At 45.8% G+C, this 144,179-nt stretch overlaps 5 protein-coding genes and 1 pseudogene across 5 annotated transcripts; 3 read left to right on the plus strand and 3 right to left on the minus strand.

Moving 5' to 3' along the window:
* The first annotated feature begins 3,456 nt into the window (after positions 1-3,456).
* Positions 3,457-3,618, plus strand: LOC137912172 (cardiac phospholamban). The gene has a single exon (XM_068756523.1). The coding sequence runs from the start codon at positions 3,457-3,459 to the stop codon at positions 3,616-3,618; it is 162 nt and encodes a 53-aa protein (XP_068612624.1).
* A 5,283-nt stretch (positions 3,619-8,901) lies between these two features.
* On the minus strand, positions 8,902-34,055 carry fam184aa (family with sequence similarity 184 member Aa). Its single transcript, XM_068756220.1, has 23 exons — positions 33,885-34,055; positions 30,824-30,901; positions 29,427-29,561; positions 29,212-29,310; positions 27,081-27,287; positions 26,696-26,869; positions 26,383-26,544; positions 26,098-26,233; positions 25,737-25,918; positions 25,485-25,670; positions 24,571-24,693; positions 24,331-24,492; positions 22,679-22,800; positions 22,432-22,582; positions 21,487-21,601; positions 21,175-21,272; positions 20,435-20,588; positions 20,214-20,341; positions 19,949-20,133; positions 18,326-18,472; positions 18,071-18,188; positions 17,163-17,272; positions 8,902-9,010 (listed from the first exon to the last, which is right to left on the minus strand). The coding sequence occupies exons 1-23, from the start codon at positions 34,053-34,055 to the stop codon at positions 8,902-8,904; spliced, it is 3,252 nt and encodes a 1,083-aa protein (XP_068612321.1).
* A 2,858-nt stretch (positions 34,056-36,913) lies between these two features.
* Positions 36,914-62,646, plus strand: kcnh3 (potassium voltage-gated channel, subfamily H (eag-related), member 3). The gene is made up of 15 exons (XM_068756221.1): positions 36,914-36,989; positions 44,244-44,477; positions 44,580-44,711; positions 45,084-45,229; positions 46,199-46,457; positions 47,742-47,899; positions 48,057-48,264; positions 49,633-50,010; positions 50,115-50,314; positions 50,731-50,980; positions 52,945-53,159; positions 61,227-61,495; positions 61,665-61,774; positions 61,863-61,915; positions 62,017-62,646. Exons 1-15 carry the CDS (start codon positions 36,914-36,916, stop codon positions 62,644-62,646), a joined length of 3,318 nt encoding a protein of 1,105 aa, XP_068612322.1.
* Positions 62,647-64,137: 1,491 nt separating this feature from the next.
* Positions 64,138-68,183, minus strand: LOC137912170 (ETS translocation variant 5-like). Its single transcript, XM_068756521.1, has 12 exons — positions 68,124-68,183; positions 67,932-68,024; positions 67,632-67,692; positions 67,433-67,483; positions 67,066-67,174; positions 66,731-66,970; positions 66,374-66,645; positions 66,259-66,312; positions 66,118-66,186; positions 65,873-66,024; positions 65,573-65,674; positions 64,138-65,459 (listed from the first exon to the last, which is right to left on the minus strand). The coding sequence occupies exons 1-12, from the start codon at positions 68,169-68,171 to the stop codon at positions 65,181-65,183; spliced, it is 1,530 nt and encodes a 509-aa protein (XP_068612622.1). The 5' UTR covers positions 68,172-68,183; the 3' UTR covers positions 64,138-65,180.
* Positions 68,184-75,454: 7,271 nt separating this feature from the next.
* On the plus strand, positions 75,455-76,077 carry LOC137911877 (gamma-crystallin S-1-like; annotated as a pseudogene).
* A 47,069-nt stretch (positions 76,078-123,146) lies between these two features.
* LOC137912050 (DNA-binding protein SATB2-like) lies at positions 123,147-137,721 on the minus strand. The gene is made up of 11 exons (XM_068756396.1): positions 137,544-137,721; positions 136,537-136,722; positions 131,581-131,707; positions 131,090-131,213; positions 130,704-130,806; positions 129,296-129,343; positions 128,299-128,792; positions 128,017-128,217; positions 127,682-127,834; positions 126,121-126,312; positions 123,147-123,761 (listed from the first exon to the last, which is right to left on the minus strand). The coding sequence occupies exons 1-11, from the start codon at positions 137,719-137,721 to the stop codon at positions 123,147-123,149; spliced, it is 2,421 nt and encodes an 806-aa protein (XP_068612497.1).
* Between the last annotated feature and the right edge of the window lie 6,458 nt (positions 137,722-144,179).

Here is a 144,179-nt window from a genome sequence, read left to right on the forward strand (position 1 = left end):
GTATTGCATCTTCAGAACACCACGTGATCATCAGCAAACTTCTGAAGTCCACAAAGTGCAACAACACGATGCTTGTGCTCAGTCAGACAGCCACTCGGATCCGGGTGGGGGTGGTATTCCAAGCATTCCAAGGACCAGATTAACCCTGGAGTGCATAAGGTCAAATTATAGGTTTATTTCTCTCTGAATTACAGGATAATCAGTGGGGAGGGGGGGCATAAGAGCTAGGTTGAAGTTGGTGTTGAATGATCCAGGGCCCCCCACAGTACGTCAGGGATTGTGGATGTTTATTGTAAAGTGATCCATAATCCAGGATCTCTTCTGGATTGTCACCAAAATTCTCTGTTAATAATAATAATCTGTTCAATTCAATTCAATTCAGTTTTATTGATATAGCGCCAGATCACAACATAAAGTCATCTCAAGGCACTTTACAGGATTAGCAGGGAAAGACCTGCAGGGAAACACAGAACCCAACTTGACCCACAAGAGCAACGGAGGCAAGGAAAAACTTCCCTTTAACGGGCAGAAACCTTGGACAGAACCTAGGCTCATGGTGGACGGCCATCTGTCTGGCCGGCTGGGTTGAGAGAGAGAGAGAGAGAGAGAGAGAGAATGGCAGGTCGGAGACGAGTCAAGGAGATGGATAGGGAAGCGATAGCGAGACAGAGCAGGAGCAGACAAAAACTAAATGCTAATGCTAGCGACGTGGACTTCAGTGTTGAGGGACACAGGTCCAGGTTCTGCAGCACCACGGACAGAAGGACCTGAAAGAGAGAGAGGGACAAACAGAGGGAGAGAGAGAACAAGACTACGGGGAATAGAGACATATTGCACACATATATTTATAACATAAATAATCAGATAAAGGGGGAGGAGCTCAGTGTGTCATGATGTTCAGCCACCAATGCTGCCTAATGACAGCAGATTGATTATATTGATTACTGCATCGATTAGGTATAAGCTTTGTTAAAAAGGAAAGTCTTTAATCTACTCTTGAACATAGAGATGGTGTCTGTCTCACGAACCAATCAGGGAGCTGATTCCACAATAAAGGAGCTTGATAACTGAAAGCTCCGCCCCCCTGTCTGCTCTTGGAAATGTTCAGAACCACGAGCAGGCCAGCATTTTGGGACCGCAGGGTTCTAGTGGGGCAATACGGGATAATCATCTCTGTAAGGTAAGGAGGGGCCTGGCCAGTGAGGGCTTTAAAAGTGAGTAGAAGGATTTTATATTCGATCCGTTCCCTAACAGGAAGCCAATGCAGAGACGCCAGAGCAGGGGAAATGTGTTCTCTCAGTCTGGTTCCCGTCAGAACACGAGCTGCTGCATTCTGGATTAGCTGGAGATGTTTAATAGACCTTTTTGGGGCAGCCGGACGGTAATGAATTGCAGTAATCCAGTCTGGAAGTCACAAAAGCATGGACTATTTTTTCTGCATCTTTTCGGGTTAGTAGGTGCCTGACCTTTGAAATATTCCGAAGGTGAAAGAACGCAGTCCTTGAAATATGCTTTATCTGGGACTGAAAGGACAGGTCCTGATCAAAGATTACCCCCAGATTCTTGGACGTGGTGCTGGTGGACACTGAGACGCCATCTAGTTCAACTACAACACTAGAACAAACATTTCTGAGATGCTTTGGCGCAAGAACCAGAACCTCAGTTTTATTTAGATTTAATAACAGGAAGTTCTCGGTCATCCAGGAGTTAATGTCCTTAAGGCACGTCTGAAGTCTAACCAACTTATCGACCTTGTCTGGCTGAACTGACAGGTACAATTGAGTATCGTCCGCATAGCAGTGGAAATTTATGCTGTGTTTCTTAATAATGTTACCTCAGGGAAGCATATACAGCGTGAACAGAATAGGTCCAAGCACTGAACCCTGTGGAACTCCATATTTAACTTCAGTGTACATAGAAGATTCATCATGAACACGTACAAACTGAAATCTATCAGATAAATATGATCTAAACCAGTTCAATGCAGATCCTCTAACACCAACAGATTGTTCAGCCTCTGTAACAGAATCTGATGATCTATTGTGTCAAAGGCTGCACTGAGATCTAATAAAATAAGCACGGAGACAAGTCCATTATCAGACGCTATTAAAAGGTCCTGGTTACATTCCCAACATTTTCCTGCAGAGTGTTCCAGAGGAGAATCGAGTGTCGGATAGACTGATGAGTTTGAAGCTGGAGACTGAGGGTGTCATGTTGAATGTTGTTAGTGGATTCGCTCCACAGGTAGGAGGTGAGTTAGAGGAGAAGGAGAAGTTCTTACGCTCCACAGGTAGGAGATGAGTTAGAGGAGGAGGAGAAGTTCTTACGCTCCACAGGTAGGAGGTGAGTTAGAGGAGAAGGAGAAGTTCTTACGCTCCACAGGTAGGAGGTGAGTTAGAGGAGGAGGAGAAGTTCTTACGCTCCACAGGTAGGAGGTGAGTTAGAGGAGGAGGAGAAGTTCTTACGCTCCACAGGTAGGAGGTGAGTTAGAGGAGAAGGAGAAGTTCTTAGGCTCCACAGGTAGGAGGTGAGTTAGAGGAGAAGGAGAAGTTCTTACGCTCCACAGGTAGGAGGTGAGTTAGAGGAGAAGGAGAAGTTCTTACGCTCCACAGGTAGGAGGTGAGTTAGAGGAGAAGGAGAAGTTCTTACGCTCCACAGGTAGGAGGTGAGTTAGAGGAGAAGGAGAAGTTCTTACGCTCCACAGGTAGGAGGTGAGTTAGAGGAGAAGGAGAAGTTCTTACGCTCCACAGGTAGGAGGTGAGTTAGAGGAGAAGGAGAAGTTCTTACGCTCCACAGGTAGGATGTGAGTTAGAGGAGGAGGAGAAGTTCTGGAGGGACTTAGATGAAGTGCTTCAGAGCATCCCGAGCAGTGAGAGAGTCGTGATTGGAGCAGACCTCAATGGGCATGTTGGTGCAGGAAATAGAGGAGATGAAGGCAACACACACCAAACACGTCACACACAGAGCTAATAAATGACATCTATGCAGCGAGGCTATGTAGGTGAGCTAATAGACTAGCAAAGTAACAAACTTTAGTGGCGAGCTAGGCTAAAACACGTTGGCCCACTTCTGAGAACCATTCTGGTTCCATGAGGCCAGTGTCATTGTGTTGCTGCAGACATGCATGCTTCAGGCTTCAGGCAGCACCTCTGGGCAGCTCTCTTATCATCCACCCTGTCAGAGCTGCAGAGGTGAACCAGCAACATCATCAGATGAAGGCCCTGCAGTGCTTCCATGACGCAGAGCAAACCAAACCTGACCTGACCGCCGTGTTCTTTCCCTTTGTCTCTCTCAGCAGCTGAAGAAGAGAAGAGCGTTCTCCTCCTCCTCCTCCTCCTCTCCAGGCTGATAACCTACAGGGGGAACCGGCCTTGACCAGCTCAGTCCAAACAGACCCAGCAGCCTAAATTACTCCACCCTCTCATAACCCCGCCCCTCACAATCCAACCGGCCTCCATGGAGCGCGTTCAGCACATGACCAGGTCGGCCATCCGCCGGGCGTCTCAGATCGAGGTGAACCCGCAGGTGAAGAGGAACATGCAAGAGCTGTTTGTCAACTTCACCCTCATCCTCATCTGCCTGCTTCTCATCTACATCATCGTCCTGCTGAGCAGCTGAGACCAGCAGAAAGAGAGAGAGAGAGAGAAGCTGCACTGATCAATAACATCCTCGTCCACCTCCACAACCGCTGTCAGAAGGTCAAACGCTCTCTGGTTGAGTCTCAGATCAGAGCTGATCAGGGATCAGATTAAACGTGACCTCCTGTATGTATTTAGAAAAGCCTGCTTCCTTTACTGTGTCAATTAAAGTTAATTTAAAGGGACTTCCTCCTCAGACAAACATCTGGAAATGAACATTTCCACGAGCATTTAAATGCTCACCCGACACCACAGACACGCACCAATGTGGGAGTGTCCACGTGACTGTATGCTGAATATCATTACATCATATTTATGATGTCACAATTCTGTGCTTCCATGAATACCAAAGAGGAATCCCGCTTTAAACAGGCCTCAGACCAGCTTTCACGCTCGTTGCACGTTGTGATCGCACATTTTCATAAACATTGAGGGAAAAGCTGCTGTTCATTTGTAAACTTGTACCACGAACAAAGAACGGGCGCGTCAGCAGAATTAAACGATGCCAACTCGAACCCACGTGGTCCGTCCTCCTTCCTTGCATCGATGTTACACACATTTTAAGAACACATGGACGAATCACGCCGGCAGGACGTTTGAGCAGCCGTAGGTTAAAGGAGACGTCCAGCACGGTTTCCAGGAGCAGGACTTTTACTGTTTGGTTTGGTTTGAGGCAAAAATGATCAAAGTAATAATGATCCTTCTATTTGAACTCCTTCAATGACATTAACGTCTAAAGACGTTCTTCTGACCCAAAACATTCACTGACTGGACTTAGATGAAAAGCAGACAAAGCAGTCAACAGAAATATCCCCCCCACACACACAATTCAATTCAGTTTTATTTATATAGCGCCAGATCACAACAGAAAGTCATCTCAAGGCACTTTACAGGATTAGCAGAACCCAACATGACCCACAAGAGCAAGCACTTTGTCAACGGAGGCAAACTTCCCTTTAACAGGCAGACACCTTGGAGAGAACCTAGGCTCTGTCTGACCGGTTGGGTTGAGAGAGAGAGAGAGAGAGAGAGAATGACAGGTCGGAGGAGAGTCAAAAACAAGGAGATGGATAGGGAAGCGATAGAGAGCAGGAGCAGTAAAAAAGATTAATAAAACTAGAAATGCTAATGCTAGCGACGTGGACATCAGCGGTGAGGACACAGGTCCAGGTTCTGCAGCACCACGGACCGAAGGAACTGAAAGAGAAAGAAGGACAAACGGAGGGAGCGAAAACACAAGACTACGGGGGAGAGAGAGGGATTACTGACATGTGACATGAATAATCAGAGTGAGAGGGAGGAGCTCAGTGTGTGTTCTGCTGCTGCTTAGCAACAGGATGATTGATGCCATAGTGCAACACACACCTGATGCCCGATTGACCGGAGCTCATCCAGGGACAGCGGCTGCCAGTTCCGACGTCCCATCAGGTCCAGCAGATTAATGTCGAGCAGCTCGATGACCTTGGAGATGTTTGACCGGTCTGGGTTCAAGGCCCTCATGAGCTCCAACATGTGGGCTGTGCTGCACCAGGAGAGCGTGAAGGAGCGACGCTCCAAAGAGAATCACGGACCGATGCATTAAAACATTTACGTTAATAATCTGTCCTCGACGGTCTCGATGTGTCTTTCATACATCTCATGTGGAACAACCCGAGATATAGCGAGTCTATTTGATGTGTCCCCCGCAGCTCTAATTCCAACACCAAGTTGTTTATCATAAATAGAGGTCTGGTAAAAGTTTGGAGCTGGGGGGGGGACACATCGAATAAACTGTGTCCCCCCCCCAGCTCCATTTGATAATTTGATAATGGTCTAACTTGGATTCCATTACATTTTGAGAGCAATCCAGATTAAAAAAAATGTAATTATTAAATTAAAAGTTAATAATAATCTGGATGTCCCCAGTGGACAGGCTAAAGCTCGGATTGATTTTAATCGTGGTAACGTGGTCACATATTTTTATAGCCATTTACCATTCGAGTAATCAATTACTAATTTTAGCACTACCTTTACTTTAATTATCCAAAAATTGATGATAACCAATCAATGCTGTAGAATAGATGATGTCATCGAGGAGGTTGAAGGAACAAGACAAGCATTTTTCTCACAATCATTATTTTACTGTTCAATAACACACAGCAGAAATGATAAACATGAACATCGGTTTTTCTTTTCTTACATTTTTACTTTTTTAACAACAAATGTGGCTTCAAGTCGTTCTGCTCATTTTAAAGTACAAACTTCAGCACTATTTATTGGACGCCTTCTTCCCGGATCAGAAACCAAGTGTCCACTGATGTCCCTCGGGTCTCGTGGGACACACCTGATAGGTAACAGGAGTCAGGCATGCATCAAAGCAACCAAAGAGTCCTGAAGAAATACATCAATGGCAAACAGGAATAATTCCACTAAAGGGACCAAACTATGTTCACTGGTTGCTGATGAGCAAAGGTCCGTTTAGGAGCTGGAGCTTTCTCCATCCGTTAAGAAGAACAAAGGAGAGACGAGAAAAGATAGGACGACCCATCGGCCGTCGCAAACTCATCATGTGGTGACACAAGTTCTCTTGACTTTACAGAAGAAACGAGACGCCGCTGAGGTGCCAAACTAGAAAGTCCAAAGAAGAGAAAGCTCCAGAAGAGCTGAACGGACATTGTGATGAGGATTTAGAGATTTTACAGAACAGCAAGACGTCACCAGACGAGTTAACAGAATCACTCCAGATTATTCTGACAACATAGAATTCACGATGACCTTAAACCAGTGGTTCTCAAATAGCACACACAGCACAGAGCAGGCGATATGAAGATCAGTTGTAAACAAACCCTCAAGAGAGCACAGAGAAATATTTAACGGGGGGGAAAAGAGAGACGGAGATGATAAAACGAATGAAGGTCAGTCGAAAGCCAAGACGAGGAAATATGACGTAGCGTACGTAGCGCTCGGCTTCACCGTGACTACGGTGGGACACGAGGGAAACCTGACTTCCTCATTTTGCTAAAAGAAAATTTATTTTTCATTTTGGTTTTGTATGTTAAAGTGTTTTATATTTTGTGCTCCTGAGTTAATGTTTCTGATCAATTTTAATTTATTATTATTTATTGATGTTATTTAATTTAATATTTAATTGTACAAATTGTAGTTTAAGGATTAAAATAATGCACTTCACATACTTTCTGTTGCAGACTAGAAAAAATGGTAATAAATGTATTCTTTGTTGTAAGTTGATCGATATTTCTTTTTATGGGGGGGGGGGGGGTCACAAAATGTTTTTTTCTTCCTCGGGGGTGGGTGGGGGTAACAGAAAATAATTGAGAAGCACTGCCTTAAACCAACATGTAAGATGATTTTTTGTTTACACCTCAGTGAATGAGCTGCAGAGCAACCTGGCTAGGAAAGCTGGATTTATGGCAGAATATCAGTGGAGCGATGATTAAAATCAGCCGGGACACAAACGAGGGGCAGTAAAACTGATTGTGAGAAAAGAAACGAGACACAAGATTATGCATCGTCTGATGCAGAATAAACAGTATAAAGTGTGAATGTTCACAGTGTGCATGAAGGAATGAACCAACTGTGGGGCCCCGCCCCTTTTGCACCTATTGGTCCATTTTCCCCGCTCGACAGACTGGATCTGAGCTTCAGCTTCAGTGAAGTTTCGGCATCATTTTTACTCCATTCGTGTCGCAAGGAGGCAGATAAGGATTGAGAAGCAGCGAAAGCTTGAGGGTGGTTCAGACCGTCCTTACTGCGCATGTCTGTGACATCACATGCCCGCGCTTCTGTTATTCCCGGAAGCTAGCTTGAAGCAGAGCGAGCGATAGACAAACATGTTGCTGGAGACATTAAAGCAAAATAACAGCGCAAACGGAGAAAACGCGCGAAATAACACCGACGTTTGAAGCAGAAAAGGGCGGAGCGATGTTTTGTTTACAACGGAAGTCGCTACGGCTTCTTCTACTATTTCCAGTATATTTTGTAAAATTGTGCATGTCAAAATAATTTATTTTGATCGAAAGTGGGATGCACGAACACGCAAGTCCTAATCAGATAAATATTTTTAGGGTCCATGAACACAGTGCATCCGATCATCATTTTCATTCGAATTTTGATCGGATCAAATACATTTTGTCCATGTAAACGCAGACAACGTCAGCTCTCGTCAGTAGAAGACAGCACCCCCCTCAGGCTGCCGTTGGCCATGCAGACTGTACAGGCAAACCTTGAAGTTATAAAACAGACAGGACACCAAAGACAGAAAACTATTCCTCGCGAGTGACAACCAGCATTATGATGGCGTTCTGTTTCACATGCTCTATGGCCAGGCCCACAGCCGGAGACATGGAGCTGAAGAGTTCCGTCGCCACGGGCAACCCCTCTGTGGCATAAAACAGGTTCTGGGGAGCTGGTGACAGAACTCTTTCTCTGCACGTCTCTGGTCCTCAAACTGACCTTAGAAAAACAGCAGCTTATTACAATATAAATACTGGAATAATAAAAATACGAGGGCGCTTGATTCGTTTCTGTTGATGCTTTCTACTGTGGGACTGAATCAAGCGCTCCTCGTGTAGCTCGGAAATGCCTGTTACTGTGTGCAAAACATGGAAGCACTGGGACAGAAGCTAAAGCTTATTGCTGGTGTTGTTGTGCTGCACCTCCACAGACTGTCGGCGGAAAACAACATTGACCTTGTTCCTCATGAAGAAGCGAGTCAACGACACATCAAGTCCGAAAATCTCTGTTGGTGACATCTCATTCTCCGTTGGAGGAATATCATCAAAGAGAAATTCAGATCTGGGAAGAAATCTTCACTTCGTATTTGACTTTTTATTGCTGTCGCGTCCTTTGGTGTAACATTTAAGAGGATGGATTAATGACATCACAGCTGACTAAACTGCGGCAGAAAATTGATCGTTTAACGTTAACATTTTCTGTTAAGAGGCGATAACTTCTCAAAATAATGACAATTTTCATTGTTCATTATTACTTTCATTATTTTAATGATTGTGTAATTATTAGGGGGAAGTTACTCATCCGTATTTTGAGAAACTTGGTCATTACTTGTTTGAGAGAATTACTTTTTTTGCGTGAATTAATCTGCTTCCTGTGAGGTCAGGTCATGTGACTTTTGACTTAATCCCGCTAAGCCCAAGTATCCGATCACAGAGATGGGAATGCTGCGGTTGACAGGCTGCCGTCTAACTTTAGCTTTCTGTCCCATTACTTAAAAAAATTAATAAATTACAAAATAGTTTTTTGCAGGTCAGAAAGAGAAGTACTGGGAGTACAGCTCCTCTTCTTTAGAAACGATTTCTTGTCCTTCCTCCTTCCTCCTCAGGTCGGACGCCGTCGTGTCGTTGGCCTCAGGAAGGCTGAAGGAGGAGAGACAGTCACGTGTTAAACCGACGACCCAGCAGACAGACAGATACAGTAAGTACAGTCAGTGTTGTACCCTGTTGTGCTCGTTACTCCCGTCTTTCCCCTCCTGTGTGTTTTTGTACTTCCTGTGTACCCTGTTGTGCTCGTTACTCCCGTCTTTCCCCTCCTGTGTGTTTTTTGTACTTCCTGTGTACCCTGTTGTGCTCGTTACTCCCGTCTTTCCCCTCCTGTGTGTTTTTGTACTTCCTGTGTACCCCGTTGTGCTGGTTACCCTGTCTTTCCTCTCCTGTGTGTTTTTTGTACTTCCTGTGTACCCTGTTGTGCTCGTTACTCCCGTCTTTCCCCTCCTGTGTGTTTTTGTACTTCCTGTGTACCCCGTTGTGCTGGTTACTCCCGTCTTTCCCCTCCTGTGTGTTTTTGTACTTCCTGTGTACCCCGTTGTGTTGGTTACCCTGTCTTTCCCCTCCTGTGTGTTTTTTGTACTTCCTGTGTACCCTGTTGTGTTGGTTACCCTGTCTTTCCCCTCCTGTGTGTTTTTTGTACTTCCTGTGTACCCCGTTGTGCTCGTTACTCCCGTCTTTCCCCTCCTGTGTGTTTTTGTACTTCCTGTGTACCCCGTTGTGCTGGTTACTCCCGTCTTTCCCCTCCTGTGTGTTTTTTGTACTTCCTGTGTACCCTGTTGTGCTCGTTACTCCCGTCTTTCCCCTCCTGTGTGTTTTTGTACTTCCTGTGTACCCCGTTGTGCTGGTTACTCCCGTCTTTCCCCTCCTGTGTGTTTTTGTACTTCCTGTGTACCCTGTTGTGCTGGTTACTCCCGTCTTTCCCCTCCTGTGTGTTTTTGTACTTCCTGTGTACCCCGTTGTGCTGGTTACTCCCGTCTTTCCCCTCCTGTGTGTTTTTGTACTTCCTGTGTACCCTGTTGTGCTGGTTACTCCCGTCTTTCCCCTCCTGTGTGTTTTTGTACTTCCTGTGTACCCCGTTGTGTTGGTTACCCTGTCTTTCCCCTCCTGTGTGTTTTTTGTACTTCCTGTGTACCCTGTTGTGTTGGTTACCCTGTCTTTCCCCTCCTGTGTGTCTTCATATCAAAGTTCCTGCCTGTTTCCTCACATTCCCAGTGATTACTTGGGAATTTTTCTGTTCCTGTTTTGCTCGATGACTTGTTTAAATATTTTCCTTTTGCATCTGTAATAAGTTAATTTAAAAATACCTTTCCCAAAGCCCAACTGAACAAATCAATGAAAGCAGGTGCATGTATCAAGCTATTAAACTCACACATGCAGTAATGACCCAAATGCAAAGAAGTATTATGTGACAATAAGATAAAATAAATAAAACAAACTTAAATCAGCAACTTGAACCAGAGGTGTCCAAACTATGGCCTGTGACCCAACTGCAAGCCATGATCCATTTTTAATTAACCCACAGAGACGTCTTGATAAGAACATGTGAGGATTGAACCAGGCAAGGCTCAGATACAGGTGGACGTTGGTCCTGCATGTGACACCACAGACCACAAGGCCAAACTCTTAAATGAAGGACCACAAGAAACAATTTGATGCTGATTGGTGATGCTGATCGGTGATGCTGATCGGTGATGCTGATCGGTGATGCTGATCGGTGATGCTAGAGGATGCAGGTCAGGATTGAGTTGGCTTTCTTAGACAAGGAGGACGCTGAGATCGTTTTGGGTCATCTTGGTGTTCAGAATTTTGAGACTCAGACTTTAGAGACGTTGTTTTCTGGGTGTGCATGGCGACTCAGAAGCAACTTTAGGTAAAGATAGAAGCTGACGACTCTTCAGAGAATCATTTCACAACATTTCTGTCAGGTCTGATCAAAGTCTCTTCCTCTTCTGCATCACTTCAGGAGGTGGCAGAGAACAGCTCCTCTTTCTCAAAGGCAGGAACATCGTGTCAGGGCTGATTGAATTATGTCACGACAGCTATGATAACAGACTGGCCGGATTCTGTCACTGAAAAGACAGGCCTGCAAACCAGAGGGACACTCGTGTCATGAAACGAAATGAAGCCTGCAAAGCGAGTTCATGCATCACCTCAAGCACACTGCTGCAAATACACACAACACACACGCACAACACGAGATGTAGATCCATCTCCTTTAAACATCTTCACATGCTCCTAAAGTCTTCTGGGCCATTTCTTTTGTTGCCACTAGTGACGAGTTTACACAAATGCAAATGGTTGATAGAGCGAAAACTGCCTCAACAAATCCCAATTCCAGCAACATTGTGCTAGCTCCAGTTGCTAGCTGCCCAACGACGATTGGCTATGGTGTTAACCAGCAGTGGTTGCTGTTTTACAATACGGACCAAAATCCATCCTCTTTTTATTAGACCGTCTGCAGTTGACCCTTAGGGCGTAGTTTGACAAACCTGTATTTGCCTGTGTGTAAAGAAGCAAAAAAGCTTCTTAAGGGCTCACATTTTTAAGTTTTACATTCCTGCAGAACTCTTAAATCAATGACTGTGTCTCGGAGCCCGCAGTCCTGTTAGGCCTGATTTTGTGGCGTCTTTGCTTCAGAAGCTGATGGATGATGCCAAGGACTGCCACATTCTGAGAGTTATGTTGAAAACAGCATCGAGTCTAGTGTAGTAGAAAATAAGAAAAGAGCTGCTGAGGCATAATGATTCAAAAAGGGATTTAATCTTCTGCTCAACTGACCCTGAACTTTTGTAGCATGATTAGATTCATTGGATGCAGCCTCATAGGTAGCATGCGTAGCAGGAGCTAGCATAGCACAGTCAGTCTCTCCATTGAGCCGGTCCCAAGCCGGATAAATGCAGATGGTTGGGGCAAGAATGGGATTCGGCGTAAAACTTTGTCAAAATTGGACATGCAATCAACTTTAAATATGAAAGTAATACCGCATCGGCCGAGGCCCCGGGTTAACAATGTTCATCAGCTAGTGGTGAAGAAGATGAAGACGACTAAGGCAGAACAGATGACAAAGTCAGAAAAGCAATGACGAGTGTAAGAGCCATACAAGGTTTTGGTGGTTTCTACCGTATAATTGAGTTTTGTGTTGTGTGCGCAGGTGTAGTTGTATGTGCGCGTGCTGGGTGTGTGCGCACCCACGCCACGGTGATTGGGGCGTGGCACAGCCGGAGTGGAGGTTTTATTTGTGTGCGCTCACCTGTGCGGTGTCAGTGTGTGTGGCCTTGGAACGGTGGTGGGGTGAGCGTGGGGAGAAACCTTTTGTTGACCGCATGATCGTAAAACGCAGGACCGCAGGATAAGCATGATACACCAGATGTGACGGAAACAACAAAAGATTGCACTGGCGCAATGAGGTATTTAATGTCAACCAATGCAACAGCCAAAGTAAGTCTGGATCTGGAGCAAAATAAATCTGTCAAGGCCTGTGCAACGTACTGCGTGCGCGTCTTCAATGTTTTAACCCCGTCGACTTTGGATTACTTTTAATTTATACGCCACAATAAAGAGGATAAAGAATAGGAAGGCAGTTGGCCTGGATGACATACCTGTGGAGGTATGAAAGTGTCTAGGAGAGGTAGCTGTAGAAGCATTGTAGGGGCAATAGAGAGACATAGAGAGGAACTGTGGTACTGCATAAGGAAGTCTGGAGTAGCAGAGGACGTATGACAGTTGTATGACAGCAGTGAAGTGTGCAGTAGGAGTAACAGGAGAGTTTAATGTAGCGGTGGGATGCAACAGGGATCAGCTCTGAGCCCTTTTTGTTTGCCATGGTGATGGATAGACTAACAGATGAGGTGGAACAGGAAGCTCCTTGGAATATGATGTTTGCAGATGACATTGTGGATGCAGGGGGAGCAGGTAGAGGAGAATCTAGAGAAGTGGAGGTCTGCTCTAGAAAAGAGAGGAATGAAGGTGAGCAGCAGTAAAACAGAGTCCATGTGTGTAAATGAGAAGGTCCCAGGGGGGACAGTGAAGTGAAGGAATAGACATAAAGAAGGTCGAGGACTTCAGGTACCTCGGGTCAACAGAGCAGAGTGATGGAGAGAATGTGGAAAGGAGGTGAAGAATCGTGTGCATCCAGGCTGGAACAGGTGGAGGAAAGTATCAGGTGTGCTCTGTGATAGGAGAGTGCCAATGAGGATGAAGGGAAAGGACTACAAGACAGTGGTGAGGACAGCCATGATGGACGGCTTAGAGACAGTGTCTAAGGAAAAGACAGGAGGCGGAGCTAGAAGTGGAGGAGATGAAAATGCTGAGGTTCTCCCTGGGAATGAACAGGTTGGATAGGATTAGATATGAGGCAATAAGAGGGATGGTGAAGGTTAGAAATTTTGGAGACAAGGTCAGAGATCCCAGACTTCAATGGTTTGGACACATCCAGAGGGACTATATCAGCAGAAGGATGCTGAGGATAGTTCATTATTATGAGGCAAATATTCTTACTGTTTTTTCCAAGACTCCACAAAGAGACTTGACTGAAACCAAACTGGAGTATTAAACTGCGTACAGTCCATCCAGTGCCATGTTCCAGTGTTTATCCTGGATAGATCCAGAAGACATTTTGCATGATAGTTCATATCGGACCCCTTTATGACTGTGATTTTTGGTGAGTGACTCGAATGCATATTTTACAAGATATAATTCTTTTTTTTAAGCCTCCATTATAAGTAAAAGGGAAAATCCAAATTGTTTTCTATTCCAATGGGTATCCAGATCTTTCTCAAAATTGAATGGGATCTAAGTCAGAATAAGACATCTTCAGATTTTTTTCAGATCCATCCAGCAAGTTTTCCGTATTCCTGTTCCTGTTTCACCCACATTGCCTCCAGACAGACTAACAAACGCTATCAAAAACATAACCATAAACAAGCGTCGTCTTATAGCTGAGACAATCAAGGGTCTTAGCTATAAGACGACGCTTGTTAGAAATCTCTGTCTCTAATATTAAATACACAGCAGGCCAAAACGCAAGTGTACCCCATTTATTGAATTATCTCGATAACATCTGCAATCCGGATCCGATCCGGATGAAATTCGCCGGTAAGATAGATTTTCAAACCTACACGACTGTATCAAATTTCATAAACATTGGCCAATAATCAACCGAGATATTGAGGACAAATTTTGAAGCTGCATTTACTGTAATTTTAACAAAAAATTCAAAGTAATCCAGGATCTCTTCTGGATCATCACCAAAATGTTATCATCTGTTCCTGGTAACATTCCCAAAGTTTCCTGAAAATTTAATCAAGATCCATCCGTAATTGTTTGGAGTTATTTTACTAACAGTCCGTCAGACAGACAAATAGACAGACAGATGACAACAAAACCATAACTTCCTTGGCGGAGCCCTTCTCCAGGTGTGGGGGAGAGCGGTGAGGGAAAACCAATAAGTGAGGTGAAAAGGGGGCAGTGAACATAAGGCATTCCTGTGATTAGTGGACGTGAAGGTGAACTGAGAGGATCATGAAGTCACATAGTTCTCACCTAAAGATTTGCAGGCCCTGATGCTCTAGCAGGGCTTCCTGAGGATGAGGAGGATGAGGAAGAGCAAGGCTTGGCATGGGATGATGAGGATGAGAAGAAGAAGGAGGAGGAGAATGCTGAGGAAGAGGAGAAAGAGGAAGAAGGCTGAACAGTGGCATGGCTTTTCTAGAAGTCTTTGGAAAGAACTGTGGGGAAGGGGAGTAAAGCGCTGAAACTGTCCACCTGGCACTACCTCCACCACCTCTTCCACCCCTCTTGCCTTCTTTTGTGACATGTGGATGGAGGCTGAATGCCTCCTGCAAATCCACAAAACACATGTGAACTGCTTGGGTGAACTCCTATGAACCCTCGAGTACCAGATGGGACGTGTATAGCTGCCCCGTGTTCCACAACCTGGATGAAAAGCGCATTGTTCCTCCTGTTCGACTATCGGTCTAATCCTACTGTACAGTACCCTGGAAAGACTTTCCCCGGGAGGCTGAGGAGTGTGATCAGCCTGTAGTTGGTGCAAACCTCTGGTCCCCCTCCTTAAACAGGGGGGGCATCACCCTGGTCTGCCAATACAGAGACACTGTCCCTGTCCTCAATGCGACAATACAGAGTTGCGTCAACACATCCAGACACTCAAGATATTCAGGGCAAATCTCATCCACCCGTTGTCATCCCCTACATCGCTGCTTTTTCTGAGAGAATTTTCAGTAAACACAAGATTCCCATACACTTCAAACCTGACAACACCCCGAGAAAGATGCTGGTCCACCCAAAAGACAAAACACCCAGACACAAGCAGAGCAGTGTAGCATACGCTGTCCAGTGCAGTGAAGAATGCAGGGACCGAAGAACCGCTCCACAAGCGTTTGGCTCAACACAGGAGAGACAACTCATCAGGGCAGACTCAGCAGTCCACATGCACCCGAAAGACACAGGACACTCCTTTTGAGGACAGTAATGTCCAGGTTTTAGCCAGGAACAACCGATGGTTTGACAGAGGAGTTAAAGAAGACATTTTTGTCAAACCGGAGAAACCATCTCAGAATAGAGGAGGGGGATCAAGAGCAATATAGAATGCACTATTGACCTCTGTCCCCAAAACCTGGGTGCAGCTCAACATACTGTAACAGCTCTTCTGAGTTTGGGGGACAACAACCCTTCACCTTATGAATGTTACTGACTCCTGATAAGTCTTAATGTCCTGGTGGTTCAGCTCCTTTGTTTGTTTTCTGCCCCAACAGGAGTATAAGTATCTGGACTCGCTCACTTAGAACTGAAGAAGCCTTTTGGATGATTGGTGCAGCTCTAATTTTTAGAAATCTGGCAGACTGTTGCCTCCAAGACCCTGCCCCGACAACCAACCCAAACCCTCACAATCCAGAGTCAGGACCAGGAGACAGAGATCTCGTCCCGTCTCTGAGCATCCCTTACATCAGTGCCTTGAGATAACTTTCTGTTGTGATCTGGTGCTATATAAATAAAATAGAATATAATAGAATAGCACTACACACAGTGTAATGAAATTAAATAGGCTCTGCACAGTGCACTACAGGTCAAGTCAAAAAAATACAAATAGACACAACCCATAAAAACTCAAGTATGATGGTAATGAAGGTGCGTAGTGACAAATTATACAGTTATTGAGGTAGTTGCATCGTTATCGCGGTAATCACAGAGTTTTAGAATAAGTCTCGATTGTGAAGTGGATGGTTTTTAATTGTTGTTGAGGGTTTGCATGGCCCAGGGGAAGAAACTGTGAGAGTTTGAGTGACCTGTAGCACCATCCAGAGGGCAACAGGTCAAAGAGACGCTGGGCCCGGAAATCCATACCGGGGCGTACCGGCCCAATTAAAGCACTGCAGAAAACCAACTCCAGATTTAACTTTAGCAAGCACTGCATTAATGTGGGTGTCAAAGGTCAATGCGCTATCAAGCCATATACCCAAATACTTGTATGTGCTGACAAGCTGCAGTACAGTGCAATGCTAGCTCTTGCTAACTGGACTCCCTGTGCTACCCATTAGGCTTCATTTAATTACATGATTTAAAAAAACAACAGGTGTTGCTTACTGGCATTATTTTAATATTTATGGCGCTCAAAGTTTACTTTTACTCAGGCCTCATGTAGTGATGACATAATGTATGGCATTTAAACCTAAATCGGCATTTTGTCATGAAGCCACTGCGCCTCTGTTGGCGACCTTAGAGACAGTCCCTATAATGATCAAGAACCTTGGTTGGTAAGTAAATAATGTTGGACAACTGTACAATTGTGGGTATAATGGATGCCTTGGTACTAGATTATACCAACTGAAGCAAGAAATCCAAGGCATGCATCCTCAGCTAATGGGGAAGACGATCAAGAGAACCCATGACACGGTGCTGTGGTCAATAAGCCAGAGGCTCAGGAGCTTTGATGGCACCCAGATGGCAATCCACCATGAGCCTTAGGTTCTGTCCAAGGTTTCTGCCTGTTAAAGGGAAGTTTTTCCTTGCCTCCATTGCCAAAGTGCTTCCTCTTGTGGGTCAAGTTGGGTTCTGTCTTTCTCTGCAGGTCTTTCCCTGCTAATCCTTGAGATAACTTTCTGTTGTGATCTGGCGCTATAGAAATAAAATTTAATTGATTCAACTGAGTGCTGTATGAGTTTCAAGAACTGGAGATGCCATGATCACCCAAATGATCCCTCATACCAACAGGGCGTTTGGGTACCTTACCTTGATGAGAGGGTTGATAACGCCAACGTTGGCGCTGGAGTTGAAGACTTTGTTGAAGCCCGTCTCTCTGTTGACCAACTCCAACTGGAAGAACTTCTTGTCATCCTATAACACAGAGTACATTTGTAGATATTCCACCCCTGCGTCAAATTGTCTCTCCTAAATACTACGAGTATAAAGTATTACTCAGTATTCAAGTCTGCAAACCAATCACAGTGACTTTGTTGAATGAACAAGCCCTCAGAAGCCTTATTTAAAAGCTAAAAAGACTGTTGGTGGAAATACATTTGATCAGAAGGATGGAGACAGAGGCAGTGCCTGAATTGGCCCCTGTCTTCCAAATGCCGGATGAAGATGTTTCAGAGTCTGGAATCTGTCTTCCATGTGGCCCTGACTGTTCCTTCAGTGCTCTGTGATGACTTTATTCATGGTTGAGAGACATGCCATGAGCCAAGAGACAGTCAATGACCGGACCGCCATATCTACTGAGAAGACCCATAAACCCGGAACACTTGAATGACTATCCCAGCAGTCAACGGGCTAGAGGCGGAGTACACCCTGGACAAGCCGCCAGTTCACCGCAGGGTCACACACACACCTATGGGCAATTTAGTGTCACCAATTCACCTAATTTGCATGTTTTTGGTGGTGGGAGGAAGCCGGAGAACCCGGAGAGACCCTGCTTTGATGGCACCCCCTGCTGACTATGTCTTAATGACAAGTTGTCCGTCGTTTCATTTTCTTTCGGAGTTCTTTTGAAATCTTTTCCTGTTTCCTGCTCACTTTCCTGTACTGCTTCCTGAGATGTCCACATGTTGGTCCTTAATGTGGATTCTTCTGCTCATACTAAACCGTGACCCAGTGGTTGATGAAAGAGCTGACCAGCCACAACAGCCCACTCACCACCAGCTTCTTGACAAGCGCCTCTCTTTCTGTAACCATCTCCCTGAGATCTGCGATGATATGCAGGTCTTCAGGTCGGCTCTCTCTGTGTCTTAACTTCTCCTCTGTCCCCTCCAACCTGGGCTCACAAAACAAAAGCAAAGAAGAAAGGTGGGCGCCGATCCAGTGACAGCAGAGCTGCATTCTGTTCATATCAGAAGAAATAGACAGAGAGGACGAAAGAGTGGAAAAGTGAAGGAGCAGCAGGACTCTTACAGTATTTGTAGAGCAGAAATCTTGTCTCTCAGGACCTCTTGGGCCTTGTTGAAGTCCGCCAGCATGATCTGTGTTTCTCTGTGATGGATGATGCTGAGCTCCCCCAGATCCCTCTCATGCCTCTTTGAGAGGTCTTGCTCATGTGCCCTGCAGCACAAATAAACAACAACCGCTGATGGGTAACGACGAAATATCATTGGAGGTCATAGACACAGTGGAGGACGCCATTACTGACAATCTTCCCAAACACACCTTGTTTACTGATAGGGATCAGTATTTAAATGCATTAAACCGTGCTTCATAGTCGTGGCTGTGCTTCACATAGCAACCAAACAGGACTCGTACTACAGCTGGCTCTGCAGTTCATGTCAAAGCTCCTGGTCTGTCGGTATTGTCCAAGCATATGGCGCATAATGCCGAATGGGATCATGGGAAGTGTAGGACACAGGCTAAAGAAAGCATCAGCGCACCTTGACTATCGTTCTTGCTTCTGAAGGCGACTCTTTGCAGATGACGCACCAGAGACATCCTTCCACCTCGAAATAACCTCTGTACTATTCTAAACAGCTGAACTAGGACTCTGTTGCCTGATTCGCTCACAGGGTTCCTCAGAAGGCAGGAAGACTCGCCCGATGACATCACCAACACGTCATGGATTCCAGTCTGCTAACGTAGGCAGTTGCTGCTGAGCCACTTCCGATCTGGCACCTCCCTAATAAAGTGTCGTACAGAGCAGTGGTCCCCGACCTTTTCCTGCCACGGACCGGTTTCTTGCCGGGCAATTTTTTCGCGGACCGAGGGGGGTAATTAAATTTAAAAAAGAGGAATATAATCTTACATATAAACTTTATGTTATTCACTTGCAATAACTGTTAAACAAGTATTACACCGATATCTACTCACCATTAGTTGTGGTCTCAATAATTGCTTCTGTCCTTCATGTTCACGTTTTTTGTTTCATAAATTCCACATTCTTGTTTTTTAATCCAGGTTCTTGGTCTCTATGTGCCGACGCAGTTTTGATCCCTTCATTGCCTCTTTAACGAAGCCAGCTGTAGATAAACCCGTGTTTCAAGTCTGTATATCTGTTTGTCTGTTAAAAGACGTTTTATTTTCTCGGAGGTCGTCGGCACCTCTCCTTCCTCTTCAGTTGGACTTTCCCATTAGCAAAGAAGCTCTCCAAAGACGTTTGTTTGTTTTTTTTAAAGTAATTTTCACTAGTTCACGGCTGTGTTTTTAGTAACGTATCACGTGACCAAGAAAATTCGCAGTCGTTTTTCAAAATAAAACACCTTTTAGACGCTAATAATCGATACAACGGAAATTGCATAAATTAGTTATTCTTTCTGTGCGGCCCGGTATCAAATGCCTCACGGACCGGTAGCGGGCCGCGGACCGGTGGTTGGGGACCACTGGTACAGAGGATTACGGGTGGAATCGTTTCCTCACAGAGGTTTTGCTTTCAGGCATAACTTAGCGCTGTAACACGATTACACAAACACTGCTAGTCAATCCATGACACTGACCGGGACAGGAGGTTGGATCAATGCCCAGAGTTAGAAAAGCATCCAAAATGTTTCCAACACATTTCAGAGAACCTTATTATAAAGTCGGTCTCGACACCTTATATGCTGGTTGGCCTCACTGCGGACCCGCAGCACCTCTTTGCCCTTGAGCTCCAGCTCTCTGGTCAGAGTGTCAATGGTCTCGTTCAGCGAGTGGATTTCATGGTCCAGATCCGTGATGCGGTTGCTACGGCAACACACCTCCGATTGAAGGTCTGACATGCGCGTGAGGAGCTCTTGTTCCTGAATGTGCACGGCACATGACACACATGTCAGTGGAGGATGACAGCGAGGTCACAAAGCAGAAGGGGATGAAGTCTCACCTGCTTGTGGCTGAGCTCCAGCGAGTTCTCCAGCTCTCTTTTGGCAGCACCGTTTTCTTTGAGGTGGATCTGCTTCAGGTGTTCTACGGCCGTGGCGTGGAGGTGGTTCAGCTCTGCACGAAGAGATGCTGCCAAACAGACGCACAGCCCCTGTTAGACTGAACATGATGGCGGATGTGATATATAAAATAGCCCTTCTTCATTTGAGTTTGATCCTTTACCCAGCTTCGCTTTCCCTTCATCCTCCAATTCAAAACGCAGCGTCTCCAGCTCCTGTTCGGACTGCCGCCTCAGGATTTCTAAGGTCCTCCTGTGGGCCTCCTTCAGGGCGTGAACCTCCTCCCTCTGCTCCTGTTTCAGACGCTCCTCCAAGGCCTGGTAAGGGGCAGGAGAGTAGGAAAGGATGGAGGGAGAGGACAACCATTGAGATGCTGCTAAATGTAACCCACACAGGAAGCACATTAAATCCACTCATTCTCTGAGTGAACTCTTCTGACGAACACTACGAGCCCCATAATGCACTGCGTCACAGAACTAGAGGAGCTGCTCACAGTTACCGTAAATACATCCGACGAAAAAGCAGGCTCGCAGCTCCCACAGACAGCGCCCCCTCATGTTGGAACAATAAAGTGAAAAGTCGGCAAAAGTTTCACGAAGAGCAAAACAAGAAGAGTCAACTGGACTTAATCGAGTTTGACCGAAGACGTTTCACCTCTCATCAAAGAGCCTTCTTCAGTTCCGAGAGACTAGATACATCTACGGGGATAAAGCTCTTCGGGGGTTTCCTTTGTTTTTCTCATGTTGGTCTTACGATTGTGAATTTTCTACATCACTTCCTGTTTTATTTAGACTTCTTGGGGTCGGCTCTGATCTGTAATTTATAAGGAACCACTACAAACTCATTGTCATGTCATGGTTATGTCTAACCATCAGCCAAAGTGGGGGCTAAACCCAGACACACCCTGATCTGGTGCTGTCGGGCCTCCTCCATGGTGCTCAGGGCACAGCAGTGAGCCTCCTGCAAACGATGCTCCCTCCTCTGATGCTCTCTCTGCATCTCTGCAGAGACACAAACAAGTCCAAGGCAGCTCATGCAGTCTCACAGGACAAAAGACACGGAGAATGGGAGACCGTGGACTCTAGGACAGGAATTCATTTTTGGAGAACAATTCAAAATGCTGAGTAAAAGCAAAAAGATTCATTTCAGAAAATGAGCTATCAGCGTCAGGCAAAATGAAAGAGCCATTAGACCTTTGCGTCGTCGCCACCGTACCTTTCAGCTGTTGACTCAGCAGCTCCCTCTCCTGGTTGAACTGAGACTGCAGCTGCTGCAGGGCCGCCTGGGATTGAGACAGCTGGAGCTCCAGGGACTGCTTGAGGAGGGAGATCTATCCAGAGAGACACAAACAGATGCTGGCGTTCACGCCACAGGGCAGAGCAGCCATCTTGTTACGCAACGTAAACAGCCAATAGCATCCTCAACGTCAATGTCCCTCCGTGCGCCATTCCTCCTCGTCTTGCTAATGACAACGGGGCCGTCGTAGATAAGGACTCGTCCACCCGCCCTTCCCTCAGTCAGAGACTTCAGACTCAGTAAATTCCTTCTGTTAAACCTCCGTTTCCATTCGGCCTGTGGATAAAGTCTACTTTTTGTGGTAATGTTCCGGCGAAAATGGCCAAAAATGTTTTATTGTGTGCTAAAAACATCCCTCACGGGTTACCATGGTAACATGCATGCGCGCGTGCTCGCTATGAACGTACTTTTGCTTCCGGGTTTAGAGCGGTTTGAGACAGAAATGACGGACGCTGTCCGGCAGCATCTGTTTGCTGGTTTGACCAAAGAGAAAGATTAAAATATGGGACCTTTAAAGACTTCCGCTCAACAGAAGACAGACGTTCTAGAGCAGGGGTCGCCAACCTGAGACAACCTGTCACGGCTGGACTGTACTTGATCGTATTTAAAACCCCACAAGAAATGGTGCAAAATAGATACTCTTAAATATGAATTGTGACGACCCCTGATGGGACAAGCCGAAAGTACAGTAGTCGTAGTAACTGTTTAATACATGGTGTAAATCATTACGCTGCGGGTGTGCGGATGTGATCAACGAGATTGTACTTCTTATCGATCGAGGACAAACCGGACTCTCTGGTTGGATCTGTTTTAAGATGGATTCTCCGCCTCTGTGTAACTGCACGTATTAAATGAGTGTGGGACCTGCTCCAGGAGGTCCTCCACCTTCCTCTGCCAGCCCTCTCTTGACGCCATCATCTCCAGTTCCTTCTGCTGGGACAGCTGAGTCAGCGATGCCTGCTTGTCTGCGTCGTACTCCTCAGACAGCTCCTCCTTTAGCAGGCGGACCTCCTCCCTACGCAGAAGTGGAGACAGGGGACAATGATCAATTAGAAGACAGAGAGAGGGAGACAGGCTGACAATGAAGACGGATGCGGAGATACTTCCTTACCGCAGAGCATCTCTCCATTTCTGGTCCAAGTCGTCTGCCATTTTGTCCATTTTCTGCTTCTCCTCGGTTCTGATGGACATCACCCTGGCCTCGTGTTGCTGTCTCTGGGTCTCAATCTCCTCCTAAGAATGGACGCAAGCATTTGTTAAAAATGGCAACACCAAGCTACAATTGTATTTAGACAAATTCTTCTTACTCCTCTTCAAATATATTATGTATTTTCTTTTCTGCATTTTGTTTCCGCTTCGTCAACTTCATTTCTATATTATGTTGTGTAAAGAATCTGTTAAGTCGCCATTGAGAAGCTTTGTGCTATTTGCATATTTGGAATAAACAAACCAAACAAAACAATGAATCACTATTGGAGCAAGCAAGAGCCAATAATAATCAGCCAGTGGTTTAATTTGCTGACGCATGAAATTCAGTGTCGTTCTTTAATGAACTGCTAAATTGGTCGTATTTCACAGAACCCTTTGTTTCATGATTGGACAGGTCAGGTGTTTTCACCTGTAGACATTTTAATAGGTCTTAATAGCTCTGTCTCACAACGACAACTCTCCCAGTAGAGGTGCTTACCTCGCAATAAGACCTTTGTCTTATTGAGAGGTAAGTTTCATAATGATGCCACTGCCTATATAGATATGTCAGAGTCACTGTAGGTCATAGCACACAAAATCTAGTCAGAATAATGACCTCTGCCGAGGCGAGGCGGAGGTTATGTAATCGCCGAAATTTGTCTACATGTCTGTCCGTCCGTTTTCTAGGAAGATAACTCAAAAGGTTCTGGATGGATCTGGAAGAAATTTTCAGGATACGTTGGGAATGTTACCAGGAACAGATGATAATTTTGGTGATGGTCCAGAAGAGATCCTGGATTCTGGATCACTTTGAAAATGTCAATGGAGCTTCAACATTTGTTCCTCAATTTCTCGGTTGATTATTGACCAATATTTATAGAATTCGACACAGTCGTGTAGGGTGGGGGGCCTCTATCTCACCACCACATTTCAGATCCAGAATGGAGTCATAAAAAATATTTAATTCTATCATTGAATACCCCATTTACGGATTCAAAAATCTGTTAAAAATACACAGCAACTCCGATTCACTTTGACTTTTCATGGTTGGTGTATAAAGATACCAAGAACAATCTAGAACATTTGGATGACGATCCAGATCACCTTGTGGACGGTTTAAATCCAATTAGGAGGGGAATGAGCTGCTTGACGGAGGTCTGTGCTCTCTGAGTGCTTTTCTAGTTAATATATGATAAACTCAGCATTTCAGAGATTTATAAGATTTTACTGCATTCTAAATATGCTGACCTTATCCAGGTACCTCTTTGTGTCCTTGTGATTTAATGGTGCTTTATATTTCCTTACAGCTAAATCATAAAATATCATTTCATGAATCATCCACAAATAAGTTTGCTCTCCTTTTGACTTTGAGTTGTTTTTTTAATTTATTATTAAAAAACACCAACTTTTTTTTTTTTTTTTTTACAGATTCTTGTTTCTGTGTAAATAACTAATTGACGAGAATATATTTTTATGTTAGTGATAATTTATGAGAAGCTTAACAAGAAGCTGGTTCCTGATGGTTCCGGATATTTACAAGACACCATAAAATGGAGACTGAATAGTTCTCCTCACCTGAAGGTCAGTCAGCAGGTTGCTCGTCTCTCGGACCCGGGATCTCGTGGCATCGAGTTCTATCTTGAGTTTGTCCTGAGTCTCCCTCAGACAGGCGATCTGCGTCTGAGCCGAGCCCAAGTTCTGCTCCCTCTCCCTCACCAGCTCCTGGAGGTGGGACACCTGGAGAGACCAGCAGCAGTCTCGTCTTCATCCTCCCTGTCATCATCAAGACGGCCATCACATGGGGCGTGTTCTCACCTCCTGGCTGGACATATTGAGCTTGGCGGAGAGCTCCTCTTTCAAGTTGTCCAGCTGCTGCTGAACGAGGTCTCGCCGCTCCTCCAGCGACAAACGCTTGATCTCAAACTCCTGACTCATTTTCTGGTGAGGAGGGGGAAAAGAGGGCGATGCCTTCATTACAAAAAAAACAACCCTGAAATAAGACTGTGACGGTTGAGAAGAAGCTTCCAGTGTGAATGTTCAGCACAAAGTCTGGCAGCTCTTTGTTCTGCAGAGAGACGATCCGAAGGGCCTCCGGAGCCGGACGGGTCGGCAACGTAAGGCAGGCGTGTCACGGCTGGCAAGCAGAGAATATTAAGAGGCTCTTATTGTCTCATTTCTAATCCAACCCGGTCACTCCCAAGGAGAACCTCAGATTCTTCATCTCCACCACTTCTAGCTCCGCCCCCTGTCTTTTCCTCAGAGCCAGACTTCTGCCCTTCTGCCGTCTCATCTGGTTGATCGAGATTAGCGATGCTCAAACCATTAAACAACTCGACAGTAATTGTTTCAGAAACTCATCGTCCTGCTGACTGGCTCAAACTGGTGAATTTAATCTGGGTCAAAGACTTGATTCAATTTGGAGACCGGGACACGTACGGTGGAAGATAATAACGGGTCATCCCATCATTAAGGATCCAGATTGGTTTAAAACTCCACGTGGAGGTTGGTCTGAGACACTGCCACCTATGGGTAATTGTGATAATGCAGGTGCTGTGTGATCTGTCCTTCCTGCTTCCTTAAGGATGCGATCAGAAAACACACATATTTCTAACACAGTGATCCACAGACAGATTAAATCCACCGATGAGCTCCGACTGATGCTCAGAACAATCATTTAACTCATCATTTAGTCAAATTGCGAACACTTTGCTTTGTTTCAGGGGACATACCACCGTCAGCAGTTCCTTCTCCTCCTCCTTCTCCTGATGGGCCTCCTCGCTCATCGCCTGGTGCTTCTCTTCCAGCTCCTCCAGCGCTCTGACCTGCGCCTCCTTAAAGCGAAGCATCTCCTCCTCATAGTGTCCCCTCAGCCTGCAAAGCTCCTTCTCATAGCCCTGGTGCTCCTCCCGTAGAGACTGAGGACAGACCAAGGCTTGAATGTGTGGCTCCGGACCGGTTATCACTGGCGGGCTCAACCCTACCTGCTCCAGTTTGAGGACGTGCTGCTTGTGCTGCTCGCTGGAGGCCTGGCTCTGGTTGAGCAGAGCCTCCCTCGCCTCCTCCAGCCTGCCCATCTTCTCCTTCAGTCGACTCTGCTCCTGGTCCAGGTTCCTGATGGTGGCCTCGTGGGACATCTGCGTGGCCTGCAAGGAGCCAATCTGACCTGGGAACAGTCAAATCCAATTGACAGAGCAGTTTCCACCCGGACGAGTAACAGCCGCCTCTCTACCGAATTATTGATGATTATATTTGATCAGTATCCATCAGCAGGCAGATCAGCGTGTACAATGTGTGTGTGTGTGTGTGTGCGTGCTCTAGTGAATGACGAGGAGCAGGTCTTACTAGCTTTGTGGAGGATTTCCGTCGCCTGCTGCTGGACGCGCTCTCTGCTGCCCTCCAGCTCATACTCGGTGTCCTTCAGCTGCATCACCCAGATCTCGCCATCCTGGACGGCCTCCTCCAGCTGCTTGTGCAGGTTCTGCATGTGGTGCACACAGATGTGCTCACAATCAGCTCGAGTCAGAGCCAACGCAGCTGCTCAGAGCAGACCGGAGGTCCGTGCTTCCTCATGAATCCCTCCACTCCAACTTTGCTTTGGATGTAAATTACACACACACACATACACACCCTGATCGTTCCCTCAGCGTTGGCCAGGGACGTCTGCAGCCTGTTGGTCTTGTCCCGGTTCTCCCGGGCCTCCTCGTAGGCCTTCTGGAGCTCGCTCCTCAGCTTGGACAGCGAGCGCTGGAGGGCCGCCTCTTGCGCCTGGAACTCCTTCCGAAGCTCCACCTTCACACCAGGAGACGTTTGGACAAACAGAAAGACACGAGGCTTTCGGCGCCAGTGATCAACCGAGTGGACCGAACCTACGCCAGCCAAATGAGCCTGGGTGGAGCTAAGAGTTCTTAGAACCGCTTTGGGCGTGGCGCGGCGGTTTTACCTCCGTCCTCTTCCAGGCCAGCAGGTTCTCTGTGGTGAGCTGGTGGGTTCTCCTCATGGCTTCCAGCTCCCGCTCGTAACACTCCTGCGCCTTGGCCAGCTTGGTCTCAAACTCCTCCACCAGGCGAACCTTATCCTTTGTGAGCGCCTCCACGCTCTCCATCAGCGACTCGACCTGCACAGAGCAGCGGCCGGGTTTCAACGAGTGCTTTTGGTAAATGTCGGGAAGTCAACGGTTGAGAGAGGGATTAAAAAAATGGGAGTAACGTAAGGGTGACATGCAGCAAAGACCCAGATTTGACCTCTGCAGGTTTATAAAAAGCTGACTCAGCAATTAGCCCATCCTTTAGCGGCCCATTCATCCTTCCTTGTCTCTCTTATCCCACCTCTTGTCGATGGAGTTCAGCCAGTTTCTCCTGGTCCTCAGTGGAGCTGGCGCTCTGGTTTTGCTGGTTGTTGAGGAGTTCCTCCACCTCCTGGCGGTGGCTGGTCCTCAGCTCCTCCAGCACTCGCCGCTTATCCACCTCAAACTGGGCCTGAGTCTGGCTGAACGCCCGCAGCTTCTCCTCAAAATCCCGACGCATCTCCTCCACCTATTGGAACCACGAAATATGTTCTCGTCCCTTTGGGTCGTTTATGTGTCAGAGCCAATCAGAGTCTGTCCCTTGTGCTAAGCTAAATGCTCACAGCATCTCTTGAAAAAGGCTAGATGTTCATACTCTCTTCTGCCCCTCCGCGTGTTTGCAGCTACGTGAATGAACCTGGAATGACATGAGGTTGAAAAAGAGACAACAAAAAGGTGACATGGGGACGTGATGCCATCAGACGGCTCCATGCTGAGGATGGACAGTGTGAAGGCAGTGGCAGAACACGACCAGCGTAGATGAAGAACCGGGCCACCGGATCCCTTTCAGCTGCCCGGTACCGGGCCGTGAGGCATTTGTTGCATTAGAATAACTAATGTATACAATTTCCGTTGTATCAATTTTATTTTGAAAAACGACCGGATTTTCTCCAACATAACGTTCGCCTGTGAATTTTCTTGGTCGGCTTGATACGTTACTAAAAAACAGCCGTAAACTAGTGAGAATTAATAAAAACAAACAGAAAAATGTATTTGGAGAGCTTCTTTGCGAATGGGAAAAGTCCGACTGAGGAGGAAGAAGAAAATAAAACTTATTTTAACAGACAAACCATGAGTCAGACTTAAAACACGGGTTTGTCTACAGCTGCCTTGCTTCGTTAACGAGGCAGTGAAGGGTTCAAAACTGCGTCGGCACATAGAGACCAAGAACCCTGAATTAAAAGACAAGAATGTGGAATTTATGAAACAAAAAACGTGAACATGAAGGACAGAAGCAATTATTGAGACCACAACTAATGGTGAGTAGAAACTGGTGTAATACTTGTTTAATAGTTATTGCAAGTGAATAATATAAAGTTTATTGGTAAGATTATATTCCTCTTTTATTATTTAATTCCCCCCCCCGTCCACAAAAGAATTGGCCGCCATGAAACCGGTCCGTGGCAGGAAAAAGGTTGGTTTAAATAGAATAAGATGTCCTGAAATGCAATATCATTCATTTATGTATCATTATGGCTCGGTCGGTAGAGTGGGTCATCCACTGATCAGTAAATTGGTGGTTCGAATCCCACCCTGACTGTCCTTGGGCAAGACACTGAACCCGATATTGCTCCCGGTGGGTCTGGCAGCACCTTGCATGGCGGCAGTCACCCACTGGAGTGTGAATGGGTGAATGGGTGAATGTGAGGCCTCATGTAAAGCGCTTGAGGTAACTTTCTGTTGTGATCTAGTGCTATACAAGTAAAAATGAATTGAATTTACACCGTCCACATGGTGATCTGGATCATCAAAAGGTTCTAAATTGTCGTTGCTGTGCATGTTTTTGAACCAGAGGGCCGTTGCACTGTGGATCGGGTACCCGAACGCCACTCTTGGCGAGTCTCTGATAGAGCATCTCCTTGATAGATGCCACATTTGATGCTCACCTGTGCAACTAGCCTTGAGTTAGCTTCTGGAGTTGCCTTCCATAGCCTCATATTTATGGCGCCAGATCATAACAGAAAGTTATCTGAAGGCACTTTACAAGTATAGCAGGGAAAGACGCAACCCAACTTGACCCACAAGAGCAAGCACTTTGGTGACAGAGGCAAGGAAAAACTTCCTTATATTAGGCAGAAACCTTGGACAGAATCTCTCATAGTGGGCGGCCATCTGTCTTGACCAGCTGGGTTGAGAAGGAGAGAGAGACAGAGAAAAGGTAAGATATGAGCTGTAGGTTCTGTCCAAGGTTTCTGCCTGTTAAATGGAAGCTTTTCCTTGCCTCCGTTGCCAAAGTGCTTACTCATGTGGGTTCTGTCTTTCCCTGCTACTCCTGTAAAGTGCCTTAAGACAACTTTCTGTTGTGAGCCGGTGCTATAGAAATACAATTTAATTGAATTGTGTGTGTGTGTGTGTGTGTGTGTGTGTGTGTGTGTGTGTGTGTGAAGCCTTACCTCCCTGCTCATAGAGACCACTCTCTGAGTGTGTTGGGCCTCAGTGCAGATCTGGGAATCCTCCATTCTCTGTCTGTACATCTCAAACTCTGCTAAAGCCTGACGGGAATGAAACAGCACAGCGGTTGTTCACTTCACGATTCAACCGCTGGACTCACACCCAACTAGGACCCACTATGGAAATGCACAGGTGAGGCCCGGCAGCGCTGAATGACCTGTCTCTTCATGTGCTCGTGAAGCTCCACCGATTCCTCCAGACTGGCGAGCCGCCGCCTCAGGTCCGTCTCGTCCGCCATCTTGCTCTTGTACTGCATGATCTTGTCTCTGGTTTCTGTCACAATGTGCTGGACCTGAAACAACGAGATGTAGCAATTCAACTCGCAGCCGGCAACGCATGCTCCGGAACAGACAGCATCAGAGCACGTGGACGTAAGACGGATGGATGGATGAGTGGATGGATAACTTAAAAAGGAGCCTGAGGATCGATGCTGCCTTCGGGAAAGGGCCCCTGGCAGGGGAGAGAACTCAACGCTTGAACGCAACACTAATCCAATCAACACCCTCGCCTACGGTGCCACAAAGGTTCTCTCCTGAAGCATGATGGGAGAAATCAAGTCTGACACAAACTGCAGTCTTCATGGTTGTCAGTGGAAGTCATCGTAACTGGTCTGAAGCCAAGACTATTAACCTGCCCAGGAAATCTACTGAATAATGAATGAAAGGCGTTTTAAACACACGCTCTGCTCCGTTTGCACATCGTTCCAGTGTGATGTTTGCTCGCGTTCCACGAGCAGGTCGACCGCAGGCAGTGACTAAAGTTAAAGACAGACCTGGAGCCGGACAAGGAATCGTCCCACAGGTTCCCTCGCCTCACTTCCCCCTCAGGACGCTCCACTGAAGACTTCAGCCCAACTCCCAACGCATCACCCCCCCAGCATCTGGGTTCTAACTGGGCTCCACCATCCCCACCATCTCCCTGAGCACCGGGTACCAGCAGGGCTCTTGATCCTGATGAGCAATCATTTAATGGTTGACTTTGGACACAACCAAGTTCAGCACATGATTGATGACCGGGCCTGGACTACCCCCGTTTACCGCCTCCCTCCTGGTAGCAGGAACCAAAGCTTCCGGTTCTGAACAGCTTCGTTCCTTCGGACTCTGTCCACTGTGAACTGACTTGAACACTTATAGGAGGTGTTGAACTGCTCAGAGCTGCTCGCCACACGAGAAGCACTCGACAGAGGAGCTGTTCACGCCTCCAAGCGAAGGACGCCATCATCAGGTTGTCTTTTGTTTGGCAGCATCTGCGCCGACACCCTCGTGGAGCATCAAACAGAACTAATCGGCTGTGACGCTTCACACTCCACGGGTGAACATCTGCGGTCACACTCAGCACACGGACATTTCTGCAGCATTCTAGTACTCAGAGCATACGGTTCTTGTCTTATTCACTAATGTCAGTTTGAGGTGCGTCGTTCTGCTGCTAGAGGCGAGAGGAGCAGCTTAAAGAACACACGACCCAGTTAAGCATGGTTAGCACTGACAGCCAGGATCGCTGCCCTCCTCCCACAGCAGAATGGGCCTCCACCCCCAGGCCTCCATGGAGCCTTACCTCGTCCTCGTGAGCTTCTTTCAGAGACTCGATCTCGTCCTCGTGTTCATCGTTCTTGGTGTTCAGAGCATAAATCACCTGCAGAGAGGAGACAACATGCGAGGATGAGACAGGAAGCGCTCATTGCCTGCTTCACAATCGCATCGACCTTCATACATGTCAGAGGTCAGAGGTCAGAGCGTCCACACCCTGCTGCAAACTATCATCATGACCTGGATGACAAGAAGGTAACGTATTTACACTACATCCAGTGATCTACAACGTATAGGTGATAACCTATAACAACGGAAAGAGCTGCTATATAAAACTACAAATGCTAATGCTAGCAATAAGAATATCTGAGTTGACAGCTTCTGCAGCGCCACAGGCAGAAGGACTTGCAGACTGAGACACAAACGGAAGGCGAATGAGCTGCTTGGCGGAGGTTTGCGCTCGGAGTGCTTTTCTAGTTAGCATTGTGTTTTTTTGGGTGAGGCACTTTGAACTCCATCTATTTAATGAAATATGCTATTCAAATGTGTTGCTAATATTACTAATGGTAGCGCGCTAGCTGGGTTTAGCCTTGTGAGCTATAAGAATATAGGAATGAAGCTCTGTGACGGTCTCTCGCGTGGTTTCTTACATCGTCACGGACACTTTAGGGCTCAACGTGAAATGAGCCAATCAGAATGTCCCTTCTATCCGTTAGCTTGCTGCAGTCATGAAACTAGAACAGAAGCGATTTGGGGTTTATTGTGGTGGACCTTCGCCCGATGCTGCCACTCTGACATGGTGCCCGTCAGAGGAAGGTGGATGTTCTCCTCCTCTTCCTCAGTGTGAAACTTTCATGCCCATCGTTCCCTCAATTATACATGATTATTTTAATGACGCCGCCGTGCCTGCTGCTTTCATCCCTCCCTCCTTCGCAGTCGTCCTTTCATCTCTCACACTTCCTATTCTTTGTGCTCTTCCCTCCTCCCTCCACCTCCTTTGTCTCTCCATCTCCAGGGAATGAGGATCCCTCGCAGTGCTACTTGTGTTTCCAGGCCAAGCTGGCTTTCCATAACTAATCCTCCGCAGTGTCAGTCTTAAAATACTGCGTCAGAAATGAGGCATGTTTGGGATTAACGTGTGATGCCATTTCCTCGAGTTAATAGTAGCGGACATAGAACACACATCCTCAGGACGCTGTCATCATGTATCATTAATTTTAAACCAGGAAGGAGTATGAATAATTAAATGTTGAGATATCAAGCTTAGTCTCTAGAGTTGGAGTAGCCGACCCCGCCCCTGTCCGGGCAGAGCAGGAGGGCAGAGCTACGTAGAGCGGGGACGCTCCAGCCAGGTTCCTGAAACCTGCCGCGTGTGGCAACAGAAACCATGATGGATGGCCATTTCCATCCGGTTTCCACCTACTTCCCGCCACCAAATCAGCCCGACTCAAACTCAACCAATCAATAACCTCCTCCTTGCAGCCGACTCTGGTTTAATCTCCCTCCTCATCCTCCTTGACATCATCTCACACTCTGTCCTCCTCACCCGACTGTCCTCACTTGGTGTCTCAAAGACCGCATTCACTCAACTGCAGTAATTGATGGCCGATCCCTCTCCAGTCACCACAGGTGTGCCCCAGGGCTCTATCCTGGGGCCCCTGCTCTTTATTACGTACCTCATAAACGGCAATAAAAAGGAATTCCTCCTCATTGGCACCAAATCCACCTAATCTAAAGTTTGACAGTCTCTTCCTCCTTAGGTAAAGAGTCTGTCTAACACTACTGCACCTTTATAGACACTACATACAGTAATGATATCATTTGTTCATGACAGTTTAGTTCGGTCTCAAGTATTTAGCAACTGCAATAGGTCTCGACCAGATCAGTCTCGGGATGTGTGAATGGATGTGTTGATTTGATTTGATTTGAAGTTTGATGGATATGATCTGGATGGTTCCAAAGTTACAACCAAAAGTGATAAGAACTGCCCGCTCTCAGTATGAAAAAATAAAGCAGGGGTAACAAATATGATAACAATCGCCTGTGAATCGTCTTGGTCATGATATACGTTACTCAAAAAAACAAACCTGTAAACTAGCAAATATGAGTAAAAAAAACAAACGTGTTTGCGCAGGGGAAAAGGCCAACTGAGGAGGAAGAAGAGGAGCCGACGACCTCCAAGAACAGAAAGCTTCTTTTAACAGACAACCCAGGAGTCATACTTAAAACACGGCTTCATCAACAGGTGACTTATGCACCGAGTCCGCTCTGCTTAAAGTGTGCTAACAAGCTAGCAAACGTGGCAACGAGGCCTTCAACACTGATGCGACACATGGAGACAGAGAACCATGGATTAAAAGACAAGAACGTGAACATGAAGGACGGAAGCTGAGACCACAACTTATGGTGAGTAGATATTAGCAAAGAACACGGGCTGGAACGGGTGGAGGGACGCATCAGGTGTGCTAGTGATAGGAGAGTGTCAGAGAGGATGAAGGGCAGGCATGAGAATTGTGCTAAAGTTGCTGCTGGGTTGAGATTCTCTCCGGAGCTGGCGCCATGTTTCCTGCTGGCTTCCTGGAGCTAGAAGTGGCGGAGATGAAGATGCTGAGGTTCTCCTTGGGAGTGACCAGGTTGGACAGGATTATAAATGAGACAATGAGAGGGACAGTGAAGGTTAGACGTTTTGGAGACAAGGTCAGAGAGACCAGACTTTGATGGTCTGGACATGTCCAGAGGAGAGACGGGGACTATTTCGGTAGAAGGATGCTGAGGAGGGACCTGTCAGGGAACAGGGCTAGAGGACGACCCAGGAGAAGAGACATGGACGTAGTGAGGGAGGACATGAGAGTGGCTGTTGGGGAGGACGATGCAAAGGACAGGGTGAAGTGGGGAAGGTTTTTGTGTGGCGTCCCCTCATGGGACAGACCGAAAGAGAGAGAAGAACATCAAAAAACGCCACCAGATAATAATTAGCATTGAACATGAAAAACTGATCCAATCCGCATCCAGCAACATCCAACCTGCTCGAATCACATCCAACAGCATCCAACCTGCTCCCGTGACGTCACTCACTCAGCCCATCACACCTTGGTCAGCTGCGCTATCTTCTTGCTCATCTTCAGGTGCAGGTCCTGGTTGTACTCCAGCGCCAGAGTCCCGGTGTCGTGGAACATGCTGGACGTCGGGGAGGGGGCGTATTTGCTGCCGCCGCCGGTGGAGGTGATGTACGGAGGCTGCCAGCCCGCCCCCGTCGCCATTTTTCCCGGGAATCAACCCAAACACGACGCTGTAAATGGAAGTGTCGCGGCGCGGGGGGGGGGGCTGCTACGCGTGAACACCCCCCATGGCTGCGTGCAGAGTCGGGCAGGCAGGGGACACTGTGGGACGGAGAGACAATCCAGTTCCGCGCATCCGTAGCGAGAACGAGCACTCGGAGTGGTGAGGCGGAGACGCGCATCAGATGGCAGCCGGTGGCGCGCGCCTCAATTCTCCTGCAGTTCCTGAACGTCTCATTGAAGACGGGTTGCAGCAGTAGGGTGCCTTCAGGTCCGTCGGAGATGATAAAGTCGACCCGCTGGAAGCTTTATTTTCTGGAATGTTTTTCTCTTTTTTTGTTGCTTGATTATTTTTATTGCAAAATATGAACACTCTGCTTCTACCGTGCGTAAACGGGCCTATAAATGCCGCAGAGTTGACAGAAGTATGATCAGAAATACAAGACAAATATTCTAGTTTAATTCTCATTTTCATCTGATCATTTCTAAATTACAAAAACAAATCTTTGTTCAGTGCGTCAGTCCAAGAGAAGGATTCATTAACGCGTTCCATTCCAGGCTTCTCCGCATTAGCGCACTGCTGTTGATCCCGCGCTGACATCTGCTGGTGAGATTCAACAATCTCAACTCGACTATCAGCCCTCCTCTCAGGAGGACATTTATTTTTCACCCTGATTTTAAAGTCTGTCCCCCTGTGTGTCTCATGCTGCCTTGCTGGAGAGAACATGCAAATGACCCAAGTCAGATTTGAACCTGCGACCTTCTTGCTGCGAGGTAACTGCGCTACTCCTGCGCCACCGTGCTTTGATAAATAGAAACATTTCTATATTGTTCTGAATTTTTCTTGATTTTATTCTGTTCAATTGTATTCCTTTCTTATTCTATTTTATTGATCTATTATTGAAATTGATTGTTTTATTCATGACAAACTTTTGATATAAAAAAATTGAACCCAATCACCGCAATCGTGACTAAGACCACTGACCGGACAGTTGTCCAGAAGATGAGAACCACTTGTCTCGCCACGTTACTAGAGCGTTATGTCCGGTAGGGGGCGCTATCACATTAATAACAGCACGGCGTGTTGCCAACAGGATCGTGTATCTGCAGTGATCCTGTGCTGAAAGCAACTAGTCATCACTGAACAATCAACATGCAAACGCTGCATGATCAATAAATCATCGCGCATGTCCGGTCCCAGGAGTCCCGCGTGTCCGGAACACCCCTCACTTGTTTAACGGATCAATATATCTGATAGAGACAACATGATTGATTCATGTTCAGTCTCTGATTTGGGGCCTTTCTGTGTGTCCAGGCTGCAGCCCACCTCTCGCCCGTTGGCTGCTGGGATGGAATCCAGATCCCGCGACTCGGATTCCGGATTTAGAAAATGAATGAATGAAGGTTTTTGCAGCGGCAGCATGAAAAACAGAATAAAAGCACTGGGCGAGCGCGGGCCTCCGCCAAACAGCCCATTCCTCACGTAATTGGCTTTACACCGTCCACATGGTGATCTGGATCATCGAAAGGTTCTAGATTGTTCTTGGTAACTTTATACACCCACCCAGAAATCTCTATCTCTAATAATAAATACACAATAGGACAAAATGACAGTGAACCCCCCCATTAAAGAAGAAATAAATCGTGATCATATCTGCAATCTAGACCCAAAGGGGCAGGCAAAGAGACAGAATCCAGGAATCCGGTGTGGTCGAAACACCGGAGCAATTTGGAATGCTGGAATGTATCTTTCTCTTTGCACTGCGTGATTACACTAGTTTTACTGCTGCTAATACACATCTGTGTATCCATGCACTGCTGCTGCTGCTGTTTTGTGATGTGTTCTGTACTTTTTATATCTTAGTCATTACTGTTACATGTTGCATGGCAATAAACAACCTCTGATTCTGATCCATCCGTCCGTCTGTCCATCCATGCATCCATCCCTCCGTCCATCCATCCGTCCATCCATCCGTCTGCCAGTCCTTCCATCCATCCATCTGTCCATCCCTCCGTCCATCCATCCCTCCGTCCATCCATCCATGCATCTATCCGTCTGTCCGTCCGTCTGTCAGTCCTTTCATCCATCCGTCTGTCTGTCAGTCCTTCCATCCATCTGTCCATCCATGCATCCATCCGTCTGTCCGTCCGTCTGTCCGTCCACTCCAGGCTCCATCAGGTGTTCTTCTAGCATCCCTTATAACAACATGATTAAATATTTCATCACATACTAAAATAACAAGAACTTATATAGACTACATATCATGTGTTGCCCTGGAAACGTCTCACATGGATCGCATGACAGACATCCCACACGCACATCTTGTGGATATTCCACGCGTGAATGTTTGAATGAACCGCAGCCTCCATTCATCTTTCATCTCTTCGGTGGGACGCTTTGATTCAGCGGGCTGAGACATCACAGGGGACAGGTGAAGACAGCGAGACGGACAGAGCACGTGGGTAGAGGGGTGTGTTCGTGCCACCGAGGAGCAGAGGAAGAGCGAGGAAGAGGAGTAGGGGGCGGGGGGGGGTTGCGTTGCAGAATACACGTGCGTAAATGTGACCGTCTCCGCCGCGGTTCGCCCCCATCCCTCTGCCCGCTCCCCTCCAGCCTCCAGCGGCTCCTCTCGTCTCCTCTGCGCCGGGACCACCTGCTCCGGTGGTCGCCGTTCCTCTCGCGGACCGTGGAGTCCCGCGTGTCTCGGCTCGGCGCCCTCCTCCAAGGCATCGGAGGCGCGCCGGGGGCTTCGATCAGGTTTCTGCCTGGCTTCGTGTCTCCCGCCAGCGAGAGCCACGGCTCGGAGCGGAGGGAGAGACGCGGCTCGACCCGCTCCCGGATGCCGGTCATGCGAGGTCTCATCGCGCCGCAGAACACCTTCCTGGACACCATCGCGACCCGGTTCGATGGAACCCGTGAGTACAGCGAAGATCCCTTAACCCGGTGCTTAATGGCGCATCATCAGTTCATGCACTCAGCGTATCGATCCGTCATTCTGAGGGTTCAAATGGTTTAACCTCAGGATCAGATGACCAAACCAGGGGCGTGGGTTTGCATGCGATACATAGGAGTCTGTGGGGGCCCGGGGCCCTGTGTGTGTGTGTGGGGGGGGGGCTCCAGCCAAACGGAGGTTTCTGTCTGTGGCGATAGAACAGACAACCACCTCTCAGAAGGTCTGAGGTTCCATCCTCGAGCCCTGCAGTCGACCTGTGCTGATTCTATGTGTGTGAATGCCATCATTCACCCATTCACATTAGAGCTCTGATTGGAGACGACAAAGTGATGGACAAGTTAATCATAGGAGATTCAGGACAAACCATCTCCCAGGCTGTGGGGGGGGGTGCCACTTTGAGAATTCTCCAAATACAATGTCAGCAGGTAAACACATCATTAAATGAGAGAGAGAGAGAGAGAGAGGGGGGGGGGGGGGGGTACAGATGGGGGCTCCGGACTTGATGCAGAACAGAACCGGGAACAAGGAACTCTGGAGAATTCTCCTCGGTTCTGGTGTCGCCGCACGGAGCTTCACACGGATTCCATTAAGGCAGAGACGCACGAATCACTGAGCAAGGAGCACGTTTTCATGATCCCCAGAGGATGGTCGTGTGTGTGTGGAAGGGGGGGGGGGGCTTCCATTAGCAGATCATGGTCATGTGATCAGACGTGCCCTTACAGTCTGTTGATCACAGAAGGGTCCGTCCTCTGTGAGTGGCTGACCCACGCTGGGCTCCTAAAGCTTTTTGGGGTGAAGCTGCTCCAGAGGACATTTCATGGATTTCCACTCACAGGTCCTGAAAGTTGACGCTGTGTTGTTAATAAGTGTGTGTGTGTGTGTGTGTGTGTTTGCTGTATATTGTGCGTGGTGGTGGAAGCATGTCTGCGTCCGGGTTATCAGCGCGAGGTTTTAGCGGGGCCTCCTGAAGCTGCTCGGGGGCCGAGGCTGAGAGGAGCCCCCGTTATTGCACCTGGACCGTGGTGTGGATGCGACGGGCCTGCCTGGAGCCGGGGGAATGTGCAAGAACACAAGGACGGAAAATATCATCCCAGAATCCCGACCCGAGCAGGAGGAAAATGATGGAGCACTGAAGCCAGATCATGTGTGTGTGTGTATGTGGGGGGGGGGCGTTGCTGAAAACCACTTATTCAAGTGAGAAGATGTTATTTACGCCTCACTTTTATCATTACCATCGATCCATCGCTCCATCATCAGCATCACAGGAACCCAAATGGGCGGCGTGTCGCTCCTGATAGGAACCGGTTGGTCCACCACACCAGCAAATGTGTTTATGCAACGATGAATAATGAATGGGAAACGATGGCTATTGATGCCCGCGCTACGGGGCGCCCGTCGTTTGGGCTAAAGTGGGGGGGAAATCCGTCTCAAGGAAACCGGTCAGGAGCTACTTGGTCTCTGCAGAAGTTCACCAAAGGACATCTGTGTCCCGGGGATCAGGTCCCGACAGTCAACAGTGAAGGCATGAATTAAAGCACCGGCCACCATACCCAGGCTTTAGAACAGTAATCAATACATTAAGACGTGAATCAGCCACTGATCAGCAATGAACCGTCTGAACTGCAGCTCCTCTGCTCTCCTGCGTTCTGGACGTAGAGGCCAAACTCTGGACCTTAGTCTTTCTGTTTGTTTGTTTATCTTTCTGTTTGTCTATCTTTCTGTTTGTTTGTTTATCTTTCTGTTTGTCTATCTTTTTGTTTGTTTGTTTATCTTTCTGTTTGTTTGTTTGTCTTGCTGTGTGTGTGTTTGTTTGTTTATCTTTCTGTTTGTTTATCTTGCGGTTTGTTTGTTTATCTTTCTGTTTGTCTATCTTTTTGTTTGTTTATCTTTCTGTTTGTTTGTTTGTCTTGCTGTCTGTCTGTTTATCTTTCTGTGAGTCTGTTTGTTTGTTTATCTTTCTGTCTGTCTGTTTATCTTTCTGTGTGTGTGTTTGTTTGTTTATCTTTCTGTTTGTTTATCTTGCGGTTTGTTTGTTTATCTTTCTGTTTGTCTATCTTTTTGTTTGTTTATCTTTCTGTTTGTTTGTTTGTCTTGCTGTGTGTGTGTTTGTTTGTTTATCTTTCTGTTCGTCTATCTTTTTGTTTGTTTATCTTTCTGTTTGTTTGTTTGTCTTGCTGTCTGTCTGTTTATCTTTCTGTGAGTCTGTTTGTTTGTTTATCTTTCTGTTTGTTTGTTTGTCTTGCTGTGTGTGTGTTTGTTTGTTTATCTTTCTGTTTGTTTATCTTGGGGTTTGTTTGTTTATCTTTCTGTTTGTCTATCTTTTTGTTTGTTTATCTTTCTGTTTGTCTATCTTTTTGTTTGTTTATCTTTCTGTTTGTTTGTTTGTCTTGCTGTCTGTCTGTTTATCTTTCTGTGTGTGTGTTTGTTTGTTTATCTTTCTGTTTGTTTATCTTGCGGTTTGTTTGTTTATCTTTCTGTTTGTCTATCTTTTTGTTTGTTTATCTTTCTGTTTGTCTATCTTTTTGTTTGTTTATCTTTCTGTTTGTTTGTTTGTCTTGCTGTGTGTGTGTTTGTTTGTTTATCTTTCTGTTTGTTTATCTTGCGGTTTGTTTGTTTATCTTTCTGTTTGTCTATCTTTTTGTTTGTTTATCTTTCTGTTTGTTTGTTTGTCTTGCTGTCTGTCTGTTTATCTTTCTGTGTGTCTGTTTGTTTGTTTATCTTTCTGTTTGTTTGTTTGTCTTGCTGTGTGTGTGTTTGTTTGTTTATCTTTCTGTTTGTTTATCTTGCGGTTTGTTTGTTTATCTTTCTGTTTGTCTATCTTTTTGTTTGTTTATCTTTCTGTTTGTTTGTTTGTCTTGCTGTCTGTCTGTTTATCTTTCTGTGTGTGTGTTTGTTTGTTTATCTTTCTGTTTGTTTATCTTGCGGTTTGTTTGTTTATCTTTCTGTTTGTCTATCTTTTTGTTTGTTTATCTTTCTGTTTGTCTATCTTTTTGTTTGTTTATCTTTCTGTTCGTCTATCTTTTTGTTTGTTTATCTTTCTGTTTGTTTGTTTGTCTTGCTGTCTGTCTGTTTATCTTTCTGTGTGTCTGTTTGTTTGTTTGTCTTGTTGTGTGTGTGTTTGTTTGTTTATCTTTCTGTTTGTTTATCTTGCGGTTTGTTTGTTTATCTTTCTGTTTGTCTATCTTTTTGTTTGTTTATCTTTCTGTTTGTCTATCTTTTTGTTTGTTTATCTTTCTGTTTGTTTGTTTGTCTTGCTGTCTGTCTGTTTATCTTTCTGTGTGTCTGTTTGTTTGTTTATCTTTCTGTTTGTTTGTTTGTCTTGCTGTGTGTGTGTTTGTTTGTTTATCTTTCTGTTTGTTTATCTTGCGGTTTGTTTGTTTATCTTTCTGTTTGTCTATCTTTTTGTTTGTTTATCTTTCTGTTTGTTTGTTTGTCTTGCTGTCTGTCTGTTTATCTTTCTGTGTGTCTGTTTGTTTGTTTATCTTTCTGTTTGTTTGTTTGTCTTGCGGTTTGTTTGTTTATCTTTCTCCGTCTGTTTGTTTGTTTGATTCTCTTGCTGTCTGTCTGTTTATCTTTCTGTGTGTCTGTTTGTTTGTTTATCTTTCTGTTTGTTTGTTTGTCTTGCGGTTTGTTTGTTTATCTTTCTCCGTCTGTTTGTTTGTTTGATTCTCTTGCTGTCTGTCTGTTTATCTTTCTGTGTGTCTGTTTCTGGACATCAACAGGAAGCATCTTCTCCCCGGCGTTCTCTTGGTTTCAGTGCTTTAAGCAGAAACATACTTTCCCTTTTCCAGTCCTTCCCTTTTCAGCCGTGGCGGCTACAGGCGTTGATGACTCAGCAAACATTGACATTTGTCAGGATCATAACTGCTGAGAAGAGGAGGGAAGAGAAGAATAGGTTATAGATGGATATCGGCAGGAGACGGCCAATAGAATTCCCCGGTGAAACAGCCAGTAAATGTAGAGTTTCAGAATGAGAGGCAGCCGCTCTACTTCTGCGTTTCAGTACATCCAGCTGCCGGTTCTGTTCCAACCCTCTTTAACAGGTGGACGGAATCAATTATTCCTGCTATATTATGGGCTGCCTTTGTTTGTATGCACTGTGATCATTTTCTATTAAATATTCATTCCTTCCTGTATTCGACCGGTTAATCATTCCGGGAGAACAGAGGCATTTTAGTGGGAGAAGTGATTCATCAGATCCTGTTATATTTTGTCACACTCTTCAAAATGGCGGCTGCATTATTTTATTCTTATGCTCAGCGTTGGACAGCAGCGCTGTGCCGCCTCACGGAGCAGAGCGATTGATCAGATGCTGTTTGACTCGTTTCTACAGTTTGCAATCACACCTGGTAAAGCTTGCAGCTGTTTCTGATCCATCTGGCTGCACATCCTCACACTCCTCTTCTTCACTCGCAAGCTGAGCAGCAGCTTCACACGTTAGCCTTGATCGTTTAGGGATGCTCGTCAACTTGGTGCTTGTAGGTTTAAACCAAATTACATTGGTATGACTTCACAGTAAATAAACTGGTGACTGGGAGTAACTTAGAAAGATAAAGAGTTCTTTCAACTCTGCCCATGTAACATCAAATCATCAATCATCTACCGTTAACACTTCTGCAGCAGGTGCAGCTACAGTTAACACGTCTGCAGCAGGTGCAGCTACCGTTAACACTTCTGCAGCAGCTGCAGCTACCGTTAACACGTCTGAGCAGCAGCTACCGTTAACACGTCTGCAGCAGGTGCAGCTACCGTTAACACTTCTGCAGCAGCTGCAGCTACCGTTAACACTTCTGCAGCAGCTGCAGCTACTGCAGCAGAATTCTCATTACCGCAACGTGTCCATAACTGGATTTGGGTTCTATGAGATGGAAATATTAGTAATTAAGAAAGATAAAAAAGAATAAACTTTAGTGCATGTTATACTATAAACAGTTACAGTGAAGAGACATGTGGTTTTTGAAGAATATTAGTAAAGTTAGGAATAAAATAATAATAATAAAAATTTGTCCAAGACTAATTTTCTCATTCTCCGCAACAATTTCCAATCATTGTTTAAGTCCTCAAGAAGCTGACATTTGCAAGGAATTTTGTTGGAGGAATTTTGCAGCTACCGTTAACACGTCTGAGCAGCAGCTACCGTTAACATGCTGCAGCAGCTGCAGCTACCGGTGACACATCCGCAGTAGCAGCTACCGTTAACGCAGCTGCAGCTACTGTTAACATGTCTGCTCAGTTGCAGCTACCGTTGACACGTATTTGCAGCAGCTGCAGCTTCCTTTGACACGTCTGCAGCAGCTGCAGCTACTGTTGACACGTCTGCAGCAGCTGTTAACATGTCTGCTCAGCTGCAGCTACCGTTGACACGTCTGCAGCAGCTGCAGCTGCCGTTGACACGTCTGTAGCAGCTGCAGCTGCAGCTACCGTTAACACATCTGCAGCGGCTGCAGCTTCCTTTAACACATCTGCAGCAGCTGCAGCTACCGGTGACACGTTTGCAGCAGCTGCAGCTACCGTTAACACATCTGCAGCAGCTACAGCTACCGTTAACACATCTGCATCAGCTGCAGCTTCCTTTAACACATCTGCAGCAGCTGCAGCTCCCGTTAACATGCTGCAGCTACCGTTAACACATCTGCAGCAGCTACCGTTAACACGCTGCAGCAGCTGCGGCTTCCTTTAACACATCTGCAGCAGCTGCAGCTACCGTTAACACATCTGCAGCAGCAGCTACCGTTAACACATCTGCAGCTGCAGCTACCGTTAACATGTCTGCAGCAGCTGCAGCTTCCTTTAACCCATCTGCAGCAGCAGCTACCGTTAACACATCTGCAGCAGCTGCAGCTATTGTTAATGTTAGTCAATTTGTTTTTAACTGTCTTGGATGAAATGAGGTCAGAACAGATTTACAGTGTGTGAGAAATTTTATATGAGTGAGAATAAAAAAAGGTGATAGAACTGCATCAAGAGACGAATAGAATAGAATAGAAGAACAGCTCGTTAACTGTGTGTCGCTAATTTCGTACTCCTTTAAAAAAAGTCGGGGGGGGGGGATTCTCAGAAGTGCTGTCTGAGGAGGTATCAGAATTAAATTCATATCACACCAAGCTTTGTTTGTATCACTTCCTTCCAGTTTCCTGCATCAGGAGGAAGTTCGTTCTTCCTGCTTCATGGTGGTTGACCATTTACGTATACCGGATATGCTTTATTACATTTCATTGTCCCCGGACCCCAGTTCATCTTGTGTCTCAGCTCATTCATCTCTCTCTCTCTCTCTCATCCTTTATTGCTCCCATTCTTCAAAGTGAGTGCTTCGCTCCTCCAGATTCATTTATGGATAAACTGTAATGATCTCAGTGGAACCAATATCTGGACTGTAGAAGTGACCTACAGAACCCAATTCAGATTCAGAATGCGTTATCCAAGACTGTCTGCATTGCTCGGGTTGTCCCGGCTCCTGTTTATGGTAACCCCATTAGCGTCCATGTTCTAAGATAGATTTAAGTCCTGGGGAAGAGCCCCGATGTTTACCCTCTGATGAACAGGATGCTCCCGGGAGAAATCCCCCAGGAGTACAGCCACCGGCAGTGGTGATGGGAAACGGTTGATGGGATGACTTCTGATTGGTCCGGAGGTTTTTCTCTGAGGTGGTGAAAGGACGGAAGCGATTGAAAATGACAGCAGAGAGAAAGTAAAACACATTTACAGGATTGGATTAAACACACACACACACACACACAAAATTCAGATCATTTCGTATTTACTTTTATATTGTTCCATCCTCATTAAACTTGTTTCTTTGTATTGACAATGACAGTAAATCTGAACCACAGCAGTCCGTTTGCTGACACCGTTAGCGGCGCGAGAGTTAGAACAATGGAGCATCTGGAGAAAGCACACAGATGAAATGCAATGTGGTCCAAAGCCTCTTTACCTGAGTCTGAGCTGCTCCACTGGTCTCTGATCAGCCAGAGTGCTCTTTCATACATCTCGGCGTCGTCGGTCCACTTCATTCATGCATGCGATAGAACAGAGAGAAACATTTCATGCACTCTGAATTCAATTCGGACGTCTATATTTTTATTCTAAAGGTAAGAATTCTGATGGATTCTCTTCCTGTACTTTTCGCACCAAACTGCCTGGAACCTTTCTCAATATTCTGCCTTGCCAGCAGGACTCAAACTCTGATGTTCATTTGCTTTCTCTTTTCTCCGTTCAGACAGTAACTTCGTCCTGGGGAACGCCCAGGTCCAGTCCCTCTATCCCATCGTCTACTGCTCCGACGGCTTCTGCGAACTGAGCGGCTTTGCCCGCGGCGAGCTGATGCAGAAGAGCTGCATGTGCCACTTCCTGTACGGCAGCGAGACCAGCAGCTGTCTCACCTCACAGATGCAGATCGCTCTGGACGAACGGCGGGAGTTCAAGACGGAGATCGTTCTGTACAAGAAGAGTGGTAAGACCGAAAGACTGGAGGACAGGGTTCCACTTGTGCCTCGCAGCAGCCTGACATGTCTCCAGATTTCAGGGATTGTTCACATCTCTGTTCTTTGATTAGGCTACAGATTCTGGTGTCTGCTGGATATTGTGCCCATAAAGAATGAGAAGAGTGAGGTGGTTCTGTTCCTGGTCTCCCATAAGGACATCACAGAGAACAAGAACCTGGACCATGGCGTTGAATCTGACACCGGTGAGCGAAAGTCAGGCGTTGTCTAATTCCACCATCAAGCATCGGGCGCAGATTCCGTCCCACGGCTGGAGACGTGATGGAGGGGATGCAGGGGATGCAGGAACAAAGTCAGTGGGTGTGGTCAGCGAGCAGCTCTATGTGGTTCTGTTTTCTGTTACTGAGGAACTACAGGAACTCTTAGAACAAGCCCTGTGTTCCACCAGTCAGCAAACAGCTCAGTTTTATACAGGATTTGGTGCCAGAAGTTCCCTGAACTCAACAAAGACAACGGGGCAGCCTGATTGGTTACAGAAGTGAAAGCGCAGAGCGTCCGGAGCCGCATTTGTTAATCACTGCTCTGTGGATCTTTCTGGTTTGCGTGCCAATTTCCAGATGAGGAAACCGGGCTGGAGATCCACCAGATCAGACGGCCTCCGGGATTCAGCACAGAGCGCCGCCGCAGTCGGGCCGTCCTCTACCAGCTGTCTGGACACCTGCAGAAGCAGGAGAAAACCAAGAGCAAGCTGAAGATCAACAATGTGAGATGTGCTGACCTAATTTAGGGTTAGGGTTAGCCCAGGGGGGGGGGGATTTGTGGATCTGGTCTAGTGGTGCATATGTCATGGAAGCTTGAGGATCTCCCTCAGACGGCGTGTGAGCTAATGCTCTTAGCTTAGAGGCTAACATCTGGGGCCGCTGGATTCTGCTGCAGGAGCTCCGTGACGTCTTTTCATGTCCAGATGTTTTCTAAAACTAGTCCAGCTTGCAGCACTGGAGAATGTTTAGTGGACTAAGAAACTATAAATAACACGACGAGTCAACGTTCATTTTTGGGTCAACAGGCCCTTTTAGCGGTGTGGGCTAGAATGATGATGCAGCTAATAATACAATCTTATTTCAAAGTCAATGAGATGAAAAGGTCGACTCAGTAGGCAGCTGTCCTGAATGTAAGAACGTAAGGCCTCGGCTGCAGAGGGGAAAGGGTTAATCTGGATTCAGTCGCGCAAACAGAAGGTTTCTGGTTCTTTCCCCGGCTCGCAGTCGAGTCAAATCCGGCAGAAGTTTCCATTTTATCGATACAAAATATGAACTAAGTGTCACCATTTCAAAGTCTTTTATAGCCAATTTATTGTAGCTTTCCAGATTCCAGCGGTTTATTCACGTGTGTTTCTAACTAATCTAGTTTTTGTGGTAGTAGAAAAAGCAGCGCCTCAGTCGAGGGTAACAAACACAACATAAAAAAAATAGACCAGTACTTGGAGTAACTGTATGTGTATTCAGTACCAGTAACGGTAGTAGAAGTAGGTCCCAGTATTTCTTAGTGGACAACTTTTCACACTTTGTGAATGTCTGCCAGGAGACTCCCATGTTTCCTGGGCTCTGCGACTGGAAGCATCAAAGAATGAGGGATAAGAATCCGTGTGAATCTGAGAATCAAATATTGATGCTGGCTGCTGGATATGTGGCTCTTCATGAGCTGTGCTTTGCTTCCTCCACGCCGTACCCAGAGTGTTCTGGGAGCCAACGCAAACCCAGTCCCGGAATACAAGGTGGCAGACGTCCAGAAGTCGCGCTTCATCCTGCTCCACTATGGCACCTTCAAGGCTGGTTGGGATTGGCTGATCTTATTGGCGACCTTCTACGTCGCCGTCACGGTTCCCTATAACGTCTGCTTCACGGCGGCGGAGATCCGGGAGGACAGCGGCGCGGCGGCGCGGAACCCTCCGAGTGTCAGCGACATCCTGGTGGAGATTCTTTTTATCATCGGTAAGGCCCGGTTCTATCCTCCTCAGCAGGATCAGGCATGAAGCTTCACACTTTAGACCGTGATGGAGGTTCCTCCAGGAGCAGGAGGCTGTCTATAGTTGTGTGTGTGTGTTGTTGTCATGGTGATGAAGGCTTTAAAAACGATGCAGCCCCATGCAACAATGAGAACAATGTCCGTTTCCTGAACTCGTGCCTCTTGGCTTCTGTCCATTTATTAAATTTTCCTCAGGGGGACTTTAAGACCTCTCTGATGTACAGTCCAATCAAGCGGCTCTGGAACCGCGAGCCCTCCTCTCTTAATTGCCCCATTAGCTGCACCATAGTCTGCATTGCCTCCATCCTACCAGAACCATATGCCTATTGAGCCATCAGGGCTGTCTCTGCTTTGTCTCTGCTGCTCCCCCAGTGCTTCGTTCCCCCCAGTGCTTCTCTCGGAAGGCTTGTTAAAGGGACGATTTTCACAACCAGCTCGTCGTGTGGCAACACCTCGTCATGCCGTTGGGCGTTTGAGGCCTTCCTAAAACAAAGGCAATCAGAGCGTTTGTTCATTTTAGGCACAAAATCTCGTAAAAGATCAGCGACATGTGAAAGTCGTCAGATTGCCTTCTGGGTAAAAACAAATAGTGTTCTGGAGGTGCACTGAAGTGCGTTTTGTCCAGCGCTGCATCGGTGATGGGTTTGGCCTTGGTTGGCCTAACACAGCGGCCGTTAGCTGGTTCTAGAGACTCACTGGAAAGCGTTCGCCTTTGTGTGTGACGACTCTGGGAAGGGGCATGAAACGGTTAAAGGTTTTAGAGTCACCACAATGTGACAGGTTAGAACTCCATCCGGCAGCCGGGTCCAATGGAAGCACACATTCACGTTTACCTATTGAGGTTTAGACGCTCAACAAAGACTCGAAGATGGGACTCGTCTAAGAAAGTCAAAGTCCTCACTCCTTGGGCTCATTCTCCTGTGTGATGTCAGGGCCAATCACAACAGCCCATTTTACCTGCACCCATACAGGTATGTCGTGGCTCTACTTGCGCTGCTACTGCTTTACGAACTTCAAACCCACGTACTCGTTGTCTCACCAGTCCCAGGGTGGACGGTGTTGGTAGGCGGGTCTCTGACAGCAGATAGCCAAGGCTCCAGCTGAGGTAATTCTCCACCACAGACAGGCGGTTTGTTCTAGTCATCAGCCATGAGAAAGAAGAAACTTAGCTAAGCTAAGCTAAGCTAGGCTAAGGTAAGCTAGAGGGACCTGTTGCTGGCTCATGTGCCTTGTTGCGTGTTGTGTTCCAGACATCGTGCTGAACTTCAGAACCACGTATGTGAGCACCTCTGGGCAGGTGGTGTACGACCCGCGCTCCATCTGCATCCACTACGTCACCTCCTGGCTGTCTGTGGATCTGATCGCCGCCTTGCCTTTTGACCTGCTCTATGCCTTCAACATCAGCGTGGTGGGTTGACTCTCCGGAGCGGTTTGTCCTCTTTAGCTCGCAGCAGAGATGGAAGAGTTCTGCAGTAACATCTCATCCATCCTAAGAACCAGCGCCTTCCTTACTAGTCTCGTGCCGGATGGGCTTCATCTCCTAATGGACGACTCCTGTCTTTCAGAACTTTGGCGTTCACCTGCTGAAGACTGTGCGTCTCCTCCGCCTCCTGCGCCTCCTCCAGAAGCTGGATCGCTACTCCCAGTACAGTGCCGTCGTCCTCACCCTGCTCATGTCCACGTTTGCCCTGTTGGCCCATTGGATGGCTTGCGTCTGGTATTTCATTGGACGCAGTGAGATTGAGAGCAACAGCGCCGCTTCCTGGGACATAGGTTTGCGTCTCCATATTCATTGTGGCGTCACGTCAGTGTTTTCACCGCGACAAATAAGCCTTTAAAGAGCGAAACCGACATCAACAAAACTTTCATCTCTTTGCTGGTGTCGTGATGAAAGGATGTGATTCATGCTCAGGTCGAATCTAAAATATACATTTCATTTATTTCACGGCATTTGAACTCACTGTGTCTCCCTTTTATTGTGGTTGATATGGAAACCGGATTAGTTCCTGTGGAAATTCATTTAATCAATTGTTGTCATCTCCAGTGTTTGATGAAACGTTCCAGTTTTAATCTCTTCTAATGAGATACTCAGTCATACATAATAATAATAATCCTCAAATTCTCTTTCCCCTTCCTTCCCATAGCGACTGAGAGGGAGATTTATTTATGGTTAGTATTTGGGATGGTTATGCTTCTACAGTTCCCTCCAACCAGAATACATTTAGCATCTTTAGCAGGAACACGTCGAGCTGGCACTGATGGAAATGACATAATGTCTTTGCTTTTACAGCGATAAATTAAAACGGAGGGACCTGTTCCCTAACGTTAGCCGTGCGAGCTTGACTGTAAATGGTTACGAGTAAAGACGGCGGCCCAAATAGAGACGGTCGGGTGTGATTTTTAAAGTGCGAAGACATGCTTGTCCTTTTTACTGAGAAAACACGTCTAATTATGGCCACAGTTCTCGCCTCCTGCTGAGCTCACCAGTGCTGAGATGCGTGTGGTCAGAGCCTGTGAACGTGGAATGGAAACGGATTAAGGCTAAATACCGTGGAGCGAGGATGCACTGATCCACACGGGGCAGCTATGCTCAGGTGGAGGGGCGTGTCCTTCTCTAATGGTAGGGTTAGTGACTCAGCCTGCCTGACCGCTCACACTAAATTGCATGCGCGTCCACCATCCCTGGCTAAAGAGAGTGTGTGTGTGTGTGCGTGATGGGCTTTGGCCCGCTCTCAGTGAACAGATCCAGAAGCACACAGTCGAGGATTGTGTTCTAGTAGAAACACAGATAATCTAAAGGTCAGCAAGTGAGCACCTCCGTCCTACCTGCTAATGAGAGGTTGTGACGAGAGACACCATGCTTGCTACTTGCTCATTGGCTGCATCTCAACAGCCAATGAGAGACAGAGATCAACAGCAAACAAATCATAACAAAATAATCCCGCGTTGTCGTCCAGACTCACTCGTCCTTCACTTTTGCTTTTCTCAATGTGACGTCTTAGTACAGCAACTTGCTCAAGGTCATCAGAGAAGGTCGTGTGATCTAAAAGCTACTATTATCAGTTAGCATGCAGAGTGTAGCACGACTAAGCAGCATGAATGCATTCCCAACTGATCGGGCCGATCCTTTCTCGCCACCAGGCTGGTTGCATGAGCTGGCCAAGCGTTTGGGAACGCCGTACTTTCTGGCACCGCTGACCTCGCTGCTGGGAGCCTCCGATTCTCCTCAAGGCACCATGACGGCAGGAGCGATCAATTACAGCCAGTGGAATGGCTCTGCGCTGGACCCCCTGAGTGGGGTTGGCGCGCTGGGTCCAGGCCAATGGAACGGCAGCAGGAGTAGGGCAAGGACGGCCGCCGCTTCCGGGACGACCCTGAGCGGCGGGCCGTCTGTCCGGAGTTCTTACGTGACGTCGCTGTACTTCGCTCTGAGCAGTCTGACCAGCGTGGGCTTTGGCAACGTTTCAGCCAACACAGACTCTGAGAAGATCTTCTCCATCTGCACCATGCTGATAGGAGGTGGGCTAATGGGGGGGGGGGGGTCGGGTATTGAGAAGTTTCATGTGCCGATAGAACCGTTGAACCCGATTGACAAACCTCGCCGTGGTTTTCCTCCGCTGCAGCATTAATGCATGCCGTGGTGTTTGGTAATGTGACCGCCATCATCCAGAGGATGTATTCACGCCGCTCCCTCTACCACACCCGCACCAAAGACCTGAAAGACTTCATCCGGGTGCATCGGCTGCCCAAGACCCTTGAGCAGCGTGTAATGGAATGTTTCCAGACGACCTGGTCTGTCAACAACGGCATCGATGTCAGCGAGGTAAGATGGTCTGTACTTTTAGACTTTTGATTCTTATTCAAACAAAACCAGTCCTGGATTTGTCCAATTTAAGGTTTCTGCACAGACGGGTTCTAACTGGATGAGCATTGTCAGGGAACTCCCTTCATGTTTGGGCAGTGACCTCTGGGGCTTCATTTTGACCTTGTAAGATGTTTCCTTTCCTATGCTTCCGCACATATGATGGGAAGCATAAGGGGGTCGTTACTTTGCTGGTATGACTTAAGACATGTGAGCATGAAGATGAAGTTCAGCCACAAAGTGCTGCTGCATCAGTTGAATGTGGGAAGATGAGAGTAATGTGATGACACTGAAAGAAAGAAGTCACAACGGCTGGGATCAAGGCATCCACCCGGTCTATCCTCCGCTGAGTCAGCTCCATCCCATCTTGTCCATAGCTGCTGAAGGACTTCCCAGATGAGCTGAGGGCTGACATCGCCATGTACCTGAACAAAGAGCTCCTGGAGCTGCCACTCTTTGAATCAGCCAGCAGGGGATGTCTGCGCTCCCTGTCCCTCATCATCAAGACCTCCTTCTCTGCTCCCGGGGAGTTCCTCATCCGCCAGGGAGATGCCCTCCAGGCTATCTACTTTGTATGCTCTGGCTCCATGGAAGTACTGAAGGACAACACTGTGCTGGCCATCCTGGGTAAAAACACCAGCATTTTGCTATGTATTCATATTTTTCTCCAGTTTGCATTTGTGTATTTTACCATTACTAGTGAGGGTCCATCCGTTGTCCACATTCACACATTAATGGCTGCCAGAGACCCAGGTGAGCATGCAGGTGAATTAAATCATCTTTGTTTGGGGAACAGAAGTTCCAGGTGAGGCCGGATGTTGGGTCTACTGCTGATGGAGTCATTTTGCTACCTGAATCTTGAAGGACTCCTCTGTCTTGGACTCCAGACCAAAGAAGCCCTCCTAGATTTTGGCAGTAAAGTCACTCAATACCGGCATCGACAGACTCTATGAAGGAAATGGTGAAAGTACAATATGTAAATCTGATCTTCCATAGAAAAAAAACCCAGAGAGGGACTGCGTAAAGCTCAAACAACTCCCACAATAAAGGAGCTTGATAACTGAGAGCTCTGCCCCCCCCCCCCCCCCCGCGGTCTGCTTTTGGAAATCTTTGGAACCAAGAGGAGGCCAGCATTTTTGGACCGCAGGGTTCTAGTGGGACAATATGGCACAATCAGCTCTGTAAAGTAAGGAGGGGCCTGGCTGTTGAGGGCTTTAAAAGTGAGTAGAACGATTTTATATTCAATTCGTGCTCTAACAGGAAGCCAATGCAGAGACGCCAGAGCGCGGGACATGTGTTCTCTCAGTCTGGTTCCTGTTAGAACACGAGCTGCTGCATTCTGGATTAGCTGGAGATGTTTAATAGACTTTTTTGGGCAGCCGGACAGTAAGGAATTGCAGTAGTCCAGTCTGGAAGTCACAAAAGCATGGACTATTTGTTCTGCATCTTTTCGGGTTAGTAGGTGCCCGACCTTTGAAATATTCCGAAGGTGAAAGAACACAGTCCTTGAAACGTGCTTTATCTGGGACTGAAAGGACAGGTCCTGATCAAAGATTACACCCAGATTCTTGGCAGTGGTGCTGGTGGACACTGAGATGCCATCTAGTTCAACTACAACGCTAGAACAAACATTTCTGAGATGCTTTGGCCCAAGAACCAGAACCTCAGTTTTATTTAGATTTAATAACAGGAAGTTCTTGGTCATCCAGGAGTTAATGTCCTTAAGGCACGTCTGAAGTCTAACCAACTGATCGACTTTGTCTGTTTGAACTGACAGGTATAATTGTGTGTCATTTGCATAGCAGTGGAAATTTATGCTGTGTTTCTTAATAAGGGAAGCATATACAGCGTGAACAGAATAGGTCCAAACACTGAAGCCTGTGGAACTCCATATTTAATTTCTGTGTACGTAGAAGATTTATCATGAACACGTACAAACTGAAATCTATCAGATTAATATGATCTAAACCAGTTCAATGCAGATCCTCTAACGCCAACTGAATGTCCCAGCCTCTGTAACAGATTCAAACCTGACTTATTTTCTTATTAAATTGTCAGTGGGAGCTGTGGGATGAACGTCACAGCCGATCACATGAAGAATGGAGTGTGACCAGAGGACTGATGTAGCAGACTTATCCTTACAGAAAATCCATAAATAGTCCTCATCAACAGACCCGTTAGCAAACAGCTCCCATGTAGGGATGACAGCCAGATGAAGGTCAGTCCAATATTGACTTAAAGGTTTGCTCTATTATAGTCTGGGGACTCCTCAGAAACAATCGACCAATTTATGAGGGGCAGGTAGCACACGCTGGATTCACCTGAGCTGTCTGCAAAGGTGCATATTCCTGTAAAGGCTTGTTCAACAAAAAGTAAGGAACTAAAGAAAAAAGTCCAGCTGACTTCCCAGTACCAATCTCTAGTAGTCACCTTTTTCGTGTTCCAACAACCACCTCTCTGCAAAAGAACAGAACCCAATGCAGAATGAGCTCTAAAGATCCGGGACCAGAAACCGGCCTCAGTGGGATCCCTCCAGAATCAGGTCCTCTTTAGAGGCACCTTCTCTAATGACCTGTGTCTCTACTTTTCAGGCAGGGGCGACCTGATTGGCTCTGATTGTCTTACCCAGGATGAAGTCATAAAGACCAATGCCTGTGTGAAGGCGCTGACCTACTGTGATCTACAATACATCAGTCTCAAAGGCCTCCGTGAAGTGCTCTGCCTCTATCCGGACTATGCCCAGAAGTTCCTGACGGAGATCCAGCATGATCTGACGTACAACCTACGGGAAGGACACAACACTGAGGTACGCTGACGGCGGCTCCTCTCAGCTCTATAGCAACCAGGCTAAGAACCCACAAGCAGACACGGGCTAGCAGTGCAAACCGGTAAGTATTTATTTGTGGTAGGTGGCAGTTTGTGTTTCCCGAATGGTGGAATGGAGGAAGCAGGGCAAGACGGAGTAGATGACAGGACCGGAAGGATCGGCAGGATGACAGGTGGCTGGAGCGACGCAGGGAAAAACGGGCAAGTATATTGCAAAATACAAGGTTCAGGTAAATAAGACAGAGAGCTGGAACGTAGCACTGACTGAGTGAGTATTACAATCTGACAGAGCTGAGCAAGCGGGAGAGGTTCTTATCCTTCACAGATTGCAAAGTAGGCTCAGCTGAGGGCTATGAAGGAGCCGGAGTACGGAGGCGGTTAGCCTGGCCTTGGGACCTTGTAGGGTCGTGCACACAAGAGATGCACAGTATGGCAGTGAGATGGAGGGAGGCTGGTGACAAAATCTGGTGAGATGTGAGACCATGGATGGCTAGGAATGGTTAAAGGTAGCAACAGTCCTGGGGGGGGGGCTGTTAGAGATCTTGTTTTGGGAGCATATTGCACAGGCCGCTACAAAGTCCTTAGTGTTCATCTCCATGGTTGGACTGCAAGAGTTCGAGTGGCTCCAGGATGTTGTGTTAAGTGGGTGCTATGGGCCCATTGGAGAACATCAGAACACACAGGATCAGGAACAAACAAGGAGTTCGGTGGGCCAGTGCCAGGAAATGGTGGCAATGAAGCAGGAGGCAGGCACTAGGTGCATACATGGACACATTTAATCAGATTAAAAGCCTGATCGGAATAAAAATGCGTCATCTACACATCCAAATCAGATTAGTCTGACCCAATCAAGCTCAATCCGATCAAGATTCAATCCGGATCGAGAGGGGTGGTTTATACCGATTGATGATCCGATCAGGGCGCGTGAAAACACTTTCGGTACAAGCCGGCCTTACTGCGCATGTCTGTGACGTCAGCTACACGCGCTCCTGCTATTCCTGGAAGCTAGTTGAAGCAGAGCGAGCGAAAGACAGAACCGGTCAGTATCTCAGACAAACATGTTGCCAGAGATATTAAAGGAGGAAACTAACAGAGCAAACTGGAGAAATGTGCGAAATAATGTTTAAAGCAGAAAAGGGCGGAGCCATGTTTTGTTTACAACGGAAAGCGCTACGTCTTCTTCTTCTACTATTTCCGGTATATTTGGTCAAATTGCGCATGTCCAAATAATTTATTCCATTTGAAAGTGTGATGCACGAACACCAAGTCCTAATCGGATCAATATTTTTAGGGTCCATGAACGCAGTGTATCCGATCATACTTTTACTCTGAACTCTGATCGGATTAAATACATTTTGTCCATCTAAACGCACCTAATATCTGATCACTCTCGGCAGCCAGGTGGTCAGGAGAAAAGACACGAGACACAGCATCCAGGACGATAGGTCAGGGAGAAGTTAAATCTTCTTCTGGTCTTTGGAGAGGACGGACGCATTTTCTCTCTGCTGCTGCCCCCATCTGTCTGTCTGCTGACTTTTCTTCTTGGACCCACTTCCTGCTGCACCCCCGACGACTAAAACAAATGAAATTGATTAGATCAAATATTTTTATTGAAGCACGGCAACCCAGGGGAGCCGACTTGTCCAGATGGGACATTCGCGGCGGGCTACACAAGCGCCTGGGAGAAGTGGAGGGTTGTCTGTCTTGCGGTCCTATCTGCGGAGAACATAGATATTTGGCTATTTGGCTTATTGGTGAGGGGGCATCTGCAAATTGGGCTGGGTGTTGCCTTGGTGTTCGCCCAGATCGATGAACTGCCCGATCCGTGGAAGAACGTCAGAGGCTGAGTATCGTCTTACGCCAGCAGGCAGGACTGTTTTGACATTGAACCAGTCAAATTGTTGGCAATGACTCGAAGGGACTGAAGTCTCTCCTTGGCTCCCGAAATGTGATTTACTGAGAAGGCGGTACCTTACTGGCTCTCCCGTCGCCGCTCACTTAGACGCTTATCCACCCGGATGGCTAGGTCAATGAGGTCACAGAGGTTGCTCGGCTCGTCATGAGATGCCATTTCAACCTTTATTGTGTCTGAAAGGGCATTCAGAAAGGCACCTTAAAGTGCTTCGTCATTCCATCCGCTTTCAGCAGCAAGAGTGTGAAACTCGATGGCCCGTTCAGCAACACTGCGGTTCCCTTAGCGATGTGAAAGCAAACAGGCAAGTATTGATCTCTGCCAGGTGGCGGGTTTGTTTCTCCCGGCCCAGGACAGAACGGGACGACAGGTGGCTGGAGCGTGATACGAGGTCCAGGTAAGTAAGACAGAGAGAAACAGAAAGGGGAGGCCTGAGGGGCTGTGACCAGCTCTCTGCATGCGTGGTTCAGGAATAGATCGGCAACGGTTTGCTTCCGTACAGGATGCTTGTTTCTGTCTCATCCAGAAGCACTGAGCTCCCGTCGGCCTCCGGATGAGTCACATGGATGTGCTCAGCCTCACCCTGGTCAGGTCATCCTGCCCCTCCTGGCGTTCCAAGATGTTCCCAAACCAGATGGGATGGGGAAACACCTCCGGCACATTGTGGTTCTGCCCCTTTCATGCTTTGAGGGGTTCTCAGAAGTTAATTAATTCACGTGCTTCATTTCAGTCATCCCCCAGAACTCGTCTTCAATCACATAATAATCTAAATCATTCATTCACGTAATCCGAAATCTGGGTCGCGGGATCGAGGGGTGAGTCTAGGGGCGAGAGGCGGGGCCCCCCCTGGCCTAGACACACAAAAAGGTCCTAAGTTAGCTTTGATCCTGAATGTCACCTTCTTGCTGTGAGGCAACAGCGCTACTCACTGCACCACCGTCCTGCCCCCAATAATCATAACGCCATAATTATTGCATTTCTGCCATTAGCGCCGTGCTAAGCATCAAGTGCACCGCCAGCGAATGAGGATCTGTTTCCTGCAAGAGCAATCTGGCTGAGAAGAATCCTCGTGTTGGTCAGAGGACTCTCTGCCGTGCACTGACCTCTCAATGGAGGAGGGATGGCTTTGCACTTGAAAAGGATTAGCCATCTGGATGGGGGGGGGGGGGGGGTGCGGGACACTGCTTCTGTTTGAGATGCAGCCAGCAGATCATGGCTGATTCCAGATGCCAGGGATCTGCAGCTGGATCTCTCACTTTCACCGTGAGCAGGCTTGTTAGTTAGAGTACAGGTCCAGGAGAAATGTGAAAGATGAGCATGAAAATGCTGACCTGTGCTTTCTGCTTCGAGTCTGCGGCGGGGGGGGGGGGGGGGGGGGGGGGGTTCTATAACGGCGTCCCACAACCTGGAATTCATTTGATACGCGTGTGTAAGAGGGAAGGATCGTAAACCATCAGGAGTGACCGATGGTGAAACCATTCCATTTACACACACGATAGATATCCGTGAACGATTAACAGCTTAACAACAGCAGCATTATTGTTATTACTAATGGTAATAACATGAGCGCTGTTATAACGCCACAGCAAAACAAACGGATTCCAGCCGACAGCTGCAGAAAGATGCTTTATGCTTCAATATTTACACCAATCTAGTATTTGCACGCTCCACAGCAGCAGATCCACCGGCGGGTGCAGCGTGGGTCTATAAATAGCTCTGTGGAATGGGCGGGGTTGGGCGGGGTCGCCCCTCGCCGGCTAAATATAGAGCATAAACCAGATGGAGATGAGACAAGAAAACATCAGGATGAAAGGATGCTGCAGGAGGGGGGGGGGGGCTTGCCTGGTATCTGCATTCACGTGCCGCACGCCATTCTGTCACTGTTCATACATGTTAGTGAAGTGCATGGCACACACACACACACACACATCATGCTGCATATTATCATGCACACAGAGACACACACACACACAGACACACACGTAACATCTGTAAGATGGATGTTTAAGGCCAGTGCGGCATCTCGTATGCACAACACGTACACACAAACACACATCATGCTGCATATTATCATGCACACAGAGACACACACACAAACACACATCATGCTGCATATTATCATGCACACAGAGACACACACACAAACACACATCATGCTGCATATTATCATGCACACAGAGACACACACACAAACACACATCATGCTGCATATTATCATGCACACAGAGACACACACACAAACACACATCATGCTGCATATTATCATGCACACAGAGACACACACACAAACACACATCATGCTGCATATTATCATGCACACAGAGACACACACACAAACACACATCATGCTGCATATTATCATGCACACAGAGACACACACAAACACACATCATGCTGCATATTATCATGCACACAGAGACACACACACAAACACACATCATGCTGCATATTATCATGCACACAGAGACACACACACAAACACACATCATGCTGCATATTATCATGCACACAGAGACACACACAAACACACATCATGCTGCATATTATCATGCACACAGAGACACACACACAAACACACATCATGCTGCATATTATCATGCACACAGAGACACACACACAAACACACATCATGCTGCATATTATCATGCACACAGAGACACACACACAAACACACATCATGCTGCATATTATCATGCACACAGAGACACACAAACACACATCATGCTGCATATTATCATGCACACAGAGACACACACACACACACACATCATGCTGCATATTATCATGCACACAGAGACACACACACAAACACACATCATGCTGCATATTATCATGCACACAGAGACACACACACAAACACACATCATGCTGCATATTATCATGCACACAGAGACACACACACAAACACACATCATGCTGCATATTATCATGCACACAGAGACACACACACAAACACACATCATGCTGCATATTATCATGCACACAGAGACACACACACACAAACACACATCATGCTGCATATTATCATGCACACAGAGACACACAAACACACATCATGCTGCATATTATCATGCACACAGAGACACACACACAAACACACATCATGCTGCATATTATCATGCACACAGAGACACACACACAAACACACATCATGCTGCATATTATCATGCACACAGAGACACACACACAAACACACATCATGCTGCATATTATCATGCACACAGAGACACACACACAAACACACATCATGCTGCATATTATCATGCACACAGAGACACACACACAAACACACATCATGCTGCATATTATCATGCACACAGAGACACACACACAAACACACATCATGCTGCATATTATCATGCACACAGAGACACACACACACATCATGCTGCATATTATCATGCACACAGAGACACACACACAAACACACATCATGCTGCATATTATCATGCACACAGAGACACACACACAAACACACATCATGCTGCATATTATCATGCACACAGAGACACACACACAAACACACATCATGCTGCATATTATCATGCACACAGAGACACACACACAAACACACATCATGCTGCATATTATCATGCACACAGAGACACACACACAAACACACATCATGCTGCATATTATCATGCACACAGAGACACACACACAAACACACATCATGCTGCATATTATCATGCACACAGAGACACACACACAAACACACATCATGCTGCATATTATCATGCACACAGAGACACACACACAAACACACATCATGCTGCATATTATCATGCACACAGAGACACACACACACAAACACACATCATGCTGCATATTATCATGCACACAGAGACACACACACAAACACACATCATGCTGCATATTAGCATGCACACAGAGACACACACACACAAACACACATCATGCTGCATATTATCATGCACACAGAGACACACACACAAACACACATCATGCTGCATATTATCATGCACACAGAGACACACACATCATGCTGCATATTATCATGCACACACATCATGCTGCATATTATCATGCACACAAAGACACACACACATCATGCTGCATATTATCATGCACACAGAGACACACACACAAACACACATCATGCTGCATATTATCATGCACACAGAGACACACACACAAACACACATCATGCTGCATATTATCATGCACACAGAGACACACACACAAACACACATCATGCTGCATATTATCATGCACACAGAGACACACACACAAACACACATCATGCTGCATATTATCATGCACACAGAGACACACACACAAACACACATCATGCTGCATATTATCATGCACACAGAGACACACACACACAAACACACATCATGCTGCATATTATCATGCACACAGAGACACACACACACAAACACACATCATGCTGCATATTATCATGCACACAGAGACACACACACAAACACACATCATGCTGCATATTATCATGCACACAGAGACACACACACACAAACACACATCATGCTGCATATTATCATGCACACAGAGACACACACACAAACACACATCATGCTGCATATTATCATGCACACAGAGACACACACACACACACACACATCATGCTGCATATTATCATGCACACAGAGACACACACACAAACACACATCATGCTGCATATTATCATGCACACAGAGACACACACACAAACACACATCATGCTGCATATTATCATGCACACAGAGACACACACACAAACACACATCATGCTGCATATTATCATGCACACAGAGACACACATCATGCTGCATATTATCATGCACACAGAGACACACACACAAACACACATCATGCTGCATATTATCATGCACACAGAGACACACACACAAACACACATCATGCTGCATATTATCATGCACACAGAGACACACACACACAAACACACATCATGCTGCATATTATCATGCACACAGAGACACACACACAAACACACATCATGCTGCATATTATCATGCACACAGAGACACACACACACAAACACACATCATGCTGCATATTATCATGCACACAGAGACACACACACAAACACACATCATGCTGCATATTATCATGCACACAGAGACACACACACACACACACACATCATGCTGCATATTATCATGCACACAGAGACACACACACAAACACACATCATGCTGCATATTATCATGCACACAGAGACACACATCATGCTGCATATTATCATGCACACAGAGACACACACACAAACACACATCATGCTGCATATTATCATGCACACAGAGACACACACACAAACACACATCATGCTGCATATTAGGGCGGCACGTGCTGCTCACACACACACACACACACACACACAAACTCATGCGACCTCTCAGTTCCCTCCAGACACTAAAATTAAATGTGTGTGATCTAAAAATACCAGCAGGGTATGCAAACCAAAGACAGCATGGAGGAGACAACACATAGATGGGGGAGAGGGGTGAGGCGGTGATGGGAGGATGGGGGGTTGGGGGGGGGGGGTAAGCCTCCCCCGAGTCTGCAGCCACTCGTAGCGACACGGGGACTGCACGACTGCAACATTAAAGGCTGCCGTGATCGGAGAATCCTTGTTAAAGAGGTCAGATGTGACCCATGAGAGAAGCTGCTGCTGCTGATGATGATAATGATGATGATGATGATGATGATGGTGTTTTCAGTGAGAAACAGTGCTGATGATAAACTGAATGGAGTTCGTTCCTGTGAATGCCTTCGGCTCATAGTGGCGGTTTGTGGCTCAGCAGCGCCCCCCTCTGGTGGAAGAGTGAAGTGACGCCCAGACTCCTCACAGCGTTCTTCATCTCTGGTTTGGTGACTGATGACGTCACACAGCACAGATTATCTACACATTCTAGTTTGTGTTTTAGTAATACTCCAAATATAAATTATGCTAAATGTTATTGGATTATTTTTCTCCTTCTATTCAGAAATCCGCCCGTAAACATATTTAAGTTTCCCCGACCTTCCTGCGTCTCATGAGTCGTCGTTATTATGCTGAAAACGGAACCATTCGTTTGTGGGAATCTTTGTACCACTGGAATTGAAAATGTGACGTCCTCTCTTTGCTTCCCGCCACCTTTCGTCTCTCAGGTGGAATGTGAGAGCAACGGCGGGATCGTGAAGAAGCTTCCATCCATCAAAGAGGATGAGGAGGGGTCAGGGTCAGAGGGCGAACACTCGCCTCTCCCCAAGATGCCTCCCCTGGGGAGGCTGGGTCGAGGCCTGCGTTCTCCCGCGCGCTCACCCCTGCGCTCGCCGCTGCTGCCGGCCAGAAGCAGACCGGTGAGCGATCAGAACCGGCCCGGGCTGCAGATCCCTGCGGTGAGCTTCGCCTGCCTGCCGCCGGACCTCAGCCCTCGGTAATGATTTATTCAGCAGCAGTTGCCCTTTAAGTTCTGACACTTGTTTATTATTCATAAAAGATGTCTGCAGGCCTGTTTTATTTACAGCTCGAGCTCTGTTGGTTCTTCCCTGCTAACTGCTAATGCACCGACTTTGTCTTCGTGGCGTCCCCCTGTCTGTCCTCAGGTTTGTGGACGGCGTCGAGGCCGAAAGCCAAACTTGCTCGGCGCAGAGGTTTGACTTTTCTCCCAGGAAGATTCCACTTCACCGGCTCAGCCCTGACTCAGCTACTTCAGGTCAGACGAGTCCGGACGGCGTCCCATTGTGAAGGCAGCGGTGATGCCAGAGGGGCTGAAATGTGTGTGTGTGTTTCTATGGTTACAGGCGCCCGCGATGACGGTGACACAGCTCAGGCCATCACGAAGCTAAAACACGAGGTAAGACGCGAGACGCCGCACAAAACTGTTGGACTTTAGCTTTGTGTTGTTGGCTCTCCTGCCCTGACCCCCCCCCCACCTGACTCCTCCCCTCTCCCCAGATGAGCCTCCTCTCCCGCCAGGTCACCGCGGTCAGTGTGGAGCTGCAGGAAATGACGTGTCTCCTCAAGCCTCTCTTCCGGAACACCTCCATGTTGTTGTTGCCCAGTGCCGTGACCCCTCTTCCAAGCCTGTTCTCACACAGCTGCTCCCCTGCCCCGCCCCCTCGCACCCAACATGCACCTGTGGCGCGCTCGGCGCATTCTCCATCCCTCATGCTCCATGAGCCGTCCTCACCTCCTCTCAACACGAAGGCGCTACGAGGAGAGCTTGACCAGCTCCAGTGTCCGTCCGCTCCTCCTCCAGTCTCTCACTGCTCAGCTCCTCCGTCACTCAACACCTCCCCCCATGAGCACGCCATTGTAGCGCATCCCTACTCCTCCACTCCTTTTCTTTCTTTACCCCCCCACCCTCCCTCCGTCCATTCAGGAACTTGTGCTGAGCCTCAATTACAGCTTCATTCTCATCTCCCGTCCCAGTCCGAGTCCCACCAGCACTCCCTTCCCCAGAACACTCCCCAGGCCTCCAGCATGGCACCACGGCCCCAGGAGCCTCCTCTGAGCATGCAGGGGGCGGCGTGGGGGGAGCCCAGCACCCAGCTCAGCTTTGTTAATGAAGGGCGATCGGAGTGAACGCGGAAACGACCAGCATGCCTCACAGCTTTCTGCATGACCACGGTTTGGCATGTGAGCTGTACATACATGGATTTGAACAGTTCTGAACTGTGATCATGACTCAGCACAAACACATCTGACAATAAACTCATTTGTTTACCGTCAGTTTGATTGATTTTACAGGACGACTCCTCAATAAAGATCTCGTCTCAACTTATCTCTTTCCATCTTACGGCTTCTGACATTTCCTTTTCTCATTCTTCTCATATGATCTCACCTTAACTCATTCAGTGCCAGCCATTTTCAACTTTTTGCCCAATTTTCCAAGCCCCACAGAATATTCTTTACTATGACTATCCAAAACCCGAATCCGCCAAATGAAAGATAAAAATATGTGGTCCTACCATTTTATGTTCCAAAGTTATGGGCCGTTGAAGAGGCAGATTTCAAAGTTTGGGTTTCAAATAACGTCTTCAGACGTTAATGGCACTGAATGAGTTAACATTCAGAGAGCACAAACCACCTCACAACATTCATCAATATCGTTTATTTGTAAAAAAAATAAATAAATAAATAACGAAATAACAGTTTAATTACAAATTTGAAAATCTCTACATGTATTTTCAGCATTGGGGGGCTTTTCAGGTATTAGAATGTAACATTTAATTATCTATTAATTTATGATTATTTACCTCCTCACAACAAGAAATGCCCCACAGGAGCTTCCTAATGAGGAGGCGCTTCACAGCGAGGCAATATGTCTGTCAGGGTTGGTGCAGTGAATGCAACAACATCGTCTGCTTCATGTACACACCCGAATCGGATTAGTCTGACCCAATCAAACTTAATCCGATCAAGATTCTATCCTGATCAGGGCGCATGAAAACACGTATTCCGATGTTTCGGAACAAACCGGCATTACTGCGCATGTCTGTGACGTCAGCTATACGCGCTTCTGTTATTCCCGGACGCGAGTTGAAGCACAGCGACCGAAAGACAGAACTGCTCGGTATCTGAGACAAACGCGTTGCCGGAGATATTAAAGGAGGAAACTAACAGCGCAAACGTGGAGAACGCGCGAAATAACGCCGACGTTTCAAGCAGAAAAGGGCGGGCCCATGTTTTGTTTACAACGGAAGTCGCCCCGCCTTCTTCTTTTACTTCCGCTGTACAAACAGGAACTCAAACGCCACAAACCTCAGTTCCACAGCGCCCCCCAATGGTCGGAGGACGCCATCTAGTCGAGGCAGTTCTGTTTGACGTCGTGTTGTCCAACAATACACATTTTAAAAGGTCAGAATATAATATAAAAATAATTAAAAAGTTCAGTGGAAATACAATTAACTGATCACTATCAATATCATAGGTGAGAACCAGATCCAAGGTGCGATCAAAGCTATAAATGTATAGCTGTGTAAGACATAAGTTTAGGCTTTCAAGGACCTCCCTGTAGAGGGAATTTTACCATTTTCGAAATCTGTTGTGAAATTATCAATAAAGGACATTCAGTGAAAGAAGAGTAAAATATTTTAATGTCTCAATAAAGATAAACAGAAGGCACATACACAATTTCAGAAGGTCAACATCAAATAAAGTCATTGTCTGCATAAACCACCTCCAACTTCTTCTCTTCCCACCATGACATCATATCACAAAATATGCCATCGCATCAAATTTCTGTCTGACAGTGGCTAACGTTATATATATCAGAGGAACTTGATACAATATATTAGCAGGTTAAACTCATCGTACAACATAAAGCAAACGCAGCCTTTTGAAAAAATATGTTCATATATAATTGTCCTCTTTTTCTACAGACGGAAGCAAATCAGCCATAGAAAATGCAACAAACAATTACTCTTGAGGCATTTGTAAGGCAGTCCATGCTTATTATCAGCGTTGTCGTAGTACTGCTACATAATTAAAAATAGCAGTACTTATAAGAAATCTTAAGAATCATTAGGTCAAAAATATTACTTTCTAATACAAGACCATAAACGGCATCTGTAAAGTACAAACGAGTCGCGTTCAAACAGTTTCGGGTTTCCCAAGAAAACCAATAGAATGAATTCAGAAACGATTGCCATGGCAATTGGTTCATAAACAGATCTGAGAGTTCACAGACGAGGGCTGCCGCGATGACTGACGCCACCAAATCACAGCGAAGCAGTCAGTTTAAAGCGACAGGCGACCCAAAGTAAAGTCAGCACATTAAGAAAAGATGTAGAGAAAGTACGGCCACAATGATACAAATGTTTCCCACAAAAAGCAGGGAGTTTTACCAGAAAAACAATAGTGACTTTTAAACAATGCAGTGTGTCAAATTAGAACTCCTTTAGTCTTTAAACTACGACTTATATTCAGAATGTCAAGGCCTTCATCGACTGATATTTTCACTTCATGCAAGGTTCTCTAACAAAATAACGACTTAAAATACTCTATTCTTTCAAAATGTTCAGATTTATAAAACAACAAAAAAACTTTTATTTTCTGCTCTTTGACATACATAACGCTGACACGCATCTTGAAGTTCCCAAAACACGCCGAATAATTCAGCGTCCTTCAGTTTCGGGTTTGCTCCAGCATCTAGGCTGTGGACTCGAGAAAGAGCAGCCGTCAGGGAAAGCCTTCCTCCTGGATGCACCCCTCCCCTCGGTCAGGTATGGACCCTCCTCTTCATAGCTGTGAAGGGGGACGCCGTCCTCCTCGCTGGGAGCCAAGATGGCATCCGGGTCGACCTTCAGAGTCCGCCTCTGTTTATCTGGGAAAGCCATGGAGAAAAGCGCCTCTGGATTGCAAACAAACTTGTAGACGTACCTTTCCCCGGCCACCTGTGGGACGAGCCAATCAGAAGCAAGAGTTCATGAGACAAGTAACGCTAAAGCGTAGCATATCCTGTCGGGTCTTGTCCCGGTCCAAACTCCAACAAGCAAAGCGTCTTTACCTTCTGCATGATGCCTTTCTCATAGTAGTATCTCAGTGAGCGGCTCAGCTTGTCGTAGTTCATAGCCGGCCGGTTCTTCTGGATTCCCCACAGTCGAGCTACCTGAAGGCAAATTTAAGAAGTCATTCATCATCCAGATATGGATTTCCAACTCTGATCCAGTCCCGAACTCTTCAGGCCTTCAGCTAAATCTGAAATTGTTTTTTTAGTCCACACTTTGATTTGCACAATGCACTTTGCATTAAATTTTAAATAAAACAAAATGTCTTTTTTTTTTAACATGGCACTGTGAAGACTGACCTCTTCAGGATCGATTAGTTTGAACTCCATGTTCCGTCCCGTCCAAATGATGAGGTGTACTTTGGACGGCTCGTCCAACAGGGTGAGGAGAAACTGCCAGAGCTGCAAAGAACCGCGGCGCTGGTAGAGCAGAACCTCCTGCTTTGGTTTACCTGCCAACAGGTCCAACACGATTGGATGAAAATATCTCACTATGACAACACTACAGGGGGGGGGGGGGGGCATTACTCCTGCCATCCTCTCACCTTCCGCACGTTCTGGAACAACGCAGGTGTCGTCACGCAAGATGTGACGCTCAGCATTGCGACCGAACCCTGCAAAGCAAAAAGTCTGTGAACGGAACAATGAAACGATTCCAGGACAAAAACCCATGAAGACCAACTCACCGCGGGGATGACTGCTCTGGTACAAGACCGAAGACGACTGGCAGGTTCTAATCTCTAGAAACCACAAAGCCCGTCATCGTTATGAAAACACTCACACGCGCCTGCATGTACACACCTGAAGGAAAGCTGAAGTCTCTTGGTTCTTGTTTGATGGTGGCATGGTTGAAGGTTTGGGGACGGTCCAGACCTGGGCCAAGTGTCCCCGGGTCTGGGTAACCCGGATCCACAAGCTCCAGTTTTAGACCTCTGCTGCTGTGGGGAACCAGGGGTTCTGACAGATGCCGCTGGTACGGCGGCCGCCTGTCTTGGCTCAAGGGCTGGTAGGGAGGGTTCAATTCCTCTGGAGGTAGGAAAGACAAGCAGGGCGCCGACAGCTGCCGCTGAAACCTACAGCAAGGCAGAACGGGTCGCCTGAGGGTTTCAGTTCTGGTTCCCGGGCGGAACCACATAGAAGTTATTTATCAGAACCAACCTTTGTTCCATGCTGAAGGACACACCAGCGCAGCTCATGGGGGGGCGCGGCAGAGCAAACTGCTGGCCTTGGTTGGCCCGTGGGAGGCGGCAGTGGTGGTGGGAGTGACTCGTGGTAAAAATGTGGTGAGAGGGGCAGTTATTGGTCAGCTGCGGGGCAGAAGAACGGCCGGCAGAATGGGCGGAGCCACACTGCACTGGAGGGACAGCTTTGAGTCCAGTTGGCTTGTTGTCATAGGCACTAGAACAAAAGAGCGAGTCAAGCACAAGCGAGTCACACGAAGCCTTTCTGCCAATGGCTATTATGACATCACACTTTTACTGTTGTGCTCGTACCTGTAACTATGAAGGCACGTGTCAGCGTGGGGCGACCTGGAAGCAGACGAGTCTTCAGACTGACCCGGCTCCCGCTTCACCTTACTCACAGGAAGTCCATGAAACATTGCTGCACGCACGCACACACACACACACACACACATTAGGACTGGTTCCTACTGCAGACACACATCTACAAAAACAAGATAGATGTCATCAAACAGGCTTTAGATGCGAGAGATTTGTGTCTCGACTCTTCAGGAACGGTTCTCAAAGGCAATAAATCACAAGATTCAGCTTCGTCTTGGATCCACATTTCAGTCCCAGGACTGTGAATGTTTCACAGCGCTGAAATCCCTCTATAAATATGGGAGGAGAACAGACTCACAGTCATTGGACTGGAAATCCGGAACAAACTGCTCATCGTCAGGAACCTGAGCTGTACGGGGACACACACACACACACACATACACACGACATTAAACAACATGTAAATGTTAAACACACAAATCAGAGCTAGTTATTCATACATCAGGACCTTCTCTGGGACTTTCAACCCCAGATAGTGTTTCCTGACAGGAGCTCACCTTCCGCAATCCATATTTCCTGGAGCTGGCTCAAATCTTGAAAGAGCTCTGCCAACAACATGTAAAACGTGAATCACAAAGAGCAAGACCGAAGAGTCAACCGGACCCCCCCCCCCCCCCCCAGTCTGATTGAAGACGTTTCGGGTTTCGCCTCATCCAAGAGGCTTCTTCAGTTCTGCATGACCGGTAGAGAGTCCAGATACTCAAACTCCTGTTGGAGCAGAAAACTAACAAAGGACCAAAATCTGGACTCTCTACCGGTCATAGAATTCAGCATCACAAATGATGACGAGGCACGATGAAGCTACCCTCCGTGTCCTGCGCGAGCTCGGCGTCCATGAACCTCCTCTTCCTCTCACTAAGACACCTCACTGCCTCGTCTGTGGAGCAATTCTAGATGGTCAACAACAAAAGCGTGGAGTGAACACCTTCAACCTTTGACCTCGTGGTTGGACTTTCACTCAGGAAACTGAATTGCTATTTCAAACTCACCTTCTCTGTGACCACAAAGGGGACCTGCTGGTCGTAGAAGTCGTCCATGCTGGAGGGGTCTTCACCCTGGAGGAAGGAGAGCTCACATAGGGAGGTGTCCGCCAGCCATATTTACAGATACATTTTAAGATCAAATCTGGGCAGCTCATTCCCTTCCTAATTGGATTTACACCGTCCACATGGTGATCTGAATCAGCACCAGAAGGTTCTAGATTGTTCTTGGTATCTTTATACACCAACCATGTAAAAGTGAATCAGAGTCGATTTGTATTTTTCACTGATTCATAAATGAGTTTTAATGTGAACATTTAGTATTTTTTCCCGACCTCCTTCTGGATCAGATCCAGGAGACATTTTTCATGATAGTGCATATCGGACCCGTTTACAACTGTGACTTTTGGTGAGTGAATTGAATGCAGATTTTACAAAATGTGATTTTTTTTAAAGCCTCTATTACAAGAAAATGGGAAAATCTGGATTGTATAAATAAATAAAATAAAATATCCAGACTGGTATCCGGATCAGTCTCAAAATTTAGTGGGATCTATGTTAGACAAAGACCCATAATCAGATTTTTTATATCAAGATCTATCCAGCAGTTTTTCCGTAATCCTGATAAAAAACAAACAAACAAACAAACAAACAAAATGCCATCAAAAAAGAATCTTCTTGGTAATAACTCGGATATATGGATAACAGAAGGACACTTCGACATGCGGACAGTCAGAGCCGGGACTCGAACCACTTATGCACTGATCATTGCATGACCCAGTCCTCGGGTCAATGGTGCAGAGTGATGGAACAACTGGAGGAAAGTATCAGGTGTGCTCTGTGATAGGAGAGTGGCAGCGAGGATGAAGGGAAAGGTCTACAAGACAGTGGTGAGGACAGCCATGATGGACGGCTTAGAGACAGTGTCTGAGGAGAAGACAGGAGGCGGAGCTAGAAGTGGAGGAGATGCTGAGGTTCTCCTTGGGAGTGACGAGTCTGGGTAGGATTAGAAATTAGGCAATAAGAGGGACAGTGAAGGTTAGACGTTTTGGAGACAAGGTCAGAGAGACCAGACTTTGATGGTTTGGACATGTCCAGAGGAGAGACAGGGACTATATCGGTAGAAGGATGCTGAGGAGGGAACTGTCAGGGAACAGGGCTGGAGGACGACCCAGGAGAAGAGACATGGACGTAGTGGGGGAGGACATGAGAGTGGCTGGTGGGGAGGATGATGCAAAGGACAGGGTGAAGTGGAGACGGTTGGGTTGCCGTGGCGACCCCTCACGGGACAAGAAGAAAGTATAGTCGTAGTCAGTGTGGGTTCTATCTAGGTTCCCACGCAGCCCCCCCGAATATTGTGTTGACGTTTTTAAGACGAATGACTCAAACATGATGTCAAAGCACAGATCAAATCCAGGTCTAACAGGCCTCGTGGGCTTCCGTAGATAAACAAGCGTCTCTATTCGATAGTGTCAAAACGTCACTGAGTCTGACGATTTGTTTATCAACACAAACATGTTAGAACGTAAACAAATAGTGTCAGAACCAAAACACGAGTGACTGGAGTGTGTCGTGACGCAAAGGGAAGCAGCTTGAGCCCCCACGCTGGAAAGGGGGAGGATTTTCCACGCAGAAATTCACACTGCCGGACGCTCCTGGAACGAAAACGCGTCTCAGTGAGGGGGGGCAGAAAATGGCGTTCGCTTCTGATTTCTCTGCGAGCCTGACGGTCCGCAATAACCCGCAACAATGCAGCTTATCTGACAATAAGGGGGCGCCGCGTGGAAGTGGCGCAATAATCATAATAATGCATGACTCACGTGACAAAGGAAGTTTCTTTGCAGCGTGAAAAAGGCGCAGAATTCCTCCCGACATCCCACGCAGACCCTAAAAACTGGGCCGTGTGTTTTTCTCAATGAAGAACTCTGACGACTTTGTCCTCTCTGCTCCCTTCCCATTGGCTGACGCAAATGTCAGTCAAAGCGCAGTCCAATCGTCCTCCCGCGGCTCTGACGTCAGTGCCTGTTTTTTTTCTTTATTTATTTATGAATGGCTGCGTTTCATTCATGGATCGACCGCGTCCTTAAAGGGCCAGTAGGTAAATAAATCCAAGCCCCCCCCCCCCCCTCCCCCGTTTTATGTAAATTAATGACATCAAAGGAAGAGTAGCGATAAATTATGACATTTAAAAGTAAAAAACAATCTTCTGTCTTTAGATAACCAGTTAGTTTACAAAACGCAGCCGTAAAGAATTTAATCGAAACAATCTGGGACAGTGCTGATAATGAATATCCACGCTGTCGAGGATGGTTGAAGACTAAATGCATTCACTGCCAGCCCGCAGCAGTCGGATGACGGTTGTCCTTATGGTCGGTCTGGTTTATTACCGCCGCCGAGGTGATGTAATCTACGCCGTTCGTCTGTCCGTCCCTTATGTAGCAGGGGACACCACAGGGTGAATGTGCTGGAGGCCACCACAGGGTGTCGCCCTCTCCTGGGGCGCTTCTCCTTAAAAAGGGAGCGGCTGTTGGCCAAGATGATGCCAATTTCCTGTCGGGTGACCAGATTGTTTGCTGGGCCCACATGCATGGTCGAAGCATTTGATGAGCTAAGCCGGTGAATATTTTAATATGTTGATTTTATATATCATGTTTTAGGTTTTAAATGTGTTTTACTTCGGTGAATATTTTAATATGTTGATTTTATATATCATGTTTTAGGTTTTAAATGTGTTTTACTTCGGTGAATATTTTAATATGTTGATTTTATATATCATGTTTTAGGTTTTAAATGTGTTTTACTTCGGTGAATATTTTAATATGTTGATTTTATATATCATGTTTTAGGTTTTAAGTGTGTTTTACTTTGGTGAATATTTTAATATGTTGATTTTATATATCATGTTTTAGGTTTTAAATGTGTTTTACTTCGGTGAATATTTTAATATGTTGATTTTATATATCATGTTTTAGGTTTTAAATGTGTTTTACTTTGGTGAATATTTTAATATGTTGATTTTATATATCATGTTTTAGGTTTTAAATGTGTTTTACTTCGGTGAATATTTTAATATGTTGATTTTATATATCATGTTTTAGGTTTTAAGTGTGTTTTACTTGATAGGGTCTGTTGAGGACCGGAGTGATTTGAGCTCGGATTCGTAAGGGTTGAATGACTGGGCGTGGGAGAACGACGCCTCAGGTATGCGGTCTTTTAAAGTTTTAGACATATCTTATTAAATGTGTTTTAACAAATAATAATGTTGTACTTGTTTTGGTTATTTCAGTGTTCATGTCGCCGCTGCCTGCTGTCTTTTGTATTAAGTTTAGTTTGAGTTTTGTTTTGAGTTAGTCCGCTCAGTGTCGTAAATCTGTGTTTTGTTTATTGTGTAAGCTTGTACGAGCGGACTAACTCTATTACCTATTTTTATTTTTTGTTTATTCTTTTGTTTCATTCTTTTCTTTTGTTTTGTCACTTCCCTCCTTTGTATCCCGTTGACACTCCAATACCCACCATACCCGATCCTATTTTTACGTGTGGTTTTATTAGTGCATGGGTTTGTGGTGTGTTGCTTTTAAGTTTGCAGTGAGTTGGAGTGTTGACGTTGCGGGTTTCTTCCGCCTTGTAGTGCGGTGCTATTCGGGGTGGACTGGGGACTGGCAGGCCATACGGGATAAGGTGAAGAGTGACTTCCCACCTGTCATTATGAAATAAATACTTGTAACCTTTTGTCATTGTGCTTGTTCTTCTGTGCTCCCCGTAACACTTAGCAAAGATAACTCAAAAGGTTCTGGGCGGATCTTGATGAAACTTTCAGGAAATGTTGAGAACGTTACCAGGAACAGGTCTTGACATTTTTGTGTTGATCCAGAAGAGATCCTGGATTCTGGATTTATGCTATTTATGATGATATATATATTAAATATTTATCGCCATAATGATGCATGGAGAACAAACAACAGAAAAAAACCATCAGGGTAAAGGGCTAAACATAAATGGATTGTTACAGACCAAATATTATGCTAATTCCATGGATTTAACGGCACAAAGAACCTTCCCCACTTCACCCTGTCCTTTGCATCCTCCCCAACACCAGCCTCTCTCGTGTCCTCCATGACTACGTCCATGTATCTTCTCCTGGGTCGACCTCGAGCCTGTCACAACCCGAACTCAGGCTTAAATCTAAATGCACGACCCCAGAAGCAATGTCCAATTCTATAACGTTTTGATGCAAAGTATCAACAGAAATCATTCTCACAGAGAAATATAATCACGACCACGACAAAGAACAAAGGAACAAGTCAAGAACGGCAAGCTATCAAAGAAGAATAAACAACGTATTAAAGAATCGAATCTCTCTTGCACGGCCGGACTGGCGCTGGTTCTCTGTTTCAAACATACAAGACAAACTGGCAAAGGACAAAGGGAGACAGAAAACATTTTATATGTGAGGTAGGGGAACACAGGTGGAGACAATCGGGGCGGGATTGACAATCACACAAAAGGCAGGAAGTTAAGGTCAGAAAGGGGAGAGGCAAAATAAAACAGGAAGTGGGAAAAGCAGGGACACAAGACAAAAACTAAACATGACCGAGCACATTTTCCTGGACATGACAGAGCCCTGTTCCTGTCAGAAGATGATAGATGATCCCTAGTGCAATCCCACTTCTACGATAAACTCCTGTTACTCCTACTGTACACTTCACTGCTGTCGTACAACTGTCATACATATCCTGAACTACTCTGACATACTTCTCTGCCACTCCAGACTTCCTCGGGACCACAGTTCCTCTCTGGGCACCCTGTCATAGACTTTCTCTAGATCTACAAAGACACAATGCAGCTCCTTCTGACCTTCCCTATACTTCGCCATTGCTAGCCTCAATGCTAACATTGCGTCTGTGGTACTCTTCCTCGACATAAAGCCATATTGCTGATCAGAAATACTTACGTCTGTCCTTAGTCTAGCCTCAAACACCTTTCCCCATAACTTCATCGTATGACTCATGAGCTTTATGACTCTTCTTGAAAATGGGCACCAGCGCACTTCTCCTCCATTCCTCTGGCATCTTCTTCCCCTCTAGGATTATTGTATTAAACAACCCCATTAAATCTTTACAGCTACCTCTCCTAGACACCTATAAGTTATAGCTATAGACAGTTCTAAGCTTTGTTAAAAAGGAAAGTCTTTAATCTTGAACATCTCTTGAGATGGCGTCTGCCTCAAGAACTGAATCAGGAAGCAGAGTCCACAATGAAGATTCAAGATTCAAGATTCAAGATACTTTATTGTCATTATGCGAGCATAATAAAATCGTGAGAAGGCCCACGGCTTAAGGCACACATCATAACATAAACTAAATTCTCTCTCTTAAGAAACAATATATAAAAACAAGCATGAAAAGCCGGGAGCCTCGGGCCGCAGCGTGTGTACGCGCTGCCATTCCGGAAATGGAAAGAAAACATGAAGGAGCTTGATAACTGAAAGGTCTGCCCACCGGCCTGCTTTTGGAAATTGTTGGAACCAACAACATACCGGGGTTTTGGGACTGCATGACTAGTGGGGCAATATGACATAATGAGCTCTGCAAGGTAAGGTGGGGCCTGGGGTTAGGGTCAGTCTGTAGCCACATGGACAACCAGGAAGAGAATCGAAGGAAGAGGTGTGGACACGCACCTGTGGAGTGGAGGTGCCGCCCAGTGAGGAGAGCGCTGAGACCGCACCGCAGTGTCCTACAGCGGCACGGAGGGAGACTACGCATCGATACACACACACAACGTGGTAAAGTGACATTCGGACCGGAGGGGTTAATTTCTGAAAAAAGTGGCTTTGAGAATTATTTATATTTTGCTCTCTTTTCATCATTTATAACAATTCAAACCTCAAAGACATTCTTGAGATAGCATCCATTGAATAAAAATGTTTTGAAAAAACATATTAAATTGTCATATTGGGTCTTTTGTTTGTTGCCTTCCTGTTCGGACTGATGACCTGTCAGTTTCAAATGAAATCAACAATTTAATTTCAGTTCTATGAAATAGAAAATAACAAGAAATACATAAAACATTATTAAAAATAAATAATGTATGGTTACACACCTGGATGGATAATGGATAATGGAGAAAGAAGCATGTTTCTATTTCAGTCAAGGCGCTTCTTTGTCAGTTTATTGATTAGAGTTGCACCATCAACCAGAAAATTCAGAATGACAGGAAAACAGCTGATTGGCTACTTCCCAGCCGTGTGACTGTGAAAGATCCGACGAGTCTATTTCGGATGACAATCATCATCATCGGTGGGCTAAAAGGGCGGTGTGGAGCTCGTGACACCGGCTACTGTGTCCGTTGTTAGCCAGCACCATGGGTAAGGTAAGGTATGCCTGTGCGATGGAGGCCTTGTCGCATGGAGTGCCGAACATAAGATTCTTGATTTGCGTCCTTTACCTCAATTGTATCCTGTAGGTCATATGTGTCAAACTCAAGGCCCGGGGGCCAATGTGGCCCGCCACGTCATTTTTTGTGGCCCGCAAGAGCTTTGTGCAGACATTTGTTCTTGTAAAATGCTGGAAAGTAAAAGTGAATCAGAGTTGATGTGTATTTGTAACTGATTTCTAATCTGTAAATGGTTTTAATGTTAAAATTAAATATCTGTTGCTGACTCCATCTGGATCCGACCCAGATGATATTCAGTGGTGAGATAGAGCCCCCCACCCCGTCAATAATCAATGGAGATATTGAAGAACAAATTACAGACAGACGCCGGCGATTACATAATACGGATATTTTTACAGCAGTAAGGTATCGATATATTTTGAGAACTATGCAATTGCATATGTAATATTTATAATTTAATTAAGTATGTAGTAGTAAATACAGTTATTTAGCAGCATGTTAAGGAGTAGTTACACTTTATTTACATTACATTACATTTAGTTACATTTACACGATGTTACATTTACAACTGGCCCTTTGAGGGCAACCTTAATGCTGATGTGGCCCTCTGAGAAAATGAGTTTGACACCCCTGCTGTAGATCATCTTTCTTTTTTTTTTTTCTTTTTTTTCTCTTTTTATTCTTATAGTGATTGTGACCGTCACCTGCCCTCTTGGCAGCCTAGCCTATTCCTATTTTATTGATTTTATTACCTGCTTACCGCCGTAGAGGGCTGTGCACACCGCAGTGAACACACAACATGGACAAACACAAAGTGACAAATACACAGTGTTCTGAGAAGAAAGTGCAATGGATTTATTTGTGCCCCTTAATTCTACCCCTTCCATCCAATCATCACCAAGAGTTGTCCCAATACACCAGGTTCACATTCGTCTCTAGACGAAAGTATGGATCACCAAGTTCTCAGATCTGAGGAAAAACGTAGATCATCTTTCTATGAGGACAGGAACTTCCAGGGCCGCCACTATGAGTGCAGCAGTGAATGCTCTGACCTGCATTCCCACTTCAACAGCTGCAACTCCATGAGTGGATGGTCTATGAGAGACCCAACTTCATGGGATACCAGTACTTCCTGAGGAGGGGGGACTACCCAGACTACCAGCGCTGGATGGGATTCAATGACTCTGTGAGATCCTGCCGTGTGATTCCCACGGTAAGCCTCAGTCTGGCATCACCTCACAATGTGGTTGTTCTTTACGGCTCGACAATCTGACGAGCCTCCTCCTCCTCCTCGCTGTAGAACCAAGGCGCTCACAGGATGAGGATCTAAGATTGCACAGAGTTCGGAGGGCAGATGATGGAGTTGGCCGACGACTGCCTCTCACTGCTGGAACGCTTCCATTTCAATGACGTCCACTCCTGTAATGTGAAGGACGGACACTGGATCTTCTACGAGCATCCTAATTACAGGGGACGCCAGTATCTGATGCGCCCCGGCGAATCCAGGCGCTTTAATGAGTGGGGAAGCGTGAGTTCAAGGGTGGGATCCGTCAGACATATCTTTATGTGAGAAAACGTTTGATAAGTGTCAATAAATCGACCATTGATCTGTTGATTGTTTTTTCTTGCTTCTCTCTGGGTCCAGTGGGTTAAAGGTTCACTTATGGGTCTCAAGTTCTGTCCCTGCAGTTGGGCTGGTCCTTAACCAGATTGTACAATATATGTAAGACACACTCAAGTAGTTCTGGATGTGGAGACGATCACTGCTCACCTTCTGCTTTCAGTAATTTTATTTTGTAGGAACAATGGTGCTACAGGAAGAACATCAACATCCACTGCGTGTGAGAATAGCATCACCACTGATCCCCGAGGAGTTCGGAGGAAGATGGCGTACTAAGCAGTCGCTTCCGTTTGAGCTCCTTATCGAAGTCCCTATGTGATATTTTTGAGTGCATATATTCCACGTCCCTTACAGTTCCAGCCCGAACATGAAGAAAACTCACAGCACGAAACCTTCGCCAGCGAAAAACCTCAAGTTTACGACCCAAAGGAACGAAGAGCACGACTACTCAACTCCGATGGAAGCAGCAGCAAACGGGACAGAAGGTCGACAACCCCTGCAAATAGTCCGGAAAAAGCTCACACGGAGAAGAAACCGAAAGGTACGTCTGAAGAGAAGGACTCTGAATCCATCGGTGTCATTCTGAAAGCTATTGAGTCTCTTGGAAAACGTGTCGACGACCGCATTGAGGAGGTTAGCACACAAATGCAACAACACAGCGCCATGCTAGCTGCTGCTATTAAAACAGCGCTGCAAAACTCAGAGGAGCTGGAAGAGTGTAAAACGAAAGTGAAACACATGGAAAAACAGATCGACTCTCTCAAGAAAGATAATGATGACATGAAAGGTCGTTTATTGAATCAAGAAAGAGACAAAAGGAGATGTTGCCTTCGCATCAAAGGGAAAAAGGAGAAAACGAACGAGAATGTCAGAACAGAAGTGGTGGAGCTTCTGGGTAGAATTGCTCCAAACCTGAAGGCAAAGATGGACCAAGAGGTCGACGTTGTTCACAGAGTGGGACGACCGACAGAGAACAAGAAACGGCAAATTATCATCACGTTTGTGAGAAGGAATACGAGAGATGACATCTGGAGACAGACGAAAGCTTCTCCTGTGTGCAAGGAGGAAGGGATCCGCTTTGCTGAGGACCTGACCCCGGAGGACTGGAGGTCCAGACAAGCACTGTGGCCCAGAATCGACCAGGCTAGGAAGGTTTCAGGGGCCCGTTTGGGTTCATAGAAGGCAAGCGCATCATGGCTGATGATCCAGTAAGGGACTGATATCTGAATGTGAAATTTATACATAGTGGAACATTTCTGAAAATGGGACTCCTACCTCTTTTTTTTTCTTTCTAACTTTTCTCTACTCTACCTCCGTAAACTTCTGTACTATCTTTGTTCATGTGCTCTATGTTCCAGTTAAACTGACTTTCTTATTTCTTAATACACAGTTACAGTGACATTATCTTATGCTAATAAATGTGGAATGCTGTAACTATTAAAAAAAAATCTGGGTTTTCACAAATGACACCATTGGAACCTCGATAGTATATGTGATTCTTGGTCTGCTATTACTTTTATTTTCCTTCTCATTCTTTCCTTCCTTTTGCACGTATACTTATATTAGTGATATTATATTATTCTCTGTTAGAGCTATGTTGGATGAATATCACAAATGATCACACCTTTGGAATATTGATAGTAGATTTTGATATTAGTGTTTTTGTATTTGCTTATATTCCTTCTCATGCCTTCCTTTCGCAAGCATTTCATTGTCCCAACCGCTTATCCCGTTATCGGGTCGCGGACCAAGCTGGAGCCAATCCCAGCAGTCAATGGGCGAGAGGCAGGGGACACCCTGGACAAGGCGCCAGTTCATCGCAGGGCAACACAGAGACATACAACCAGCCACACACTCACACCTATGGACAATTTAGTGTCACCAATCAGCCTAGGCCACATGTTTTTGGCGGTGGGAGGAAGCCGGGGAGAACCCACGCAGACACGGGGGGAACATGTCTCCCCGGAGACGACACAAGCCGGAGACGAACCCGCGACCACCTCGTTGTGAGGCAACAGTGCCTACCACTGCGCCACCGAGCCGCCCCCTTTTGCAAGCATACGTGTATATATGTATGTCATTGTTTTGTTAATAAAGCTTATAATTAAAAAAAAAAGAAGAAAAAAAGAAACCACTGATCCCCAACCAGAGAATCAAACCGTCCACACAGGGGCGCAGTTTCTCTGTGAAAGAAGAAAGAAGAAGCCAAAACACTCTTCTAACATCAGTAAGCAGAGCCTTTTACTTTACACATTTCATTTAACTAAAATAAAAATATTCACTAAAGGGAATAAGAAAGTTTTATAGCTCTACATAAATGCCTGTTAGCTAATAACATCCATCCATCCATTTTCTTCCGCTTATCCGGGGCCGGGTCGCGGGGGCAGCAGCCTAAGCAGGGAAACCCAGACTTCCCTCTCCCCGGCCACTTCTTCTAGCTCTTCCGGGGGGATCCCGAGGCGTTCCCAGGCCAGCCGAGAGACATAGTCTCTCCAGCGTGTCCTGGGTCTTCCCCGTGGTCTCCTCCCGGTGGGACGTGCCCTGAACACCTCACCAGGGAGGCGTTCAGGAGGCATCCTGAATAGATGTCCGAGCCACCTCATCTGGCCCCTCTCAACGCGGAGGAGCAGCGGCTCTACTCCGAGCTCTTCCCGGATGACTGAGCTTCTCACCCTATCTCTAAGGGAGAGCCCAGCCACCCTACGGAGGAAGCTCATTTCAGCCGCTTGTACCCGGGATCTCGTTCTTTCGGTCACTACCCAAAGCTCGTGACCATAGGTGAGGGTAGGAACGAAGATCGACCGGTAAATCGAGAGCTTCGCCTTTCGGCTCAGCTCTCTCTTCACCATGACGGATCTGTGCAGAGTCCGCATCACTGCAGACGCTGCACCGATCCGTCTGTCGATCTCTCGCTCCATTTTTCCCTCACTCGTGAACAAGACCCCGAGGTACTTGAACTCCTCCACTTGGGGCAGGATCTCCTCCCCGACCTGGAGGGCGCACTCCACCCTTTTCCGACTAAGAACCATGGCCTCGGATTTGGAGGTGCTGATTCTCATCCCGGCCGCTTCACATGCGGCTGCGAACCGATCCAGTGAGAGCTGGAGGGCACGGCCTGATGAAGCCAACAGGATCACATCGTCTGCAAACAGCAGCGATCCAATCCTGAGGTCACCAAACCGAACCCCCTCAACGCCCTGGCTGCACCTAGAAATTCTGTCCATAAAAGTTACGAACAGAATCGGTGACAAAGGGCAGCCCTGGCGGAGTCCAACCCGCACTGGAAATAGGTCCGACTTATTGCCAGCAATGCGGACCAAGCTCTGGCACCGGTCATATAGGGAGCGGACACCCCGTATGAGGGGGTCCGACGCCCCATACTCCCGGAGCACCCCCCACAGGACTCCCCGAGGGACACGGTCGAATGCCTTCTCCAAATCCACAAAACACATGTGGACTGGTTGGGCAAACTCCCATGCACCCTCAAGGACCCTGCCGAGGGTGTAGAGCTGGTCCACAGTTCCACGGCCAGGACGAAAACCACATTGCTCCTCCTGAATCCGAGGTTCGACTATCCGGCGGACCCTCCTCTCCAGTACCCCTGAATAGACCTTACCAGGGAGGCTGAGGAGTGTGATCCCTCTATAGTTGGAACACACCCTCCGGTCCCCCTTCTTATAAAGAGGGACCACCACCCCGGTCTGCCAATCCAGAGGCACTGCCCCCGATGTCCATGCAATGTTGCAGAGTCGTGTCAACCATGACAGCCCTACAACATCCAGAGCCTTAAGGGACTCCGGGCGGATCTCATCCACCCCCGGGGCCCTGCCACCGAGAAGCTTTTTGACTACCTCGGCAACCTCGGCCCCAGAGATAGAGGAGCTCACCCCCGAGTCCCCAGGCCCTGCTTTCTCACTGGAAGGCATGTCGGTGGGATTGAGGAGGTCTTCAAAGTAGTCCCTCCACCGATCTACGACGTCTCGAGTCGAGGTCAGCAGCGCACCATCCCCACCATACACAGTGTTGACCGTGCACTGCTTCCCCCTCCTGAGATGCCGGATGGTGGCCCAGAACCTCTTCGAAGCCGTCCGGAAGTCGTTTTCCATGGCCTCACCGAACTCCTCCCATGCCCGGGTTTTTGCCTCAGCAACCACGGTAGCTGCACTCCGCTTGGTCTGTCGGTACCTGTCAGCTGCCTCCGGAGTCCCACAGGCCAAAAGGGCCTGGTAGGACTCCTTCTTCAGCTTGACGGCATCCCTCACCACCGGTGTCCACCAAGAGGTCTTGGGATTGCCGCCACGACAGGCACCGACCACCTTACGGCCACAGCACCGATCGGCCGCTTCAACAATGGAGGCACGAAACATAGTCCACTCGGACTCAATGTCCCCTGCCTCCCCCGGTACATGGTCGAAGTTCTCCCGGAGGTGGGAGTTAAAACTCCTTCTGACAGGAGATTCTGCCAGACGTTCCCAACAGACCCTCACAATACGTTTGGGCCTGCCAGGTCTGTCCGGCATCCTCCCCCACCATCGGAGTTGGCTCACCACCAGGTGATGGTCGGTTGACAGCTCCGCCCCTCTCTTCACCCGAGTGTCCAAGACATGCGGCCGCAAGTCCGGTGAGACGACTACAAAGTCGATCATCGAACTGCGGCCTAGGGTGTCCTGGTGCCAAGTGCACATATGGACACCCTTATGCTTGAACATGGTGTTTGTTATGGACAATCTGTGACGAGCACAGAAGTCCAATAACAAAACACCACTCGGATTCCGATCAGGGGGGCCATTCCTCCCAATCACACCCCTCCAGGTCTCACTTTCATTGCCAACATGGGCGTTGAAGTCCCCCAATAGAACGAGGGAATCCCCAGAAGGAGCACTCTCCAGTACCCCCTCCAGGGACTCCAAAAAGGGTGGATACTCTGAACTGCTGTTTGGACCATAGGCACAAACAACAGTCAGGTTCCGTCCCCCCACCCGAAGGCGGAGGGAAGCTACCCTCTCATTTATTGGAGTAAACTCCAACATACAGGCACTGAGCCGGGGGGCAATAAGTATTGCCACCCCCGCCCGGCGCCTCTCACCAGTGGCAACTCCAGAGTGGAAGAGAGTCCAACCCCTCTCAAGAAGGGTGGTTCCGGAGCCCTTGCTGTGTGTCGAGGTGAGGCCAACTATATCCAGTCGGAACTTCTCAACCTCGCACACCAGCTCAGGCTCCTTCCCCGCCAGAGAGGTGACATTCCACGTCCCTAGAGCTAGTTTCTGGAGCCGAGGGTCGGACCGCCAAGGTCCCCGCCTTCGGCTGCCGCCCAGCTCACATTGCACCCGACCCCTCTGGTCCCTCCTATGGGTGGTGAGCCCAAGGGAATAACATGCCTATTTTAAATCACACTGCTCTTAAGAGTTTATTATATTTCGTAAAGTTTGTGAATTATCCTGGATCTGCTGCTGAAAGCTTAACCTTCTTGCCAGCGGCAACGAGGATATAAAAATGTCCTCCGGCCAAATGTTACATTTGTTTTTGTTGAACTATTCTAAGTGAAGCTCTGCATGTGAAAAGCTGAGAGGTCAGCTCATTCTCAGAGAGTTGAAGATGATGATGATGATGATGATGAATATATTTATTAGATAGAATGTTAGAGTACAAGTACAGTCACAAAGTAGCATGTATTACAGTACAAATAAAGTCAAACATCCTGTCTAAGAGGAGCATTTCAAAAAAGCCCTTGCGGTCTTGTTTCCGTTGAAAGTCCTTCATAAATCATCGACAATTAACAATACAAATTTAACAATACAAATAAAAATAATAAAAATAAAACCAATATTCGATAACTCAATTGATGCAAAGTAATGACAGGAACGTTCAAAGTCAAAGTGCTTCTTCAGGCTCCCAGAACCCTAAAAACAGAAAGAACGCAGAGGTCAAATATCAGGTCAGGCAGCATGCTTCATGGAGAAGCTGCCCACCTCACCTCGGTGGGTCAGACAGTCATGGAGACAGAGGTTGACGGAAAACAAGCCCTAACAGAAGGTTTGGACTGTGGCTCTGTAATTTTCCTACAAATCTCTGATTTGCCTCCTTCATCTCCGGGCTATTTATAGTCACTGCATTCCTCTCGGTGGATGAAATGATCTGTCTGAGACAGTACAATGCCAGAAATAACAGGTTTGGACAAACATTTTCTGAGGCGTGGTGGGCCTGGCTGACCGTTACTGAGTTCCACTGCGGTTTCAGTCCACTGTGTTTCCCTCAAGTCCGTTTATTCATCTGTTATTCCAAATGGCAGCGGGTTTGGGCGAGGAGGAGGAGGGGGGGTTAACAGAAACTGTTGTATGAACTGACATGAAATCCATTTGTAGTCTGGTAGACTATGAGAGAGGAGGGGGGGTCAAAGGAGAATCAAGTGACTCAGGGTTAGGGTGACAAGACTCTTCTAAATGTGGTCAGGGTGCCACGGTTCCTTCAGGAGAACGAGTCACCATGAAAAGTCCAAAGTTGATGCAAAGTAATGACAGGAACGTTCAAAGTCAAAGTGCTTCTTCAGGCTCCCAGAACCCTAAAAACAGAAAGAACGCGGAGGTCAAATATCAGGAGCCATTTGGAATAACAGAAAAGCAGATGTGATGATAGGACTGTCTTCTGTGTCCTTCTTGTCACACTGAGCAAGATGACAAGTACATGAAGGATCAGGGATGTATCCCGGTCGTTTACCGTTCATGAGAAAAATAAAATAAAATAGATGCGAGGATTACGGGATTTAGAGGCAGGCAAGGGAAAACAAGAACGCAGCGCATGGCGCGATTGACAGGAAGCAGGATAAATGTCCAAAGTCCAGAAAGACCGGAGGACAAGGTAACAGAAACCAGGACCAGTGGAGGCGTCACGTTGTCTCTATGTCTCCATGAGACAAGGCACAAAACTAAACTACAGGTTACGTGATAGCGTGATATGATGGACATTTAAGGCGTCGGTGTTCGTAAACCCGGAAATGTTGGCTTTGACCCGGCGAGCCCTGACAGAACCACGAAGTCCAACCGCCTGAGTGAAAACCTTCTCTTACCCCTCTGAGGTCTGTCTGTGTAGAGCGGCTGCTCGGAAGCATGAGCAGCACTCGGGCCCAAAGTTTTGTAGAACCTGCTGAGAACAGAACAGTAGTCAGACGATTGGCGGAACCCAGAATCGCCCCACCGAGGGCAGAATTTAAAATAATCGAAATCAGAGGCTGACCCAGTTTGTGTGAATTTCATTGTTTTTGTCCTCAGACAGACGGGAGGCGACAGGGAGTTGTAGGATAGCAGCACTTTATCAATGGTGATTAATAAATGGACTGCGCCCCCTCTGGTGCCTCCCACACATTGCATCCGTGCGCAGCGGCTGTTTGCTTTCACCACAACAGTGCTGCGTTCCACGGCGACACCCGATGGTTTCTCTGAATGCAGACGTGTTATTTGGGGTTGGACGTGACGGCCGCTGCTATAGTTAGCGGCCGTGCACTCGATGGCCTGCAGTAAACACACTGAACTGAACTCTGGCCAGTACATTAAAAATGAAGTCCTTACTGGTTCTCCCTCCATCTCAAGCCTCCTTATAGCTGCACCTTCAGGAGGTTCTGTGATACGTGGCTGATCCAGACGTTCCCTATCAATGTGAGCTCCCACCACAGGATGTTTGGTAGTCAGGATTCAGTGTTGTGGGTACACTCTGGGGGGGCCCAGCTTCAACCGAATTTGGCTGTTCTTGCGGACGTCGGTATCAACTGTGTTTCCATGCTGACGTGAGCGAGAACAGGAAGTGACGTCCTGCTGCATCTGGATGTTCTTGCATGTTTATGGTGTCTGGATTCAGAGCGAAGCGAGGAATCTGTCCTTACGGGATCATTTTGTGCTTTTGCACCAGCGAGGGCGATGCCCCTCCCTCTGTTGTTTTCGGCTCAGACGTCATTCGAGACCGTAGTGGAGAACTTGTTGGTTGGTTTCTGCTCTGTGTGGCATTTTGAATAAAACATGGATCCAGACCGGCGAGCTGACAAGTCGAGTCACTCTGTGATCATTCCTGCAGAGATCATGAATTATTTGGCAGAATAATTGGCCTACATTCTCCATACAAAACAAAAACAACAAGGTGTCAGCAGGGGAAGAATAAATATGTGTGGGTTATACATCTAATGTAGAAATACAGTATTTCTGTATTTATATACAGTATTTCTACAGTATTTCTACATTAGATGTATAACCCACACATATTTATTCTTCCCCTGCTGACACCTTGTTGTTTTTGTTTTGTATGGTGAATGTGCCACAAAGATCTGTGTGTGTGTCTTTACTGTACGTGCTGCTATAGAGGTCTCCTGGCAGATAAGCACACACACACACACACACACATATTCTAGCAGTAGGTGAGTTTAATATTTCATTTGGCTGCTGCTCCGTGAGCCAAACATCATTACAACACACTAAGTGACTTAACTCTAATTAGAGCTGAAAATCGCATTAAAGCTGCCTGTGATACAGAAAATCGAGCTCCGCCCCTCCCTCCGCTTGTTTGGGGGTCTGTTTGTCAAATAAAGTTTCAGCTGCAGAGACAGAATAGACTTCAATCTACAAAATCCACCCAGACTGCGCTAACATCGTTGTGCGTCCATGCGTTTTTATTTTCACGTCTCCTTTGTCTTCCTGTTGATTCTTGGCTGCACTTATACATATTTTTCATATTATTCAGGAGCACATGGGACCTGAAAGGAATCTATCAGTGTTCCTCCAGTGTGTTTGCATGTGTGTCTAATTGATGGACTATATGGGTCAGCCGGCGCTGTGGCGACATGTCTCTGCACTTTAAGTCCTCGCGTGTTGCTCTGGCGTGGATGAATTTACAGCCTGTTTATGTTCCCTTTCTGTTCAACTCATGACAAGAAGATTGTTTCAACCCAGCAGACTGATTGGAAGCACCCGGATGGATTCCAGGGAAGTGACAAGTGGTTTAGAAAAGCGTGTCGCTGTCCCGCTCACGCACCATTGCGTTCTTGTTGGAAATTTGAACCCCCATCATCCTCCACCTCCGTCTCCATCTCCGTCTCTGCACAGCACCATGCTCCACCCGTGGAGTTCGACATATCCCCGTTCTCTCCTGCCTCCGTCCCTTCATCCATTGCAGTGTTGGAGCTGAACAGATGCCAGCGCTGGGTAAAGTCCTCTCCAGACGGGGGGGGGGGAGCTGCCAGCAGCAGTATATTGGTATATAATTAATGAAATTAGGGCCGCTGTCTGTGAGGAGGCTTCGCTTTGCCAGTGTAGGGAGGACGCTGCCTGCCAGGAAGACAGATGACTGGAGGGATGGAAGAGGACAGACACGGCGAGACAGATGTTGCCGGATCGCTGTCCTTTGCTGACTGCATTAGCTCATCGCGGCCGGTCCAGTTGGTGACGCTTTCTACAGTCATAAACTATCTGATGTTTCTTTGAGTGACTGGAGTGAAGTAGCAACACGGCGTTTAAGACGAGCAGCCAAAACAGAAGGAATTATCTGAGCTTAGCTTTAGCGTCTGGATGAGAAGTCCTCCGTCAGGACTAACATCTAACGACGAGCCAGTTTAATTTGTGTAGCAAATCGACCTCTAATGACCCTCCGGGTTCAATGTGCAAAACTATCGCTTCTGAACCTGGACATGGTTTAGATCAGGGGTCCGCTCGATGTTCAGACACTCTGCCATGCTACGATTATTGACGATATGGAAAATATATATTTTCTTCATGTTAAAAATGTCTAACCATACTCTCGGGAAATGGGTAAGGTCCTCCACCTTCAAACTTGAAACTTGTTCCGCCCCCCCCAGGCCCCACCTTACTTTGCAAGTGTGACACACTTTTTGATCAAATATTTGATTCATAAACGGTGTTTGGTCGATCATGATGATGATAAACGTGGATGTGCATTATGAGTCTCCACTGGTGTAGCAAAGTGTGAAAGCTGTGCTGCAGGCTGAGACATGAAGGTCTGGGATCAAAGAGTGGACACTGTAAATTACTCTTATTGAGGTCTGTGTTTTATGTTTAACACTTCCTGTATTATCTTTTTATATTGTCGCAATTTCCTTTATGCCGTTTTTATTTTGAAGTACTTCCTGCTTGGCACTTACAAAGGTTTGACGGTTACATGAAAACAAGATGTTACGGTGGTTGTTCTCGTTTTGTCTACTTGTTCTCCAGCTCCTGGATTTAGAACGAGCTCTTACAGTATTTCTGGAGATTTACAAGGAAGGAAATGTTTTCTACCATTCTCAAAGCTGAGCTTTATTAAAGGCTTCAGAAAACCAGTCATCTTCATCAATGTCTTCATCAATGTTTAGCTACAGATAAAGACTGTTGCATGGAGGACAATCAAAACTGGCCAAGAGCAATGCAGTTATATTTAATAGCGCACATCTATAAATCAGTGTTGTGAAGGACACACACACAACTTAAAGGCATGAAGACGAAGCAGCAGCTTGGTGGGATCCCTGTTCTTCTCCATCACGGCTCAGATGTGCGTTAAGGCTGTGCTAGGTCATCCCGGGTGCTGATGTAATGTTCCTAACGCAGGGGATCTTATTTCATTTAGGTTGGCCTGCCGGAGTGTCATTGCCTTGCCTCTTTCTTTACTCGCCTCTTTTCTTTACCTGCCTATTTTTCTGTAGTTGCCTCTTTTCTTTACACGTTTGTTTAACTTTGGTTAACTAGTTTTAAAGTGAAGTATAAAGTGTTTTAAAGTGAAGCTTATTTTAGTATGAATTTGTTAGGGTGTTAAATAAAGCTTGTTAACTAATGCCGTGCTTGTATTCACTGTGAGCGGACCTGTGCTTGGGTGTATTTGGGAAACCCTCTAGAAGAGCTTAGTGATAGATGAACAAAATAAATATATCTTTAGGTGAAAGTCCTAAGGGCGTCGTCGGCGACGAATCGATCCTTCTAAATCAGCCACTCGTTCAACCGTTTATCCCCACCGCCACACTAGCACTGTTTCTACTGAAGCCGTTTCTTGTAAGGGTGTCAGATTATCACGTTAATTGCGATTAATTAATCATATTTAGCGTGTTATGTTTTTTTTAATCGTGTTACTCTAATTCTTAATCTCTCACTTTGCTGTTTCTGTATTGTCCTTTTTATAAAATCCGTTTTTACGCTTTGGGATTTGTGTGCTTGAGTTGTTGGGGTGGAATAGTCAGTGACACTCTGAGGCGGCCTGTGTTGGGGAAAGTAAGTAGTAGCTTAAAGTAGTAATATTACTTTTTACCAGTAACAAGTAGTGTAATGAATTACTTTTTCATTTTGAGTAATATTACTTTTTACTTTTTTTTTTTTTCCAAAGTAGTGTGACTTTTTTCACTCCGACCGGATACGGAAACGATTCGTCCTCGTCTGTTTTTAAGGTCGGTGGCGTAAACTTGATGGATTCTGTTTGGTGTTGTTTTGCTGCCCGCTCGCACCATGGAGGCAGACTGTCTCTCCGTTAAAATCAAAACATCAGCGCCAGTGTGTCGATATGTTTCCGCCCTTCAAATTGTAACCCGTTCAATGATTGGCTAACAATGTGACGGACAGAAGCGACAGCCAATCAGATCGCTGGAAAGTCTACCGATCTAGCAATATAAAGGCTATTTAGCATGAAGGAATAAAACGTGTTCACATACGGTTAATATAACATAACTATTAAACCATTGGTTTAGTCGTCAGCAGGCTTAAGCAGGGATTCATGAAATGATCCTTTGAATCACATGTCCTGGACGAGGGACGTGAGGAAACCACAACGTTTAAATCGGTACCGTCTTAATTTAGCACTGAAATCACAAAAAGGCATAAACTACACGCTGAGTTTAAGTGTTACCAAATGTTTGTTCTATGGTTACCAGGGCTGCATGCAAAGACTAAGATTAAACTATTTGCTTTTACAATTTAGACATTTCACATTCAATTTTAGAATACAAAATGTCGATTAATATTTACATGAATATTGGAGATGTATTTAAATTGCAGTAATATTTGGAATATTGATACATTCAGAATGTTCTGATGCACCTTCTGCACAACTTCTGTTTTTCTTGTTACTCTTATTACACAAATGTGCATATTGTTTGCATTGAAATGCACCAGCGCACGTTGGCCTCATGGCCCAGCAGCACTTTGGGCTTGTTGTCTGCTTTAATAAACAACTGAAGTTGTTCAAAAAGTGTTTCGTTATCAGTTTGAGTCCAGATGTGGTTTCATTTAGTGAATTTATCAATTCCTACAAAGTAAAAGTCTTCATGTTCAATTTAAATGAGGGTCCAGATTGACTCAGATGGACTCATCATGTTTTGTGTTCAGGAACCTGTTTGGAGTTAAACCAACAATGAGAAGTTACAATGTCGGCTGTAGAAAAGGGGAGAAGAAACATCTGCTAATGTTGAACATGCAAAGTGAGACTTTAGGGGAGAAAGGATGCAATTATTGAGGGTGAGAAGAAAAAAGTAACTTAAAGTAATAAGTAACTAGTTAGTTTTGGCAGGGAGTAATAAGTAAAGTAATGCAATTACTTTTTCCAGCAAGTAACTAGTAATAAATAATATAATACTGATCTTAAGTAACTTGCCCAACACTGCTGGTGAGGGAGTCTAAGGTGCTTTCACACTGCCGCTCTTTGCTCCTTTTTAAACTGACCAGAGTTCCTTTCCTCGGATAATCCGCTCTGTTTGAGCCAGTGGGAACGCGCATCCGGACTCTGGAGAGGATCAAAAAAGTCCGCCTGAAAAGGAGGGTCTCGGTTCCTTTCGGCGGAGCAAAGGCAGGATCAGCTGTACGTAGTGATGCTACACGGTACATCTCCAGTAGAGGAAGTACAGCGCGCACCCCAAGTTGCTCTGCAGTTACCAGAAAAACGAAAAGTGGTGAAATATGTACCGCTGTGTGTAGATTTCATTAACTAAATATGCGTTATAATTCTTTAATATTTTTTTCAGAACCAGCTACGTATCACCGGTAACTGATACGACTTCTCCCTGCAGCTCCACGGTGCTTTAACACAGTCCAGGGCAGAGCGGAGAATCAGCTGTTCAGCAGCGCGATAGTTTCTCATTCCGTTGTTCTGAACTGATCCAGAGACTTTACGGATCCCCAGCGACTTCGTGTTTGTTAAAAACGACTAGCGTTGTGTAACATTTATGATTTAGGCCAGAGCAAAGTAAGCTTCCCTCCAGCCGCAACTGCGCACTCAAAAAAGTGCTTACGTCGCCAAAGTGCTTACTCTTGTATGTCAAGTTGGTTTCTGTCTTTGCCTTCTGGTCTTTCACTCCTGTTACCTGTAAAGTGAGACAACTGTCTGCTGTCTGTTCTGATCTGATGCAATATCACTTAAAATTCATAAAATTAATTAATTATTATTTTTATTTTATTTTTATTATTATTATTTTTTTATTTTATTTATTATCATTGAAAATGTTTGGTCATTGTGAAACAACCTACCATATTAACTAAGTAGTGTGCAGATGGCAGGAGGTTATCTGGCTGTCTATCTGTAGCACCGGCATTTGTACGCTGTCTTAACGCTGCACTTCACGCTGCACTTCACGCTGTCATGACGTCAAAACAAGTTGAAGTCAGAACAAGGTTCTTCTGGCAGAGTCTTACAAAAGGACATGCTACCGCATTTTTCAGACTGAAAGAAGAAAAATTACCTCAAAACAAGTTGAAACTGTCAGAACAAGCTTCTTCTGGCAGAGCCTGACAAAAGGACATGTTCCTGCAGATTTCAGACTGGAATTAGTAAAATGACCTGTAAACAAGTTGAAACTGTCAGAACAAGCTTCTTCTGGCAGAGCCTGACAAAAGGACATGTTACTGCAGTGTTCAAACGGGAATAATCAAAATGACCTCAAACCATGTTGAAACTGTCAGAACAAGCTTCTTCTGGCAGAGCCTGACAAAAGGACATGTTACTGCAGTGTTCTGACTGAAATCATCAAAAGGACCTGAAAACAAGTTGAAACTGTCAGAACAAGCTTCTTCTGGCAGAGCCTGACAAAAGGACATGTTACTGCAGTGTTCTGAATGAAATCATCAAAATGACCTCAAAACAAGTTGAAACTGTCAGAACAAGCTTCTTCTGGCAGAGCCTGATCAAAGGACATACGACTGCAGTTTTCAGATGGAAATAATCAAAATGACCTTAAACAAGTTGAAACTGTCAGAACAAGCTTCTTCTGGCAGAGCCTGACAAAAGGACATCTTACTGCAGTGTTCTGACTGAAATCATCAAAATGACCTGAAAGCAAGTTGAAACTGTCAGAACAAGCGTCTTATTGCAGACCCTGACAAAAGGACATCTCACTGCAGTGTTCAGACTGAAATCATCAAAAGGACCTCAAAACAAGTTGAAACTGGCAGAACAACCTTCTTCTGGCTGAGTCTTACAAAAGGACATGCTACTGCATTTTTCAGACTGAAAGAAGAAAAATGACCTCAAAACAAGTTGAAACTGTCAGAACAAGCTTCTTCCGGCAGATGCTGACAAAAGGACATGCTGCTGCATTTTTCAAACTGAGAGAAGAAAAATGACCTCAAAACAAGTTGAAACTGGCAGAACAAGCTTCTTCCGGCAGATGCTGACAAAAGGACATGCTGCTGCATTTTTCAGACTGAGAGAAGAAAAATGACCTCAAAACAAGTTGAAACTGGCAGAACAAGCTTCTTCCGGCAGATGCTGACTAAAGGACATGTTACTGCAGTGTTCAGACTGAAAGAAGAAAAATGTCCTGTAAACAAGTTGAAACTGTCAGAACAAGCTTCTTCTGGCAGAGCCTGACAAAAGGACATCTTACTACAGTGTTCAGACTGAAATTAGTAAAATGACCTGAAAACAAGTTGAAACTGTCAGAACAAGCTTCTTCCGGCAGGTGCTGACAAAAGGACATGTTACTGCAGTGTTCAGACTGAAAAAAGAAAAATGTCCCGTAAACAAGTTGAAACTGTCAGAACAAGCTTCTTCTGGCAGAGCCTGACAAAAAAACATGTTCCTGCAGATTTCAGACTGGAATTAGTAAAATGACCTGTAAACAAGTTGAAACTGTCAGAACAAGCTTCTTCTGGCAGAGTCTTACAAAAGGACATGCTACCGCATTTTTCAGACTGAAAGAAGAAAAATTACCTCAAAACAAGTTGAAACTGTGAGAACAAGCTTCTTCTGGCAGAGTCTTACAAAAGGACATGCTACCGCATTTTTCAGACTGAAAGAAGAAAAATTACCTCAAAACAAGTTGAAACTGTGAGAACAAGCTTCTTCTGGCAGAGTCTTACAAAAGGACATGCTACCGCATTTTTCAGACTGAAAGAAGAAAAATTACCTCAAAACAAGTTGAAACTGTCAGAACAAGCTTCTTCTGGCAGAGCCTGACAAAAGGACATGTTACTGCAGTGTTCAAACGGGAATAATCAAAATGACCTCAAACCATGTTGAAACTGTCAGAACAAGCTTCTTCTGGCAGAGCCTGACAAAAGGACATGTTACTGCAGTGTTCTGAATGAAATCATCAAAATGACCTCAAAACAAGTTGAAACTGTCAGAACAAGCTTCTTCTGGCAGAGCCTGATCAAAGGACATACGACTGCAGTTTTCAGATGGAAATAATCAAAATGACCTTAAACAAGTTGAAACTGTCAGAACAAGCTTCTTCTGGCTGAGTCTTACAAAAGGACATGCTACTGCATTTTTCAGACTGAAAGAAGAAAAATGACCTCAAAACAAGTTGAAACTGTCAGAACAAGCTTCTTCCGGCAGATGCTGACAAAAGGACATGCTGCTGCATTTTTCAAACTGAGAGAAGAAAAATGACCTCAAAACAAGTTGAAACTGGCAGAACAAGCTTCTTCCGGCAGATGCTGACAAAAGGACATGCTGCTGCATTTTTCAGACTGAGAGAAGAAAAATGACCTCAAAACAAGTTGAAACTGGCAGAACAAGCTTCTTCCGGCAGATGCTGACTAAAGGACATGTTACTGCAGTGTTCAGACTGAAAGAAGAAAAATGTCCTGTAAACAAGTTGAAACTGTCAGAACAAGCTTCTTCTGGCAGAGTCTTACAAAAGGACATGCTACCGCATTTTTCAGACTGAAAGAAGAAAAATGACCTCAAAACAAGTTGAAACTGTCAGAACAAGCTTCTTCCGGCAGATGCTGACAAAAGGACATGCTGCTGCATTTTTCAGACTGAAAGAAGAAAAATGACCTCAAAACAAGTTGAAACTGGCAGAACAAGCTTCTTCCGGCAGAGCCTGACCAAAGGACATGTTACCGCAGTGTTCAGACTGAAATCATCAAAATGACCTCAAAACAAGTTGAAACTGTCAGAACAAGCGTATTCTTGCAGAGTCTTACAAAAGGACATGCTACTGCATTTTTCAGACTGGAATCAACAAAATGACCTGAAAACAAGTTGAAACTGGCAGAACAACCTTCTTCTGGCAGAGTCTTACAAAAGGACATGTTACTGCAGTGTTCAAACGGGAATAATCAAAATGACCTCAAACCAAGTTGAAACTGTCAGAACAAGCTTCTTCTGGCAGAGCCTGACAAAAGGACATGTTACTGCAGTGTTCAAACGGGAATCATCAAAATGACCTGAAAACAAGTTGAAACTGTCAGAACAAGCTTCTTCTGGCAGAGCCTGACAAAAGGACATGTTACTGCAGTGTTCTGACTGAAATCATCAAAATGACCTCAAAACAAGTTGAAACTGTCAGAACAAGCTTCTTCTGGCAGAGCCTGACCAAAGGACATGTTTCTGCAGTGTTCAAACGGGAATCATCAAAATAACCTGAAAACAATTTGAAACTGTCAGAACAAGCTTCTTCTGGCAGAGCCTGACAAAAGGACATGTTACTGCAGTGTTCAAACGGGAATAATCAAAATGACCTCAAAACAAGTTGAAACTGTCAGAACAAGCGTATTCTTGCAGAGCCTGACAAAAGGACATACGACTGCAGTTTTCAGATGGAAATAATCAAAATGACCTTAAACAAGTTGAAACTGTCAGAACAAGCTTCTTCTGGCAGAGCCTGACAAAAGGACATGTTACTGCAGTGTTCTGACTGAAATCATCAAAATGACCTGAAAGCAAGTTGAAACTGTCAGAACAAGCGTATTCTTGCAGACCCTGACAAAAGGACATCTCACTGCAGTGTTCAGACTGAAATCATCAAAAGGACCTCAAAACAAGTTGAAACTGTCTGAACAAGCTTCTTCTGGCAGAGCCTGACAAAAGGACATACGACTGCAGTTTTCAGATGGAAATAATCAAAATGACCTTAAACAAGTTGAAACTGTCAGAACAAGCTTCTTCTGGCAGAGCCTGACAAAAGGACATGTTACTGCAGTGTTCAAACGGGAATAATCAAAATGACCTCAAACCATGTTGAAACTGTGAGAACAAGCTTCTTCTGGCAGAGTCTTACAAAAGGACATGCTACCGCATTTTTCAGACTGAAAGAAGAAAAATTACCTCAAAACAAGTTGAAACTGTGAGAACAAGCTTCTTCTGGCAGAGTCTTACAAAAGGACATGCTACCGCATTTTTCAGACTGAAAGAAGAAATATTACCTCAAAACAAGTTGAAACTGTCAGAACAAGCTTCTTCTGGCAGAGCCTGACAAAAGGACATGTTACTGCAGTGTTCAAACGGGAATAATCAAAATGACCTCAAACCATGTTGAAACTGTCAGAACAAGCTTCTTCTGGCAGAGCCTGACAAAAGGACATGTTACTGCAGTGTTCTGACTGAAATCATCAAAATGACCTCAAAACAAGTTGAAACTGTCAGAACAAGCTTCTTCTGGCAGAGCCTGATCAAAGGACATACGACTGCAGTTTTCAGATGGAAATAATCAAAATGACCTTAAACAAGTTGAAACTGTCAGAACAAGCTTCTTCTGGCAGAGCCTGATCAAAGGACATACGACTGCAGTTTTCAGATGGAAATAATCAAAATGACCTTAAACAAGTTGAAACTGTCAGAACAAGCTTCTTCTGGCTGAGTCTTACAAAAGGACATGCTACTGCATTTTTCAGACTGAAAGAAGAAAAATGACCTCAAAACAAGTTGAAACTGTCAGAACAAGCTTCTTCCGGCAGATGCTGACAAAAGGACATGCTGCTGCATTTTTCAAACTGAGAGAAGAAAAATGACCTCAAAACAAGTTGAAACTGGCAGAACAAGCTTCTTCCGGCAGATGCTGACAAAAGGACATGCTGCTGCATTTTTCAGACTGAGAGAAGAAAAATGACCTCAAAACAAGTTGAAACTGGCAGAACAAGCTTCTTCCGGCAGATGCTGACTAAAGGACATGTTACTGCAGTGTTCAGACTGAAAGAAGAAAAATGTCCTGTAAACAAGTTGAAACTGTCAGAACAAGCTTCTTCTGGCAGAGTCTTACAAAAGGACATGCTACCGCATTTTTCAGACTGAAAGAAGAAAAATTACCTCAAAACAAGTTGAAACTGTCAGAACAAGCTTCTTCTGGCAGAGTCTTACAAAAGGACATGCTACCGCATTTTTCAGACTGAAAGAAGAAAAATTACCTCAAAACAAGTTGAAACTGTCAGAACAAGCTTCTTCTGGCAGAGCCTGACAAAAGGACATGTTCCTGCAGATTTCAGACTGGAATTAGTAAAATGACCTGTAAACAAGTTGAAACTGTCAGAACAAGCTTCTTCTGGCAGAGCCTGATCAAAGGACATACGACTGCAGTTTTCAGATGGAAATAATCAAAATGACCTTAAACAAGTTGAAACTGTCAGAACAAGCTTCTTCTGGCAGAGCCTGACAAAAGGACATCTTACTGCAGTGTTCTGACTGAAATCATCAAAATGACCTGAAAGCAAGTTGAAACTGTCAGAACAAGCGTATTCTTGCAGAGCCTGACAAAAGGACATCTTACTGCAGTGTTCTGACTGAAATCATCAAAAGGACCTCAAAACAAGTTGAAACTGGCAGAACAACCTTCTTCTGGCTGAGTCTTACAAAAGGACATGTTACTGCAGTGTTCAAACGGTAATAATCAAAATGACCTCAAACCAAGTTGAAACTGTCTGAACAAGCTTCTTCTGGCAGAGCCTGACAAAAGGACATACGACTGCAGTTTTCAGATGGAAATAATCAAAATGACCTTAAACAAGTTGAAACTGTCAGAACAAGCTTCTTCTGGCAGAGCCTGACAAAAGGACATGTTACTGCAGTGTTCAAACGGGAATAATCAAAATGACCTCAAAACAAGTTGAAACTGTCAGAACAAGCGTATTCTTGCAGAGCCTGACAAAAGGACATACGACTGCAGTTTTCAGATGGAAATAATCAAAATGACCTTAAACAAGTTGAAACTGTCAGAACAAGCTTCTTCTGGCAGAGCCTGACAAAAGGACATGTTACTGCAGTGTTCAAACGGGAATAATCAAAATGACCTCAAACCAAGTTGAAACTGTCAGAACAAGCTTCTTCTGGCAGAGCCTGACAAAAGGACATCTTACTGCAGTGTTCTGACTGAAATCATCAAAATGACCTGAAAGCAAGTTGAAACTGTCAGAACAAGCGTATTCTTGCAGACCCTGACAAAAGGACATCTCACTGCAGTGTTCAGACTGAAATCATCAAAAGGACCTCAAAACAAGTTGAAACTGGCAGAACAAGCTTCTTCCGGCGGATGCTGACTAAAGGACATGCTACTGCATTTTTCAGACTGAAAGAAGAAAAATGACCTCAAAACAAGTTGAAACTGTCAGAGCAAGCTTCTTCCGGCAGATGCTGACAAAAGGACATGCTGCTGCATTTTTCAGACTGAAAGAAGAAAAATGACCTCAAAACAAGTTGAAACTGGCAGAACAAGCTTCTTCCGGCAGAGCCTGACCAAAGGACATGTTACCGCAGTGTTCAGACTGAAATCATCAAAATGACCTCAAAACAAGTTGAAACTGTCAGAACAAGCGTATTCTTGCAGAGTCTTACAAAAGGACATGCTACTGCATTTTTCAGACTGGAATCAACAAAATGACCTGAAAACAAGTTGAAACTGGCAGAACAACCTTCTTCTGGCAGAGTCTTACAAAAGGACATGTTACTGCAGTGTTCAAACGGGAATAATCAAAATGACCTCAAACCAAGTTGAAACTGTCAGAACAAGCTTCTTCTTGCAGAGCCTGACAAAAGGACATACGACTGCAGTTTTCAGATGGAAATAATCAAAATGACCTTAAACAAGTTGAAACTGTCAGAACAAGCTTCTTCTGGCAGAGCCTGACAAAAGGACATGTTACTGCAGTGTTCTGACTGAAATCATCAAAATGACCTGAAAGCAAGTTGAAACTGTCAGAACAAGCGTATTCTTGCAGACCCTGACAAAAGGACATCTCACTGCAGTGTTCAGACTGAAATCATCAAAATGACCTCAAAACAAGTTGAAACTGTCAGAACAAGCGTATTCTTGCAGAGCCTGACAAAAGGACATGCTGCTGCATTTTTCAGACTGAAAGAAGAAAAATGACCTCAAAACAAGTTGAAACTGTCAGAACAAGCTTCTTCCGGCAGATGCTGACAAAAGGACATGCTGCTGCATTTTTCAGACTGAAAGAAGAAAAATGACCTCAAAACAAGTTGAAACTGGCAGAACAAGCTTCTTCCGGCAGAGCCTGACCAAAGGACATGTTACCGCAGTGTTCAGACTGAAATCATCAAAATGACCTCAAAACAAGTTGAAACTGTCAGAACAAGCGTATTCTTGCAGAGTCTTACAAAAGGACATGCTACTGCATTTTTCAGACTGGAATCAACAAAATGACCTCAAACCAAGTTGAAACTGGCAGAACAAGCTTCTTCTGGCAGAGCCTGACAAAAGGACATGTTACTGCAGTGTTCAAACGGGAATCATCAAAATGACCTGAAAACAAGTTGAAACTGTCAGAACAAGCTTCTTCTGGCAGAGCCTGACAAAAGGACATGTTACTGCAGTGTTCTGACTGAAATCATCAAAATGACTTCAAAACAAGTTGAAACTGTCAGAACAAGCTTTTCTTCTGGCAGAGCCTGACCAAAGGACATGTTTCTGCAGTGTTCAAACGGGAATCATCAAAATAACCTGAAAACAATTTGAAACTGTCAGAACAAGCTTCTTCTGGCAGAGCCTGACAAAAGGACATGTTACTGCAGTGTTCAAACGGGAATAATCAAAATGACCTCAAAACAAGTTGAAACTGTCAGAACAAGCGTATTCTTGCAGAGCCTGACAAAAGGACATACGACTGCAGTTTTCAGATGGAAATAATCAAAATGACCTTAAACAAGTTGAAACTGTCAGAACAAGCTTCTTCTGGCAGAGCCTGACAAAAGGACATGTTACTGCAGTGTTCTGACTGAAATCATCAAAATGACCTGAAAGCAAGTTGAAACTGTCAGAACAAGCGTATTCTTGCAGACCCTGACAAAAGGACATCTCACTGCAGTGTTCAGACTGAAATCATCAAAAGGACCTCAAAACAAGTTGAAACTGTCTGAACAAGCTTCTTCTGGCAGAGCCTGACAAAAGGACATACGACTGCAGTTTTCAGATGGAAATAATCAAAATGACCTTAAACAAGTTGAAACTGTCAGAACAAGCTTCTTCTGGCAGAGCCTGACAAAAGGACATGTTACTGCAGTGTTCAAACGGGAATAATCAAAATGACCTCAAAACAAGTTGAAACTGTCAGAACAAGCGTATTCTTGCAGAGCCTGACAAAAGGACATACGACTGCAGTTTTCAGATGGAAATAATCAAAATGACCTTAAACAAGTTGAAACTGTCAGAACAAGCTTCTTCTGGCAGAGCCTGACAAAAGGACATGTTACTGCAGTGTTCTGACTGAAATCATCAAAATGACCTGAAAGCAAGTTGAAACTGTCAGAACAAGCGTATTCTTGCAGACCCTGACAAAAGGACATCTCACTGCAGTGTTCAGACTGAAATCATCAAAAGGACCTCAAAACAAGTTGAAACTGTCAGAACAAGCGTATTCTTGCAGACCCTGACAAAAGGACATCTCACTGCAGTGTTCAGACTGAAATCATCAAAAGGACCTCAAAACAAGTTGAAACTGGCAGAACAAGCTTCTTCCGGCAGATGCTGACAAAAGGACATGCTGCTGCATTTTTCAGACTGAAAGAAGAAAAATGACCTCAAAACAAGTTGAAACTGGCAGAACAAGCTTCTTCCGGCAGAGCCTGACCAAAGGACATGTTACCGCAGTGTTCAGACTGAAATCATCAAAATGACCTCAAAATAAGTTGAAACTGTCAGAACAAGCGTATTCTTGCAGAGTCTTACAAAAGGACATGCTACTGCATTTTTCAGACTGGAATCAACAAAATGACCTGAAAACAAGTTGAAACTGGCAGAACAACCTTCTTCTGGCAGAGTCTTACAAAAGGACATGTTACTGCAGTGTTCAAACGGGAATAATCAAAATGACCTCAAACCAAGTTGAAACTGTCAGAACAAGCTTCTTCTTGCAGAGCCTGACAAAAGGACATACGACTGCAGTTTTCAGATGGAAATAATCAAAATGACCTTAAACAAGTTGAAACTGTCAGAACAAGCTTCTTCTGGCAGAGCCTGACAAAAGGACATGTTACTGCAGTGTTCTGACTGAAATCATCAAAATGACCTGAAAGCAAGTTGAAACTGTCAGAACAAGCGTATTCTTGCAGACCCTGACAAAAGGACATCTCACTGCAGTGTTCAGACTGAAATCATCAAAAGGACCTCAAAACAAGTTGAAACTGTCAGAACAAGCTTCTTCCGGCGGATGCTGACTAAAGGACATGCTACTGCATTTTTCAGACTGAAAGAAGAAAAATGACCTCAAAACAAGTTGAAACTGTCAGAACAAGCTTCTTCCGGCAGATGCTGACAAAAGGACATGCCGCTGCATTTTTCAGACTGAAAGAAGAAAAATGACCTCAAAACAAGTTGAAACTGGCAGAACAAGCTTCTTCCGGCAGAGCCTGACCAAAGGACATGTTACCGCAGTGTTCAGACTGAAATCATCAAAATGACCTCAAAACAAGTTGAAACTGTCAGAACAAGCGTATTCTTGCAGAGTCTTACAAAAGGACATGCTACTGCATTTTTCAGACTGGAATCAACAAAATGACCTGAAAACAAGTTGAAACTGGCAGAACAACCTTCTTCTGGCAGAGTCTTACAAAAGGACATGTTACTGCAGTGTTCAAACGGGAATAATCAAAATAACCTGAAAACAATTTGAAACTGTCAGAACAAGCTTCTTCTGGCAGAGCCTGACCAAAGGACATGCGACTGCAGTTTTCAGACTGAAATCATCAAAATGACCTCAAAACAAGTTGAAACTGTCAGAACAAGCTTCTTCTGGCAGAGCCTGACCAAAGGACATGCGACTGCAGTTTTCAGACTGAAATCATCAAAATGACCTCAAAACAAGTTGAAACTGTCAGAACAAGCTTCTTCTGACAGAGCCTGACCAAAGGACATGCGACTGCAGTTTTCAGACTGAAATCATCAAAATGACCTCAAAACAAGTTGAAACTGTCAGAACAAGCGTATTCTTGCAGAGCCTGACAAAAGGACATGCTGCTGCATTTTTCAGACTGAAAGAAGAAAAATGACCTCAAAACAAGTTGAAACTGTCAGAACAAGCTTCTTCCGGCAGATGCTGACAAAAGGACATGCTGCTGCATTTTTCAGACTGAAAGAAGAAAAATGACCTCAAAACAAGTTGAAACTGTCAGAACAAGCGTATTCTTGCAGAGCCTGACAAAAGGACATACGACTGCAGTTTTCAGATGGAAATAATCAAAATGACCTTAAACAAGTTGAAACTGTCAGAACAAGCTTCTTCTGGCAGAGCCTGACAAAAGGACATGTTACTGCAGTGTTCTGACTGAAATCATCAAAATGACCTGAAAGCAAGTTGAAACTGTCAGAACAAGCGTATTCTTGCAGACCCTGACAAAAGGACATCTCACTGCAGTGTTCAGACTGAAATCATCAAAAGGACCTCAAAACAAGTTGAAACTGTCAGAACAAGCGTATTCTTGCAGACCCTGACAAAAGGACATCTCACTGCAGTGTTCAGACTGAAATCATCAAAAGGACCTCAAAACAAGTTGGAACTGGCAGAACAAGCTTCTTCCGGCAGATGCTGACAAAAGGACATGCTGCTGCATTTTTCAGACTGAAAGAAGAAAAATGACCTCAAAACAAGTTGAAACTGGCAGAACAAGCTTCTTCCGGCAGAGCCTGACCAAAGGACATGTTACCGCAGTGTTCAGACTGAAATCATCAAAATGACCTCAAAACAAGTTGAAACTGTCAGAACAAGCGTATTCTTGCAGAGTCTTACAAAAGGACATGCTACTGCATTTTTCAGACTGGAATCAACAAAATGACCTGAAAACAAGTTGAAACTGGCAGAACAACCTTCTTCTGGCAGAGTCTTACAAAAGGACATGTTACTGCAGTGTTCAAACGGGAATAATCAAAATGACCTCAAACCAAGTTGAAACTGTCAGAACAAGCTTCTTCTTGCAGAGCCTGACAAAAGGACATACGACTGCAGTTTTCAGATGGAAATAATCAAAATGACCTTAAACAAGTTGAAACTGTCAGAACAAGCTTCTTCTGGCAGAGCCTGACAAAAGGACATGTTACTGCAGTGTTCTGACTGAAATCATCAAAATGACCTGAAAGCAAGTTGAAACTGTCAGAACAAGCGTATTCTTGCAGACCCTGACAAAAGGACATCTCACTGCAGTGTTCAGACTGAAATCATCAAAAGGACCTCAAAACAAGTTGAAACTGTCAGAACAAGCTTCTTCCGGCGGATGCTGACTAAAGGACATGCTACTGCATTTTTCAGACTGAAAGAAGAAAAATGACCTCAAAACAAGTTGAAACTGTCAGAACAAGCTTCTTCCGGCAGATGCTGACAAAAGGACATGCTGCTGCATTTTTCAGACTGAAAGAAGAAAAATGACCTCAAAACAAGTTGAAACTGGCAGAACAAGCTTCTTCCGGCAGAGCCTGACCAAAGGACATGTTACCGCAGTGTTCAGACTGAAATCATCAAAATGACCTCAAAACAAGTTGAAACTGTCAGAACAAGCGTATTCTTGCAGAGTCTTACAAAAGGACATGCTACTGCATTTTTCAGACTGGAATCAACAAAATGACCTGAAAACAAGTTGAAACTGGCAGAACAACCTTCTTCTGGCAGAGTCTTACAAAAGGACATGTTACTGCAGTGTTCAAACGGGAATAATCAAAATAACCTGAAAACAATTTGAAACTGTCAGAACAAGCTTCTTCTGGCAGAGCCTGACCAAAGGACATGCGACTGCAGTTTTCAGACTGAAATCATCAAAATGACCTCAAAACAAGTTGAAACTGTCAGAACAAGCTTCTTCTGGCAGAGCCTGACCAAAGGACATGCGACTGCAGTTTTCAGACTGAAATCATCAAAATGACCTCAAAACAAGTTGAAACTGTCAGAACAAGCTTCTTCTGACAGAGCCTGACCAAAGGACATGCGACTGCAGTTTTCAGACTGAAATCATCAAAATGACCTCAAAACAAGTTGAAACTGTCAGAACAAGCGTATTCTTGCAGAGCCTGACAAAAGGACATGCTGCTGCATTTTTCAGACTGAAAGAAGAAAAATGACCTCAAAACAAGTTGAAACTGTCAGAACAAGCGTATTCTTGCAGAGCCTGACAAAAGGACATGCTGCTGCATTTTTCAGACTGAAAGAAGAAAAATGACCTCAAAACAAGTTGAAACTGTCAGAACAAGCTTCTTCCGGCAGATGCTGACGAAAGGACATGTTACTGCAGTGTTCAGACTGAAAGAAGAAAAATGTCCTGTAAACAAGTTGAAACTGTCAGAACAAGCTTCTTCTGGAAGAGCCTGACAAAAAAACATGTTACTGCAGATTTCAGACTGGAATCAACAAAATGACCTCAAAACAAGTTGAAACTGTCAGAACAAGCTTCTTCTGGCAGAGCCTGACCAAAGGACATGCTACTGCATTTTTCAGACTGGAATCAACAAAATGACCTGAAAACAAGTTGAAACTGGCAGAACAACCTTCTTCTGGCAGAGTCTTACAAAAGGACATGCTACTGCAGTGTTCAGACTGAAATTATTAAAATGACCTGAAAACAAGTTGAAACTGGCAGAACAACCTTCTCCTCTTGCAGAAGGGCTGCCTATACCTGTAAAGTGAGACAGCTGTCTGTTCTGATCTGGTGCAATATAACTTAAAATTAAAGCCGCAAGCGGCGTTGTAGGCCCTCGCCGGCCGACAGGCCGTTGAGCTGACCCGCCGACGCACGCCGCTTTTGTCCTGAGTGCTTCGCAAGTGTTTAGATTTGAGCTGCATGAGCAGCTCACAGTTTAGTCAAATCGTTATTTGGATTATATGGCAACTGCCATCAGGAGTTTCAATCCAATATGGCCGCCTTCCTGTGTGTCTGGGGGCGTGGCCATAATACATTTTTTTTTTGTCCTGACATGACACATGTCTGTACCGAATTTCGTGGCTGTCCGACAAAGTTGGCGTCGGACCGCTCCCCATAGGAGGGGTTGCCATCGCCATGGCAACCCCTCCTTGTGATTTTTGTAGGTGGCGCTAGCGCGCCACTTTTTCATTCCCAATTTTGAAACACACCCACGCCCACACCCACGACACTCAACAGCACACACACACACACCCCGACACTAAACAACACAGACACACAGACACACACGAGTTGACGAGCGAAGCTCGTCAACTCGTGTTTGTGTGCCCCCACAGACGCGTAGCCCTCGTCGAGACCATTCCGAAAATGTATTTTGTGTAGAAATCGCACACTCAGAAAAAAGGTTATATTGTTTTTGCAAAAATTCTTTATTAGGCCCGAGCGCCTATTCTAGGCGTAAGGGGCTATTGCTTTTGCAACGCAGAAGACAAGTTGACGAGCGTAGCGAGTCAACCCTCGACAAAGTTGACGAGCGCAGCTCGTCAACCCTCGGCATCCAACTTTGCCATGCTGTTGAGGACGACCAACACACTCACGCACACACACCGACACTCAACAGCACACACACACACACCGACACTAAACAACACAGACACACAGACACACACACACACACACAAACACGTGTCTGTGTTGTTTAGTGTCGGGGTGTGTGTGTGTGTTGTTGAGTGTCGTTTGTGTGGGCGTGGGTGTGTTGGTCGCCCGATGGTTGACTCGCTGCGCTCGTCAACTCGTGTTTGTGGATGCCTGTGTGTGTGCGTGTGTGTTGTTTAGTGTCGGGGTGTGTGTGTGTGCTGTTGAGTGTTGGTGTGTGTGTGCGTGGGTGTGTTGGTCGTCCTCAACAGCATGGCAAAGTTGGATGCTGAGGGTTGACGAGCTGCGCTCGTCAACTTGTCTTCTGCGTTGCAAAAGCAATAGCCCCTTACGCCTAGAATAGGCGCTCGGGCCTAATAAAGAATTTTTGCAAAAACAATATAACTTTTTTTCTGAGTATGCGATTTCTACACAAAATACGTTTTTGGAATGGTCTCGACGAGGGCTACGCGTCTGTGTGTGTGTGTGTGTGTCTGTGTTGTTTAGTGTCGGGGTGTGTGTGTGTGCTGTTGAGTGTCGGTGTGTGTGTGCGTGAGTGTGTTGGTCGTCCTCATGGCATCGTTGGATGCCGAGGGTTGACGAGCTGCGCTCGTCAACTCTTCGTCTTCTGCGTTGCAAAAGCAATAGCCCCTTACGCCTAGGATAGGCGCTCGGGCCTAATAAAGAAGAATAAAGAATTTTTGCAAAAACAATATAACTTTTTTTCTGAGTGTGCGATTTCTACACAAAATACATTTTCGGAATGGTCTCGACGAGGGCTACGCGTCTGTGGGGGCACACAAACACGAGTTGACGAGCGAAGTGTCTGTGTGTCTGTGTGTCTGTGTTGTTTAGTGTCGGGGTGTGTGTGTGTGCTGTTGAGTGTCGGTGTGTGTGTGCGTGAGTGTGTTGGTCGTCCTCAACAGCATGGCAAAGTTGGATGCCGAGGGTTGACGAGTTGCGCTCGTCAACTTGTCTTCTGCGTTGCAAAAGCAATAGCCCCTTACGCCTAGAATAGGCGCTCGGGCCTAATTACGCCTAGAATAGGCGCTCGGGCCTAATTACGCCTAGAATAGGCGCTCGGGCCTAATAAAGAATTTTTGCAAAAACAATATAACTTTTTTTCTGAGTATGTGATTTTTACACAAAATACATTTTCGGAATGGTCTCGACGAGGGCTACGCGTCTGTGGGGGCACACATGCTCGACTACGAGAGACTGCCGCAGAAATCAAGCTCTATTGTCCACTGATTCTCTAGTAGTGATTCTCGAGTGAACTAGATTCATTCATTGTTATAATCAGGCCTTGTGGTCCGAAAAATACAGACGTCTGTAAGTCCAGAGAACTACAAGCTTTATTTTATTGATCTTGATCAGGTTTTCTACTTTCAGAAATGTAATGAGTCTTGTCTACAGATCTGCATGAGATGTTTATCATTGTCCTCATCCATTACAAGCTTAATAATTACAACACAAAAATAAAACATTTTAAAGGTTCAATCATTCCCCACTGAATTAGCTGACCTTGTAATGAGATGAATTTAGTGTCACACACGCATTACATCATACACGTAAACCCTATATGAGTGGATGGATCTTCATCATGTTCATCACATTCAGCTGGAGCTGATACTCAGCTATCAGACATCGTCAAACGGTGGAGTCGAGCTCTCCACACAGCTTGGAAACATTTGATCAAATTTTCATGTCCTGCTCATGGCACAGTCGTAAAATAACGTTGGAACACGGCTGAGCAAATGAGAAACTTTATATGCTTCACCCAGGACAGAGATGATTGTCGAATTAAATAGACTGCAAATGCACATGAAGCATGTTCATGCCTCGTTACACTGAGATTAGTCAACAGTTGCGTCCCGCATACGATGACAGAATCATAACAATGAAAAAAATAACTAAACAAAAATAGAAGTACAACAAAAATACTGTCTATAAATATAAACTTGGTAATAAATATTAGTGTAAGAGTAGTGTGGAAATGATTTACCACTGGTAAGGTCTGAGCTCAGTCGATGCAGGGATCTCCTTAAACATATTTACATGGTAGAAAAATAGTCTGAAGTAAAAAAGAGTTTAGATTCAGCTGATTCATGCATGTCTCATTTGAATACTCATGAGATAGAGCTAAATAACAAGTAAAGGTTATTCTTGTTCTAGACAGAGCAAAGGTTGAGCTGATGGCAGACGACACTCTATCTATAGTGTCTGTAGCTAAAGGTTCGGTAAACTTGGACCGATAGTCACAGATTCGGACTTCCGGCATTGGTGATACGTTGTCAAGGTAGCCAATGTGCTTACAAGCTCAGTTTGATCAAAAGTACCTGTGCAGCCGGCTGTGAGACGAGGGCCAAGGGACCGTCGTTGCAGCGGTGTTGCAATTTGCAGACGGTCCCCTAACAATAATGATAAATTTTACACATTCATAGCAATTCTCAATACCATACAGGAGTGTCTGAATATAGAGGGCAGCCTGCAGGTTGGAGATGTCTTTGAATCTCTTTCTGTGGAGTTTTACCTCATTAATCTTATTTCATTTTCTTGTAGTTTTCTTGTAGCTGTGTGAATATCTAATTATTCTGAATTGATGCCACAATATGATTCATTTTGGGGAAAGGAGCAGTAAAAGAAGGTTGTTAGAACCAACGTTAGTATGTAGCGATATTGATGCTTTGGGTTGCGAGTTCATCTCTGCATGTCCAAATGCAAGTTAAGACTACATCGCACTAACATGAGAAAAGCCTCCAACCTTTCTGAGACAGAGGACCGCCTTCTGATTTGTTAGGTCCACATTTCACAGTGGGGGTTAGGGTTAGCTGTCCTCACCTTCATCAACTGAGCTGCAGGAGTATTTAAGAAATAAAGAAGAACTTATTTTTGGCATCTGGTGTGGGTTGAAATGTGATCCCATCCTAGTTTCTCTGTATCTGGTGTGAAAATCGTTCCACATATCGCGTACAGTCCTTGTCCAACGCTGTATCTGCTGGCGGACGTTGCTGCACCTGAAGCTTTTCCATCATCCCCCTCTTTGTCTGTCTCCATTTCCACATCTCCTCGGCCCCCTCCTCTGTTCTCGGCACCTCCACTGATCTTCTCCCATCCTCGCTGGACTCCTCGGTACCGGTACCCCCCCCCCGTTCCATCGGGTCTGCCTCGCTGAGTCTGGAGCTGTCCCTGTCCTCCTCCCCATGCTAGTCTGTAAATTTCATTATTGTTCTGATGATGTGAATGTGAGCTTGTTTCGGGCCTCCTGCACACCTATGTATGCGGCCCGATTGGTTCCGCTACAAGAAGGGGACCCTGCGCAAACTTAATGATTGCTTGAGGATACTGCTGAAAAAGCCCAGGAGCAGCAGTGCTAGTAAGCTGTTTTGTGACTCAGGACTAAGCACTCTACAGGCCCTCTTGAGGAACCTGATGTTTAAGTTCATGTCCCGACTTGGTGTGTCCCGAAACTGGACTGACCGAGTTGCACCTGGGGTTTCCAGGTGCAACTTGGTCAGATGGCAATCATATCTATGGAAACATTGGTATTGGTGTCTGTTAAGAATCACCTGAATCAGATGATGTTTTTGTGTGGTTTTGTGTTGTATGTTTCTTCCTATTGGGTCTAGACTCTAGAGCCTGTAATAAAGTTTCATGTAATTAGCAGTCACAACCTTCTGGCTGAAAGTCGGCTTGAAAGTGACTCCAGACACACTTCGCTTCACGTTGTGCAATGAGGACGAGTGGGAGACGGTACATCAGTGGACAACTGAGCTGTGGGCTCACGGCGGCTCTGGAGGAACAGCCGGTGTTAATCCAGCCCAGCAACGGTTCAGCAGGCTGCAGTAGGAACCAGTGGAGGAGGGAATGAGCGTGAAATTCCCGACACCTGGTGGCTCTTTCTGCACAAGAGTCTGCATCTGGTGTGGACCACAGCCCCCCGCCCCCGCCAGCTGTGCTCGTCCACGGTTCCACTGAGGTTACATGGACTGATCATGGCCTCCTGGAGGAGTTGTTATGTCTTTCGTTCAAAGACATCGGTGGATTCATGTTTTGTGTGTTTAAAAGATGGTTAAAGGTGTCATCAGGTTTGTGCTTCGTAGTATATAACGTTCAAGCGTTCACTTTATGCATCTTCTGTGGAATGGATACGACGCATTCTGCTTGATTACATATTACAAAAGTAAATCTGTTTCAAGAGGTCCAGCTCGCTCCGAAAGCCGATCCACGCTGACAAACGGTCCACAGTTGTTCACTCTCATGTGGAGTGAATGTTTGGTTTATTTACCTTTTATTGTTTTCAGAAATAACAAACATATGTTAGTTGCTTAAAAAAGGACTGAATAAAATTTCAACTCATAAATACTAAATCTATCCACATACAGAAAGATGAGTACATCTAATGGAATCATTTGGATCATCAATTAAAAAGATTTCAACGAGAAAAAAGACGAATAATAATTAAAACGGCATAGTTACTGCATTATGGATATTATTATTATTTAAGTTATTATTAATTCCTAACCAACTATTGAAAAACATCCACTTGCTCCCTTTCTCAGTCACTTGTGCAGTGACTGTAGCTGACAACCAGGAGAAGATATCATCAGCCTTCCTCCTCTCCCTACCTATGATCCCCAGAGCTGTGAGCATCTTCCAGACAGACTGTGCAGGGAAGCCCCTGCACCCGACTTCTACTGGGAATAGCCAGGCCTTTATCCCTACATGCTGGACCAGGTCCTGATATTTAGAGGCTTTCCTCTCTGAGGCCTCGCTACATCCATCCTCCCACGGGACCGTCAGTTCTAACAAGATGATCTTTTTTGCCTCCTCAGACCATATGACCACATCAGGCCTGAGGGGGGTTTGGACAACCTGGGGAAACTGCAGCTTCCTTCCGAAGTCCACCCTCATCTCCCATGATGGTGCTGTCTGCAAGAGGCACCTCTTGATCTTCATAGGTGGTGGTGGTTTTTTCCCCTTCCTTGATGAACTGCATAGGACGGTGGTATAGGTCTAAGATGCCGCTCCAAGATGCCATAAGGACCTTGTCATGGCGGCACCGGTATCTCCCCTGGCTAAGAGCAGTCTTGCACCCCACCTGTGCAGGTTCGTTGGTGATGGAAGCGTGTCATACACTGAACGGAGCAGGAATGAGATGCGGAAGGACTCGAGCCTCCAAATCTCAGACCAGGTGATCTTTTGCTTTAGTAAGTCCCACTTTGTCCAGGCACAGTGTGCTCCGAGCTCCACAGCCCTAGACCTTCTTCCTTCCTCCTCTAGCTGTCACACCTCCGCTTGGATCATGTCCCTCTTCTGCCTTGGATCTGCTTTTCCCCATTGCTGGAAATGGGTTGATCCAAGTCGCTGTCGCCCTATACACTGGTTTCCAATGATGTCTCACAACTTCAGGAGATGTTCTGCCTGTGCCACCGATGCATCAGCTGCGCACTTGCGTCCAGATCTTGTAGTGACGCCTGCCTCTCTGCCCCTCTGATCGGTGGAGTCCCTATACATCATTACAACCCTGCACTTAGCCACCTTAAACCCTACTGACGTGAAGCTTGGTGGAATACCGAGGCCGGAGGTGTTTGTTTGCTTGCCTCTTGATTCCTTCCACTGTTGTCATTGCCAACTCGTAAATCATCGTAGCAGCCCGTGTTGGAAGAGCCAAGCCTTGAACTTGCCTGGTAAGGCTGATCTATCGATCCTTTCCAGCCAGTCCGCAGCCTGCTTCTCTGTCATGGAAACGCTGCTCCTGTCATTTAGAGATGAATCATACCATTTGCCCAGGCACTTGATGGGGTTATCCTTGATTGATGGTATCATCGGCGGTCTCTCGTAGTCGAGCATGACTGTCCTCCTTCTTGGTCCTTGTGGGTCTTCAGGTGGGCATATAGGCCTATCCTGGACCCAATTATTCTGGTGCAGTGTGGACAGGGGAATTTAGTGGTGGTGGGTTTGGGTTGGACCTGTTTGGTGGTTGCTCTCTCCTTTCAGAGTCTGCGCTTCTCTTGCGCAGCATGGCGGAGGTCATCGTTGTACTGTGCAGCACCCTCACAAACAAGGTTTTTCCAGGTTGCCCTGACTGTTGCCGTGTCTTCCCAAGATTTAAGGTCGATGTGGCACTTCTTCATGTTTGTCTTGATGTTATCCTTAAACCTCTTCTTTTGGCCTCCCGGGGCCCGTTTCCCTTCAACGAGCTGGGAATAGAGGATTTGTTTTGGGAGGCGAGAGTCAGGCATGCGGATAACATGGCCAGTCCATCTGAGCTGGTGTTGGGCAACGATGGCAGTGATGGTGGGAATATCTGCCTCCTCCAGGACGCTGGTGTTGGTGCGCCGATCCTCCCAGCGAAGCCGGGGATTTTTCGGAGGCATCTCTGATGGTACGTCTCAGGTGCCTTTAAGTGCCTGCTGTATGTAGTCCAGGCTTCTGATCCATACAGGAGGGTTGGAAGTACCACGGCTTTATAGACCAAGATTTTGGTCTTTGCTTGGAGGTCGCGGTTCTCAAAGACTCTCTTTCTTAGCTTTGAGAAAGCTCCACTGGCGCATGCCTGTCAACATTGCTGTTGACAGGCATATCTGCACGTCCCGGAAGTAGGCCCTGACAAGGGCAGTGATAACATCTGGAACTTGAAAATAGCTACATGCCGACCATAAGATGTTCCTTTGGGATCAGGATGCTCCCTGCCCTTCGCCAGGCTGTTGGTATTGTCTAGCATTGGCCATGTCGAGCCAGATGACCGTTAGATTCCCTGTTCTCTCCTTGGCCTCCCGGATCAACTGACTGAGGATCCCAGTGTGCTCCAAGCATCCGGAGAAGCCTGGTATGCCACCCTTCTGGATTGATGTATATATGTACTTGTTCTTCATCATAAAGGTAGTTATCCTCTTTGCCAGGACAGAGAAGAATATTTTCCCTTCCACGCTCAGGAAAGAAATGGTTTGAAACTGGCTGATTTCTGAGGAGTCCTTTTCGCTAGGTACAAAGCACCCTTCTGCTCTCTTCCAGGATGGTGGTATAATTACACCTTTCACCAATATCCTCCGCAACAGCCTCCATAATCTGCGGAGAAGCATAGGGCATTTCTTGTACACCTTGTTATGGTGCTTGGTCCTGGAGCAGATGCGGACCAGGCTTTTTGTACAATGGCCTGGACTTCTCTCCATGTGGGTTCCCTTTTCTCCTCAGTGCCGAACCGTTCTCTGGCCATTGTGAAGATGACTTTTGTCATCAATCTTCCTTTCTACCGTTCCTGCAAGCGTAGTTTGAAAACTTTGTCGAGGTCCTGGTCTAGATGGTTCCATGCTGTGCTATCATTTCACTTTCTCTCTCGTAGATTGGTTTCCTGGAATAGTGTTAGGAGCATCCCTGTCCCTCCTTTGGCTTTGGGGTGGAGCAGATGCTGAGAGGTCTCCAGAACTCTGGGGTGCCTCCTGACTGGAATCCCCCTGCGTCTCACTATGCCTCTGATCCTCCCCTCTTGTGCAGGTGGGCTTGGATTGATGTATCTTAAGCCCCTTTATGTTTTTACAAATCTTACCGCAATGGCACTTTACTTCCAACACTTTCCCTGTTAGTGTGGTTTGGGTGAGCCTTCTCGTTGACCATGTCCTTCCTGTAGCCGTAACCGTTATATCCGTCGTATTGAGACTCTCATCCCCCCCTCCCTCTCGGGAGCCTCTGGGGGTATTGCTCATTGATTTGTGTCGTAGTAATATTTGGTGCCCTATTGCGAGTGCTGTAAGTGAGGTTACTAGCCTCACTCACCCGCGCCAGTCTTTCCTGGAGGTCATCTGTCTTTCCAGCGTCACCAATCTTCTTTGGTTGCCATCCAGCCTTTCCTGGAAGTCACTGGTGCCCCAGGGAGCTAACTATTGAAAAACATCCACTTGCTCCCTTTCTCAGTCCCTTGTGCAGTGACTGTAGCTGACAACCAGGAGAAGATATCATCAGGTGGCATCTAACCATCATTGGGCGTTTCGACCCTGAACCACAACGCCCTCCTAGTGGGTCCGGCAGTGATGGCCAATCACTACCCATGACTGTTTCTCTGTTATGGAAACGCTGCTCCTGTCATTTAGAGATGAATCATGCCATTTGCTGCATTGACTTGACTTTATTTTTTGTTTTTTTTTTAATACTTTTTTTTTGTTTTTCTTTTTTACCTTGTCTGCATTTGTGCTCCACAGTGACGCACATCAGTCACTGCTAGAGTTCTATGCAATTTTTATTCTTATAGTGATTGTGACCGTCACCTGCCCTCTTGGCAGCCTAGCCTATTCCTATTTTATTGATTTTATTACCTGCTTACCGCCGTAGAGGGCTGTGCACACCGCAGTGAACATACAACATGGACAAACAAAAAGTGACAAATACACAGTGTTCTGAGAAGAAAGTGCAATGGATTTATTTGTGCCCCTTAATTCTACCCCTTCCATCCAATCATCACCAAGAGTTGTCCCAATACACCAGGTTCACATTCGTCTCTAGAGGAAAGTATGGATCACCAAGTTCTCAGATCTGAGGAAAAAGAGAGAGAGCATAGTGAGAGCCACAAACACTGACCCAGCAACCTCCACTAACTCAGAGATCTGTGTGTGGGGTTGACTCTCTAAACGAGTTTTAATAGGTGCTGGAGTGGTGGATCTGGCATGCGTGAAACCTCCACCTAAGAACGGGGCAGCCATCCCGGACCCAACAATGGCAACATAAGCCCCCAGATCACCCCAAGCAGCTACAGCAACCCAAGAACGACCACCATGGCCCCACCAGAGCCACACGCAGAAGAACCAGTCCAGGGCCCGGGGGCGACTTACACCAACACAGCCGACGAAACCTAGGCCAGTGCAGCGGCACGGGGCACAGCGGGCCGGCCTGGCGCCCCACCAGCACCCAACACCACGCCCCCCACAACCACCCGCCCCCCTCCCAGCACCCTCCACCCATCCCACACACCCCCCCACAGTCCCCCAGCCCCCCCCACGGCCCAGCCCCCCCCCCCCCCGAGAAGGAGAAGGGAGAGGGGCGAGGGGGAGGCAGGACAGGAGACAAGACCAAGGAGAAGAGGGCGAGCGGGGGACGGGGAGGGTGGAGGAGAGAGGTCAGGGAGGAGGGAGGGGAGGTGAGGGGGCCATGGCCACGCCAGGTCACCAGCCGGACCCCGGCCGCTACTACCAGCAGAGGAGTGACAGACTGCGCCAGCTCAGTGCCATCCCGAACGCATAGGCCAGCACCCCCGCATGGCAGCCTAGTGGAACACCGGCGGCCGCCCGAGAAGCATGCGCCACCCAGCAGAGACCCGAGGCGCCGGGTTGCACATATCAAGCCACGGGGACAGCCCCTGAAGAGTTAGCCCAGCATGCCAACAGCCCCGGAGATCAACCATCCTTGTGTGAAGAACATTGAGCTGGAGACTGGAGCTGAAACATAGAAAGTTAGAATGGCTGGGAGGTGATGTACTTCTGAGGTCCACTCGGTCCTGGATACAGAAAACAGAAACAAGCAGCATTACCATTTACATCGTTGTGGTGGCTTTCGCTAGCAGGCAGAATCAGGTTGCAATATTTATATTTAATGATTTAATAAAAGGAGACCAACTTTCTGTAAAATATTTCAAATATTTTTTATTTATTTTTTTGGAAGCAGAGATTTTTTCCATTGATATGTGTTCTATGAGGAGATTCAACCAATGATTGATGTTTAAAGACTGTTTATTTTTCCAGTTAACGAGGATTGTTTTCTTGGCGATGGCGAGGGCTGCGAGTGTATGTTTCTTAGAAATAACGATTTCTGCCAAGTCACCGAGTAGACAAGTGATCGGAGATAAAGGGAACGTACAATCTAAGATGGACGACAGTCTATGTGATACTGCGACCCAGAAATCCTGGACGGGTGAGCACAACCATAGGGCATGGAAATAAGTGTCAGCAGTATTTTGGGAGCATTGAGAACAGATGTCAGATTCAGAGAAGCCTATTTTCTTCATCATACACTGAGTAATGTGTGTTCTATGAAGGATCTTATACTGGATGAGTTGAAGATTTCTGTGTTTTGTCATTTTAAATACATTTTCACAGATTTGTGTCCAAAAGTCATGATCTAAGGTTAGTGACAGATCCATCTCCCATTTTGAGATGGGAAGAAGTAACGTATCTGTGCTTGAGAGGAGTTTATAAATCTTAGAAAGGGTCTTTTTAACTGTCGGGGAAATCTTTGTGACTTCCATAACAAATACAGGTGGCTGAGGCGGGCCCCGGAGCGTTGGAATTCTTTTCTTAATTGTATTCATTACCTGAAGATAGTAAAGGAAATTTCCGCTTCCGAGTTCATATTTGTGGAACAATTTTGTAGATGACATAAACGTATTGTCATGAAAGAGATGATGGAGTTGAGAGATTCCCTTCTGTTCCCACATACCTACATGGAAAGGTTGATTGCTAGCCTGAAAGTCAGGGTTATTCCAGATTGGAGAGAACATGCAGGGTTCCAGTTTAGAATTTGTAACTTCTAACGCTTTCCACCAGGCGGACAAGGTGGAAGAAATCATCGGGCTTTTAAAACAGTTATGCTGTTTAATGGTTGTTGTGATAAAGGGGAGATCTGCGAGTCTAATATCCTTGCAGTCCTTCTGTTCCAATTCTAACCAGTAATTAGAGTCTCTATTCGGGTGCATCCATAGTACAAGATATTGTAGCTGGTTAGCCAAGTAATAATTCATAAAATTTGGGGCTTCCAGGCCTCCTTTAGATTTACTCCTCTGAAGGGTAGATAGACTAATTCTTGCTTTTTTATTTTTCCAGTAGAATTTGGTGATGGCTGAATCCAACGACTGGAAGCAGTTGGAAGTTGGTTTAAACGGAATCATTGAAAATAAATAATTTATTTGTGGTAAAATTTTCATTTTGATGGTGGCTATTCTTCCCAAAAGGGATATCGGGAGGTTATTCCAACGCTTCAGATCACTGCTGATTTTATCCAGAAGTGGGGTGAAGTTTAACCGGGTTAACTCAGACAGTTTAGGTGAAATATTAATGCCCAGGTACTTTAAATTGCCCGTAGGAAAGGAGTAGTTTGGGTCCTGGTCTGCAGGGTTCCATGACTTTTCGGTAATGGGAAGTAATGTTGATTTTGTCCAATTGATGGAATAGTCTGAAAGTTGTGAAAATTTAGCTATCAACTTGAATACTTCCTGCAGCGAAGCCGAGGGTTCTTGTAAATAAAGCAAGATGTCATCAGCATATAAATTAATTTTGTGTTCTGACACCGCAGCGTTGATTCCCTTAATCCTGGTGTTTTGCCGCACTGCTGCTGCTAGGGGTTCAATAAATATTGCAAATAATAAAGGAGAGAGTGGGCAGCCCTGCCTGGTACCTCTCTGCAAGGTGAAGCTCTGTGAGGTAATCCCGTTGGTGGTTACGGTCGCTTTGGGAGAGTTATATAATACTGACACCCAGTGAATAAATGACTCTCCAAACCCAAGCTTGTGTAGGACGGCAAAGAGGAAGGACCAGCTAACTTTATCAAAGGCTTTTTCTGCGTCCAGCGATACAACCACTGCCTTTTTTCCAAGTCGCTGCGACATACTGATCAGATTCAGCAGTCTTCTAATATTGTTGGTGGAATGTCGACCTTTAATGAATCCTGTTTGGTCGCTGTGAATTACAGACGGGATCACTGTCTCCAGCCTGGATGCGAGTGCCTTTGCTATAATTTTGATGTCGGCGTTGATTAATGATAGAGGTCGGTAGCTTGAAGGGAGGGTGGGGTCTTTGTCCGGCTTCAGTAAAAGTTTAATTGCTGCTGTATTCATGTGGGGTCGTATATGACCATTGTTTTTCATTTCTGTCACTGATCTGAAAAATAACGGCGCTAACATGGTCCAGAAATGCTTCATAAATTCAGCCGGGAAGCCGTCCGGGCCTGGTGCTTTGCCGTTAGACATACTATCTAGGGCGCTGTGGAGTTCATTTATAGACAGCGGTGCATTTATAGACATTTATAGCACTTTGCTATTCCTGATCACCATGCTCCTCGACTTCTTTGGTGTAAACTTCATTTAGGGCTTGGTTCCCCAGAGTGTCGCTGTGGCTGTCTCTCAGTACCGGTAACTCCTCCACAACTTCTTTGGAGCTAGTTAATCTTCCAAATCTTGTTTCACCCAGCAGGGTTTTAGCAAACCTGTATGGGTCTTTGATGAACCGAGCTCGCTTCGCCTCTGTCTCCTTTCGCTGCCTCAGAGATCTTCCCGCCCTTCTCAACCTGCGCAGTTGCCCTCGAAGTTCGGTGGTCAGTTCTTTTATACCTGCAGTTCTTCGGGACTGGCTTGTTTTGTATTGCTTGTAGAGAGCCTTGATTTCTTTTCTCAACTGCGCAATCTCCCTTGCTCTCCTCTTAGGATGTTTTGCACGTACTCCAGTGTAGCTCCTTTTCTCCTCAGTGCCGAACCGTTCTCTGGCCATTGTGAAGATGATTTTTGTCATCAATCTTCCTTTCTACCGTTCCTGCAAGCGTAGTTTCGAGAACTTTGTCGAGGTCCTGGTCTAGCTGGTTCCATGCTGTGCTATCATTTGCTTCACTTTCTCTCTCGTAGGTTGGTTTCCTGGAATAGTGTTAGGAGCGTCCCTGTCCCTCCTTTGGCTTTGGGGTGGAGCAGATGCTGAGAGGTCTCCAGAACTCTGGGGTGCCTCCTGACTGGAATCCTCCTGCGTCTCACTATGCGCAGCCTCTGATCCTCCCCTCTTCCGCAGGTGGGCTTGGATTGATGTATCTTGAGCCCCTTTATGTTTTTACAGATCTTACCGCAATAGCACTCTACGTCCAAACACTTTCCTTGTTAGTGTGGTGTGGGTGAGCCGTCTCGTTGACCATGTCCTTGCTGTAGCCGTAACCGTTATATCTGTCCTATTGAGACTCTCACCCCCCCCCCCCCCCCCGGGAGCCTCTGGGGGTATTGCTCATTGATTTGTGTCGTAGTAATATTTGGTGCCCTATTGCGAGTGCTGTAAGTGAGGTTACTAGCCTCACTCACCCGCGCCAGTCTTTCCTGGAGGTCATCTGTCTTTCCAGCGTCACCAATCTTCCTTGGTTGCCATCCAGCCTTTCCTGGAAGTCACTGGTGCCCCAGGGAGCTAACTATTGAAAAACATCCACTTGCTCCCTTTCTCAGTCACTTGTGCTGTGACTGTAGCTGACAACCAGGAGAAAATATCATCAGGTGGCATCTAACCAATCATTGGGCGTTTCGACCCTGAACCACAACGCCCTCCCACCACTTTGCTATTCCTGATCACCATGCTCCTCGACTTCTTTGGTGTAAACTTCATTTAGGGCTTGGTTCCCCAGAGCGTCGCTGTGGCTGTCTCTCAGTACCGGTAACTCCTCCACAACTTCTTTGGAGCTAGTTAATCTTCCAAATCTTGTTTCGCCCAGCAGGGTTTTAGCAAACCTGTATGGGTCTTTGATTAACCGAGCTCGCTTCGCCTCTGTCTCCTTTCTCTGCCTCAGAGCTTTCCGCCCTTCTCAGCCTGCGCAGTTGCTCCCGAAGTTCGGTGGTCAGTTCTTTTATACCTAGCTGTCCTTCGGGACTGGCTGGTTTGTATTGCTTGTTGAGAGCCTTGATTTCCTTTCTCAACTGCGCGATTTCCCTTTCTATAAGTCCTTTTCTCCTCAGTGCCGAACCGTTCCTCTGGCCATTATAAAGATTTTTGTCATGCTTTCAATCTTCATTTCTACTGTTCCTGCAAGCGTATTCCGAGAACTTTGTCGAGGTCCTGGTCTAGCTGGTTCCATGCGGTGCTATCATTTGCTGGGGGCCACTTCACTTTGTCGCTGCATTCTGGGGTCCACAACCAGTTCACGCTGCATTTCACCTTAATTACTAAAATGTTTGAAATTTATAAACTCTAAATTACCTATCTATGACTAATAGATAGGTAATTTAGTAGTCTAGCACTCTTTAACTTGTTCAAAAACAGACACTGAAGACTGAAGTCTAAAATAAAATTAACCTCAAATCATTAGTTTTCAGACATAAGTTAAAGCACTATTAGTGTCTGATTACTTCTTACACTCCTCTCAAAGTATAAATCAATCTTTGGATACGTTAAAAAAAGAACCCTGTACAACCTCCTGAAAGTTTGTTTTCTTTTTTGGGGGGCATAAAAATATGTGATGTGGTTGTTTTCTGACCCGTTTCATCGTCGGCTGTTTGAAAGCGTTTTTCATCATCTGCGCGTATAAATGGTAAATGGACTGCACTTATATAGTGATTTTCCACCTTCGCGGTGCTCAAAGCGCTTTACACGAGGCCTCACATTCACCCATTCACACACACATTCACACTCCAGTGCAAGTTGTCTGCTCCTCCTCTGGCTCTCTATCACTTCCCTATCCATCTCCTGACGGGACCTCCAGAGTTAGTGTGGAGGGACGCGGCCAGCTGCATACTCAGGCGGGTCAATAACCTGGGCCTGGATGAGGCTCTGTTTTTTGCCGATCTCAAAGAGCTACAGGCACGTCGTCTTCCGACTTTTTATCAGTGGGTTTTTAAATCATGTGCGTTGTTTAAGACCCTCTCTGCACTGTATAGGAGCCTTTGGTTTGTGGTGGACGTGTGTTGCGCCTCTGTTCCAGGGCTGAGGGGAGCCCTGCACCAGTCGAACACTGTTGTTTTTAAGCAGCTCGTTGACAAAGCTGGACCAGGCCGCGACCAGAGGAGCGGAGCCTCCTCCTGAGTTACACGCTCAGCTCTTTGTAGTCGGGGGTGAGGCAGCGGTCGGGAAAATGGTCTGTGGTGTAGGAAAAACACTCGCGGCGTCCTCTGCCCCGACCCCACAGACCATTTCCCCGACCTCTGCCTCACCCCCGACTACAAAGAGCTGAGCAGGCCCCTCCTCAAACAGACCGGAGACCTCACCATACAGACACTAAGTGCCTATACAGCAACGTCGTTAAAACAGACCCTATGCCACAGAGCTACGAACGTCTGGACCAACAGGCTCGCGTGACACGCCCCGAAGTGGAGGAACCTCTACAAGGCCCCCCTTTTTATCTCTGGTTTCAGGAGCAAAAAGACGGACACAGCCAAGAGTCAAATCTTAGATTTTCTAATTCAGATTCAGACAACTTTATCCCAAGGGGCAATTCAGTCCCTTGAATTGGGGAGGCAAAGATGGGGATATACCTGAACCGGTGGCCCTGTGGAGGCTGGCCTTCAGGGCCAGACTGAGGCTGGAGTTCGGGTTCCACAGGGCCACAGGGAACATGGGGGACGTTTTGCAGATGTGGGGGGTTGAAAGCGTCTTGTGTTATGTGTCTGACGGAGGAGAGCTGGTCCTCTGTGACTTTTTGTGAACATGAAGCAATTATTTATTTGTTCTGTTCAGAACTCCATTCAACAATGGTGCCATGCCACCGGAGGTGGATGAGACGTTCCCTGAGTATCTTAGGTTTCTGGATGTGTAGGGAGGGACTGTCTGGTTGATGCCTCTCTGTCATATCGCATGGTGGTTGGGAACAGTACCTATGGATTGGCAGACCGGGGCGGTGGTCCGGCTTTCTTAGGAAAAGGAAGGTGTTCTCCAACTACAGGGAGATCACACTCCTCAGCCTCCTGAGGAAAGTCTATTCAGGCATACTGGGAAGGAGATTAAGATACATAGTTAAAACTTGGATTCAGGAGAAACAATGCAGCTTTTTGTCACGGTCGCTGAACACTGGACCAGTTCTTCAGGGTGCTTTGGGGTTCTTGGGAGTTCATGTAAAATAGTCCACATGTGATGTGGATTTGGAAAAGGCAAACAACCGTGTCCCTCGTGGGCTTGTGTGCTTCTCGGAAGTATGGGGATGGGCTGTCGGGTCCTGTATGACCAAAGCAGTGTCAAATCTGTGTTCAAGGTACAGATTTTTGCAGCTGAATGCAAGTGGTATGAGGATCAGCGCCTCCAAATCTGAGTCCCTTGTTCTCTACAGGAGAAAGGTGATCTGCCCTCTTCCGATTGGTGGAGAGTCCTTGTCCAAAATGGAGGTCCAAGTATAATGCAGCCTCAAAGGTAGCACGGGTAGTGTCTCCCTTGAGGTCCCAAGCCCGGATAAATGTAGAGGGTTTCAGCAGGAATGGCATCCGGTGCAGTTATTATTCTGTGTTTTATTAGTTATTCTTAGTGTTAATTCACTGTGTCGGATTTTATGTGGTTAACCTATTATTTACCTCTGTATTTACACATTAACCACGCTACAATGACGGTAAGTAGGTCAACGATCTATCGGTTTACAGCAGGGGTCCCCAAACCTTTTCGTGAGGGCCACATAACGTTTTCCTTCTTTGATGGGGGGCCGGGGTCAGTTTGTACAGGAAAAGCTTGACGATGGCAGTGGTGCCTAAACATTTATTGTTTTCCAGACAGCCACCAGATAACCCTTTCTTCACAGAACGAAAAGTCAGGAAATAAATAATATTAATATTAAACACTTTATCATTAAAATTGTCCGAAACGAAAGGAAGAATGTTTTTCTTCAGATCAATACTATTTTTAGGAAAGAAAAGATTTAATTAATGACCCCTCTTAAATGCACCCCATACCATTATTGATCCCCCACAATAATAAAAATAAAAAATAAATCTTTTTTTGGGGGGGGGGTCTGGTATTGTTCAGGGGGCCGGGCCAAATGTGGAGGCGGGCAGTAGTTTGGGGATCACTCATGGTCATGAGCCTTAGGTTCTGTCCAAGGTTTCTGCATGTTAAGGGAAGTTTTTCCTTGCTCTTGTGGCTCAAGTTGGGTTCTGTCTTTCCCTGCTAATCCTGTATAGTGCGAGATGACTCTCTGTTGTGATCTGGCGCTATATAAATAAAATTGAATTGTGTCGTAGAAGTGATGGATTTTTGCTAAATTAGCATTGGAATGTACAAACAAATAATGAGCACAGCATCACACACTGACACACACAGTTTGTGTGTGTTGTGTTCAATGGTGTGTAAAGTGCTGTCACTGTGCTGTCACTTTTGTGTCATCGCGGTGCAGAGACCGAGGATCACAGGTGTGTTTGCGAGCTCCACGGAGGTCCTACCAACCCCCACAATCCCAATGTCCCCACCCTGAGCATCCTGGATAATATCAGCCCTCTGAGCACCTGCGTCCTTTTGTTCCCCCCAAACACACACCTCTAATGGGCATGTATCAGTGCAGCACACGGCTGTGTGAGCACTGAGTGGGCTGAGTGGACCGCACTTTCACCCACTGATGCAGTAAGAACATGAGATGTGAAGAACGCAGGAAAGTAAAAGGATCAGGACCTGGATCAGGGTCGGGTTCCTGCTTCAGCTATTCTGGAGATTCAGTTTGTCGTGTAGATGCTTGACTGAGTCTGTGCACGTTTCGCTGCTGTTTAGCGTTTAGCAACCACACTGATTGGACCTTTATTTTAGACCAATTGAGAGCAACTGCTCAATTTTCAACGCCGACCTTGGCGAGCAGACGACCATCAATGTTACCCTGAAAATTCAATTTTCAATTTTTTTTTAAAAAAAGCGCCAGGGAGCCACGAGGCCTACCCCTGCCCTAAACCTATGGTAAATCAAGCTCTATTGTACACTGATTCTCTAGTAGTGATTCTCTAGTGTACTAGACCCATTCATTGATGTTGCTTGTTATAATCAGGTGCGCCTTGTGGTCCAAAAAATACGGGAACCTATTTCATTGACAGTCTGTAAGTCCAGAGAACTACAAGCTTTATTTTATTGATCTTGATCAGGTTTTCTACTTTCAAAAATGTAACTAGTCTTTGTCTACAGATCTGCATGAGATGTTTATCATTGTCCTCATCCATTAGCTTAAGTACAACACACAAACAAAAACATTTTAAAGGTTCAATTATTCCCCACTGAATCAGCTGACCTTGTAATGAGATGAATTTAGTGTCACACACGCACGCATTACATCATACACGTAAACCCTATATGAGTGCATGGATCTTCATCATGTGTGGGACCAGGATTCAGCTGGAGCTGAGACTCAGCTATCAGACAGTGTCAAACGGTGGAGTCGAGCTCCCCACACAGAGAACAGCTTGGAAACATTTGATCAGATTTTCACGTCCTGCTCAAAAATAACATTGGAACACGGCTGAACAAATGAGAAACATTATATGCTTCACCCAGGACAGAGATGATTGTCGAATTAAATAGACTGCAAATGCACATAAAGCATGTTCATGCCTCGTTACACTGAGATTAGTCAACAGCTGCGTCCCGCATACGATGACAGAATGGTAAAGCAGGTGGATTGTTAACATTTAATCATGATGTTCACAAACGTCCATGTCTTCACTTCTGTTCCAGTCTGATTTAGTTAAAGCATATCAAAGGATCCTATCTGTAAAACAAATACTGTCGAGCACTGAGTCAAACGTCTTCAGACTGGCTCATGTCTTTTTGTCACATTTTAAAATATTTGTGTTATCAACGTAATGAAAAAAATAACTAAACAAAAATAGAAGTACAACAATAATACTCAGATGTCTATAAATATAAACTTGGTAATTTATATTAATGTAAGAGTAGTGTGGAAATGATTTACAACTGGTAAAGCCCTGAGCTCAGTCTATGCAGGGATCTCCTTAAACATATTTACATGGTAGAAAAATAGTCTGAAGTAAAAAAAGAGTTTAGATTCAGCTGATTCATTGCATGTCCCTATGTCCCATTTGAATACTCTCCTCCTTCTCATGAGATACAGCTAAATAACAAGTAAAGGTTATTCTTGTTCTAGACAGAGCAAAGGTTGAGCTGATGGCAGACGACACTCTATCTATAGTGTCTGTAGCTAAAGGTTCGGTAAACTTGGACCGATAGTCACAGATTCGGACTTCCGGCATTGGTGATACGTTGTCAAGGTAGCCAATGTGCTTACAAGCTCAGTTTGATCAAAAGTAGCTGTCTTTCAAACTGCGGAAAAATCCTTGGTGTCTATGTGCAGCCGGCTGTGAGACGAGGGCCAAGGGACCGTCGTTGCAATTTGCTGGAGCCAATCCCAGCAGTCAATGGGCGAGAGGCAGGGGACACCCCGGAAAAGCACACCTACGGACAATTTAGTGTCACCAATCCACCTGAGCTACATGTTTTTGGTGGTGGGAGGAAGCCAGAGAACCCGGAGAACCCACGCAGACACGGGGAGAACATGCAAACTCCTCACAGAATGGCCACAAGTCGGAGACAAACCTGCGACCATCTCGCTGTGAGGCAACAGTGCTCACCACTGCGCCACCGAGCCGCCCCTAGTTCTACCTCATTAATCCTATTTCATTTTCTTGTAGTTTTACCAACCTGTGTGAATATCTAATTATTCTGAATTGATGCCACAACAATATGATTCATTTTGGGGAAAGGAGCAGTAAAAGAAGGTCGTTAGAACCAACGTTAGTATGTAGCGATATTGATGCTTTGGGTTGCGAGTTCATCTCTGCATGTCCAAATGCAAGTTAAGACTACATCGCACTAACATGAGAAACGCTTCCAACCTCTCTGAACCCAGAGGACTGTCTTCTGATTTGGTAGGTCCGCATCTCAGAGTGGGGGGGCACATCTGTTAATGCTAAAGGTTGCATACAGGTTTAGAAAAGACATCTGCTGCTTCGTCCCATGTGTGGGTTGGAATGTGATCCCATCCTAGTTTCTCTGTATCTGGTGTGAAAATCGTTCCACATATCGTTCCACATATCGCGTACAGTCCTTGTCCAACGCTGTATCTGCTGGCGGTGTTGCGTCCCTTTCCAGTCAACGCTTAACTCGTGTTGTTCCGATATGAGGAGGCTGCGATCATCGTCTGTGGGTGGCTTCACAGTTTGGACTTGTTTCTCTGCGTCATCTCTGCTGCTCTGTAGAGCGGGGGCTGTCCAGGCTGCTGTAGGGAGACAGGGAGGACGTTGCTGCGCCTGAAGCTTTTCCATCATCCCCCTCTTTGTCTGTCTCCATTTCCACATCTCCTCGGCCCCCTCCAGGTCTTATCTCTGTTCTCGGCACCTCCACTGATCCGCTCCCATCCTCGCTGGACTCCTCGGAACCGGAGAAGCACACCTCTCCCCCCCGTTCCACCGGGTCTGCCTCGCTGGGACTGGAGCTGTCCCTGTCCTCCTCCCCTGGGACGGGCTCTCTGGATTGGCTGTGGTGCTTGACGTTGTATCGCTGGTTCTGGAAGAACTTTATGATGGTGTGCTTGGGCAGATCCAGCTGGGCCGACAGGGTGTGGATGGCCTCCTGGTCCGGGTATAGCCCCACATCACCGATGAAGCTCTGCAGGATTCTAAGGGCTTCGAGGGAGATCCGTGTCCGGGATCGAACTTTCTTTGGTCCAACCCCTTCAAGGCCAGGGCTCTGCCCATGCCGGATCCGATCTTCTGAAGGCAACGGGATGGGCTGTGGGTTTTCGTGAATGGGAGATGGACTGGTCAGCGGTGGAAGAGTATGTCTGTTCATTGGCTGATGAGAAAAGCAAGGAATATTCATTTTAAACACCAACATGAAAGCGGATCCTAAGAAATGTTTGTAAAATACTGTATACTTACAGAATGTTAAAGGTCACGTATTATGAAAAACTCACTTTCCCCATGTTTCTACACCCTTATGGTGACCCTTATCAACCCCAAAACAGCAAAACAAACCATCCAGTCAATCCTTCGTAGTTTGCGTCTTGATGTCAAGCCGGGGGAATGTGCACATGTGTGTGCGCGCCCTGTGTCTGCGTTCTGCCCATCCACGCTCTACGGCATTTTCCCCGCATAAAGTTTATTTTTGGTGGAGTCGAGCTGCTGCTCGCGTTGAGAGCAGCCAGATGAGAGGGGGCTTGGGCATCTTATTTAGGCGTCTCTGGGGGGCGCCTCCCTGGTGCGGTGTTCAGGGCACGTCGCACTGGGAGGAGACCACGGGGAAGACCCAGGACACGCTAAGACAGTGCTTCTTAATTATTTTCTGTCGCACCCCCCCTAGGAAGAAAAAAACATTTCGCGCCCCCCCCGAAAAAAACACACACTCTTGTATCCTTATTAACATACAAAGAAATATGAAAAAGAAAGAAATAACTTTATTACAATTTGTTTTAGTCTGCAACAGAAAATGAGGAAGCCAGGTCTTTCTTCTTCTCCCGCCGTATATTGTTTATGACCGCTCTTCTTCTGCTAATCCTCCCTGCGCGCACTCTGACAATCAGGGCGCCACTGCCAACTACTGGAGTGGATGTGCAATTACACTTTACTCTCGTAAGGCAAAAAAACATTTTCACAGGCGCCCCCCACCATTTGAGAACCACTGCGCTCAGAGAAGATGTCTCTCGGCTGGCCTGGGAACGTGGAAGAGCTGGAAGCAGCGGTGGGCAGAGGGAATTCTGGCGGCTCCCCACGCGATGCAAACCTGGGTAAGCGGTTTGAAGATGGATGGATGGATGATTCAAAGCATTTTTATTCCGTCCTGAGTTTATTCACGGATGAACGCGCCGTGTGTGCGTGGGTTCATTGCCAGTTCGGCAGAGCTAAAACCACGTGTATGCTCTATTAGTTCAGATCTGTAAGATGTTTGTCTTGGTGTGACAAGAAGATGAGGGAGAAGCATAAAATAAAGCCTTCATGATTTAAAATATTTTGATCACGTCCTGAGATTATTGCTGCCATCGCGCTCCGCACGTCCAGCTCTCCCTCTGTCTCCTGCATGAGCCGAAGAAGAAGAGCAGAGTGGATAAAGACTACTTTTTGTGGTAATATTCCAGTGAAAATTGGCAAAATTGTTTTACTGTGTGCTAAAAACACTTGCGTGCATGCGCGCGTGCTCGCTATGAATATACTTTTGTTTCCGGGTTTCTGGCAGACAGAAATGACGGATGATGTCCTGCAGCATCTGTTTGCTATTTTGACCAAAGACAGATATTTCATACAAGTGTTTTGGAATTGCATTAACTTGTGGAAAAAGGGTAGAATATAGGACCTTTAATTGTATTTGAATCTATGGTGTCTAAACTGTATTTAATGAGATGTAAATAAAATAAAACATTTCAAGCCCAGCATCATCCTGTTTGACATTTGTCCAAGAGAAATATGCAAAGAGATAATTTAGCTCAAATTACTTGAGAAAACCCGTCTTTTCTCAAGTGACTCATGGTCCTGACATTCAAAATAGTTTTAAGTCTGAGGATCACGGAAGCAATGGATATTTACAACGAAACAAGAGATGCGTAGAAAATAACACTCTAGTTATGGAGCAGGACTTTTTTCACTCCACTTTCACCAAATGGAAAAATTATGCTGAAAGAATATTTCAGACAACATCTGAAGATTTTTGGTGCGTGTGTGTGTGTGCTCATCAGATCTGACAGATCTTTGATGTGTGAACGACCAGCTAACAGTCACCGACATTAAGCCTAAAGAGCTGCATCGCACAAACAACCACACAGGGTGGGGCGGACAGCACACCCAAACACAGGATCAACACCATAAATTTGTGGCTCATCAAAATTAAAGGACCGGAATAAAGAGAACGGCAATTCCCTTTTTTCTGCTTGAATAATGACAGGTTTCGATGTGAATAATATTGAGGAAGGAAGGAAATGTGTGGGCTGGTCATCCACCGCTTCTATTTTCAATGGCTGATGGGACTGAAACATGACGGGGACGGGGGGGTTGAATGGAGCAGGTGGTGGCAGCAAACCTATGACCTTTCCCGTCATTGTTTTCACACTCGTTAATGTCACCTGTATCTTTAGTTGACCCATCGTGCTCATGCTGCAGGTGGGATTATTAAACTTGAGAAATTAGGAGCTACGTTTTCATCGGAAATCTTTTGGGTGTCAAACCTGCTGATCTGGGAGGTGCAGGGCGGAGTGCAGTCGCTCGCTGTGCTGCTGCCTGGACTCCTCCTCGTACACCTGGTCTCTGTCGGCCTGTGGTAGCGCCAGGAACCTCCTGATGGTGCACAGGTTCTCCCACAAGGTTCTGCTGTCGGGGCTCGGGCTTTCTTTCCACCTGAGCAGCTCACACAGCCAACCCTGGAGGAGTGACGTAGAGAAGACAGTGAGTCCTCTTCAAATAAACCGGGAAGACTGGACCAGCTAACACATGCTAAAAGATGTGGTCCTGTTAGCATCATGCTACCATTACATAGCTTGTTTCTGGGAGTTTGGAACACTTTTTCCTTTCCAATATCCAAAGATCTTGTTTGTTTACTGCAGATTTACTGTTGGCCGCTCTATGTTCAGACACCTCTGTGTGGTATTGTGAATTTTTATGAACTTGTATTTACAGGTATACTATTCAATTATTCTCGAAATCATTAGTTCAGATTTATTTGCACCTCTGTCATGCTATGACGATTGACGATAGGGCATACCTGTCAACCAATAGGTTTTCTCCGTATTTCTGTACGGGAAAATCAGATTTTTGAGCAATACGGCGTACTGTGGAAATTAGTACACGGAAATCTGTAAATACGGGAACATTTTAAAATAAAGCAGCAATTTATGAAAATACCAAAAATGATAAACAAAGCCGCAAAATGAAAAGTTATCGAATCTATTCGCCGTTGACGGACGAACTTCTCACGTTACACTTCCATTGTGGTTGCCAACACGTGTGCAGAAGCATCCCCCCCGGATCAGAGTGGACACTGTAAATTACTCTTATTGAAGTCACTGTTTTATTTTTAACACTTGACTGTATTATCTTTTTGTATTGTCGCAATTTCCTTTATCTTGCTTTTATTTTGCAAACGGAAGTTTGACGGATGCATCGTTTTGTCTACTTGTTCCTTTTTTTTTTTTTCTATACCTTGTCTGCATTCGTGCTCAACAGTGACAACGTCAGTCACTGTTAGAGTTCTCTGCAATTTTATTCTTGCTAGAATTGAGAACGAGCTCTTACGGTATTTCTGGAGATTCACAAGGAAGGAAATGTTTTCTTTGTTGGGATCTATACTGGGATGCGCAGATATCCAATGGACACAATGAAGGCGTTCTCTCTTACACAACCTGACAGAGCTTCATTGTTCACTTCAGAGTCAACAAACAAAGGCGGAGCAGAGGGCAGCCGTCATTACGTCACCTCCACATGCATAGGTCTGTTCCAGATACGCCATACATTGTCCTGTGTCTGTTGCGTTGGAATGAAGGGAACAGAAGACGTCGCTTGAGAGGAAGACGGAAATGTCTGAGGGGAGCAGCGAGTGTCTGGGTGTGAGTGATTGGATTATCTCTGCTCGGCTGACCCAGGATCTGCCACCAGCTGTTGTTTATGTGGAGCCTTCAGCCCGGAAATGATCACTACTATTGAACTTCGCTAATATGACGATATCACTGCCACAGCTGGTGACTTGTATTAGTTAGTGCATCGTGGTTTTACGCTTCGGCGCTCCAGACCAACCTGACTTTTGTTGGCTGCCACCTTGGCGAACAGAGCCTGGGAGACCTTGGCCCTCTTCATCTCCTGCTGGATGCCGTCATAGATCCCTGCTGTGATGTTCACTAGTGAGTCCAGCCTCGGCGGCAGCTCCGCAGCGGTCGCCATGCCTTTACTCTGGGAGCAGACACCCCAAACAGAGCTTTAAACATGTTAACATGAAATCATCTCTTCTGTAACGTGCTGCTAAATGATGAGTAAATCACAGGATGATTCTGCCATCGGTCCTGCATCGATCGCCCCACAAACTCAGAGCTGGGGTGGATAGTGTAGTTATCTGAGTGTGTGTGTGTGCATACCTGTGTGTGTCGATGCGTGTTGGAGGCGAGGTTGCCGGAGTGGTTGCTTGTGGTGCTCCGCTCTCTCTCCTCCTGGTAGATACGGTCTCGCCCGCCTTCTGGAAGGTTAAGGAAGTTCTGCATTGCCTTCAGGTTGACCATCAGCGACTGCGAGGCGGCGCGTGGGTCCTCCTCCTTACGAAGGATCTCTGACAGCAACCCCTGCAGCCACACACAATGTGAATCCCGGGGCTCCAGGTCATTCCGTGCGTTAAACAGTGCCTTCTTGGCGTGTCAGGTTACCTGTGTGCGGTTGAAAGCCACACGGGCGAAAACAGCCTGGGAAATGCTGGCCCTCTTTAGCTCATTCCTGACCTGCTGGTAGATGTCAAAGGACACTTCGGCCCCTGAGCAGCTGAGACTGACCTCAGGAATGGCGCTGGAACCCTTGCAGATTCGTAAGACCGGCGGGTGGTTGAGGAACTGTTGGTTGACTCCCTGGGCGTGCTGGTGGGTCAGCAGGCGGCTAACGGCTAGCTGTTGGTTGATGAGGTGAGCCATGGCTAACTGCTGCCGCACTACCTGAGGGGAGACCATCCCGCTGCGGCCAGGGAGAGATGGAGTCGGGGAACGAAGCGGCGGACTGGGGTGGCGCCGGCAGGAGGGTTGAGGCTGACGAAGACTCTGGGTGCAGGCCTGAGAAGAACCCTTCATGGACAGAGATCCAGAGCTGCCCAGTGTGGGTAAGAGAGATGGAGGGCGCTGGCTGAGGATGCTAAAGTCCAAATCCCTCTCCACTGGTAGAACACACAATGTGAGAAGAGCCTCAAATGAAAATGTATCTCTTAAATCGAATTTAATTTGGATGTTGGAATTTCTATTGATTGTTTAACCGTGTTCACTTTTAATGTACTATTTTACTGTTCGAATTTTATTGATTTTATATCCGTGTTCACATTTTTATTGTTTGTATTTTCTGTATTATTTTACTGTTTTTATTATGCACACTGTAAAGCGTCTTTGAGTTCTCAGAAAAGCGCTATATAAATAAAATGTATTATTATTATTATTATTAATTTATTTTTAATTACATTTATTTCAATCCAATATACTATCTTGTATCCTAGCCTAGTCTATCCTAATCTAATCTAATGTTCATGCAGATTCAGCCAATGACCTTTAATCCCAGTGTTTCTACCAATCAAATCTCTTCCAATCATTTGGACACTGAAGTCCAACCTGTCAAATATGGCCGCCACGAGCCGTCGCCAAAAAAGTGATCAATAAAAGACGATCATACCTTTGACATTAGATTCGTCCGGTGACCACATCTTCTCCACGTATTCACCTGAGGGAGAAACATGCATCCATTTCAGAATGTTCCATGAAGCCGTTGTCGGCGTACAACTTCGTTAATGTAGACCCAGATCTTCTGGCTTCATGTTCTCTCTCCGTATTTTCAATAACTAGAAATAAACTAGAAAAGCACTCGGAGAGCGCAGACCTCAGCCGAGCAGCTCATTCTCCTCATTAGATTTACACCATGGTGATCTGGATCATCATCAAAAGGTTAAAAATTGTTCTTGGTATCTTTATACACCATCCAAGAAAAGTAAAAGTGAATCAGAGTTGATGTGTATTTGTAACATATTTTTTCATCTGTAAATTGAGTTTTCAATGCTCAATTACATTTTTTATTTTATTTCTGTAGCACCAGATCACAACAGGAAGTTCTCTCAAGGCACTTTACAGGAGTATCAGGGAAAGACAGAACCCAACTTGACCCACAAGAGCAAGCACTTTGGCAACGGAGGCAAGGAAAAAGTTCCCTTTAACAGGCAGAAACCTTGGACAGAACCTCTCAGTGGACGGCCATCAGTTTGGACTGGCTGGGTGGTGGAATAGAGATTCAGTTAATAAAATTTGATGAAAATCAGCAAATCCTCACGTAAAAAGCAACCGACTGAACATGGCAAGACAAAACAAGATGTTGAGGGTGCAGCGAGCAAAATCCCTAAGTGCTGAAAAAGCCTTCTGTTTGGAGGCAGCACATCCAAGAACAAATTTCCCTATGGGGACCAATAAAATCTATCTATCCGTCTATATACAAACTCAAAGACTAAAGTTTATTGGTTAAGTGAAAGACATTAATTGGTGCGTTCACCGTGAATGTTTTGTGGAGTATCTTTGATTTTTGTGCTTTCTCTATAGATGAAACAAAATAAAAATGTAAATATTGTCCTTTTATCTTATTTTGTGAACAAAAATGACATTTGGCAGCTGCTGCTAACCGCACTACCGGCACTACCGGCACTACCAGTTCTGTCCACACAGGATCATTTTCAAAGCACCCAGGTCAAAGGCGAGTCATGTTTAAATGGCCAGTCAGTGTTGGCATAGGAGGCCAGTCTCAATAGTTCAGCTGAGTTTTTAAAGAGGGGCAAAGTTTAGCAAGCTAATAAGCTCAATCTGGAACAGAGTGCTCTCTCCCTACACTGGTCTAGTTCCAATTCCATTTGTCTCAGTGGTCAGGATGGCTGGATTTAGATTCACCTGCTGTGTTTTCATCTGTCCTGCAGTTTCTGTTTCTTGAGTCCAGCCACTCTGCCTTGTCTGGGAATACATACCATGTTACAGTGCCTTCCCCAAGGGCAGTTACTGGACTCAAACAGCTGGATGCCATTCTCAAGGAAGCGTGTTTGAGTTACCTTTAATACATTTGTATCTCTTGTACCACCGTGCAAACTCCTGGCATTTTGAGGCAGAGACATTGGCGTTATAGGAGCTGTTCAGTATCGCTGACATCATGCTCTGATAGGAGTAGAGAGAAACGGATCAGAAAAAAGAAATGGAGGTTAAATAGCAATCTGAGAACCTTCTCATTATTTACTGATGATGTTCATGAGAGAATAAAGTACAATCTGGGTGAAGGTTTCATCCCTGCACCAGCAGAGGGGATATTTTGGTAGAAATGTAGTCACTGTCCTTTCTGTCATTGCCCCATCCTTTTACATTGATGACCCAAAACTCTGTCAGGTTTGTTGCATGCAGCTTGATGGATTGGCGTGGCTCCGCCCCCGCAGGTAGACATTACCTGAGAGAGGGGACACTCCTTGGCCAGCGTGGTCTGGTTAGTTTCTCTGCTCAGCTCCGAGATGGCCTTCCTCACGGTGGAGTGACGCCACTGCTCTGACGGCAGCTCCTCCAGTCGCACAAAGCTGGTGGTCATACGTGTTCACGTAAAGCAGCATCGTCACAGGTCGAGGTCATCATCATCATCATCATCATTTACTGTTTGAAAGATAAATTATCTCCTTTCTCCTTTCCCATTGTCAGCCAGTAGCAATAAATACAGTCAGCTGACGTTAGTCTGATTTCTGAGTTGTCATAACAACGCAAACTAAACTTCAAAGGTACCATTTACCAAAGCTGCCCAGTGCACAATCAGTACAGTGAACACAACAGACCACATAAAATCAGCCACCACATCCAAACTAGTGTGCACACTTAAGAATCTGAAGGTTGCATACACAATCCCATTTGAAAGCTAAAGCAAGCCACCACATAGAAACACACAATGCTGACCCGTGTAGCCGAATTCGTAGAGTCACCATGTGGTAAACATCCAGCAGCATGTCGGCCACTGTGGCCTCCGGAGCATCCGTTAGGTAGTTGATGGGCATCGGCTTCCAGCGGCCCACTTTAATGATGCCTGGACAAAACATGAGAAAGCAACATGGAAGAAACATGAAAACAGCAACATGGAAGAAACATGACAACAGGAACACGGAAGAAACATGGCAACAGGAACACCGAAGAAACATGGCAACAGGAACACCGAAGAAACATGAAAACAGCAACATGGAAGAAACATGACAACAGGAACACGGAAGAAACATGGCAACAGGAACATGGAAGAAACAGGAAAACAGTAACACCGAAGAAACGTGGCAACAGGAACAAGAAAGAAACATGAAAACAGCAACATGGAAGGAACATGACAACAGGAACACCGAAGAAACATGGCAACAGGAACACGCAAAAAACATGGCAACAGGAACAAGGAAGAAACATGGCAACAGGAACATGGAAGAAACACGGCAACAGGAACAAGGAAGAAACATACATGAACAAGGAAGAAACATGGCAACAGGAACAAGGAAGAAACATACATGAACAAGGAAGAAACATGGCAACAGGAACAAGGAAGAAACATACATGAACAAGGAAGAAACATGACAACAGGAACACGGAAGAAACATGGCAACAGGAACATGGAAGAAACATGACAACAGGAACACGGAAGAAACATGGCAACAGGAACATGGAAGAAACAGGAAAACAGTAACACCGAAGAAACGTGGCAACAGGAACAAGAAAGAAACATGAAAAGAGCAACATGGAAGGAACATGACAACAGGAACACCGAAGAAACATGGCAACAGGAACACGGAAGAAACATGGCAACAGGAACACCGAAGAAACATGGCAACAGGAACACGGAAGAAACATGGCAACAGGAACATGGAAGAAACATGACAACAGGAACACGGAAGAAACCTGGCAACAGGAACACGGAAGAAACATGGCAACAGGAACATGGAAGAAACAGGAAAACAGTAACACCGAAGAAACGTGGCAACAGGAACAAGAAAGAAACATGAAAACAGCAACATGGAAGGAACATGACAACAGGAACACCGAAGAAACATGGCAACAGGAACACGCAAGAAACATGGCAACAGGAACAAGGAAGAAACATGGCAACAGGAACATGGAAGAAACACGGCAACAGGAACAAGGAAGAAACATGGCAACAGGAACAAGGAAGAAACATGACAACAGGAACAAGGAAGAAACATACATGAACAAGGAAGAAACATGGCAACAGGAACAAGGAAGAAACATGGCAACAGGAACACGCAAGAAACATGGCAACAGGAACAAGGAAGAAACATGACAACAGGAACACGGAAGAAACATGACAACAGGAACAAGGAAGAAACATGACAACAGGAACACGGAAGAAACATACATGAACAAGTAAGAAACATACATGAACAAGGAAGAAACATGACAACAGGAACACGGAAGAAACATGGCAACAGGAACATGGAAGAAACATGAAAACAGCAACACGGAAGGAACATGACAACAGGAACACGGAAGAAACATGGCAACAGGAACACGCAAGAAACATGGCAACAGGAACAAGGAAGAAACATACATAAACAAGGAAGAAACATGGCAACAGGAACACGGACGAAACATGACAACAGGAACACGGAAGAAACATGGCAACAGGGACACGGGAGAAACGTGGCAACAGGAACATGGAAGAAACATGAAAACAGCAACATGGAAGGAACATGACAACAGGAACACCGAAGAAACATGGCAACAGGAACATGGAAGAAACATGAAAACAGCAACATGGAAGGAACATGACAACAGGAACACGGAAGAAACTTGGCAACAGGAACACACAAGAAACATGGCAACAGGAACAAGGAAGAAACATGGCAACAGGAACATGGAAGAAACATGGCAACAGGAACAAGGAAGAAACATACATGAACAAGGAAGAAACATACATGAACAAGGAAGAAACATACATGAACAAGGAAGAAACATGACAACAGGGACACGGAAGAAACATACATGAACAAGGAAGAAACATGGCAACAGGAACACGGAAGAAACATACATGAACAAGGATGAAACATGGCAACAGGAACACGCAAGAAACATACATGAACAAGGAAGAAACATGGCAACAGGAACACGGAAGAAACATGACAACAGGAACACGGAAGAAACATGGCAACAGGGACACGGAAGAAACATACATGAACAAGGAAGAAACATGGCAACAGGGACACGGAAGAAACATACATGAACAAGGAAGAAACATGGCAACAGGGACACGGAAGAAACATACATGAACAAGGATGAAACATGGCAACAGGTACATGGAAGAAACATGACAGATACAAAGCAAGTGTTTACCTAATTCTCTCTATCTATTAGGCATCTAGTCTCTCTCTCTCTCTGTGTGTGTGTGTGTGTGTGTGTGTGTGCTAAACTTCAGAAATGAACAGAGGAGAGAAACCAGTCATTTGGTCCAAGCAAAATATAAAATATATTTGCAGAACTTATACTGACAACAGGAACAGCTGAGTGTCTGGAGGAATCATGTTGGCTTGATTGCTTTTGCAACCTTAAAATACACGAAATGGTATTTTGAAATAAACACGATCAGAGACGGCTCTCTAAACACGGCATTATTAAAGTTGGTTTCATTTCCTCAGAAATTCACCTAAACCGAAGCTGTTATGTTGTTCATTAAGGACAAACCCTGCACCCATTAAGAGTTTAAAAATACTAGCGCAGCCACAGTTCTGCAATCCTATGGCAGAAGAAAATAGAAGAGTTTCTGTATAATTTTGGTTTTGACCACACTGGAGGAAAAATGCACGACTCCAGCCAGAAATTATTTATTTGAAATGAAAAGGCATGTCTCTTGAACAAAACCTAACCCGATGGGTGAGGCGAGGGGGGGGGGGGTCCCAGGGCGTGAGCCTCTTGGTTACAGCACCCTGTGTTTACGGGACACACCAGGAATGTCAAACCACCCCAGCAAGTGTGTGTGAAGATTCTTGTTTCATGGGTGACTGGATGTCGTCTGCATTCTTGTTTTGATCTCCAAACTTTGCGGTGTCGGTCTGAAATGAACCGATACAGACCGATTGTTACGATCGGCCTTTATGCTGGTGGTTTATCTTCCCTTCATCTTAAATTGCTCATTGTACCCATGTGGCATCTGAAAGCGGCCAGGCCTCATTCTCCTCCTGCTGGAAATAATTAATAATCAAGTAAACAAAGTGGCGAGAAGGACTCAAACATTCCCCGTTACTGTGTCACAATGGAAAGGTTTAGGTCCAGGTTCAGGTGTCCCAATAAACAGTATGGCAATTCTTACTACCGTATTTTCACACCCATAGGACGCGCCTAAAAGTCTTAGATTTTTTTCAAAATGTGCCGCGCGTCCATTGGTCCGCGCGGCCTATTTGTTGTTGTAAGGCGGACTCAGTCAGGCGCCTCGCGGAGTGATACGTGCCGATGCGCTTCACCATAGTAAACTATTATGGCGTGCCGACGAAGCGGCTGCCGAGGCTGTCGGTCCCGCAGCAGAACACGAGAATAGAGCAGCGGAGAGAGAATCCAGCATTAATGAATCCATGGAGGAAGAGGAGGAAGCAACAAGAAGACCTGCAGCAACTCGGCTCCTGCGATCGGCGACTCTGTGCGCGGCGATCTCACCGATACGGTCTAAACCGGAGTGAAGCTAGCTAACGCGCTAACGGGCTAACTAGCAAACTAGCTTGTCAGCATCATCCCCGGTGGATTAACCAAAGAACTCCAACCACGCAACGTTAAACTGCGAGCTGCGTGGGAGCGCTGGACGACAGAAGGAGAACACAGTTTCACTCAGAGTGGAAGGCAGCGCAGCGCCACCGTTTGACTGGATTGTAGCTGCTTCGGCTAACTGTCTGCTAGCATTGTTGTTCGCTTCATTTCCGAGGCGCCGCACGGCACGGAAAGAGACTCTGACAGTTAAGAAAGAGGCCGGCATGTTTGACGGAGATCTAGCGCAGCTGTTCACTACAGAAACAGAGGATGAGGACTTTGATGGGTTTGATTAATGACTCTGTTTTGCTCCGGCTCTATTTTTTAAAACGCGCACTAGTATGCTTGTTTGATTGATGACGATTAAAGATGTGAGTACCAAACTCAGTTTTGCTCCTGCTTTATTTTGCGCACCTATCATGCCGGCGCCTTTTGATCCGCGCGCCCTTTGTACGTTTGAAATACCGAAAAATCAGCTGTTAATGAGACTGCGCCGAATCACCAGGTGCGTCATAAGGTTGTGAAAATACGGTAATCATCAGTAATGTTTTAAATATTTGATTGATAGGCGTGTCTGCAGTCCTCCTACCAGCAGAGGGCGCCAGGCTCAAGTTGAGGTCATCTCTGTTACAGATTTGTTTGGACCACAAAGATGTGCCACAGGGAGAATAAAATTAGCTTCACAGGAGGAGGAAAACAGTTTCTCAAAGCATGTATAATTGTAAAGTTTGAAGCTTCAGCTCGGAACAGTTTTATTGACAATTGTTTTCATGGGGTGTGTTTCCAAATAGGACTTTCTGAATGCTGACTGAAATTATATAGCTGTCGGTGCTCGACTGTCTTTCCTCTATAGCTGTAATGTATAAATAATATGGGGCTGTCATGCCGATAGGCTGTACTTAAACCTCTGGACCCAGAGGAAGGACCTCTGAGGGGACACAACGAGGGGTGACTCGTGTCAGGACTAGAGAGGTGGAATTTCTGCAGTTTTGAGAGTTGTGTCATGAGAGTTGTGGTAATCAAAGACTACACTCGGCACCAGTCATTCATTTAATGAGAATGAAAGGGTCACAATCTGATTTAAATACGACCTAAACACGACTTAAAGGCACACATTTAGACTCTACTTACCAAATGCCTGTGCAGCTGAGCTGTGGGAGTATCCCAGCGCCACCAGCACCGTCTCCACCAGCCGGGTGAAGAGGACATCTTTGCGAACTAATACAAACTCTGCGTGACGGTCGCCATGTGCATCACAGTCGCCGGCTGCAGCCGTTTCCTCGTGCTCCACCACGCAGTAGACGGGAATCATCGAACCTGGTGGACAAACAGACAGTTACTGTCTGGGGTCACTGGTGGTAGGCGGTTCCTGCTTCCTTTGTGGGATAGCATTGGACAGTGAAGCCACGCACGGGAGTACGAGTCAATAAAGAACGTACTAAAACAGTTTCAGTTCTCCTCGCACAAACTTTCACACCTTCTCTCCATTTCTGCGTCTTCTGTTTGTTCTGACATTTTTCAATTCGGCTCTAATTCTTCCATGTTCTGCTGCAGCCGGTGGCAGCTTGGTGGTCTGTGGAGGCAGCAACAGATCAGCTGGAGTCTGCCCACAGCAGCATCAGTATTTTATCCGCCAATATGACAGTCGCATAGTGGAAGTGTGTGTGTGTGTGTGTGTGAGTGGGCGGTTAAACTATATACATCAATATTTGCATATTCCTGATACACTAATTTTGTACCTTGTGCTAACATGCTAATTTAGAACCTTTTAATGATGATCCAGATCACCATGTGGACGGTGTAAATTCAATTACGAGGGAAATGAGCTGCTTAGCGGAGGTCTGCGCTCTCCAAGTGCTTTTCTAGTTATCTTTGTGTGTTTGTGTTTGTGTTTGTGTAGCATAACATGTTAAGTTGTATGTTTTATTACTATTAAATTTGGTTCATTAAACAAAATGCTGTTCTTAAATTTTACAATTTTAAAGTCAAATCTAGAGGAAAACAGAGATAGAGTCAGGACAAATATAAAGCTCATGCATACAAACTATAGCAGCAGTGGCAACAGGTGTGATAATAGTAGTGAAGAGTCTCTTGGTCACTAATGCAGCCTCATGTGCGGTTAGCAGGACTCCCCCCACCTCCAGGTTGTCCCAGCGATGAGGCATTCTGTCTGGTTTGTGGTGCTGGGCTGCCGTTGACTTCCAGACTGGTTGACATGCAAGGCGAGGGGTCACTGGGGCTGGGGCTATCCTCTCTCTCCTCTGGGCTAACACTGGCGCTCTCTTCTCCCCTGCATGCTCCTCCATGCTGCTCCATATTCCTGAACACTGCAGCAGGAGCAGCCAGTGCAGCGTATGGAGCTGAAAACAAGAAGACAAGGCTTTAGAACTATCAGTTGTAGGTTGTAGAGGGCTCAGCAAGATGACTCCCTCCTACAGAGAATACCTCCACTATCGGCTTGTCCCGTCAGGGGTCGCCACAGCAAACCAGCGTTCTCCACTTCACCCTGTCCTTTGCATCATCCTCCCCAACACCAACCGCTCTGAATGTCCTCCCTCACTACATCCATGCATCTTCTCCTAGGTCGACCTCTATCCCTGTTCTCTGGCAGTTCCTTTTTTTCTTTTCTTTTCTAAGTTTGTCTGCATTTGTGCTCAAGTCAAGAGTGACAACATACAGTCACTGCTAGAGTTTTATGAAATTTATTTTTATAGCGATGTGCCCTCTTGGCAGACTAGCCTATTCATATTTTATTAGTGTTGTACCTGCTTTCTGCCATAGAAGGCTGTGCACACCGCACTGAACATACAACATGGACAAACAAAAAGTGACAAATACACAGTGTTCTGGGGAGAAAGTACAATGGACTTATTTGTGCTCATTGTTTCGATCCCTTTCATCCAACTATAACCAAGAATTATCCAAAAGCACCAAGTTCTCATCAGTCTCTAGTCTAGAGCAAAGTCTGGATCATCAAGGTCTCAGGAGATCTGAGGAAGAAGAGGGAGAGCATAGTGAGAGCTGCAGACACTAACCCAGCAACCTCCACTGACTCAGAGACTGGTGAGCCTGTACAGATCCTTCTCTCCCTCTTTACTATCTAACCTGCATACAGGTCATCATATGCCCTCTGTTTGGCCTTTGTCACCTCTACCTTTGCCTTGCGTCTTATCTCCCTGTACTCCTGTGCTTCTGTCCTCTCAGTTTCCCAACTTTTCTTAGCTCACCTCTTTTCCTGAATACACGTCTGCACTTTCTGGTTCCATCACCAGATCACCTGATCACCCTGACTGTTGTGTTCCAGTATTCTGAATCAGAATCAGAATCAGAAGGTGTTTATTGCCATTGTCAATTAGGGTTCACAGAATAGGAAGTTTTCTTGGTGAAGTCGTGCTACATGTAACAGTAATTACTGAGATAAACAACATAAGTACAGAACACATCACAAAACAGCAGCATCAGGAGTGGATACAGCCTCTCTTGACCACCCAAAGCCTGTCTCACCTCTTTCTTGAAAGCCACACAAAACTCTTCATTCTTTTGCCTCCACCACTTTGTCCTCTGCTCTGTCTCAGTCCTATTCACATTCTTCACCACTAGAGTCATCTTACACAACACCAGCCTATGTTTGCTGGCTACACACTCTCCTACCACAACCTTACAGTCACCAACCTCCTTTAAACTGCTCCATCTACACAAGATGTCATCCACCTGTGTGCTCCTCCCTCCGCTCTTGTAGGTCACCCTATGTTCTAGTCTCTTCTGGAAATAAGTATTAACTTCTGCCATTTCCATCCTCTTTACAAAGTCCACTACCATCTGTCCTTCTAGGTTCCTGTCCTGAATACCAAACTTGCCCATCACTTCTTCATCTCCTCTGTTTCCTGCACCAACATGCCCATTGAGGTCTGCTCCAATCACGACTCTCGCACTGTCGGGATGCTCTGAACCACTTCATCTAAGTCACTCCAGAACTTCTCCTTCTCCTCTAACTCACCTCCTACCTGTGGAGCCTAAGAACTTCTCCTCCTCCTCTAACTCACCTCCTACCTGTGGACCGTACCCACTAACAATATTCAACATGACACCCTCAGTCTCCAGCTTCAAACTCATCAGTTTAACCGACACTAGATTCACCTCTCGAACACTCTGCACCAACTCTTCCTTCAAGATGGAGCGACGCTGGCGCAGGTGGTTGAGCGGGTCGTCCTATGAGGTTGGCGGTTCGATTCCCGGCTCTGTCACTGCCATTGTGTCCTTGGGCAAGACACTTCACCCACATTGCCTCTGTGAATGTTGGTGGTGGTCAGGAGGGCCGATGACGCAAATTGGCAGCCTCTATCCTGTCAGTCTGCCCCAGGGCAGCTGTGGCTAGTGGCTCACCACCACCAAGTGTGGTGTGAATGAATAATGCACAATGTGAAGTGTCTTTGGGTGCCTAGACAAGCACTATATAAAATCAAGCATTATTATATTATTAAGATAACCCCTCCTCCATTCCTCTTTCCATCTCCTCCATTGTAAAAGATTCCTGCTCCTAAGCGTCTAGCCTTGCTTCCTTTCAACCTTTCTCCTCATCTTCATGTCCACCAGCTCTCTAGCTTTTCCCTTCATCATCCCAACATTCAAAGTCCCTACTCTCAGTCCTAAACTCTTCCATTCCCTCTTCTCTTGCTGCTGATGCACCCGTCTTCCTCCTCTTCTACGTCTCTGTCTTTGACCCACAGTAATTGAGTTTCCAGCAGCGTCCCGTGGGTTAACGACGGCCATTGTTAACCCGGGCCTCGACCAATGTGGTATGACTTTCTTATTTACGTTGATTCGCATGTTCAATTTGGTCAAATTTTACACCGGATGCCATTCCTGACTCAACTCTCTGCATTTGTTCAGACTTGAGACCAGCAAAAGGGAGAAACTGGCAATGCTATGTTAGCTCCTGCTAACCGGACCCATAGAGAGTAGGGACTTTGAGGCTGTATTAGGGAATAGCTCAACTGAGGCCCCTTAATTGAAGCCTCATTCAGAATCTTGATACCGGGTCTGCAATTCAAATCTGGTGGACCCACATTTTGATTGGGATTTTGCATCATCCCACTGACAACCCATGCAGCAAGCATAGACACACACATTTCACACGGTTCATACTAAGCCAATACTGGCAGTGAGGAGCCATGATCGCCGCCCTGTTCTCTGTCACTGCAGAGGGAGAGACGACCACATCATGGAGTCAGCGGCATCTGGGACCAATCTGGGCCCATCAAGAGGCGTTCAGACAGTCCACAGACGCGTGTAGCATCCTGTTTAGAGACATCCCTAGGACAGCAACATGTCTGGAATGCTGTGACACTTGTATCCAGCTGTAGCTAACGGCAACCACAACTTTTGTTGTTGCTCTTCAGCTCCAAGCCCCGCCCATCAAACTCAGAGTGGCGTGACTAAGCATCTGCAGTAGGTATTGATTGAATGTGGTCTTATTGTGTGATTTAGATCACCTTCTAGCATTCTGGTATAGCAACATGCTAACAGCTTTGTGTTATCCGGAGGATCCAGCTGTTGGGGCACAGAAGAACTGCTCAGTTGGGGGGTCCGGTTGTTGAGATCTGAGTGACATTATCATTAGGGGAGTATTGATGATCTATTATAAATATAATGATGCCTACCCGTATCTCTACTGGTACTGGTATACTGGTGTACTGGTACACTCGAAACAGTACACCAGGATAGATTATACATGATTTTATATGTATGGCATGCCGTTCAGGAACTTATTATATATATATATCAAAAGTGAGGTCTGAGAATATGGACCGAACTCTGGAATATATATATGAAAAGTCTGAGAATATGGACCGAACCCTGGAATATATATATGAAAAGTCTGAGAATATGGACCGAACCCTGGAATATATATTTTCATATCTATATTCAGACATTTCCATATATATATTCAGAAATTCAGACATTTGCACAGGACTGTACGTATGGGAACCGCGGTGTAGTGGTTGGGGCTCCGCGCTGTCACCCCCGCGGTCCGGGTTCGATTCACAGTCAGATCAATCTTGTGTCATCAATAGAGTCAGCTCGAAATCTAGTGCCGGCAATCCTCAGTGAGGAGATAATGAACGCCCTGAAACAAATCCGCAAGGAACATAAGTTCGTTTTTTCAACCTCCCACCAGGACCCGATGTTGGGGCCAAAGTCCGGCCAAAGAAACGAATGCTTACTTATTGTCTTTAAAACTTTTATAGACATAAAAACATGAATATTTATATTTTAGAATCATCAGTTTCTAATTGAACATTGCAGAATGTAACTTTTCAAACTTAAAGCTTTTGTTGAAATTACGTCAGAGTCAAAGAAAAGATGAGACAGATTATTCCAGAGCTCAGATTAACCTTCCATCATGACCTTCATGTTCTATACTGAGTGTTATAATTTAGTAAAACAATGTTTTACTAAATTAAAAAAGATGTTTTGTAATTATTCCCTAAATATGAAAATGCAAAGAAAAAATATTTTTTATTTACAGTATACATTTTGACTGAGTTCTATGAATGAAACCTTCTGATCAACAGTTGTTAAAGGTGTTGCATTATACTATTATAAAGTACAGGCTGTATTTTAAAGTCCATTAAACTACTGTAACCTTCCTTCTTAGGGCTGTCTGGATATTTGAATCCGTATCTGTCTGTCTGAACCATTTCAACAAGACGGTCAGTATTCTTAGCTTCATTCTTCTCTTACACATGTGCAGGTCAGAACCTTCAGGTAAAGCTCACTCACTCTTCAAGATGTCGCTGCGCTCTCCGGGCAATAAACTCCATCCATTGTTGAAGAGGAGAGAATCCAGCCTGAGAGGAGACAAAACGTTCCCGACGTAGACGGAGGAGGAGGAGAGGAGCGCAGGCACCGAGAGGTAGAGGAAGACTGCTGCTGTCTGCAGAAGAGGAGCAGTGAAATGACACATTGAGAGGAGGGAGGAGGGAGGAGAAGCGTTGGGAGGGAAACCTGGAGTCAGATGCTCTAAACACAGTGGCATGCTAATTACTAGATTCTTTGCAATAAGTAAGAGGAGGAGAACCATCAGTGGTTAATTAAGATGTTCTAAATGAACACTTTTAATTCTTTATTCTAATCATTCAGCAGGATGATTCACTTCCTGCCATTCAGGGTGTGATCAGTGGTACACACTGTAGTACAGTATTTCAGTATTATGGTAATCTAAAGTGTATTTTTTTTTAATCCTTTTAAACATATTTTATAGCTGAACTTTTATCGTCTGTGACATGTCGCACCCAAGGAGCGCTCGTCTGATCTTTTTACTTAGGAAATGCCGCCACCTTGTGGCAATTATGAGAATTACATGATGCCAACATGGCGCTGAACGTCAAGATATGAGTGTACAGGTCAAACCGGACACTCTAAAGGGGTCCCCAAGCTTTGTCCTGTGAGGGCCACATAACTTTTCCCTTCTCTGATGGGGGGCCAGGATCAGTTTGTACAGGACTATTGTGACGATGGCAGGGGGTTAAGGTTAAACATTTATTGTTTTCCAGACAGCCACACAAAGCCAAATAACCTTTTCTTCACAGAGGGAATAAATAATAACACTATTAATAAAATAAATAAGAACTAAATAACCCTTATCACCCTCATCACAGAACAAAAGTCCATGGAACATTAACTTTCTGGTCGTTGATAATCATTAAAATTGTCCCAAACGAAAGGAAGGATGCTTTTTTTCAGAATATTGAAGAATGTTATCAATATTATTTTTAGGAAACAAAAGATTGAATTATTGAATCACCCCTCTTAATTGCACCGAATACTATTATTGATCCCCCACCGGCTACTTGTGTCGGAAAAGTCAGTTTTTTATTATCTGCATGGTGCCGCCAGGGTTTCTAAATTGAAGTTTTTCTTTTCGCTAAATATTATTTTTGACCAGTTTCTACTATTTAAAAATCCCCCCATCGTCAATTGGATTGGGTTTCAACAATCCAATTGAGTTGGTTTTCGAGTTTTTCGGACCAGACTTGGAGGGCGGGGGAGTGTGGGGGTGGGGGTGGAATGTGGCAGAGGGGAACGTGCTGTCTTCATTTTTGTTTTTTTGTTTTGTTTTATCACGCACTGTATATGTAAAAGAAAAGAAGAAAAAATTATATATATTTTTTCCTTTCTTTTTTTGTCCTCTGGTTTTGTTCAGGGGGCGGGGCCAAAAGACCCTTGTGGTGTCAGACCTAAAGACTTACAGCTGTAATAGCAGACCAGTAAGCAGCTTCAGCTCTCTGTCACAGGTATATGATGATGATGATGATGATGATGATGAGTTGTTTCAACATGTTACGACCCCCCAGCCGTTACTGTTTGTTGTTAAGTACGTGTGAATTTTGTTGTTCTGTGTTGTTGTTTTGGTTTCTCAGTCCGAGCGAGCGATCTGCCTCCTGCCACATCTCTGGCCAGTTGACAGGCTCCGCCTCCCGATAACAGCCATTGGTCCCCGCAGCTGTCATGAATCCACCTGACGAGCTGCAGCAGATCTGAAGAACTTCAAACGACAGAACTCCTGCGATCAGGCCTGATTCTCTTTGCAGGCTACTCACAGCAGACATTCACCGGAGTCGCTAGAAGAACGGACTCCCCGTCCTCCTCTGGTAGGACTCCTTACAATCCTTGGTTTATCTTGTCCATTCTGCCAGGAGGAGAAGCACAAGAAGTTGTAAATACATCAATTATAAAGTGACAAAAGAAGTTCCAGGAGGAACCTTCTACCA

Source organism: Brachionichthys hirsutus, chromosome 24 (assembly GCF_040956055.1).
Source record: "Brachionichthys hirsutus isolate HB-005 chromosome 24, CSIRO-AGI_Bhir_v1, whole genome shotgun sequence".
In the NCBI taxonomy this organism is placed as follows: domain Eukaryota; kingdom Metazoa; phylum Chordata; class Actinopteri; order Lophiiformes; family Brachionichthyidae; genus Brachionichthys; species Brachionichthys hirsutus.

What these genes read in the sequence shown, in the direction of transcription:
- LOC137912172 (XM_068756523.1), top strand. Translation starts at nt 3,457, where the DNA reads ATGGAGCGCGTTCAGCACATGACCAGGTCGGCCATCCGCCGGGCGTCT.
- kcnh3 (XM_068756221.1), top strand. Translation starts at nt 36,914, where the DNA reads ATGCCGGTCATGCGAGGTCTCATCGCGCCGCAGAACACCTTCCTGGAC. An exon ending in CACTGTGCTGGCCATCCTGG is followed by an intron (nt 50,981 to 52,944) that starts GTAAAAACACCA and finishes TCTACTTTTCAG; the next exon opens with GCAGGGGCGACCTGATTGGC. An exon ending in CCGCCGGACCTCAGCCCTCG is followed by an intron (nt 61,496 to 61,664) that starts GTAATGATTTAT and finishes GTCTGTCCTCAG; the next exon opens with GTTTGTGGACGGCGTCGAGG.
- LOC137912050 (XM_068756396.1), bottom strand. Translation starts at nt 137,721, where the DNA reads ATGGAGCAGCATGGAGGAGCATGCAGGGGAGAAGAGAGCGCCAGTGTT. An exon ending in CTCAGCTGCACAGGCATTTG is followed by an intron (nt 131,708 to 136,536) that starts GTAAGTAGAGTC and finishes TGTTTTGTCCAG; the next exon opens with GCATCATTAAAGTGGGCCGC. An exon ending in ACACGCATCGACACACACAG is followed by an intron (nt 127,835 to 128,016) that starts GTATGCACACAC and finishes GTCTGCTCCCAG; the next exon opens with AGTAAAGGCATGGCGACCGC.
- LOC137912170 (XM_068756521.1), bottom strand. Translation starts at nt 68,171, where the DNA reads ATGGACGACTTCTACGACCAGCAGGTCCCCTTTGTGGTCACAGAGAAG. An exon ending in AGGACACGGAGGGTAGCTTC is followed by an intron (nt 67,693 to 67,931) that starts ATCGTGCCTCGT and finishes TTCACGTTTTAC; the next exon opens with ATGTTGTTGGCAGAGCTCTT. An exon ending in GGAAATATGGATTGCGGAAG is followed by an intron (nt 67,484 to 67,631) that starts GTGAGCTCCTGT and finishes GTCCCCGTACAG; the next exon opens with CTCAGGTTCCTGACGATGAG.
- fam184aa (XM_068756220.1), bottom strand. Translation starts at nt 34,055, where the DNA reads ATGGCGACGGGGGCGGGCTGGCAGCCTCCGTACATCACCTCCACCGGC. An exon ending in AGATAGCGCAGCTGACCAAG is followed by an intron (nt 30,902 to 33,884) that starts GTGTGATGGGCT and finishes TCCTCTCTGCAG; the next exon opens with GTGATTTATGCTCTGAACAC. An exon ending in GAGGCCAACCAGCATATAAG is followed by an intron (nt 18,473 to 19,948) that starts GTGTCGAGACCG and finishes TTTGTGCTGCAG; the next exon opens with GGCACATGAGCAAGACCTCT.